This window comes from Monodelphis domestica, chromosome 2 (assembly GCF_027887165.1).
Source record: "Monodelphis domestica isolate mMonDom1 chromosome 2, mMonDom1.pri, whole genome shotgun sequence".
In the NCBI taxonomy this organism is placed as follows: Eukaryota; Metazoa; Chordata; class Mammalia; order Didelphimorphia; family Didelphidae; genus Monodelphis; species Monodelphis domestica.
Window position 1 is genome coordinate 164482055 of NC_077228.1, and position 133458 is coordinate 164615512.

At 41.4% G+C, this 133458-nt stretch overlaps 5 protein-coding genes across 18 annotated transcripts; 2 read left to right on the forward strand and 3 right to left on the reverse strand.

The window, feature by feature from the left end:
- Positions 1 to 10376: 10376 nt before the first annotated feature.
- LOC130457176 (uncharacterized) lies at positions 10377 to 25083 on the reverse strand. Its single transcript, XM_056816172.1, has 2 exons — positions 23716 to 25083; positions 10377 to 12219 (listed from the first exon to the last, which is right to left on the reverse strand). Exon 1 carries the CDS (start codon positions 24558 to 24560, stop codon positions 23790 to 23792), a length of 771 nt encoding a protein of 256 aa, XP_056672150.1. The 5' UTR covers positions 24561 to 25083; the 3' UTR covers positions 10377 to 12219; positions 23716 to 23789.
- Positions 11633 to 18632, forward strand: PEX19 (peroxisomal biogenesis factor 19). Of its 3 annotated transcripts, XM_001379359.4 has the most exons (8): positions 11633 to 11755; positions 13085 to 13194; positions 13798 to 13960; positions 14367 to 14452; positions 14694 to 14855; positions 15410 to 15586; positions 15961 to 16005; positions 16211 to 18632. In XM_001379359.4, exons 1-8 carry the CDS (start codon positions 11692 to 11694, stop codon positions 16292 to 16294), a joined length of 891 nt encoding a protein of 296 aa, XP_001379396.1. In that variant the 5' UTR covers positions 11633 to 11691; the 3' UTR covers positions 16295 to 18632. The 3 variants fall into 3 exon arrangements, with proteins under 3 accessions (XP_001379396.1, XP_056672149.1, XP_007481719.1); XM_056816171.1 differs by lacking the exon at positions 13085 to 13194 and having other exon boundaries at positions 11667 to 11755; XM_007481657.3 differs by lacking the exons at positions 13085 to 13194; positions 13798 to 13960 and having other exon boundaries at positions 11674 to 11755.
- Positions 24218 to 109928, forward strand: DCAF8 (DDB1 and CUL4 associated factor 8). Of its 12 annotated transcripts, XM_016430276.2 has the most exons (15): positions 24367 to 24505; positions 25367 to 25438; positions 38226 to 38358; positions 41049 to 41128; positions 43836 to 44530; positions 45379 to 45519; positions 49285 to 49379; positions 54849 to 54959; positions 62669 to 62741; positions 63185 to 63242; positions 63719 to 63826; positions 65524 to 65654; positions 73287 to 73406; positions 73985 to 74101; positions 74655 to 76779. In XM_016430276.2, the coding sequence occupies exons 4-15, from the start codon at positions 41080 to 41082 to the stop codon at positions 74769 to 74771; spliced, it is 1815 nt and encodes a 604-aa protein (XP_016285762.1). In that variant the 5' UTR covers positions 24367 to 24505; positions 25367 to 25438; positions 38226 to 38358; positions 41049 to 41079; the 3' UTR covers positions 74772 to 76779. The 12 variants fall into 12 exon arrangements, with proteins under 12 accessions (XP_007481717.1, XP_007481718.1, XP_056672147.1 ...); XM_007481655.3 differs by lacking the exons at positions 24367 to 24505; positions 38226 to 38358 and adding an exon at positions 24218 to 24342; XM_007481656.3 differs by lacking the exons at positions 24367 to 24505; positions 38226 to 38358 and adding an exon at positions 24324 to 24342 and having other exon boundaries at positions 41054 to 41128.
- Positions 77096 to 88403, reverse strand: PEA15 (proliferation and apoptosis adaptor protein 15). The gene is made up of 4 exons (XM_001369680.4): positions 88067 to 88403; positions 80476 to 80666; positions 79499 to 79654; positions 77096 to 79183 (listed from the first exon to the last, which is right to left on the reverse strand). Exons 2-4 carry the CDS (start codon positions 80645 to 80647, stop codon positions 79119 to 79121), a joined length of 393 nt encoding a protein of 130 aa, XP_001369717.1. The 5' UTR covers positions 80648 to 80666; positions 88067 to 88403; the 3' UTR covers positions 77096 to 79118.
- On the reverse strand, positions 95811 to 107658 carry CASQ1 (calsequestrin 1). Its single transcript, XM_001379386.5, has 11 exons — positions 107407 to 107658; positions 103125 to 103209; positions 101996 to 102096; positions 101698 to 101809; positions 101128 to 101201; positions 100774 to 100904; positions 99076 to 99121; positions 98616 to 98670; positions 98313 to 98413; positions 96914 to 96988; positions 95811 to 96452 (listed from the first exon to the last, which is right to left on the reverse strand). Exons 1-11 carry the CDS (start codon positions 107656 to 107658, stop codon positions 96297 to 96299), a joined length of 1188 nt encoding a protein of 395 aa, XP_001379423.2. The 3' UTR covers positions 95811 to 96296.
- Positions 109929 to 133458: the final 23530 nt, after the last annotated feature.

Sequence of the window (133458 nt, forward strand, 5' to 3'; positions counted from 1 at the left end):
GCCCTTCAGGTGGGTGCCCAAGGAATATCCCAAACACAATGATGGCGTCTGGGGGGGGATGGGGCACAGGAATCAGAGGATACAACCTTTGATTTCCGGACCCTGATGTCCTACTACCTGTTGTCCCTATCCACTGCCCTCCCCATACTAATGAACCCCATGTTACCTTAAAGGTGGGTAACACTTATTATGATTGTCTATTAGACACTGGAGCTACCAGGTCTGTTTTGAAGAATGTACCAGATTTAAATTGTTATTGCGTTGATTCACAAAGTGTAGTGGGGGTATCAGGAATACCCCAAAGAGTTGAAAAACTTGCCCCTAGAATGGTGTCTATAGGACCCCTAGAGGTACAACATTCCTTTCTTTTTGATGCCTGACTCCCCTTTAAATTTGCTGGGGAGAGACCTTCTAGGCAAACTCAGAGCCACAATAACTTGTTCACCAGATGGTTCTTTATCATTGGAAGTACCAGAGGAATCTTTAAATTTACTCCCTGTACTTCTCTCGGAAAATCAGGAGGCAAAAGAGCCTTCCACTTTTGAAATACCTAAGGATATACCGGAGTCTCTTTGGGCCACATCTTCTTCTGATGTAGGCTTACTTAAATCTGCTGTTCCTGTGCAGATAAAAACTAAATCTAGCCCACCTCCTTCTATCCCTCAGTATCCCCTCTCAAAGGAGGCAATTGAGAGTATTACACCAGTTATTAACTCATTAATAGAAGAGGGAATAATAATCCCTTGCAAATCTGAATACAACATGCCCATCCTGCCAGTTAAAAAACCAAAAAGAGGGCCCGATGGCAAGCACCTCTATAGATTTGTGCAGGATCCGAGGGCAGTAAATAATCATGTTATAAAGAGACACTCCGTAGTTTCTAACATAAATACTATTATGTCCTCTATTCCTAGCACAGCTACATACTTTACAGTAGTAGACTTGTGTTCAGCTTTCTTTTCCATACCTATACATGAGAACTCCAGGCATATTTTTGCTTTTACCTGGAAGGGCTCAAAATATTCATGGAGTCGGCTGCCACAGGGTTATGTGGAAAGTCCGAGTTTATTTGAGCAAATTTTGAGCCAAGACACAGACAATATAACATTTAAAAATAGCAAATTAATCAAATATGTAGATGATCTACTCTTGGCTTCAACAGATGCAAAAACATGTCAAGAAGATAGCAAACACCTTCTTTTGGAATTCTACAAAAGAGGACATAAAATCTCGAAAGATAAAGTTCAGTGGTGTCTCCCTAAAGTAGAATATTTGGGATTCATCCTGTCTGTGGGTGCTCGTTATATTTCTCCAAAACGAATTGAGAATATTCAAAATTTAAGAGCTCCTACTACTAAGAAACAGTTGAGAGCAATTTTAGGAGCAACAGTGTTTTGCAGACAATGGATTCCTTGCTATGGGGAAATCTCTAAACCCCTTATAGCATTAACAAAGGATTCGGTTCCTGGACCCCTCAAATTAGAGCCTGAACACTTGTCAGCTCTATCAGATCTAAAAAAGGCTATCATGTCTGCCCCTGCTCTAGGCATCCCAGATTACAACAAGCTATTTACTTTGTATGTGCATGAGCAAAGAAGAGTAGCTTCTGGCGTGTTAACTCAGACTTTGGGACCTTCTCAGCGCCCAATTGCTTATTATTCTGCTAAATTGGACACGGTAGCAGAGGAGCACCACCATGTCTTAGAGGAGTAGCTGCTACAGCCTTACTAGTAACAAAAAACTGTTGATTTAGTATTGGGATGTCCATTAACAATAATGTGCCCACATGAGGTAGAAGCATTATTGATAAAATATAGAACACAGGCATTCTCAGATCAGAGAATTACAAGGTATGAAATAACCTTATTAAATAGTGAAAACATTACTTTAAAACGTTGTACTACTCTTAACTCTGCCACCTTGCTTCCAGATTTACCAAATTCAGGAGAACCATTACACAATTGTGAAACATTAGTGTCCATGGCAGAAAAGCCTCGAGATAATCTCTTGGACACTCCCTTAGACAATGCAGAACTGATTTTATTTACCGATGGTTCCTCTTTTATGAGGGATGTCATATGTTACACTGGAGCTGCCATAGTCTCAGAATTTGCCACTGAATGGTCAGCTTCACTACCTTCTAACATTAGTGCTCAAGGAGCAGAACTCATAGCTCTGAAGCAAGCTTGTATAATTGCCAAGGATAAAAAGGTAACAATTTATATGGATTCTAGATATGCTTTTGGCATTTGTCACTCAGTCAGAATGTTATGGCTCTAGAGAGGATTTTTAACCTCAGCTGGAAAATCTATAGCTAATGCAGAAATTATTAATGAAGTTCTTTCTGCTCTCCAGCTTCCTGAAGCCCTAGCTGTAGTTCATTGTTCTGCCCATACAGGTGGCACTGATCCTGTCTCTAGAGGAAATGATCGAGCAGATGCCGCTGCAAAGCTAGCAGCCATAGAAGGACCTGAATTAATTTTAACATTAACAACCACTAATGATTTAAATCTACCACTTTCCTATAATGAAAAGGAAGTGGAAAAATGGAAACAAAAATGTAAAGCAAAACAAATTAATGGAGTATGGGTGTCATCTGAAGGAAAACCCCTGTTCCCTAGAAGTTTCTATAACCAAATTTGCCAATCTATTCATAAAAATGGTCATTTTGGCACCCAGGGCATCGTGGACTCTGTCAAGAGAGTATGGATAGCCCCTGGTATAACTACTATAGCCTCTAAAGTATGTTCAGCCTGCTCTACCTGCCAGGCATATAACCAACATGCATTTTGTGGAAAAGCCTTTGGTGGACGTCCTCTGGCTTACACACCTTTTGAACATCTACAGATAGATTTCATAACAATGCCAAAGGCTGGACGTTATAAATTTTGTTTAGTCATTGTAGATCAACTAACCAGATGGCCAGAAGCATTTCCTGCAACCCGAGCCACAGCGGATTTTGTTGCAAAGATACTTTTAAAAGAAATTATTCCTCGCTTTGGCCTGCCTGCTCGTATTGATTCCGATAGGGGGAGGCATTTTACTGATTCTGTTCTAAATCAGATATATACTTGTTTGGGGATAACTCCAAAATTCCATGTTCCATATCATCCCCAGAGTTCAGGCCAAGTTGAGAGGATGAACAAAGAACTTAAAACTATGATTGGAAAATTATGCACTGAGACATATTTAAAATGGCCTGAAATTCTCCCTCTGGCCCTATTTTATCTTAGAAGCAGGCCTAGAGGAGACTTACATATCTCACCATTTGAGATGCTTTTTGGACATCAGCCTATACAGGCTAAACTTTTTTCCCCTGCATATACCTCACTATTAGGGGGAGATATTACTATTGCTTCCTATATACAGGAGTTACAGCACAAACTACGTGAACTTCATGAATCCGGAGCTGCAGTGCAGGCCGGACCACTAGACTTTTCTCTGCATGACCTGAATCCAGGAGATAAAGTTTATATTAAGAATTTCAAGCATACTGGAGCAGCTCAGCCTTTGTGGGAAGGACCATTCCAAATATTGTTAACTACTCCAACATCTATAAAGATTGGAGAAAAGAACTCTTGGATTCACTGCTCACATGTGAAGAAAGCATCTTCTGCTGAGACTGATTGACTCTATCCTATCATATGAATTGGAGATAATAATCCATAGACAAATGGATGCTGTTTTTTTCGAGAACACATTGAATTACTGATTTTTTCCCTTATTTTTATTATTTCTTTTCTTTATTTTGATTAGAATATTTGATTTTTTCTCATTTCTTGTACTAAAGGTACACATAAATAATATTTTTTCTTGCAGTAATACAAGTATATATATATATATATATATATATATATATAACCCTTACCTTCCATCTTGGAATCAATACTATATATTGGTTCCAAGGCAGAAGAGCGGTAAGGGCTAGGCAATGAGGGTTAAGTGACTTTCCCAGAGTCACACAGCTAGGAAGCTTTTGAGCTTAGATTTGAACCTAGGACCTCTCATCTCTAGCCTGGCTCTCAATCCACTGAGCCAGCCAGCCCGTTGCCCTGGTTGGTAACTTTAAAAAAGTCTGACATCCAAAATCTACAGAGAATTGACAGATCTATAAGATTTAGAGCCATTTCTAATGGCCAAATTATCAAAAAGTTTTTTAAAGGACCACAAACTATCAGTGATCACCTAAAATGTTCAAATAATCAGAGAAATACAAATTAAAACAATCATGAGGTATTACCTCACACCTAATAAGCTAGCAAGCAAGCTAAGATACAGAAAAATTAATTGTTCCAAAGATTGTGGGATATGTTCATTGAATCAACCACTCTGGAAAATGAGGAATTACTCAAAAAAAGTAACTGAATTATTCATATCTGTTAGCCCTCATATCCCCCTTTTGGGATTCTATTTCAATAATTTTATTCATAAGAAAAAGCATATATATATATATATATTTTTTTTTAGAAAGAAGGAAACAGGAATTTATTAAGCATTTACTATATGTCAGACAGTATACTAATTACTGGGATTACAAATAAAGATTTTAAAAAAATTGAAGAAAAAGACAATCTTAGCCATCAGAGAATCTAATGGGGAAAGAAATCACACAAGAGAGTGAGCAGAGAAGGTGAGGTAGTTAATAGCATTTTATATTAATAATATAGAAACAATGCAAAGTAAATTGGGCAGAACCACAAGAACACTATACATAGTAATAGTAATAATGATGGTCTTTTCTAAAAGACAACTACTCTGATCAAGGCAATGATCCAAGGTAATTCCAAAGGACCCATGATGAAAAATGCTATTCACCTCCAGAGAAAGAACTGATGAATTCTGAATGTAGATTGCAACATATTTTCATAATTTTATTTGTTTCTTAAAAAACCCTATATATTTAAAAATGCTTACAGAATCATTACCTGGGACAAGGTGAAATCAAAATGTGTCCAAAATTTGGTAAAATATAATATTACTATACCATAAGAAATTATGAATTTAGGGAAATGAGATTTATATGAAGTGATGTAAAGAAAGAGTCCAAGGAACAGTGCACATAATATTTACAAGAATAAAATCAATTAAGAGCAGAATTCAGTGACCAATATAAGTACCATCAAACCATATCAATGAGCTCTGGTATCAAAGGTTTTCCACAGCATAGGTCCAATTTTCAGCTGTATTTTATTCACACATACCCCTTCATGCAGCTTTTAACACTTTTGTGCATTTACATAGACTCACCAATACCCAAACTTGCTCCTTCAATATTTTCATCTTTCAAAATCTTAACCTTTCATCATTGCACTGTACAGCTATGCCATCAGTAAAACTCATCACTGAAGCAAGTGTTTTCTTTCTCTCCAAATTTTCCCAGCGCATTTTTCTGTTTTGCTCCCAGTACACCCACCTACTTATTTGAGTACAAGTCTTTAACCCTCCCACAGCCACAATGTAAGTTCCTTAAAGACAAAGATTGTTGAGTCCTTTCTTTGTACTAGATCTAGCTCAGTGTCTGATATAGTAGACCCATGCCAGATACCTAATTTTGGTATCTGTTATTGTTGCTTTGCTGAATTCATTTATTCTTTTTTAACTTTCTCTTCACTGTGTGCCAGGCCTTAGACTAATAAAAATCCTATCTTCTCCTCAACAAAGTGTCCTGTATCCCCTCCCTTTCTCAGCCCAACTTCTAGAAACAGCTGTTTATATGCTTTGCCTCCACTTCCCCTCCTCTTACTTTTTTCTAAACCCTTTGCATCCTGGCTTCTGACCTTATAACTTGATTGAAAGCATTCCTTTCAAAATTACCAATGAATTCTTGATTGTCAAACCCACTGTGCTTTATTCTTGACCTTTCTGCAACATTTGACACTGTTGAGCTCTCTCTCCTATATGTTTTTTTCTGGCTTTTGTGACTTTTCTCTTGGTTTTCCTCCTACCTTTCTGATCACTCCTCGTTTTCTTTTTTGGATCATTATGCATATCATACTCCCAAACTCTGGGTGTACCTAAGGCTGTCCTGTGCCCTCTTTTCTCACTAGACTCTCACTTGATGACCACATGATCAGCTACCATGGGTTTAGTTATTATCTCTATGCCTGAGAGCCATTTTTATGACTATTTATTTATCTAGTCCTATTCTGTCTTCTGAGTTCAACTCACTAACTGCCTAGTAGATATTTCTCATTAGATATTCCCAAATGGGACTGATCTTTTCCCCAAACCCAGCCCTCCTCAACACTTCTCTATTTCCCAGGTTCTCAGTTTTGTAGTGAGCGTCATACTTATATTAAGTTCAGCATTAGCTTCTCATTTCTACCTCATATTGTCCCCCCAGTTACTAGATCTTGTCTTTCTTACCTTTACATCTCTTGAATTCATCCCTTTGTCTCCATTCAATCACCACTATAGTTCAGAGCTTCTGGTTGTATATTCATTCATTCATACCCCTGACTTACTAGTCTAGGGAGGTGGGGATCTGAATGCAATTTGCTCCTTATGGCCACTTCCAAACAGCCTCAGTCACTATAACCTAGCAACTTCTCCCTTCATTTTAATCCAAATTTACCACATAATCCAGATCCTATTTGCCTTTATCTATCAATTATTAATAATAATAATAGCTAACAAAACACCCCTGAGGTTCCACCTCACATCTATCAGACTAGCTAATATGACAAAAAAAGGAAAATAATAGATGTTGGAGGAGGTGTGGTAAAACTAGGGCAGTAGTAATACACTGTTGGTGGAGCTATGACCATTCTGGAGAGCAATTTGGAACCATGCCCAAAGGGCCATAAAACCATACATACCCTACCAGTAATAACACTACCAGGTCTATATCTCAAAGATATCAGAGATAGGGGAAAAGGAACAACTTGTAAAAAGATATTTATAGCAGCTTTTTTTGTGGTGGGAAAAAACTGGAAACTGAAGGGATGTCTATCAAATGAGGAATGGCTGAATAAGTTGTAGTATATGATGGTAATGGAATACTACTGTCATAAGAAATGATGAACAAGATGATCACAAAAAACAACAACAACAACAAAAACAACCTGGAAAGACTGATGCCAAGTGAAGTAAGCAGAACCAGGAGAACCACTGTCCACAGTAACAGCAATAATATACAATGATCAACTGTGAATGGATGTGCTATTATCAGCAATACAAGGATCCTGGGCAACTCCAAGGTATTCATGATGAAAAGGGATCTCCACCACATAAAAGGAACTTTTGGAGTATGAATGCAGTTTGATTCTTCATTCTATTTCTTCCACAAATTATTCTCTAGTACAAGCCATATGTTTCTTCTTTCATAACATGATGAACATGGAAATATATTATATGATAACATATGTACAACATATATCATAATAACTTCTCTCTTGGGTAGGGAGGAGAGGAGGGTGGGAGAGAACATGGATCACAAAATGTTGGAAAACTATTATTAAAAATTGTATCAACATGTAAAAAAAGTTAACATTTATATAGAACTTACCATATGTCAAGCACTGTGCTAAACTCTTTACAATTATCATCTCTTTTGATCCTCACAACAACCCTAAAAGGTAGGTGCTATTATTATCCTGTGAATTTTATATTTCCTCCACCCTGCTTAGTCTTTAAAATTTTAGCAACCAGGAATGTATACACCCCAACTTAAGGATTAAGTGTGGGGGAGGATGATTGGTGACCTGAGTGTGCTAGCAAGTGACAAATCAGAAACAACTGACTGACCCCCTAGACTGTCCTAAGCCAAGTGTAAGCCACCATTGGTACATGTGAGAGACAGGAAGTCATTTAAAGAACTGCCTTTATATTTCGCTTGTGAATTTTAGATTATCTCCACACTACTTAGTCAAGAATTCTAGCAACCAGGAATGTATACACCCTTACTTAAGGATTAAGTGTTAAGGAGGATGGCCTATGACTGACATGTGCTAGCAAGTGACAAATCAAAAAACAACTGACAGACCCCCTGGGCTGTCCTAAGTCAAGCTTAAAGCTACCATTGCTACATGTGAGATGAGTAAGTGATGTAAAGAAGGGTCTATATATTTTGCTTCATTTCTTCTCTCTGGGCTCTCTCGTGCTGTCTCTCATTCTCTCTTGCAGAGATGTTGGGCTCGGCAGTGTGGGGATATCTGTGGCCGTGTGCTTGGTGTCTTGGTGGTTTGGTGTTTGTGACTTGCTGGTGAGGTGACTGGGAGTTCTTAGTGTGCTTGGTGAGTGTTTTAGGCTGATTCCTTTTTCCTTTACCTCCAAAAGCACTATCCTCCTAGGAGACCCCTCATCTTGGAGGAGGCCTTGTGGTTGGTAGCCGAGCTAGATTGAGAAGGCCCATTGGCCAAGGCCTCTGAACTCTTGCCTGGCTCAGCCTTGGCTGGAGCAGTCTAAATTCTCTTTCCTCTCTCTCTTCTTCTTAATTTCTTCTCTCTATTGTAATTAAACCACCATAAAAATCCCAAATTGACTTGAGTAATTTATTGGGATTAAATTAATCTCTGGCGACTATAATATAATACATATTACAATATGCATATTATAATATAATCAGTCAATAACCCCTAATTTTACCTCTTATACATGTCACTTCCTGTGAGAGGGACTTTTGGTGGCTTTTTGCGGTGGTTCTGGACTTGGAGGGCTGGAGCATGGAGACCTGAGACTGCTTCCCTTAGGTGACCACGTGGCGAGTGTTAAGGCTGAATCCTTTATCCTTTGACCCTTCTGAAGGTTCCAGCTTCCAAGGAGGCCCCTCATCTTGGAGGGGGCCTCCTAGCTGGAAGCTGAGCTAGATTTAACCTTCTGGGAAGGCCCATTGGCTGAGAGGCCTCTGAACTCCCCTTGGCTCAGGCCAGGCTGGAGTACCTTTCCCCTTTCCCTCTTTCTCATTCTCCTTAATTTATTCCTTCTATTGTAAATAAACCACCATACAATTCTATTCTGACTTGAGTATTTCATTGGGATTTAGAATTTAAATCCCTGGCGACCACTAAATAATATATTCAGTCTCAACCCCAAAATTTACCCTTAACAATCCCCATTTTACAGATGAAGAAATAGCCACTAGAGGCTAAATGACTTGCCTAGTGTCATGCAGCTAATAAAGGGTCTGAGAACAAATTTGAATTTAGGTTTTCTTGACTCCAGGCCAGCACTCTATCCATTGCTCCACCATATTCTTTCTTCCTCAATGAGATCTGTACCTGGCTCATAGTCTTTCTCTCCACCCTACTTCTATCTTCATACTGGAGAACTTGAACATTTATATTAGTATTTCCTCAAATACTCTAATTGCAAGTTCTTCAATCTATTCAGTTTAAATGACCAGCTCCCCTGAATTCAATTATTATCTCTAGGTAGATGATTCCCAGTTGCATGCATATATATAAATATTTAAAGAGTCAGAGACAGAGACAGATAAACAGAGACAAGCCTAGTCTTTCTCCTTGTATTGGCAGTTGCCTTTGAATGTCCCGTAGGTATCTCAAGCTCAGCATGTCCAAAAGAAAACTCATCTTTTTTTCCTAAACCTTCATTTTCTTCTGAAATTAGCCATTAATTTTTTAAAAATTAGCATAAAGTTTCCACTCTCTCCCTCCTATCCTATCCCCCCAAATGGAGAATCAAAGAAAAACAAAACCCCTGATACAAACATTTATAGTTAAGTAAAACAAATTTAAACATTGGCTAAGACTTAAAGAAAAATATCTAAATATAAATTTGTATACATGTGTAAGTATATGTAATATATACAGTATCTGTCACATTCTGCACCTTTCACCTCATAGGAAAAGCTGTGTATTATATTTCATCATCAAACTTCTAGAACTATGTATTTGTTATGTTGTTGAGAATTCCCAAGTCTTTCAGAACTTTTTATCTCTACAATATTATTGTAACCATACAAGTTGCTCTGGTTCTCATCACTCCACTCTTCCTCAATTCAGGTGATAAAGTGAATAGACTATTGTAATAGTCTTCTGATGGTTCTGCCTAACTGAGGTCTCTACCCACCTCAATCAATAGTCCATTTGGCCACCAAAGTAATTTTCCTAAAGTGAGGATCCTACCATGACACTCTCCTACAAGTGGTTTCTTATTGCCTCTGAGGTCAAATTCAAAATGCTTTGGCATTCAAAGCCTTTCAAAACCAGCCCCCTCTTACCTTGTTAGTCCCTTTATGCCTTACTTCCCCAGCAGTAAGCATTTCTCTGTGTTGTTCTATCCCTTGGCTTCTGGCATTTTCTCTGGCTGTCCCCCAAGCAGGGAAAGTTCTTCCTCCTCAACTCAGCCCATTGATTTCTTTTAAGTGAATGTCAGCACATGAAATCACAAGCTCAAGCACCACCCACAAAAAAAAAATCAATTCAACTAACATTTAATAAGCACCTGTTTTGTGCAAGTAATGGGGGTACAAAGGTAAACAAACAAAACCAAGAAAAAACAAATAAAAAACCCCACAGTAGCCCAACTAGTCCCCTCATTCTCAGAGCTTACATTGGCCTAAGGGGGAGGCTATTAAATACAGGTGAGGGATGAAGAAGAGTCAATGAGGGCCTGAATTATGTGAGTGGAGAAGCAGATGCATCTAAGAGGATAACAAGTTCAATTTCTTAAAATGGTTTTTGACAAATATAGCAAATGTAGAACACAAAACATGTTGATGTACTAAGGAATTGAGTGGGTTAAATGAGTTAGCCTGCTGTTATTAATTTTAACTGCTTGAAAGGGTGGATACTAGTGTAAAACTTGAAGTTAGTTAAAAAATTAAGAAGTGAAGAAACAGGAGAAAGATTGGCTTCAAATAACATGCAATTACTAAGCATTCATTTTTTTTTGTCTGTAAGATTGTACATGTCAGTTACAGGTGGCTTTCAAATTTGTCTCAAGCTGTCACCTCCTTACATCTCAGGATGGGACTGTGGAAGATTTATTATGACTTTATAGAGTCTCTAAAAAGATTAAGGGAAGCAGGGCAAAAAAAAAAGTCATGTTACTAAGCTCTGTGTCTGATCTAGGTCTAGGTTAATTTGCAGGCTCAATTTAACAAACATTTATTAAAAATGCAAGGCAATAAATACAAAGATGAAATTACATATTTGCATATCCTTTTGTGAATGACAAGATGCTTTCCTTGCAACAACCTTGTAAGACAAACATTATCAACCACATTTTACAAATGAGGTTAAATGGCATTCACAGTCACTCAGTGTCTGGTATTCTTTCTATTGTGGAAAATACAAAAGTATTTCCTGTCAAAATTTGCAATCCAAAAGGATTAAACCTGTACAAAATAGCTAATGCGAGCTATAATGAGTCACGCAAAGCTTTGAATAAAGTGAAGAAAGATCGTTTTCAGCTAGGACTAAGGATGTTTCAGGGAAGGAGTGATACCAGAATTGGGCTTTGAAGGGATTTCAACAGGTGGAGACTTGTGGAAGTGGGATGCACGAGGGCGGGGGCGGGGAAGATGAACCGCTCAGTTTGGCAGAAGCAGTAGGAGAGATGTCAACAAGACGAGAAAAATGAGGTCATCTGTCTCTTTAAAAATGGCGGCTCTTGGCGCGCCTCTCTTCTCATTGGCTGCGCGAGACCGAAGGACAGCGGGTAGGAAGAGGGGAGCACGTGGTAGGAAGACAAGAGTCCAGCCTTCTACGGCAAGTCGAAGGTAGCAAGATGGCCGCAGCAGAGGAAGAGAGTCCTTCCAGCGCGGACCCGGAGATGGACGAGCTTTTGGAAAGTAAGGGCCAGGCTGGGGCCATTGCGGGGACGAAGGACCTGGGATGCCAGGCGTGGAGGGTGATAGAAAGCGCAAAAGCTGGCGCTGGGTGAGGGCTGACTTTCCCTTCAGGGTCCATCCCGCTGGAGTCGGGGTTTCGCTGCAAGAAGGGCTGCCAACCCCTGGCCCGGTTCGGTGACGAACTTCTTCGGCCCAGGGAGCCCAGGGTCGGAGACAGGGGTACTGGGCAGCTGCGGTAGCCTCCGTAGGCCCCGGGACGTAGCTTCGGTCCGCCTCCCCCACCCCTGCCCAGTCTCTTTTCTTCTCCATTGGCTTGGTGAAACCAGTTCTCTCACCCCTGACTCCTTAGGCCAGCTTCCAGCCTTTTCGCCCTCACTGCTGGCTCCTTGCCAACTGGGTTGAGACATCAAAGCCTCGGGGACTCCAGCTCCAGTGCCATTCCAACCTCGTCGTGGATATTTTAGCTGGAGAAGATTGACAGGAAGGAAAATGAGGTTGAGACAAGTGACTTAACCTTAGACAAAAACTGGGACTAGGTAGACTACTAGTAATCCATGCCCCTTTCCCTCCACCTGGAACCTCTCAACTAGGCTGTCAGTGTCCTGTGTTTGTCCTGGGCCATCTGCTTTACCCTCCCACCTCTGGCAAACTAGTGTAATGGGCGTTTTAGGGCAGCACAAATTTTGCTATGACTCCTAGCCACAGAAATATGGGTAGAGTGAAAGATAAGGAGGAGCCAAACTGATGAAACTGTATTTGCTCATAATTTTCTGTAGAAAAAGGACTTCCACAAAATTATTAAAAAGACGTTTGGTAGAAGTTAATTTGGCAAATTGGGGGTGAGTTTGCACAGGAACAGTGCCATTTGGTTAGGGGTGAATGTGGGGTGATTTCCCTTTCTCCTCTGGTTTCTGCTTTGTAGCCAAAAAGCTATTCATTCGGGAAATTTAGGATGAAGGTAAGGGCATACCGTTCCTATGAGATATCTGTGTGGGGTTTAGAGAGGAGCATAGAATAGCCTCGGGCACAGGCATTAAAGGTACTTTCTGTGTGGTGTATACTACTCTCCTCCTCCTTCCATGATCTTCCATTATTCCTCTTAAGCCTTGAAATAGGCTGACCTACTACTGAATGTTGAATTCCAAAGGGGGAGAAAATTAAGAAAGGAAAAATCAGATAGGTAACCTTTAAGACCTTTGCCCTAGTGCCCTTCCTGCAGAATTATCTGTAAGACCTTTTCTCTCAAGGCTTTTCCCTTCCTGAAAACCCTTCCTTCCCACACAAATATATATATATATATATATATATATATATATCTTGTTTTTGAAGGTGCCCTTGATGATTTCGATAAAGCCAAACCCACCCCAGCATCCCCTCCTACCACCACAGCCCCTGATGCTTCTGGTTCTCCGAAGAGATCGCCTGCAGATACAGCTAAAGTACAAATCTACCCACTAAGGGAGGGTGTGGGGATGGGTGACTAGCTCTTAACAAAAGTTGGACTGAGCCTGTGTGGGCCAAAGGGGAGGGGAGGAGGGACTTGGCCGATCTAAGTAAGTCTTTTTGAAATGGATTGGGGGAGGGAGAAGGGGGAAGGAAAGAAAGCTAGGATAGAGGGAAGTTCTTAGGTCTAAGAACATTCTATTTTTTTTTTTAACCCTTACCTTCCATCTTGGAATTAATACTGTGTATTGGTTCCAAGGCAGAAGAGTGGTAAGGGCTAGGTAATGGGGGTTAAGTGACTTCCTCAGGGTCACATAGCTAGGAAGTGTCGGAGGCCAGTTTTAAACCTAGGACCTCTTGTCTCTAGGACTGGCTCTCAATCAACTGAGCCACCCAGCTGTCCCCTTTAAGAGCATTCTTAAGTAGATAATTTGAAACCACTGATTCCACATAAAAGCCAGGTGTCTTTTTAGCTGTCTTCCTCTAGAGAAGTTAGAACTTGTAACTGAAGGAACTTTTGAGATCTATTCCCTCTCAATTCTGAAGTTAGATAATGAGAAGCCTAGGAAAATACTTAGACTCAATTCTGTTGTTTGTAGGATGCCCTCTTTGCTTCCCAAGAATTTTTCCAAGAACTATTTGACAGTGAGCTAGCATGCCAAGCCACTGCAGAGTTTGAGAAAGCAATGAAGGAGCTGGCTGAAGAGGAACCCCACCTGGTGGAGCAGTTCCAGAAACTCTCAGAGGCTGCAGGGAGAGTGGGTGAGCAGTGGGGCATCCTTGCTGACATAGTCTTATCTAGCTTCTCAACTAATTGCTTGGCATATCAAAATGTTCAGTAGTATCAACAATGCACTTTTTCCCCTAGCAGATTGTGACAGTAGGGAATAAGATTTCTCATTGAAGTGAGAAAAAAGAAGAATATAGTAGGAGGGAAAAGGGGAGGAGACCATAATTTTAAAGATAGAAAATGTATCTTTAATTTAAATATGGAATATGGTTTAATGTATAGCCTTTGTAGATTTATGAACATGAAAATTAGGAGAGGCTTGGGAGTTTACTGTGTCCTACACCTCAACCTCTGTCACTTATACATGTGTCTATGCTGCACCAGTGACTTGAAGCACAAAGATTATATCCCCAGTGACTCTTGCCCTTTCATTTCCAGGCAGTGATACAACATCCCAACAAGAGTTTGCTTCCTGTCTTAAGGAGACACTCAGTGGACTAGCAAAGAATGCCACAGACCTTCAGGTGAGGCCATATGGAAAGGATATGAAGGAACATAATTTCTTAGAGACTTAGACTAAGAGCATCCTGTTACATTATAGAATTTTTGACAGGAAAAAATTAGCACCTAAATTCTTATCTGAAATATGCATAGTCTGTGACTGTTAGCAGATTATGTTCTTTAAACATCCCTTAAAACCTCTTTTGAAATCGTGAGTTATCTCATGTTATTCATCTCCATTTACCTTTCTTCTGTCCTTTCCAGAACTCCGGCATGTCTGAAGAGGAGCTGACCAAGGCCATGGAGGGACTGGGCATAGAAGAAGGGGAAGGAGAAGGCAATATACTCCCCATTATGCAGAGCATCATGCAGAACCTACTCTCTAAGGATGTACTATATCCATCTCTAAAAGAGATCACAGAGAAAGTTAGTGAGCCTCAGATACCCACTCTTCACCTTCCTAGGCTCATCTCTGCTTCCTTGGCATTATGACTTAATGTGGCTGGTCAGCTGATCAGCTCCAGTAGATAGTAGTGGCTGGTGTTCATGCTTTCTCTGACTCTTTCTTACTTTGCTTTGTTCCACTGCCCTGAAGAAACAGCTTTATGAACCACTGGGCCAAAGGTGCATGTGTTTGGAGGAGATATCAGATTGGTACAAGACCCTTCTCTTTTTATTTAACCTGAAGTATCTGGTCTATGCTCAAGTACTGCTGTGTTGAGGGATAAAAAAAATATAAAATTCCCAACAACAAAGTACTCATACTCTTTTTAGGAAGACAAGATGTGTACTTGGAAAAAAATTAGGTAACAGTATAAAGTTAGATGCCTAGAAGTGGAATAAATAAGTATTGGTAATTTGAAATTTGAGTCACTGCTGTTTTTCACACCATGATCTTTGCCTACTTGCCTCATCTTTTGACATCAGACTCCTGTAATTCTTTGCCTGGGCACCTCTCCACCTCTTTTTCTTTTCTTTAGTACCCGGAATGGTTGCAAAGCCACCGAGAAGTACTGCCTCCAGAACAATTTGAGAAGTACCAGGAACAGCACAATGTCATGGGCAAGATCTGTGAGCAGTTTGAAAAGGAGACAGCTGCAGACAGTGAGGCCACACAGAAGGCCCGCTTTGAGATGGTGCTAGATCTCATGCAGCAGGTGAGGAGATATCTTACATCTCCTGTCATTCCTCTTTTAAGGACTGAGTCATGAAGGACAGAGGATTGGGTAATTTCCCCCTGTGACTGAGGTATAATGTTGAGGCATTGCAAGATGGTATTCAGGAAGGACACCAAGGCCTGTCTGACCTAACTAGCAACAATATATCTACTTCCATATGTTATACATGTGATACTTTACTAAGTGAGAAACTTTGGATAGGCATGGGGGACATGGATATGAGATGGCTCCAATTCCCCTCTTGAGATTGAGGTATTTGGATTTTCCCAATTCCCTTATTCCTCAACCACTTATTAAATGTCTGCCAAGTACTGAAATATTTTGTACAATTTTATCAATTTCTTATCTTTTAGCTTCAGGATTTGGGCCATCCTCCAAAAGAGCTTGCAGGGGAAACAGTGAGTATCTTTCCTTGTCTAGATGGCCCTTAGGACCCCAACTCTCAGAACTCTGCTTAAACATTGAACTCAAAACAGTGCAAGGAGGCTGTTAATCATAGTAATTGGGAAAGATTGTAGGCTAACCTTGGGGAATGGAATGTAAGGAGTCCTGATTTAGGATGTGTAAAACTTCTGAACTTATTCTCTCATCCTTTCTCTCTAGCCCCCTGGCTTCAACTTTGACCTTGACACCTTGAATCTGTCGGGCCCTGCAAGTGCCAGTGGCGAGCAGTGTCTGATCATGTGAAATTCTTCACCCATCCCCAGCCTTGAGTGAACACCTGAAGTCAGCAGAGTCATCTGGGGCTGGGAGGGGTGGTGATCCTGTGGAGGAACTGCCTGTCTGTCCCATTTGCCTCTTGCCCTCTTCCCCTTCCCAAGCTCCTACCCCAAAATTACTCTGCACCAGCATGGGTCCCTCTGTAGCCACTGAGACTATTGTTTCGGGGAATGGGACCTGTAATTTAAGTTGTTCTTCCTGAGTCTTCTACCTACTCCCTCTCCCCCATCCTTTTCTCTGCTGCTAGTGAGGTGCCTATCTCTACCTGCTTAAGGTTTAGGAGAGTATCATTTATGGACCATGTCTTCCCCTTCCCCCAAAGATGGGGTGTATGTCTGTGTCTGTGTATGTGTGTGTACAAACCTGCATTGAAGCTTTCCTCTCTGACTGCCAGGGTCTATGTGCCTTGTTCCCTATTCCTTCTGGGGTCTGGGTGCTGTGCCAGTTCTGGGAATGGGGCTAGGGGAGATCCTTGGCTTTGAACACCTATCCTTCATTATTTGATTCTCAGGGCAGAGAAGAAATGTTAGTGTTGGAATTAGAGAAGGGATAGTTGACATATTCTGGCAAGAATAGGTCTTTTTTGACCTTTGCCAGCCATGCCCTTTCCCTGAGGTGCATGTATACTTTGTTGTACCTTTTGAGGAAAAGAGGTGGGAGCTCCGAGTTCAATTCTAAGATACTAGATTCTTCTGATACTGGTCCAAACTGAGAAGCCAAATGTTATCCTGTGTGTCCCAATGCTGTTTCTTGTGCCTCCCTTTTCCCTTTCCCACTTGTCTCAGCTCTCTACCTTCCTTCGCCTGTGACTGAGAGGACCCCCATTTCCCCCTTCTTATTCAGCACTACAGCTGATTCCCTGGCAAATACAGAGTTGTAAAGGGCAGAGTCTGTTTCTCTCCTTAGCTGTTTTATGGCAGTTTTGAGACTTCTTATCCCCTTAATATCCCAAACCTTGATTCATGGCAGTGGCTTGGGAGAGGGCTGGCAGTTTGTCCTCCCCCAACCCTTCCTAGTCCCCTAATAAACATCTTGAGTTAGGTTGTTGGGAGTTCGGCCTGTTTCTTGTTTGGCATCAGCTTCTACAGGCCAAAGGTAGAGTGGGGGTGAATCCTTATAAAAGCTTGATCCCAAACCACCTGTTTAGAGGTTTGACAGTAGTTTCCCTCACTTCCCACCCAGTTCAGGCCTAGATATCTGCCTGTCAGAGATTTCAGCCAAAAGTTTTGCAGTTTCTAAAGTTGTTTTACTGATTCATCCTGCTTAATATTTCAAACGTTATTTAATGTTAATTTATTTCACTTAGCTGCTGTTTCTTTTCCCCAGCCCTAGATCTGAGAGCCATTGATATTGTGGGGCTTCTTGTTTACTTTATAATGTAAGCACTATGTTAGATCAACTCTCCTGGATTAAGTGTTATGAAGATATCTGATATCAAGGTGAATTCAGGCTTGGTTTAAAGTCAAGTACAGCACACTAAAATATGGGAATTTTTAGGCACCTCTGAACTTACTGTGTGATATGGTAGCCAAAAATATCCCCAAAATATTTTTCTGTTGCAGTGCTAGAAAAGTCCAGAATAAAAAAAACGTATAGTGCTAATTATATTGATTTAAGTGCTTATGTCTTATGGAAATATAAAAAGGAAACAGTCCTTGCTTTCAATAAGCTTATATTTCCTCTTAGGGGTGGCAGCACAACTTCAGTGTTGTACTTAGTTCTAAGCACTCATAGGATGTGTTGACAAGTTGGCTTAGGTTTGAGGGAAGATGACCAGGATGCTGAGGAGGCTTAAGACCACTTCAGATGGGGAGGGAAAGGAAGTGGCTTTGTAAGTGAAAAATTTCCCTCCTGCCATCTACTTTCCTGGTACTGGCTACCACTAACAAGAAACTCAAGCTGTCCTACCCATTTTTGTTCCTAAACCCCATTCCCCAAGATTTTTGGTCTATTGGGTGGAGATTCATGCCAACAATATAAACTAGTTCACTGTAGCAGAGGGCTATGGCAGATAGTCTTGTTTCCTCTATTGAGTCGTCTTCCTTGATAGAGCATTGCCTACAGTCCATCTCCACTATGGGGGACAGTGAGGTACACTAGAAATATCACTGGGGTTAAAACTCATGAGACCTGAATTTGAATCCTACCTCTCCCACTAAATGTGACCATGCGCAGGTCATTTAATTTCTGGGACTCAGTTTCTTGATCTGTAAAGGGGGCTGTACATTAGTCCCCAATGCTCTTCTAACATCAATAACTGTCTAAGCATATAGTATGGGCACTCAATAAATGCTTGTTAAATTGACTCTCTCTAGCTTCAACATTCTGCTATTTAAAGATACCATATTTATTATGAAGTATATATTTTATTTTTCCTTAACCACAAATTTTAGGGGGTAATAGACAAATCAGTTTTATAGATACTGACATTATCTTTGTTTCTGTTTGGAAAGGTTAGTTTAGTCTGTTCTCATTTTAGCTATCCTTCTCTGAAGCTATTTAATTCTGCTCTTTTTTTCTGAGAGTCCCAAGAAATTTACTGTATGCTAGCTAGGCTGAAGCTAGGCCAGGAACAGAGATGAATCCCAACCAAGAATTTTCATATATAGAGTAGGGGACAGAATAGGAGGAAGCTGGCCTATGGTACTAGAAGGGAATGGTAAAAAAGTATATACTATGTAAGAAGCTTGGGTCTGACATAATTTTCAATGTCAGGGGGAGGGAGGGAATGGTAAGATTTTCTTAGGTTCCACCCCCTGTTTTTCCTAAGGAAAAAGGAAAGCCAGGAATAGTTTGAGGTGCACCCTTGATCTTGAGACAGCACAGTTCAAAGGTAAGATTAAGTAGGAGACTGGATTTAATGAGGAAAAAATTTAGCTGTTTTATTAGAGACCAATGTGCATACTCAAATGTCTTAGCAAACTTAAGATTTTAAAACTCAAAAGTTAAAAGCAAGGGCAGGTAACAAGATGGTCACAGATTTGGCAGCTTCCTATAAGAAGGTCAGCAGTGCTAGGGATCAAAATGGGCAAAGGCTGGGGAGGAAAGTTAAAAACTACAAAGTTTTTTGTTTAGTTACATTGGGAGAACTTAAAGATACAAACACAGCTTTCCAACCCCATTTTTTGCTTCTATTTTTATCTCCCAATGTTCTTTGGACCTGAAAGGACAGGAATAAATATGGCTAAAGTGCCAATATGATAAGGAGCTAGTGAGAGTACTTTAGTGATTTCAAGTCACTTGACATCTTAGGGTACTGAGAAGAACTGTCAGATATAATTGCTAAACACTATCTAATCATTCTTAAGAGCATGGAGAATGGGAGGTGGGGTAGTTCTGTAGGACTGAAGGAACAACAAATGCCCTTTTTTTCCCTACAGGCAAAAAGCATGTAATCAAAGTTTTACAGTGTATTAAAGGGATAGCTAGTGAACTTCCAGAAAAGGTTAATGATCACACATTGCTAATATGACTTCAACAAGATCATGTCATGCCAGATTTTAAATTTTGTTTTGCAACCAACTTACTAAACTGATAGATAAGAATGTTGTAGATATAGCTTACCTAGCTTCAGGGACAGACAATAATACAATTAGGTAGTTCTAAGCTAGATAAATGGCAGAGTTGTTATTAATGGCTTGATATTAGCTTGATGATCAACAGTGTGGTACCTAGACATCTGTAAGTGATTTTGTACTGTTTTATAATTTTTTATCAGTGACTTGGAAAAAAGATATATAGGAAACAGACTTTTTAACATTTGCAGGTGGAATGAAGCTAGTTGACATTAAAAAAACTGGATAGAATATTAAAAAAATCAAGTATTGAGCACCTCCTAATGTGTCATGTGCTGGGGATACAAGTACAAAGAATGAAACAATCACAATGGGCTTACATTTTAATGAGAGAAAAGTACATGTGAAAATATGTATGGCATAATAAAAAGTTAATGCAAATATATACAAGGGAGTTAAAAGGTAGTTTAGGAAGGAGGCAACTAGCAATTGGGAGTCAGATGTCTGGGCTGCATCTTGTAGGAAGAGAGGGATTCTGGTAGAGCTAAAGCAATCACATTCTAGCATAAGGTATAGCTAGTACGAAAGGAGAGTTGATAGTGTGTGTGAGAATCCAGAGGGTCAGTTTGGTTGAATCACAGAATCTGAGAATAATGTCCTTTAAAGATATAAAGACAGGTTGGGAATATATAAAAACTACTTTTAATACCCTAACTTTCTTAGTAATTCTGAAGACAGAAGGGCAAGGTTAGGTAATTGGGATTAAATGATTTGCCCAGGTTCATACAGGAAGTGACTGAGGCCAGATTTTAATTTAGGGTCTTCCAGGATTAGAGCTTTATCCACAGTGCCACCTAATTGCCTCTTATGAAAAAATTTAAAAGTTAAACAGCTTATAGTTTGGAGTCAACAGAAGCCACTGGTGTTGACCCAGTAGAGGAGTTACATCATCAGATCTGCACTTGAGGAAAATTACTCTGGCAGCATTTTTGTACAAGAAAGGCTTGTGGCAGGCAGACAATTGAGAGGCTGCTGAAATGAGGGACCGAAGGTGGTAGATTTGTGAATGGAGAGATGTTACATACAAGAAATGTTAGGAAAAGTAGAAATGACATCATTTGGCAACCAGTTGGATAGGTGGGATAAGAGTAAGGAGTCCAAAAGAAATCTTGTGTTAACAGAAGTAAGGAAGTTAGCAGAAAAAACAAACTCAATTTTAGACATGCTAAGTTTAAGATGTCTCTAGGACATCTAGTTTGAAATGCCTAACATGTCATCCAAGATGAAATTAAATAATGAACTTGAAGTTTACCTAAAAGTTTTATGCATTAATTTTTTTTAACTCTTACCTTCCATCTTAAGAGTCAATACTGAGCATTGGCTCCAAGGCAGAAGAGTGGTAAGGGCTAGGCAATGGGGGTTGACTTGCCCAGGGTCACACAGCTGGGAAGTGTCTGAGGCTACATCTGAACCTAGAACCTCCCATCTCTAGGCCTAGCTCTCAATCCACTGAGCCACCTAGCTGCCCCCTTATGCATTATTTTTTTAAAAACCAACTTATAAATTTTATAGCTGCTCTTGTTTCCATAATAGATCCCACCCTTGTGACCAACACAACCAAGCAAAGTCAATCGTACATTGGCTGTCTTAAAATGTGTGCCTCATTCCACACCTACAGTGTACTATCTTTTTCCAAGGGACAAAAGTCCTCTGAATTTCTGAAGTGTCACTTTTATAAGGATGAGGCAAGACCAGACAGTTGAACAAGATCTGGGCTTTTTTTTTTTTTTGTGGATCTCAAGTTTTATATGTGTCTGTAGTGGTGTGGTCACCAAGAAAGCTATCTTAGACTACCTGAAGCAGAGCTTCCAAGAAGAAAGTGAAAGTGCTGCTGTGCTTGCTTTTGTCAGACCACATATTGAAGGAACCTCAGGTGCAATCTAGTCCAACACCTGGAAAACTAGGCAACACAGAACAAGAGTAAGCTGAAGAGAGTGCAGAGGGAGGGTTCTCTTTCACTGGAAGAAATCTTAAAGCTAAGGTTATGGATGAAATTTTTCCCAAGTGTGCATTGACCTAGATGGAAACCAGAAAGTATTTTTTTCTGAGATTGGGAGGCTGTATTTTTGGTAAGACTTCTCTTGTTGCTTGCTTTATAAAGTAAGAAGATAGAAAAAGTCCTTGCATTCCCTTTTCAGCAGGCTTTTATGAAAAAAAAAAGGGGGGGACCCCAACATAGAGGAAAATGAAAGTTAGGAAATGGGCTTCTCTGTACATGATGCAAAATCAAGAATTTTTGTCTTTAGAGCTGGGAGGCTGGACACCAGGTTTCATATTCCCACTTCCACTCAAGTACATGATCATTATTACAAAGTTGTTAGTAGAACTCAGGACTGTCACTGGAACTACTATTTTTATGGTGTCAAATTCAGTCTGCCCATACCCTCAGCCTTTCTGTTAAAGTATACTCAGACTCCATGAGAAAATCCCATCAAGTACAGTTTCAGTTAAGATGTTATGAGACTAGCCCGAGTCTCACAGTATGTCTTCATCCTGGATCTAGAGTCTAGTTCTCAGGTTTCTAGGTTTAGAAACCAAATTCTATCAGGCTCTTGGAAGTAACTTGTTCTAACCAAACTCATTACCCCCATAAATCAAAATGCAATACTAATTTATAATGGAAGACAAAACTCTTCCCCCAATCTATTAATATTTACACAAAACATTATTTTCTAAACAGATAAGTTGATTTAGGAGGCCAATTGTAGGATACAGAATCCGAGAAAAGGGAAAGTAAGATGTACTTAACATATTAAGTAATATTTTGATGGTAGCTTAATGAATTGCCTATTCCCATTTGTGCATATTAATGTTTAGCTAATGGGTACCATCCATTAAAATCAACACTCTCTAGCCTACTTGGTACTAGAGACAAATTAACACTCCTTTTCACATAATTTCATAGTTAAAAGGTCATTAGGGGACATCTAGACTAGCTCTGTACTTGAACAAGAATCCACTCTACAGGACCCTTGATAAGTGGCTTTTGCTTGATGTGGAAGCAACTTAGTACAGGGGGCTCTTTAGTCAAAAGAAATATGGATTCAAATCCCAATTCCAAGGTTTAATACCTCTGTAACTTTGGACAAACCATCAGTTTCCTCATTTGTAAAATGGGGGAAATGGTTCGACTAGATGGCTTGAGGGCCTTTGATCTTTATAGAGGAGGTATGCACTACTTCCCTGGGGTTGTCCATCCACTTTGGATAGCTCTATTAAGTTTTCCTGGTATCCTATAGTAGTATGCATGTACTACACACTCTATTTTTATGCCATAACAACTTGGCCCAACACATCACAGTTTATCTTAATGTCTTGTTAATTTTACTACACCAGATACTTTTAATCTCAAAATCTATACATTTGCAAATTACCTTGGATAGTAGCCCAGCAGCCTAATATAGAGCATCTTATCTATCTATATCCCTTTATTAGATTCAATTTGTATTTCTGACATAGTGCCCAATAGGATGTACCTTATTTGAAGTGCCTAGTTTGTTAGCCCAAACACACTCCTTGTGCCTGCATTTCTCATTCCACCCCGGGGTCCCAGGAATCCAGGGTCACCTCTTCCTTTCAGGTAAGAAACTCTAATAAGAGGATCAAAGAACCACTATTCTCTTTCCCGTCGCCAGACTCGGCTTCATCAATGGCATTCAGCCCACGATCCCAGGAGCCTGAAAGCAGGAATAGCCTTCCTGAGGCCACATCTCGGAAGAGAATGGACTCTCCGGAGTCTTGCCACACCTAGCTCTATCTAAGATTTCCTACCCCAACTCTTCAGCCCCACTCCCAAACAAACAATCAGACAACCGTGGAAATGGCCGCTCTCAGGGGAAGGCTGGATTCGCTGCTGGAAGTGCTCAGAGTGCTCGGCAGAAATTAGCTCAAGGCCGGAGGAGACGCGTTTCCCCAGGCGCAGGGGGGAAGAGCCACAGAGACCACAGCTGGCGGGCGGGTAAGGGCACTGGAGCCGCGTGCCTCGCCAGGCGGGGGCTGCACGGCGCTGAGGGCCGAGGCTTCTCGCTACGACAGCCTGTTTCCGTACCCTGCAGCAGGCAGGCGAATCTTGGGTGGAGGCCAGGCCCTCTGCACCTCTGCACGGCCCCTGAGATGCGCAGACAATTTTTTTCTGAGGATGGTCCAGCTGAAATTTCGTTCTCCGCCATTTGAAGGAACGACTCAGCCACTGCCTCGGGGCTTTCTGGAGCCCCAATACGCACGCGCTGGACCTCAGGTCTTCCGTTAGCCACCGGCCTCACCCCGCCCAGCAGGACTGCAGAGAAGTGTTGGGGGACGGGAGCTCGCGCTCTACCCATCTCCAGCTCTCCTCGGGCGCCTCGTCGCAAACGGGGCCGGAAAGCGCGGCGGCGCAGGCGCAAGCGCAGAGAGTAGCGGCGGCGGCGGCGTCGGTGGCGTCGGTGGCGGCGGCTGGCCAGTGTAAGATGGCGGCGGCAGCGGTGGCAGCGGACCAGGCGGCCCGGCCCGGAGCAGCCAGAGCAGCCGCTGGCAGGAGGATGCCCCAAGGCAGGGAGCAGGGCGCCGAGCCTCGCCGGCTCCCGGGCTTGTAACCGCCCCAGCCGGACACCCCCTGACCTGCTCGGTCCGTGTCCTGCTGCGGCCCAGCCTGCCCCCCTCTTCCCGGGCCTGTCCCCCATTTCCCCCTATGGCCGGCCCTCTTTACCCAAGACTGAACCAGTTTCCTCTGTGGGACCTGACTCCCCCTTCCTCGGCCTGCCCCCGTTTAAGTCCTCCCTAGCCAGCTGTCTTCTCTCCCTGCCGGACACCCCACTCGGGTGACCTTAATTCCCTCTCCCTGGGAACTTGGTTCGACCCTCGCCGGTGCCTAGGTCCTTTCGCGCAGTCCTTAAATGAGCAGGCCCCAGTGCTATCTCTTGAAGCAGGGCAGGGGTCAGGTCAGCCCCTGAGAAGCAACCCTCGGGTTGTGGGCATGATTTCTCCCCTGCTTCCCGAGTCTCAGGTTCTCCCTTTCCACCCCACCCTCAGAACGGTCCTGTTGGACCCCCTTTGTCGGAAAGCATCTGGTGGCTTGAATTTTCTGACTCATGATATATTGCTGGAGTCTCAGTGTAAACAAACTGGCTCTGGCGTTTATCAGCATTCTCCTGGTGACTTCCTCCCTTGCACTGAAGCTTCTTGCTATTTGCAGCCCTGTTTGGTTCCGTGTTTATTGTTGAAAGGATTCTAATTTTCCTTTTGTTTTACATTTTTGTGTTCCATAATGGAACTGGTTTCAATCGTGTGGTTAGCCTGGTTCTGTTTTTTTTTTTCTGCATCCCTGTGTACATTTTAGATATTCAGTAGTCGTTTAAGAAAATATTTTACTTTTGGCTTTAAATAGTTCAGTGTGAGCCAGAACAGTATGCTACAAAAAGAGGTGTTTGTATGTTCCAATGTTCCTTAGGTATGACATTTTTACCATTTAAATTGTAACTTTTCTCAGTCCTTCAGTGAATCTACAGAGCTATTTTCTCAGGAGTCCAGCCTGGCCTTACTTCAGCCATAAAGTGAGAAGGTGAGTAGGAGTTGAAATCAACTTTTAAATACCTGTACTCCGGACATAAATGATTCAATCTGGCCTGCTTTTAGGTTTAGTTGCTGCTCATTTTGCTCCTAAACAACCTACCAGGCTTTCCCCAAAACATAGGGTGGCCTTGTTTTTTGATTCAACTGTAGTCATTATATTTGGCTAACTAGAATTCCTTCTACAGGTTTAAATGGTTGAGGGAGTCTTTTATTTTCTATCCTAAACTGTTGCAGTATTGCTTTTGAACAGCTCCTGTTCTGCCAAAAGTGAATATACCTTTCTTGTACTGATGCATTACTCTTCATTTGTTTGGTGGCTACCCTGCATTTTACATTCTTAATAGCCTGGGAATCAGTTTGTCTTTGAACTGGTTCTGCCACTGAGTCAAGTAAAAATTCTTCCCTTGTGGTCTTGAATTTCACCCTCTAAAGACTGAAGGGAAGAACACAGTAATCTGCTCTTTTCAAAACTAGGGAAGGATAAGAGCATATCTGTCTGATGCCCATGTTTTATGTAAACTGTTAGTGTTATATTACTGTGATCCACTATGATTATTATTCTTTCACTAAAGCTCTATTTAATTTCTTTATCCTGGCATGAATGTGACTGGGTTCAGAAAGTTACAGAACAGTCTAGACCATGGTGGATGAAAGGAGAGGCAGAAAAGTTATAATCTTTCAGTTTCTTTGGTGCTCTTCTCTGGGTATTTCCATTTAAATGTTAATGAATTCAGTGAGGTTTCTTTCTATCTGTCTATCCATCCATCCATCCATCCATCCATCCATCCATCTATCTATAGCTATTTATATCTTTGTAATTTTCCTGAAGGTAGAAGGTGAGGTGGACTGTCCATTGTGAGCTTTATGATGGTGAATTTGGACAGCGCCTCTGGTAGATCCTAAAGTGCATTTGTTTTTGTTGTAGGGAAAAGAGTGATTTTTGAGTTTTATATTTCCTAGAGCAGAGGGTTGGGTTCTTAACTTTTTTGTTATGAATCCCTTTGACAAATTGGTGAAACCTATGGACCTTTTGTCATAGTTTTTTTAAGCCCTTACCTTCTGGTACTAAGTATTAGTTCCAAAGCAGAAGAGTGGAAAGGGCTAGGCAGTTGGGATTAAGTGAGGTAGTTGACCAGGGTCACAGAGCTAGGAAGTATTCTGAGTCCAGATTTGAACCCAGGATCCCATCTCCAGGCCTGACTATCCAGTGAGGCACCTAGTATGTTTTTAAATGCATAAAATAAATTACAGAGAATTGCAAGGGAAACCTATTGTATTGAAGTATAGTTAGTAAAACACTCAAAAGGCAAGTTAATGGACCTTGGGTTAAGAACCCTTGTCTCAGAGAGTCAGATTGGGAAATACCTAGGGCTGCTTGCCTCTGAACATGACAGTGATAGCCAATGAACACTTTAATCTGCCTCTTTATATGCCATTCCAGTAGCTCTAAGTAAATTATCAGATACTTTTGCTTTCAATCAAAGGTAGCATTGTGTTTTTTCTTCAATTAGCTTTCATCTGTCTTCTTTATAGGTTATCCATGACCCACCTGGGACATCCTCCCCTATGTGATGCAGTTGGGTTCTTTGGGCAAGTTACTTAACCTCTCTAAATCTCTTGGGCAAGTTACTTAACCTCTCTAAATCTCAGTTTCTTTACTGGTAAAATGAGGGTATTGAACTAGATGGCCTGTAAGAGACCTTCTTTCTTAAAAAATTAAGATCCTAAATCTGTAATCCAACTGCTAAGCTTATAAGGTTTAGGACTAGATTAAACCATGAATATGTAAATGGTTGTCTGATTGCATGTCAGAGCTAAGTATAAGCAATATTTGAATTGTTCATTGTTTTGGCTTTCTTCCTTATACATGATCAAAAGTAGGCTGTATTTAATTCTTTCCTTCTTTTCTCCTTGTGCTCCTAAATAGCATTTTCTTTCCTTCCCTACTGGAGAAAGGATTAAAAAAAACAAAACGAACCCTGATAACAGGTTATATCTCCCAAAACTAGGTCATGAAATGATCTCATTTCTTTTAGAAGTAAACAGGGGACAGGAGGCCAGGAGGACTGAGTTTATAGGCTTCATCTTCAGAGAACTAGACTGGGCTATCAAGTAGGAGATAGCACAAGGGAAAGCAGGCTTTCCTGTGTCTTTTCTTCCCTGACAGTTAATCCATAGCTCTGTAGAGTAGACAATGGTATTGGAGAAAACTGGGAAAGTTGATATGATCTGGAATGAAAAGTTTGTTTTATTTAAGTGACTGTGGGGATCATAGCATGGGCCTAATTTCCTTGGTAAAAGGTGAAGGCACCTGTAGTAGACAAAGATGACAGTTTTTTCCCTGGTAGATACTTGGATACAGTAGGAACCTAAAAGAAAGCATTTCTTCTGCTTCTACTGAAAACAAGAAAGCTATCCTGGATTTTGGAAAATCAGAAGCACTTTTTGAAGGAAACATGCCCTGGATATCCAACTTGTGCAAGTATCCTACTCTTGCACCAAACTCAAGATTTGCTTTCATACTCCTGAAGTTCTTTGTTACCTTATTTTTTTCCAGAGGTTTTCTGCAATCCAAATTAGTGATTCTAATAATTTTATAGTTTTTATATTTATATATATCACACAAGGTTTATATATGTTATATGAATAATATTTATATAAAGTTTATAAGAAATGCCCAGATAACTATCACCCAGAAAATTTGATTTGACCCTGCTATTGAAGAACTCTGGAGTAGTATAGCAGTTAGCAGTTGGCACCACTGTTATGTGATTCTTAAAGTGGGTACATACATCTCTTTGAGTAAATATAGTTGTGTATTGACTCACCTCATTAATTTGCAAATATTACTGATTCCATAGGCTTGGAAGTGAGAAGAATAAAACCCTACTGCTGCCATCCTTTCTTGCCTAAAGCATAGAAACCCAACTGTGGGGTTTTGTCTTCACTTGGACCTTTTCTTCTTAATCATTGACCCTATACCTAATTCTTTTCCTCTTTGTGGCTGACATGATTTAGTTCTTCTGTCCTATACCTCCTCTCCTTTTAATCAGGCTTTCTCTGATTTTTAAGATTCTGATGACTTTGTACCTAGCATAATGTGCAAATAAGAGGAGGCTATAGAAATTTCTCAGGCTTCTCCAATTCCTAGATCACATTCTTTGCAAGTGCTTTATGAAGACTATTTGATATTTCTCTTAATGTATTATTTTGTTGGTATGACTGCACCTTTCACTGTAATTCCTCTATAAGTTTAATAGATAGTCTTTAAGAATTGCTATGGCAGGGGGCAGCTGGGTAGCTCAGTGGATTGAGAGCCAGGCCTAGAGATGGGAGTTTCTGGGTTCAAATTTGGCCTCAGACACTTCCCAGCTGTGTGACTCTGGGCAAGTCACTTAAGTCCCATTGCCTAGCCCATACCACTCTTCTGCCTTGGAACCAATACACAGTATTGATTCCAAGATGGAAGGTAAGGGTTTACATATTAAAAAAATTTTTTTTTTTTTAAGAATCGCTATGGCAAAGAACAGCTTGTTGACTCAGTGTTAGGCCTGTGTTCACATTTGCCTTGGACTCTTCCTAGCTATGTGTTCCGGGGAAAGTCACTTCACCCCAGTTGCCTAACTCTTACTACTCTTCTGCTTTGGAACCAATACTAAGTATTGATTCTAAGGCAAAAGGTAGGGGTTTAAAAAGAAAAAAAAAAGAATTGCTACAGCCAAAAAATCCATCATGCTGTGACCAACTTGGTGAGGAACTCTCTCTGACTTTATCTGTGGTGGTCCTTAAAACATTAATCAGTCAGTCAATTGACTAATTGGCAAACATTTATTAAATACCTACCATGTGCCAGTCACTAAGCTAATCCCTAGAGATACAAAAAGTCTCAAAAGATAGTCCCTGCTTTCATGGAGCTCACAATCTAATGGGGAGAACATAAGCAAACAAATATGTACAAACAAGCTATATCCAGAATAAAAAAGAAGTAATTAAAAGAGGGAAGGCACTTGAATTAAGTAGGATTGGATTAGGCTTCCAGTAAAACATGGGATTAGATTGACAATTTATTACCAATGTCTTTCTAAAGTGAAATACTTTCTTAGTGTAATCTTTGGGAACCCAAGATAACCTTTATTTCATGAGCAAGCATTAGACTTAATGGAGTATTAACTCATATAATATTTTTAAAAATCAGAAGGTGTTAGTATAGTATGTGTAGGTAGATAGATAGGTAGATAAAATTAATATCAAGTCCCAGTGATGTCAGTTGGAGAAAAATTCACATACAGATTGAATCAGTGTGGCAGATGTTAGAGCTAGATGGAACCTTAGAAATAATCTATTGATGTCTCCTGATCTTTCAGATGAAAGACTTAAAACCCAGTTCTTAAGATTCTAAGTATATTTTTTCTTTTTTTCTATACTGATAGTTCTTTAAAGAGTTATGTTCTAAGATTATTACTTTCAAATTACTAATTTATCTTAAGAGTTTTCCCACCCTGGGTGTAGTAGAAGGAGCTCTGTACTTGGATTCAGAAGACCTAAGTTCAAATCCCAGACCTGCCACTTAATTGTGTGATCTTGTTTGATCTGCTGCTTTGAATCTGCTTCCTCAGTAAAGCCTACAGACTTGTAAGAATATGGGAATATTGTATTTGTAAAGAGCCATGTAATTATAAACTTCTTTTTTGTATGTAATTATAAATATAAAAATATATTGGAAAGGAACAAAGAAGTTTGACTTCCAAACTTAGTTGGTGTTATATTGTGTGAAGATGGGATTAACTCTCCCCTGCCCCTTTTTAGATTTAATCACCAGAAGTGTATATACCCCACTTATCCTTCAGTATGAGGAGGTCTGTGACCCACGTTTGCTATCGTGGGTGATGAGTCAGAATTGACTGACTGCCCACTGGGCAGTCTTAAGCAAAGCTTTAGCTGTAATTGGTCCATGTAAAGTGTAAGGAAGGCTGACTACTTTCCCTGGCTTTCCTATAGTTACTAGCTTCCTGAGAGGCCCTCATGACTAAAACCCTTTTTTGATTTATCGCTGGGCCTCTGAAAACCTGCCTGGTTCGGACTAGGCCAGAGTAAATATCTACTCTCTCTGATTTTCTTATTTTCTATATTTCTCCTTTTGTAAATAAATTACCATAAAAATAATTTGGAATTGAGTAATAATTCTTGGTGACCACACTCTTGTAAATTTAGTCCAACCTTTTATTTTTACCCCTTACATATTCGGTGTCACAGTACAGGTCCTTAACATACTGATTATGGTGTTAGTCAATTCAGTTATCAGTTTGCAGTAATTTTACAGATTATTTTTGTTAAACTAGGGCCTCATTCCTACTAACCATCACCCACCTAGGACCTATGCCACAAAGATCCTCAGCACCAGGCATTATGAGGAAAGACTTTTGTATAATACCTAATCAATTGGCTTTTTTATATAGACTTCACAGATCCATGAACTTTTTTTTAGATAGACCTTTTAGTATTATTTTAAATCTGCCCTTCATTAGCATGATAATTTAGTTAATTCTTTAGTAAAGATCTGGCTTAGGACATTTTGCCTTCCTATTTACGGATCACAATGAAAGAGGCCTCTTTTGGTAACTGATTCAGGTCTACTCTTAGCTCTAGGGGTAAGCAAACACCTCCCAACTTTTTAGGAGCAATGTTGACTCTTAGGAGAATATTAAAGTAATTGAAGGATGAACAAATGTAGTGTTTTAGTAGTCTTTGTAGATGAAATAATTATGTACATAGAACTTTTCTAATTCTTAATTAAAAATTTTTAAGGTGAAAAGCAATACCATGGGAATAGAGATTGGCCTTCTGATTTCTGTTGGTATAGGGAATTTTTTGATGAGGAAATTCCCACTAAGCACCTTCACTGTGATTTGTAGTCTCAGAGTTACTTGGGGCATTGAGAACGACTTTCCAGCATCACAAATGTCCAAGGCAGGATTTGAACCTAGATTATCCTGGCTTTGAAGCCAGTTCTCTGTCCACACTGCTTTTTGCTAGTAATACAGCAAAGTAGTATAGCATTAGATGGCTGGTTTCTGTCTTTAATTTAGACAGCTGTGGTTATGTTCCAACTGAAGCACCAGTATCCTTCCTTTCTTATCATTTCTCTATTTACTTATGCTTTGTAACAACCAGAAGGTTGCAGTGGGCTCTGCCTTTGTCATGGGGAGTTTTTCTCATATTGGTTTAGCTCCCAACTTCTTATTTGTTGCTGTATTTTTCAGATGTGTGTGTGTTTTGTGTTTGTGATAAGTTCATGCCTGGATCCCCATATTTTGTGTCACTCAACTATTAGACTGTGTCCTCTAATATGACAAAGATAGGAGTGACTTTTCTGGGTGTCCTTGGCTTTCAACTCCTTGGTTGTTTTCCTGTGAGTTCTTCCTTTGGGATTTAGTTCTTCATAGATTGCCCCCAGGCTACTATTTCCTTTGTCTAAGAGATATTTGGAAAATTGTTGGAAAAAAATTACATCTAGCTGTGTACATAAGCACTGGGATCTCCATCAATTCTCTCCCCCCAGTTATTTTTTGAACTTGGTAGAGTCTCTTGTTGGAGACAAAATGGAAAACTTATAAGTTATTCACTCTGGTATCCTATATATTGAGGTGAGGGAATTTGAGCATCATTATTTTTAAAAGAGTTTATAGCCCTTCTCACAGGGTTTCCCTCTGCTTCTAGGGTTACAGTACAGCCTGGCATTCCCTGTGGGACACTGTAGTTAGTATAAGGAACAATAAGCTGTAACCACTTAGGGAAAAGGTTCTGAATTGAGAGAGGAGGTTCTGTTTATAGAGAAAGGAAGAAATGGGCACCTGACTTGTAACTTGGCTGAGGCAAAATTCAGTCCAGTGTAGATAACTCTATGGAGGTCCCTTCTGGATCAGTATTTTTAAGTCTTCATTTTGATTATACTGTATTCAAGAGTAAAATGAGGAACTTGGAGAGAATGGAAGAATGATATTTATATGATGGACCCCACAGGGTAATTTCCTTACCTCCAGTTTAAAAAAAATGTTAAGGCTTACCATGGAAATCTTAGCAAAGTTTTCTGGAGTCTTTAAAGACAGTTTTGAATCTGGTACAGGATTTTCTTAGGCTTTGCCTATGTTTAATGTTGAATATACTATTTGAAGAAAATCTAAGCATTGAAGTAGTGCAACCTTCTGTAGACAACCTAGTATATAATACTGTAGAAATCTAGAAATAGGCCTATAATATTAAAATGGTTAAATTGAAAAACTTACCTTTTTTTTCCTCTAGAACAATATCATTTGTGTGAGGTCTGGTCTATAAGAACACATTCAAAACTCCAAACCTGAGAGTAAGAGGTGGGAATGGTGGAGGAAACCTACCATGAAATTCCTTTTTAAATCTCAATGTAATTTGAATTTTGTTCCATTTTGAAGAAAAATGATTGTCAAAAATTAACCATCTCATCTAAAAAGAACAATTAAGTGTTTAGAGTCAAGTGCTGGCTTCTTTTCAAGTTAAAAAGACCCCATTCAGACCTAATACAATTTCTTGATATACAGTTCCTTGGAGAAAGCTATTGTCTTACTAATCTATGGGTCTACACTTGGGCCACTGGGGGGTGGTAAAAGCCTTTAGTTTGGATTGAATCTGAAGTCACATAGTTGATGTACTACTATGGTATTTATAGTAGAAGAACAGATATTCTCTCCCTAATTCTTTAACAGTGAGAGTTCCTTTTTTTGCCCTTCTTTTTCAACAGGTGATAAGCCTAGCTTATCTGCCTAGAACTGTCAATATGAATTGAAATGTGAGACTATCGTTATGAACTGAGGAGGCTACCTCAATAGAATATTAAAAAAAATAACCTATGGGTTACCTTATCAGTATTACTGTCTAAAGCTTTTATTTTATTTAATAATTATTTACTAGACTTTTCATGCCTTAAAAGTTGTGGTTTTGAGGGGACAGCTGGGTAGCTCAGTGAATTGAGAGCCAGCCCTAGAGATGGGAGGTCCTAGGTTCAAATCTGGTCTCAGACACTTCCCAGCTGGGCAAGTCACTTGACCCCCATTGCCTAGCCCTTACCACTCTTCTGCCTTGGAACCAACACACAGTATTGACTCCAAGACAGAAAGTAAGGGTTTCGGGAAAAAAAAAAGTTGTGGTTTTGATCATGACATAGGAAGTAAAAGGATGAGAGGAGCAGATTTTAAATGAACAAAACAAAAATTAGGGCTGTGGGAGAAGAGAGACTTGTTGATTCTAGATGGATCTATGATAAAAAAAAAAAAAAGATTTGGACTTTGGTTGCAAATCACCCTTGAATAGCTGTTCAACCTTGAACAGTATTATGATATCTACCTTCCCAAGGAGTATCCAAACTGTGACAAGGAAATCACTTTTAAAAGACTGATATATATTAATTTAAGGTCGCCAAGGAATTCAGCTATGTAATTCCTTAATGAAAACTCAAGTCAGCCGTCAGCCTTTTATGGAGTTTTAATTACAAACAGGAGGAAGAAAGGAATTAGAGATAGAGAGATAGAGGGAGAGAGAAAGGGGAGAGAAGGGAATAGGGCTTAAATACCCCTTCTGTTTAGGCTGGGCCAAAAGGCCCAAGCCCTTAGATAGCTGGGGCAATGAAAGGAGATCAGTCCCTATTACTCACGTGACCAAAAATGGAGAAACAGTCTCCGGGGCCCCCACCTTCAGCTTCCTTCAGCGCAAGCTTCTCAGAGCACACCGCAACCACTCCCACAAACTCCTCCACCACCTCCCTCTTCAGACCCCCCTATCCTTAAGGAAACCATCCAAGTTCCCTCCCCTCAGTCCTCACATCTACCAATCACCTGTCCATCAATTTCCCTGTGCCAATGGAGGCTCTAGCTTAACCCAGGACCTCCCAGAGGTCTCTGTCTTTGCACATGTCTGTTGAAGGTCATATTTTCAAATAATTAAATCTTTGATCCTTTGCTACAGCCCTTTCTAAATCCTGTTAACCTCAGTAGGGTAGAGATTGGAATAATTAAATTTTGATCTAGGCTGCAGCCCTTACTCAATCCTGTTAGGACTGAATAGGGTGGAGATTGATTCCAAGTATCTCCATTGTATCAATTCTAAAATCAATCATGACTCAAAGAAATTCCTGTTCTATGCTTAAGCATAGGTCAAAGTCCTTTCCATTGTTCAGCAAAAGGTTTCTGTCCTAAAGTAATCTTAAGAAGGGAGGAGAAGGAACCTCCCATGCCAATGGGGTTCACATTCCAATAGTCAAGACCCACTATCAATAGGAAATTTTTCAAGTATGAAATTTCCCAATGGTGAAATTTCCAACATTTATAAGTCTAAGAAATTTTGAGGTTTACAAAACACTGAGTGACTTTCAGATTCCCATCATATTAATAACTGAAGTCTCCCTTTCTCTTACCCTTTAATTTTAAATTATAAAGCTTTCTATGACTTTTTTTTTTAAGCACTCCAGAATGGGGAGTGCTATATAAGGTTCTTCGACTGATCTACAAAATTCTGAGAATATTGCAGTTCATAGAGTTTGGATTGGTTTCCTTAGTGTGGATCTGGAGTATAAAAATGGGGTTGGGAATTGAGTTATCTTAGTGATGACATCAAGGGCAACATTAATTCTTGATATTTGTATCCATTGATACCAAGACTATTAGGCCAGTTATTTTTTATCCTAGATCTGAATTAAGTTCAGCAAACATGCAGTGTTTTTTGACTTTTTACATTTTTAAACTTTTTTTTAAACCCTTCTGTTTTACTATCAATTCTCAGATAGAAAAGTGACAAGGACTAGGCAATTGGAATTAAGTGACTTGCCCAGAGCCTCACATCTAGGAAATGACTGAGGCCAGATTTGAACCCAGGTCCTCTTGACTCCAGCCCTAGCATTCTATCCACTGTGCTACCTGGATGCGCTTACTTTTTTTTATTTTAAAGAAAGAGTCTCCCTATTTCAATGGGATGGAAGGTCAATGTCACTTGTTATCCTCTTTTTCTGATCTGGGCCAGTTTGCCCTTCCAATGGCTGGTTACCCTCCAGTCCTAGGGACTCACTATATTGGTGCTGGACTTGGTCTTTAGCTCAGAACTTGAGTTAAGTCATTCATCAACCTCACCCTCCTTGGATTACAACTTTGTACCACCATCACTTCTGAAGTTCAACAGATAGTCAAATAGTGAGCAGATAAGAATAAAAATAGAAAATTCATTGCATTCTATGCTTCTTCAGTCAAGTATTTTGGCTATCATTCATCATCATTGACAATAGGGAGGGAAGAGGTGGGGGATATCGAACCTTTATTGAGGCTTCTAAATGGTGGCTTGCATTGAAATAGAAATATAGCTTCCTGACCCTCCAGATCTAGCTTCTCACTTTTCTGATTACTGTAACATGTTGGCCAACTCCCATCAATCCCTTTTGTCTTGTTAATTGTAAGTTTTGAGTTGTTGAATTTTTCTGACCCTTCATTTGATTTCTTGTACAGATCTCTTTTGTTAATATCAAGAAAGTAGTCCCTGTGCTTTTGAATAAGAGACTGTTCAATAGTTCTGTTCATATGAATCTTTTTACCCTGTGCTTTGTTTCTGCCTATGCTTGGGTTTAGTTAATATTTTATCATATGTGTTGGTTAATGTTTGAACACCCTAGTCTGTTATGACATGTGATGTCAGGGTCACTGGCAATACTAAAATAGATATTAAAATGGGATCTGATTTTCTTTTCTTCTAACAGTTTACTAGTTAATTTTCAATTTGGTGGAGGTTATTTTAGAACATAAGCAGTAGAGTTAATCTAATTAAACTTCTCAGTTACCTGGAGCATTGAGCTCAGGAGCTCTTCCAAACCCAGTATGACTCGTATTGGTTGGTATTTCACATGGAAGATATTTAATATGAACTTGGATATTGCTGAGAGTGGGATAAAAATTTCAGGAGGAAACAGTGGATTTGGGCAAGTATGATATTTAGCTGGAAATTAGAAACCAGGATTGTATTGCATGGTGGTTGCTCTAGAAGAGTTCTGAGGCACAAATATAGCATATTGGCCTGCTTCCAGTTCAAGCAATTAGTCTCCCTCTGAACTCCTTAGTTGTTAGTTGGTTTTAGGTTTCTTCATTGTTTTGAAAGGCACTGTGGCCTAGAGGAAAGAGCATTAGAGTCAAAAGCCCTGAATTCCATGTCTATTAATATATAAACTTGGGTTTAATCTCTCTGGGTCAGTTTTGTTATCTACAAAATGTGAATGTAATATTTCATGCTATCCTAAAAAAATGGAGATATACTTACTATTCCATTTTGTCTGCCACGTACTATTGTTACAAATATCAAAGGAGATAATGGATACAAAGTGCTTTGTAATGGAGCTATATGAATATACTATCATTTCATTCCTGAAATTTGTGTTTCTTTGTGCCTGAGTTATAACAACCTACTTCAAAGGTAAGGTTTGCAATTTTATTTTCTTTCTGTTACACTTTTTCCCCCCTTTGGGACTTTGATCCCCAAGGGAAATTAAGGGACTGCTGGAAGACTCAAAGTTACATATTTCTTAGTGGAGCTTGTACTTGAAATTAAGGTTTTTAACTCCCAATCCATTGCTAATTCTGCCTAACTCTAGTGCCAGAAAAGTAATTGCCAGAGATAATCAAGTCTTTCTGCATTCAGGTGGTCTTGACCTTTAGATGCTCCCAGACAGTAAGGTTTTGTATTCAAATTATATACTGTTTAGTTAGCAAATTTCTTCTCTTTTACTTCCCCTTTACTTTCAGCACTGAATTCTAGCAATAGTTTTTCTTTAATCAGAATTTTTTCTGAAATAATTTACTTTAAAACAAGACTAGCTTTAGAACCACTTAAGCAATATTTGTTATTGGGTATAAAATTGAACTTTTGGCACTCTCTTGCCATCTAAGCCAGACTGACCTAGAGGAATAGTAATGAAAACTGGGAAAACAACTGAAACATAGAAAATCAGAGTTTGTAGGAAGCTTAGTTGTGATATGTGATCCATACCCTTAGATAGAATCCCTTCTGATTTATCTGAATCATGCCTTTGCATGGAAACTTCCAGTCAGAGGGATCCTACTCCTAAAGTAGGCCATTCTACGTTTGGAAGATACATGTGTTAGGAAATTTTTCATTACACTAAGCCCAAACTTGCCTCATTTTAGCTTCTACACATTGCTCCTGATTCTGTCCTTTGGAGCTAGACAGAGCAAATCTTATCTTTCCGCATGACAGTCCTTCTTATACTTAAAAGACAGCAATGGGTTAAGTTGAGATACCAGAACATTTAACTAACCACTTATATCTTTTTCACTCTATGTAGCCACCAAAGTGATTTTACTATTATAATGCAGGTCTTACTATGTCAGTTTCCTGCTAATTAAATTCCAGTGTCTCTGTTTCCTCCAGAAAAATTAGAACAACAAAATATTATGTTTCAGTATTTAAGGCCCTTTATAGCCTGGAACCAACTTTTATTTCTAGCCTCAAATATTACACCACCACTTGTACTCTGTAGTTCAGCTAAACTGGCCTTTTTGCTCTAACCGAGAATGTTCCATGTCCCATCTTAGTGCCTTTGCACTGGTTTTCTCCCATCTGAAATATACTTCCATCTCTTAGAATCCTTTATTTTAAGACTCAATCAGGTTCTCCTTCAGGCATTTTCTTCCAGCAGCTAGTTCCCTCCTTCCCCAAACTGCCTTATATTTATTTTGTATATATTCTCTATATTATAGATGTCAGGAAGCATGGTGGAGTAGTTAGAGAACTGTCTGGCCTTTACACCAGGAAGACCTAGTTCAAATTCAACCTCTGGCCCCATCCTTGCTGTGTGACCCTGACCAAGTCTCTTCACCTTTCTTGTTTTAGGTAACTCTCTAAAACTTTAAATTGCAGAGAAAGTACCAGCGTGCATTGGCAGAGGGATTTTGCTGGGTGCTCCACCTACCAATGAAAACACATCTAGTCCCTATCTTTCCAAATATAGATCTGTGTTGTCTCCCCTGATTGAATGTATACTTGAGGGCAGAGGGCAGAGACTGTCTCATTTTGGTCTTTGTAGCTCTAGTGTCTTAAGGGCCTGGTATGTAGTTGGTACTTAATAATGCTTATAGGTTGGTTGAAATGTCCTAGAGGCAGAGTGAAGATACAGGTCAGGGTTAGACATTTGTTAGTCAACTATGTAAAGGAGATAGTTAAAATATTGAGAGTTAATGATATATTTTAAGATCAGGGTGCAGAAAAGAGAAGATTAAGGATCTTGGAAAATGCCAACATTAAGGGGTTAGGAAGAAGATGAGGAGCTATTAATAGAGAAAGAGAAGGGAGTTAGTAGAGTACCAGGAAAGTGTGATATTGTGGGATCCAAGAGAAATGAGTATTCCAGAGCGGGTGGTAAATAGTACTAAGAGCTGCAGGGGATAGGTTAAGAAGGACAAAGGCTTAGAAAAAGCCATTGGCTTTGATAGGAAGTCAAAAGTGATATATAGCCATTATTAGTATTCATTAGTTTTAATTGATCTGCCAGTTCTGAATCTACTTAATTTTTCTGTGTAAGCAAGAAGGATCTGAAGTTCAGTACTCTCGGAGGTTCTAAGTGGCATCTGACCTTAGAAGTTCATTTGTTTCTTCTTGGAGATTGTAGTGAATTGGTATGATATAGAAATAGCTCAGTGAATAGATGACCAACCCTGGAGATGGGAGGGTTTAGATGTGGCCTTAGACACTTCCTAGGTATGTGACCCTGGGCAAATCCCATCACCCCAACTGCTTAGCCCTTACCACTTCTCCACCTTGAAATGAATACTTAGTACTGATTCCAAGACAGAAGGTAAAGGCTTTTTTTTTTTTAAATAAAAAGAAAGAAAATAAAAAAATGAAAATCAGGACCCTAGGCAGTTTGGCTCAATAGCTTAGAGATGTGGAAAAGATTGCTGTTTAGGCGTAAATTGGATTTAATGATCTTTTAGGTTACTTTCAACTCCAGATTAGACAAGGGAACTGATCAGGATTATTGAATTTGAGTTTTTTTCTCAGCTTTAATTTTATTTCACCATGTCAGTTTAGCAAACACCTTTCTCTTTCATAGCTCAGTTTTGTCCCTTCCAAAATGCAGTAGTAATTCTTTACTGACTTTGGGGGACTACTTTATGTGATAAAAATAGCAGTAAAACTCTGGGTATGGGAGAAAGATGCAACAGAATATTAAACGGGCTCTTGGGAGGGGTAAAAAAAAACACATGTAATGTCAAGGACAAAAATGTACAAAAATGCAGTCATGGAAGGGAGGGGAGAAAACAGACTACATTGCAAAACAGCCCTGTGTCATCTTTCCTTCTGTGGCTCTAGAATCTGCATTCTTTTTACATTGCTTTAGTAAAAAGACTTTACGTATCCTTCCCTCAAACTCAACATCAGCCTTATCATTGCATTTCTTTTCTTTCTCCAACTATGATTAATTTTTGGGCAGCTGTCTCTTTGAGGATACTCTGGGAAGTTACTTAGTTCTCCATGGAGAAGAATGGGGGTTGGGAGGTAATAGTAAAGATGGGCTGCTTCTAGGATGATTGTGATGGGAATGAAAGGGCTGTTGAAAGATTACAGGCCACTGTGCCTGGGGACAGGGACCAGGGTCATAATCACACTTTGTTTTTCTCCAGTGCCTTTTGTCCAAGGCACTGAAAGGGCTTTTTAACAATTCTGATCTGAACAAGTAGTATTCTCTGCTTTTTATGGATCTTTCGGGGAGGTGGGAATGAGACCCAGAGAACAAGAGGATTGTGCCTAGAGTTGCAATGGGATAAAAGAAAAAATTCCAGGTATCTTTGACCTCTAGGGAGTCCATGATTGGGGATTGTTGTTTTTTCATAAAAATGTATAGTTGCTGTCATTTCAAATGGGCTAAGGAAAAGAGATTAGAGGATGGAATTTAGAGAAATATTGACCATTGTTATTAAAAATTTTTTTCTCCTTTTATTTTTTTCTTCATTACTTCACTTGGACTCCCAGAAATATGGTTGTACTGTCAGACTCTAATCTGGAAGCCAGGAGTTCCTAAATTCTAATTCCACCTCTATGCTTTCTTTTTAACCTACTTTCCATCAGTTATCAATTAATAACTTAATGTTTGTAATGGGCTAGGAACCATCCATCTGAGTAGAATATAAAGAAAGGCTCAGTTTTCTACCTCATAGAACCTGAATTGCCTATTGTGCCAGCATTTTTCATTAAATTAGGGTTCTCTATTGTTACTGCCTATTATTTGCTATTTTTCCGCCTTTCCAGATTCTATTTCAGTTTTCTTTTCCTTCATTCAAAGACATGAACAGTAAGTGAACAAGGCAAAGAAATGGTGGTTAGTCCCATTAAAGATCTGTTCCTTTTCTGGTTTTTGACTTAGAAAAAAAGACCTAGGCTGAGTATTTTATCTGGGAAGCCTTATAAGTACATGCACAAAAAAGCTTTTTCTAAATATTTCAAAAATTGTTGCATTTCCTTGATTCTCTTCTGTCCTCCCTAGGGTTGATTGTTTCCTAATTGTTTCATTTTCTTCTCCAAAGTCCAGGCTGGCTACAGCAAATACAACTCAAGATGTCTGGTAAAGGGAGCAGCACAGATGGCAAAACAGACCTTGCAAATGGTAAGGTAACAAGGAAGAAGGAAAACTTTCTTTGCAATCACCAGAGTTTTATGGACACTTCTTGGAAGAATTTAAATTCACCCTAAAGGTGTCATTGTCTTGAGTAGCAGAGTTCAGATCATTTTTCCTAAAAGTGAGAAAGGAAACAACTTTCTAGAACTTTACTTTCTGTTTCCTTTTCAACTCTTATCCTAATATCTCAGAAAATGTTGAGAACTTTAAAACTCCTCTAAAGAGGCCGAGGACTTATTTCTGCTCCTGAAAAGTTATAAGAAAATGTGAGAACAGGCAAACTTAGATGATGAGATTAAAAGAATGATAGAACAACATCCCTTCAATGGTTGGAGCTATGGATCTTTATTGGGAGGTTGGGGATTACTAGGGACACTGGGGAATTATTTTTCATCTCAGAACATAAAACCACCAGTGAGATTAAATGGAGATGAAGTTACAAATTTAGGCAATGGAAACAAGATTTCTTTTTTCAAGGTCAGTACCACCAGTTTGTAAAGCACAGGGCACTAGACAAAGTTGAAAACAGAAAACCATAGAGTTCTAATACCCATGGAACTGCTTAAGTCCATTCAGATGATCAGAATAGACTCTTAACTGACAAGTTTGTGGAAGCTGCCTGGGCAGGCCTAAGTAGTGGAGGAAACAGATGTTTCAGAATGTCTTATACCTTACAATCTGAGTATACTGGCTAAATTACAGTTCCTTTGCTTTGTATAAAGGGAGTGAGATAAGCTAAAGAAGGATGACTGAGTCTGACTTTGGTTCTATTTCTTGTTCCTTTGAATCATTTTTCTGCCTCCATGTAACAACTGTAAGGGAAGGTAAGTAAGATTTTCTGACCAGAAGAGTATTGTGAGGCTTGAGGTTGCAAAGAAGTTTGAAATTGTGGTACATTATGACCAGTAGGTGGCTCAGTGGATAGTCAGATCTGGAGATAGGAGGTTCTGGGTTCAAAAGTGACCTCAAATACTTTCTAGCCATGTAATCTTGGGCAAATCCTTTAAGCCCAATTGCCTAGCCTTTACTGCTCTTCTGCCTTAGAACTGATACTTGGTATTGCTTGCCAGATAAAAGGCAAAAGTTTTTTTTTAATGTTTAATTATTAGAGTATTGAGGGCCTCAACTAAGAGATGCCATGGCTCCAATTCATATTTGTGTCTGAATTTTTATTAATCATTACAATGAGAGTATATAAAAGATTTTGCTATTTATTTGGCCTATGTCTGTAGACTTTCTAGGATATTCTTATCCTTTTCCACCTATTTACCAGCACATAGGTCTCAGTCTCAGCTTGCAAAGTAATGGTTTATTTTTGGTTTTGCTCTACCTACTGGTCCAAATTCCTTAGTAAAGTAGGATTGCACACTTAAATTCAAATTCTTGCTCCAGATTGAGAGGTTGTTCTGCAGAACTTTGCCATTCTTGGCAGCTTTTGGTTGTGGTCACATGATTCTTAGGGCAAGACTCAGAATCAAACACGAAGCTATCTTCCTGCCTTCAGGGATGAACTTACACCCTTTCCTGTCCCCATCTATATTTCCTGCTCTCTTGTTTTCTTCCTGTCTGGGCCTTAAGTTAGGAGCTGTAGAAGTATTGGTACTTGGTATTCTAACCAAGTACTGATTGGAATAAGATGGGACTATGTAGTTAGTATCTATTTCCAGGAAATCTGATCTATTGAAGTGACCCAAATATTTCATCATTCTCAACATGGCAGTCCCAAAATATAATGAACTAAGAGAAATACAAGTACCAACATGATCATATACTTTCCCCACTTATGTAAGTCAGATTACTGGGTTGTTTTTTTTTTAGTGCTAAATAAAGCTGATGGTGGAAATGGATAAGAAATATCCTAACAGGAAATAAGACTATATATGAAATAGAAGGTGGTGATGTTTTCCTTAATTAGAAGCTAGAATAACTCTCTTCAGCACTCAGGAGACTTCAATTGAGCTGTTCTCTTCCCTTGCCAAAAAGAATTCCTTCATGATGCATAAGATTGTATATAAGTATATAAGGATACTGTCTTCTTTCATTATTGTTGGTGCTAGGTAGACCTAATCAATGGGGAACAGCTAGATGGTTTAGTGGATTGAGAACCAGGCCTGGAGACAGGAGGTCCTGAGTTAAAATTTGGCCTCACACACTTCCTAGCTGTATGACCTTGGGCAAGTCCCTTAACCAATACACAGAATTTGTTTGTTAAATACAGGTTTTAAAAAAACCGAACAACCACTAATCAATACACATGCAGTAGGACCCTGAGAATATATGCCAAGTGCTCCTCTGGATTCATGGCCCACTATTTATGAAAGTTTCTTTAGGCTTATTCTAGTCTAGAGTTTCCTGGGTTTTCTTACTCTGTGTCAAGAGTGTTTATGGTCTGGGCCCAACTATGTAGCATAAAGGAGAGTGTCGGGTTCAGAATGAACATGAACTCTGGTGTGGCCTCTATCACTTATTCTCTCTGAGCCCTCTACTTAACCTCTCAGTCATAGTGGTAATGATGAAATTCATACCATCTTCATAGTGTTGAAGTCTTTCTTTAAGAAATTACTGTTCTCAAGTTAATATGATGAGAGTGCCAAACTAGGTTCCTGAGCCTATTGTTAGGATTTCCTGAACTGAAGCCATGGCCCCTATTGACTTCTTATATGATATCTTTTCTACTCCTCCCTCTCCTACATAGGAAGCTTATCTAGCAGTCCAGAGGAAATGTCTGGGACAGAAGAGGGGAGAGAAACATCCTCAGGCATCGAGGTTGAGGCTTCAGACCTAAGCCTGAGCCTAACTGGGGATGATGGGGGTGGCCCCAATCGCACCAGCACAGAAAGCCGAGGCACAGACACAGAGAGCTCAGGTGAAGAGAAGGACTCTGATAGTATGGAGGACACTGGCCACTACTCCATTAATGATGAAAACCGGGTCCATGACCGCTCAGAAGAGGAGGAAGAGGAAGAAGAAGAGGAAGAGGAGGAGGAGGAGGAGGAAGAAGAGCAGCCCCGGCGCCGGGTTCAGCGCAAGCGAGCCAATCGTGAACAGGACTCATCGGATGATGAACGAGCCCTTGAGGACTGGGTGGCCTCAGAGACATCAGCTTTGCCCCGGCCCCGATGGCAGGCCCTCCCAGCCCTGAGAGAGCGGGAACTGGGCTCAAGTGCTCGATTTGTATATGAAGCTTGTGGAGCACGAGTCTTTGTGCAACGCTTCCGTCTGCAGCATGGGCTAGAGGGCCATACTGGTTGTGTTAACACCCTGCACTTTAACCAGCGTGGCACCTGGCTGGCCAGTGGCAGTGATGACCTCAAGGTGGTGGTGTGGGATTGGGTTCGGAGGCGACCTGTATTGGACTTTGAGAGTGGCCATAAAAGCAATGTTTTCCAGGTGAGTCAGGGGAACATTATGGTATCAGCATAAGAGAAGGAAGGAAATAGTATTTAATTGTCCAGGTTAGTTGGAGAGCCAGGTTTTCTACTTATTATCTTCCTATCTCTTGGGGGGATTCAAGATAGTAGAATTAGGACTTCCTAGGTCCTGCATCTGATTCTGGTAAGATGAAGATAATTCTAATATAGCAAAAGTTTCAAAATTCCTGTGTTCCAGCTACAGAGTGATCTTGTGAGGAAACCCCTCTCTTTGCCCTGTGTCTGGTAAGAATGGAACACCATATTTATAGTGCTTTAAATTCATAAATAACATAAGTGGTATACATGCATCCCCAGGATAATTTACCCAAAACACATGAGTGGTCTTGAGTGGTATTAGTATCCCCAAGCATTATTTTCCTTGCCTAACCAGGTAGTTTCTCCTCCAAAATTTATTTCTAGAATCAAGAGATTTATGTTTTCCTTCTTTCCCTGTTGTATTTCTTGATTCCTCTCATACCCAATTTTCTCCTTTATTCTTACCATAAACCTGTTCCTCAGTTTACTTATGCAGTTTTATCATTATATAATAATCCATCACCTGAAACAGATGATAATATTCATTTATTTTCAAAGAACTCCCCCCTTCCCATCTTTCCTTGTGTTTATCCTTCTAAATTGCAAAAAGAAGTAATTTTGCAATAGCCAGCAGCATGAAGAGGAGAACTTACCTCTCAGTCTCTAGGTGGATACAACTTATTCACCTAGTGAAGAAAAAGAGGGCCTTCTAGGGCCATTGTCATTACTTGGCTGACCTTAATACTCTTGATTTCCTTTGTGTTCCTTTTCCTGTCTTGCATGATCTAGGCCAAGTTTCTCCCCAACAGTGGTGACTCGACTCTTGCCATGTGTGCCCGTGATGGGCAGGTGCGGGTAGCAGAGCTGTCCGCCACACAGTGCTGCAAGAACACCAAACGTGTTGCCCAGCACAAGGGAGCCTCCCATAAGGTAACCACCTAACCTTCACTGTCTTTACTTGACTTAATGATAATTTCATTCTTCATAAGTGAATGAAATTAATGAGAAATTCTGTTTTGAAGCTGATCTTTATTAGTAAGGAAGAACTAGTTTCTGGGAAGAAATAATGTAAACCTTGGCAGAAAATAACCATTTTGCACTTGAATTTGTGATAGGAGGAGAAGAAATCGAGGGAGGATTCAGAGAAAAGAAAGGGAGGAGTCCATGAACTAAATTTAAATTCTACAGTTAGCTGAGTAGGGATGGCAAGTTCTCAGAAATAAGATTATAGAGACACAAAGAGAAACAATTATTAAGAGGAGGAAAATGGGGAGTTGTCTAAAGATGCTGCCATGGGTAAAAAGGAATTCACCAGCCAATTTATATTTTCAAAAACAATTTTCAAAGGATAGCAGCAAGGACAGTCTTTCGATTGAAAGATGAATACAAAAGCATGTGAGAGAATAAGGTCAAGAGGGCTAAAGTTCACATCATGTTAAACTGGTGAAGAAAAGACAACAAAAAGGTTAGAAAACTATATTAGAGGGAAAAAGGAGGATCAAAGAAAGGAATGGAAACAAAGACAGATTGTCATGATTTTTAAAAGTGGAAGAGAATGACAAATTTAAATTATAAGCTAGTGAGCTTGACTTTGATTCCTGTCAATATTCCAATATATATTATTAATATAAAGGATGGTTAGTGAGCATGGCGGGGGTTGGGGGGGTGGAGATGGTCACAGAGAACCAACATGATTTCATTAAGATCAGATCATCTCAAAATAGCATCTTACTTTCTTTTTATACAAGGTTCCCAACCTAATAAATTAAGTCAATTCTGTAATTTGTCTAGATTTGAGTAGAGCATTTCAGATTCTTATGCATATGTTTTAGAAAAGATAGAGAGAGTTGGTTAGATTACAGGATAATTATGTAGATCAATATTGGTTGAATGTCTGATACCCAAGGAAAATCATTAATTGTTCTATGAGCCTTAGGAAGGAGATCTACAATAGAGGGCTGTAGAGAGTGTGAAGATGGGATTGACTCCCCTTGCCTATTTTTAAATTTAATCAACCAAAAGCATAGACACCTCTACTTAATACTAAGTAGGGGAGGTTAGCAGGCCACTTGCTAAAGTGGGTGACACTCAGAAACGAGTGACCACTCCCTGGACAGTGCTAAGCAAATTTAAAGACTGCAATTGGTCTCCCTGAAGTGGAGGAAGGGATAGGAAGTTTGTGCCTCTGGTAAGAATGCTCCTGGATCTTCTTTTTTGGAGCTTTGACCAGGGTGAGTGAGAAGCTGACCCACTTTTCCTGGCTTCTGGAGAGATTAATTTCAGAGAGGCCACCTTCTTAGAGGAGGCTACATGAGTGGAACCTTGTTTAATTTAACACCGGGCCCTCCAGTTGGGGTTAATGAGCCCTGCTGGAGTTGAATGGTCACCAGAGAAAATATTTAGTGTGGTAGGATAGACATCTCCTCTGTCCTCTTTTTCACTTCTCTACTTTCACGCTCCCCACCTAATTTATTTATTTATTTATCCAGTCGTTTATTTATTCATTTGTTTGTTTATTTGTTTTTGGTAAATAAAAGTTGCTAAGAGTCATTTTGACTTGAGCGGTAATATTTTTAAATTGGTGACCACAGTATTATCTTAAAATTCTCATATGTTTAGCCCAACCATAAAATTTAATTCCTTATAAGAATCTGTTCTTGGCTTTGTGCTATATAACATTTTTATCAAAAACTTGGCTAAAGACCCTGGCATATTTTTCAGGACACAAAGCTGGGAGGGATATCTAACACAAGATTTAAAGATTTTGAAGGGCTAAAATATTGTGCTTAATTGAATAAGATCAGATAGAATTGAAGTGAATTAAGGTCTTACCGAGGTTAAAAAAATTAGTTTCAAAGGATACAATTAAGGATTAATGGCTAGATAACAGTCCATCTGAAAAAAAAGACTAAGGCTATTGGTAGACCGAAAGCTCAATATGAGTAAATGGCATGATGTAGCAACCAAGAAGGCTACCCCAGGTTGGGGTTTACTTTGGGGTTACCTCCTAGGAATTAAGGAAGTTAGAGTTCCTCTCTGTCCTTGTTAGACAATAATTTAAGTTCTTAGTTTTTTTGATATCATGGACACCTTTGGCAGTTGGTGAAGCCTATGGATTGCTAAAATAATGTTTTTAAATGCCTAAAATTAAAAACCATAAGATTATAAAGGAAACTAATTATATTAAAGCAGAGTTATCAAAATATTTTTTCAATAAACAAGATTTACAGGTCTAAGGTTAAGAGCCCTGAATTAGAATATTGTTTTTGAGTCTTAGTATTCAGAGGAAGATATCTAAAATAGTGAAGGAACTTGTGAGGATTGATTGAAGGAAGTGGTAAAAATTTAACCTTGAGAAAAGAAGCCTTAGAAGTATATGATAACTGTTTTCAAGTACATGAAAGTTTACTACATAGATGAAGGCCTGGATTCTTTTTTTTCTTGGCCCCAGAGGGCAAAACTAGAAGCAGTGGTTAAAAATTGCAGGGGCAAATTTAGACTTGATATAAAGAAAAATTTAGACTTGATATAAAGAAACACTTCCTAACAGAACTATTCAAAAATGGAATGGGTTGCCATGAGAGGTAGCAAGTTGTCCCTTGCCAGAGGTCTTCCAAGAGAAGACTAGAAGATTACTTCTCAGGTATGATGTTCAGAGGATTCTTTTTCATATTTAAGTTGAACTACATGACTACCAGAAGGTCCAATACAGCTCTCAAACTCCCTGACCCTCCCTTGACGTTTAGTAATTCAGTTAAGCTCCTTTTCCCTTGTGTTTCCTCTTTCTTTGCCTTAAAAAGTAAAGTATCTGTTTATTCTCCATCAGCCCTAAGTTTTGTAAAGTAAGAGGAGAGAATGACGGAACCAGTATTATGGAAAAGAACAGATTTTTAAGAGTAGAGGGTTGTGTCTATCTTATTTATTGCTTGGCCTCCATTCTGAACAATATCTCTGGGGTCTGCTACCCTTTCCATTCCCCTTAGTTCTTCAGAACATCTTAACAGCCCTGTGGTAATATAAGTAGCTTGACTTATCATTTTTAAGAATTTCACTTCTGCTCTTACAAATAGCACTGTGTTTTCAGGAGCCATATTTAGCCCAGGGAATATAGGTCAGGCAGTCATGGCAACATCATGTTGATGGCTACCAGCCATCATACCCTAGGACAAGTACAGTGATCTTCTTAGCCATTGAAATTTAGGAACTTTACCATCTTTCTCACTAAAATTCTAAGTGGATTGTGATCAACCTAGACATCTCTTTAAGAGTCATTCCTATAATGTCTGGCTATCATAGAATAGGAAATAAAAGAAATCTACCCTCATGACTGACTGCCTGAGTTTTGTAAGATGGTATAATCTCTGTCTTTCTCCTCTTCTTTACTTCTATCCTCCTTTTAAGTGGTTAAATTGAATTCATTTGAGAAAGGGTAATGATGTTGATATACTTATTTCTCTCACTGTTAATGTGCCTATATTGCTTCAGGTCAGGTAAACCACTGTCTCTATGTATAGAACAAGCAAACTAACTATCTGACACAAGGCAGGGAACAGACTTAAATGATCTCTTTAGCAAGTAGACATTTTTTGTTTTCTGTTATTTTGTGTTGTCCCTTCTAGCCTGGAGGTAGGGGAATTGACTAGATGAACCTCTGTGATCTTTATATACCCATCACCTTTCTTTTGCCTTCTGTAGTTGGCCTTGGAGCCAGACTCTCCCTGTACTTTCCTGTCTGCTGGTGAAGATGCAGTTGTCTTCACCATTGACCTCCGACAAGACCGACCAGCATCGTAAGTATCCCTGGCCCTTTTCATTGCCTGATAACAGTAATGCGGTCAAGAGTTCTCTGTATGGCATGAATTTTTATTCAGTACTAGATGTCAACATTAGGTTGGAGTCTTCTGTAGTTTATATACATCTATAGTTTCTCCTTTTTCTTTTTTTCTTTTTTATGTTCTTAACACCCTCCCTGTTTTATTGTTTTCTTCTCAGCAAGAGACAAAGAGTTTTAAAACATCTTTTAGTTACATCTTTGGTTATAGAAAGGGGGGAAAAAGGAGTATGTGATCTATTGTGTGTTGGGTAAGCTTTGCCTTCTGGGAGTTAACACAAATGTAATTAAAGGATCAATAAGTAGTTGAATAGTGAACTGGAAACAAATATATTAAAGTATAATAATATATAATCTTATGCTCATTTTACCTAAATTTTAATTCAAACCAACTATCTTAATGTGATTGTTTTTAATGAAGAACTGATTCATATTCATCTTTTTAAATGATTATTAGTTTTGTTTCAAAGAAGAAAATTATCAAGGGATTCCATAGTATATACACTGTACATAAAAAATGGTATCAGAAGATAAAAGGGTGTTTCTAGAGTTTAGGTAATAGTGCTGTTTACCTACCTTTTAATCTGAGAACTGAAGTAGTTGGAATTTCAAGAATTGCTTAAATAATGAAAGGAAAGCATATATCTTGGCTTCTTTAATGAGGGGAGTTCATTTTATAAATATGGTATAACTTTATAGAGTGCTGTGGATGGATTGACCATATGAAGGGACTTTAAGAAGTTTGCCATAGAGAAAAAAGAAGGGTGAGGACATAGAAAATAGTGTGAATTTTATTGGGCCCCAATGGAAAGCTTTAAAACTGGGTAAAGATCTTGGTTTTGATTCATAGGACAGCAGGAAAACACTATAGGGTCACAAGAAATGGAAAGCTCTTTCAGAGAAATCTTCAGAGAAAATATTTTTATCAACATTGAAGCATATGGAATGAAGTGCTTAAGGCAGAAAATCTAGTTAACAGCTCACTGAGAATATATATTAAATCCAGTAATGGAAGGGATAAAGATTAAAGGATGACTGATTATAGGAAATTATATATAAAAGAGGAGCAAGATTTGACTAGATTTGAGGTGTGCAGTAAAATGAATTATCAGAGTGAGAATTTAGGGAAATTTTTAGTGTTAGATTTATTTTATAAATGAGAAAAAAAGAAGTGTAAAAATCAGTCAGCAAGCATCTATTAAGTATCTACTATGTTTCAGGCACCAATAATAAAGAGAAAGACAAAAAATAGTTCCCCTCAAAGAGCTCATCATGTAATGTGGGAAATATGTAGACAACTATGTACATGCAAGATAAATTATAGTCAAGAGAGGGATTGTACATGGCACTTGAATGAAGCTAGCAAGGCCAGGAGATGGAGATGAGAAAGGAGAGATTTCCAAGCATAGGGGACAGATGATGAAAATATAATAAAATCAGGAGATGGTGTGTCTTGTTCAAAAAACAGCTAGGAGGCCAGTGCCACTGGATTTCATTGTAAGTTAAGGTTAAGTAACTTGCCCGTTGTCACCTAGCAAGAATAAGAATTGAAGTCTTTTGATTACCATTTTCAGGTTGTACTACATTTTTATTACTTTTTCCGCCCTACTATTTGTGGGGTAATTGAATCCAGTTGTACTATATTCATAGGTAAGGGATACTTACTATCAAGGAATTTATTTGCATATAGAAAATGCTTTAATCTCTTATAGTTGGTGAGATTATCAAGGGCTCTAATAAAGAGATAAAGTGGCTAAGTTGCTATCTGAGAGGAGGGATTCCTATAGCTGGTGGGAGGTAGTTTGGTATAGCTTGTCCAAAGAAAAACATGTGAGTTTTTGCTCCCTCTCTGCTGGACAATATTCTTGACTTGTCATTTTAAAATAAGCATGCTGAATTTATTTCTACTCATGCTTATTAATCATTTCACTTGCTTCCATTTAGTTATATAATACTTTAAGTTTACAAAGAATGTTGCAGATATACTTAGGTATTTAAATGTATTCATTTGAACCTCACAACAACTCTTACTAGAGGTATTATTATCCTCACTTTACAGAAAAGGAAATTAAGGCTTAGAGAGATTATGACTTGCCTATAATCTTGCAGAAGTGGGATTCCAACCCAATTCTTTTCCCAAATCTACTTTGCTTCTCTCTGATACCTAGATTAATTGTTTTTAAAGTATCTTCAGAGAACTCAAAGCACTTATCCCCCATATTGACCATTGAGAGGAGAAGGAATTATTCTGTTTGAATGACAATATAACTGAGTGTGACTTGCCAGGGATCATTCATTAGTAGACCTTAGACTCCAGCCAAACTATCCATAGTCTTCATTTTGCCATCAATGAGTACCATGGGATTGTAGGAAGTTTTGTGAGTTCAGTCATCCTAGGGAGTCAGATCCTATATGAACTGACAAAGAAGAAACCTCTGGCTGTTAAGGAAAACGGCAGTATTGGCCCCAAATGGTTATCTCCTATGAGTCCTACACTCTGCTCAGGGCCATTATTCTCCATTGTGGTCTCTGTTTCCAACTCACTTAACATAAAAAGATTTAAAGACTTTGAAATAAAATAAAATAGTTCCAGATTAGATGTTTCTGACCATTCAGAGAGGATACCGAAATAGTTTCCTGATAAAGAAACTGGTTGTCAAGGTTGTGTTATATCTTTTGGTTACCATGGCACCAGAAATGAGTAAAGCTACAAAAATCAAAGCTCTGCATCCTCCTCTGCAGTTTTGATTTTCCTGCTTTGCTTTTAAAGTCTAACATTTTCTTGCAGGTTAGTAGTAACACCTTTTTGACTGACTGTATTGCTGTAAGTTCTGCCACTCATAGAGTAGCAAAAATGTAGATACTGTTCAGTCTTTCAGTAGATACCTCCTCAACTCTTTGCTTAAGTTAGAACAAATTGTGGAAACTAATTCTCCAGAGTTTGAGTCTAGGTAACACTTTAGCTTGACCTTTTTTTTTTTTAAAGATCTAAGCTTTGAACCTACACCCTGTTTTAGAATGACAGTAATTAAAAATAAAGAATATACATTGAATAAAACCTTAATAATAATAATAAAACTCATTGATAGGTAACCTAGGTAATGTAAGGGTTAAAATAGGAGTTTTGACAAAATAAGAAAGCAGCTTTTAATAACTTAAGTTTTAATGAGAATATAGTAGAGTTGTAAATTAATATTATTCCTTTAAGCCAGAGAAAACTTCTAGCAGCTTTTAACAATTAACAGTTTAATTTAATTAAAATAGAGATAGTAAAAGAATATAGTAAAATGAATATAGTAAAGGAGAGGAATATAGGAAAGAGGTAGAGAAAGAAAATTTCCTAATCTATACTAGTCTACCTATAACTGCCTATAACTATCTCCAATAACAACCACCACACAAAGTTCCAACCCAGTCTAGCCCAATCAAAACCAGCCTAATCAGTGTTTAATCCAACCCCAATTAGGTCTATCAACAAAGACCAGCCACCTTCCAAAAAGTTCAAGGAAGGGGAAAAAACCTAACAGCCCAAACCAAAAGCCAAAATCCCCAAATCCCAAAAGGCAAAAAAGCCCTATAAAGGCTAAAGCCAAAAGCCCTCTCAGTAAGCTCAGGCCCGACTTTATATTCCAGCAACTAAACATCAATACCACTAACTAATCACCACCACCCCCCTCACCCCACCCCCCAACAACCAACCTTTAATGACCAACTCATGCCCAGTAGCCAACTTCTACTTCTCTGCAACTGCCAGCCCTAATTTTCTGAAACTGGCTGACCGTTATGTCAGCCACTGATTCCCCCTAACAGTCAGCAACTGACAGGCCAACCAATTGATGCTCGACCCCTTTTGTAACCTTCTTCTACCTCCCTCCCCATCTTTATGGTTTCTCCTTCCTATATCTATGGTTTCTACTGCCTGTGGACTGATTAATTCCTATGTCTCTATAGCAAGAGACCTCCAGGTGCCCCATTAAATTGAAAAAGGAATAATAAATTCCTTTTTATAGTAGCCCACTTATTCTTACTGAGCCTCCATTTCTACTTTAATCAGAATACAGTGAATAGCTAGATTCTGTTGTATAAATCCTTAAAATTTTGGCCCTGAATGGGGAGAAATTGGACCTGGCAACTCATACTAAAAAAGATTATGTTCAATATACATGTAGTCTCACTAAGCTAAAGCCATTAAATCTGTAACTTACTCCTGCTCAGACTTTGTATTAACTTTTTGTGTTAGTTTTCCCCTGCCCTTTATTTTATTTTTAAAAATTTATTTATGTATTTTAAAATATTTTTTCATGGTTACATGATTCATATTTACTCCCATCCCTTCTTTCCTTCCCACTTCTGGAGCTGCCCTGCCTTTTATTTTAATCTTATTGCACCTATGTGAAAAGACATGCTATATGATTTGGTTATCCCTGAAATTTCAGGGTCAGAATGATTGACCCCAGACCTTAGAACTCTGGGAGACAGCCTTTCCTGTAGTATAGTCAGAAGAATGTCCTGGACTGGTTTTTCAGACTTACAGTTCACAAACAAACCACAGCTTTGATTCCAAGAGATGGTTAAGGATGCTATTTCCCTTTGATAATATTCCTTTGCTAGGACACGTTAGGGCTTGTTATTTTTTGATGCTCATTTATAAGTCTGATTTAAAGTGTCATTTGTCTAAAAGACATAATCGAGGTGACTAGAAGATTCATTTCAGCCTTCTATGTATAATTTTTCCTCTCCAACAGATTACAGAGAACTATTTGTAGGTAAAGGTCTGGGAGATCTTAGGTGAGAGTGCTGTTATCTGTGTAATCTCAATTTAATGTTGTTTTGAAATTATGCCATTTTGGGGGCAGCTAGGTGGCTCAGTGGATTGAGACCCAGGCCTAGAAACAAGAGGTCCCTGGGTTCAAATCTGGATTTAGACACTTCCTAGCTGTGTGACCCTAGGCAAGTCACACTCATTGCCCAACCCTTACTGCTCTTCTGCCTTGGAACTAATACACAATATTGATTCTAAGATGGAAGGTAAGGATTATTTAAAAAAAGAAAGAAGAGAAAAGAAATGATGTCATGCTGATTAGGTCCTTTGGTCTTTGTGCAAAAAGGTCATGAAATAACAAAAGTAGCAAGTGTCTTCAGAATGTGCTAGCTCAAAAAAACACTCCAGAAAATTATTTGGTTGTACTTTATTAAAGAGAATTCCTTAGAGGTGTTTAAAACTTCTGAAGTGTAACGTATGGTAAATATGTGTTTTTTTTTGTATTTTTTTAACTTTGGAACAAGAAAAGCTCTTTTCTCTCTTTCCAAATGAGAATCTGTTTGGTTTCTTGTCAGCCCTGTCTGCGCCTCTCTCCCTGCTCTCACTTGCCGTGACCATCTGGACCCTTTGGGGAATGTAACTGTGTATGCTCTTCTACTCTTAAAGGAAACTGGTGGTGACGAAGGAGAAGGAGAAGAAAGTTGGGCTATACACAATCTACGTGAACCCCGCCAACACTCACCAATTTGCAGTGGGTGGGCGAGATCAGTTTGTGAGGTGAGTCTCTAGTTCAGGGGAGCCCTAGAGAAAGTGATAGTCCAGCCAAAGGGGTCAAAAGCTAAGTGCTATCCCAAAGAGGTATACGATAGGCTGGGAATTACTCAATATTACTTTCCCCAAATGGTTTGTCCTTCAAAGAGTTTAACATATTTTCAGAAACGTTTTCTTCTTTTTCTGACTATTTCTGTGCAAAGAGAATGGTCATAGATAATGTCTTAACCTATGATATGGGAATAATCAAACCTTAGAGTGATTCAGTTACTTAAAGACCAAGGTTGCACAAGTGAGTCAATGTTGAGGCTTCTGGGCAAAGGCTGAATCAGTATATTCTTCCAGCTGCTTTATGTAAGTGAATAAAGATTATAAATTGTGAATTTAAAAATTTTAATCCTAGATTAAATATAAGCTGACTTGATGGCAGTCCGTGAGTTCAGGGTTTTCCTGATTTCTATAGAATGAAAGAAATACTTTTTTCTTTCTACATTGCCACTAGTCACATTTTTATTATTGTGACTAGAAGCCACATGCAGATGAGGCCAAGGTTATGGTTTTGGTTTCTTCAGGACCCACTTAACTCCCTCTTGATCTACAGTCTAAAACCATACCCTTCATTGTTAACATATATGTATGTATGTTTGTGCACACACACACACACACACACACACACACACACACACACACACACACGGAGATCAGGAACAAATCCAGTCCCACTACTATCAACTTCAAAGCTCAGTTCTGATGATAGGTTTAGTAACATTATCTCTCTTTTTTTAAACTTTAAAGCATTTTGTCTCCTTGCTACCTTTCCCTCATCTACTGGAAAGAAAGAAAATCAAAATCCTTTCAGCAAATGTGCTTAAATTAAGCAAAACAAATTCCCATGTTGGCTACTGCCAAAAATGTGTCTCATTCTGTATTCTTATCATCTTGTTGTCAGGAGTAACATCTGTCTAGATGAAGGATAGTGTTACTGTAATCATATTCTGAAATGAATTTTATTAATGAAAATCATTGGGATGTCATAGTGTTTTGTACTAGGAATGTGGAGATCTGTATTCCAATTATGACATTGCCACTTAGCTTTGTGATCAAATTACTGTTTTGAGCTTCAGTTTCACAAGATCATACATTTAGAGCAAAGGACCACAAAGCCTTCTGGTATTATTACTTCCTTGTTTTACAGATGAGATTGATGCCTAAAGAAATTATGTGACTTGCCTCATATAGGTAGCAAAAGACAGGGTTTGAACCTGGCCAGTCCTATACTTTCAAAGCCAGTGCTCTTTTCACTGTACCATATACAAGGGGGATTAGTCTAGGGAACCTATTTCACAAGACTTTTGTGAGGATCAAATTACACAAAAATACTAAGTACATTATTAAAATAAGGCAATCTCATTTTTAGATCTATACAAAATCAGTTATGTGAATGAGTTACCCTTACCCTTACCTCCAGAGTCCTTACCTTAACATATCAACTCTTCTCAGAGAACTTAGGTGTTCTCTTCATAGTTTTTCACCTTTCTTTTTCCCCCCACAAAAAATAATTTTTTCTTATTCCTAGTCCTTTCCTTCCTGCTTCCTCAGTTTATCTGTCCTTAGCACACAACAGAATGTAGAGATTTTCTCTGAACAGAATGTCAAGACTTATTAATTCTCATTTCTGAGGCTACTTTCCTCAACCAGGCCATTGGCCCCTTTGATGATATTTAATAATCTTCCTGGAAATCCAGAATTATAGTTTCTTGCACAGAGTTCTAGCTTCTTTTTGATAACCTTCATCTATGAAGATTTTGCCTGCCAAGAAGAGCTCTTTGGAATGAGTAGCAGAGTTAGTTAGTTACATTGGAAATAGCAGTTGGAATTCCCTTGTTCTAAAGCTGACATTTCCCTCTGGGATATAATGAAGCTACAAATTGGCCCTGTGCTTTAACACAAAAGGATCAGCACTTAGGTTTGCTGTTTTCTATCAGTATCAACACCTGCCATTTCTTTATAGTTTACAATACTCAACAAATAATGGGTTGTTTGTTAAGCAGGAAGATTTGGAAGTGTTGAGGCATTCTAAACCTCATGGAAGGAGTTAGTCCTTCAATGTACCAGTGTACCAGCTTTCCTCTGTTATTTTGTTGCTGACTGCTCTGAACTTCCTTGTCATCTCTTTTTCCTTCTCATAATTGTTCTGTAAAAGGGGCTGGAAGCCTAATTTCAGACACAAAAAAGAAAATATTAGTGAGTAAATATTTTATATTAAAAAATCCATTGGCTTTCTTTTGTGGTCTGAAGGGTTTCCTTTCAGGAACCATAGTGGAAACAGTTGAAACCTTACATAGATGCCTAGTTCCTGAAACCTGAGATTTGGGGCTCAGGAGAAGGTTGTGGAAGGAGTATGCACTTTTGTTAACCATGGAGAGCTGTAGCCAATACTTACTTGGATACTTTGATAAATCTGTTATCAATGTGGATAATTTTTCTAACTGTAAAAAATCTTACTCCATCTATAATACAAATTTTTGCCTAATTCTTCCTATAAATTTTGCATGGTAGATCCCTATAGCAAAATAGAGAGTACTGCTCTAAATTCCTTGACATTGAGTGAATACCAGACTGCATTAAGAGCTGTCATTTGTTCATCACTTGTTCTTCGATTTTTCCTTTTCTAGCTGTGTAACTCTTATACACCTCCTGGCCCTTTTCCTTTTCTGGCTATACATCTTTCTGAACCATTGGGCCTATCTACCTTCTCTACCCTTTGGTCAGTCTACAAAAATTTGAATCTTTGGAGATTTATATTCAATGACTTGCAGTCATGTAGCATCAATTGTTTAAAAAAAAAAAAGATAAGTCTGTTTCAAAGGGGTCATTAAAATTGCTGTAATTTTTCAGCCTTTTTTGTTTCTTTTTTTTTTTTAGTTTTTTTTTAGTCCAGTTCATTGTGCATGAGATCTCTCTATCTAAGATATATCTGCTGATGGACTAGTTTTATGCATTGTCCATAGCATTTCAAATCACATTCATTTTATAATTCAGTCAGGCATTCTTCCTCTTTGTTTTTTCGAGTGTGAACAAATAGGCTATACTCTTGAGATTTTGAACCTCATTTAGGAAGTCATACAATATTCTAGAACTTGATTCAGTTGACATAGTATCATCCACAATGAGAAAAATATGAGGAAATTGCCCATCTATAAAAAGAATAAGCTTAATTGGTTTGAACTCTGGGCTATGTATCTTCCATGTTAGTGGTAAACACCTTTTGTCTTTATGTTGCCTATATTCCCTCCCCTTTTATTTCTCCCCTCCTTCTCTTAGAACAAAGGTATTTTTATAAGAAAAAATGGAAGAGAAAAATGAGCAAAACCACTTTCTTTGAATAAACATCTTATTGCTTAATATGAATAATTAGTACTATCAAACAATTCTCAGAATCAAAAAATTTTGCATGATTTTTGACATATACTTTTGACATATCTTGTTGGATGAGAGCTTAATAGCAGTATTTTGCTCTTTGGAATAAAGTGCTTTTTAATAAACAGTAAGCTAAGCTCCATGAAGTAATTTTATTATTTGTATCTTTGGATTAAAGTCATATAGATTTGCTTTAATTTGAAGGGTCTTATCAAGTTCTTTTTTGGATTTCTCTGTCTTCTCATTTCCTTTGACAGATACTAGTGGATAAGTCACAACTGTTTTCATGGTTGTTTTTTTTTTCCCCCAAAACTAAAAGCACTATATAAATGCTAGCTCTCCTCCTCCCTCCTCATTGTTTTTCCTTATCTTTGAGCATGTGACAAAAGTGTCTTTTATTTGCCTCTCCAACTATATACCATCTTTCCATTTAGCTTCAACTTACCCTTTCCCCTATATGCTTTATTTAAAATAAATAAGATATCTAAAAAGCAAGGTATCATTGTAATTTTCTAAAATAAATTTTTTTTTCTGTCAGCAAAAATCTGCTTTTTCCCTGAATACATCACAATTGAGAAAGAAAAACAAAGCCCATTACAAAAATCTTTATCAAAAAAAAAAAAGCTCAGTTTGTATTTTCAGTTCTATACCTCCCTATTAGAAAGTAAGTTGCATGAAACCTCCAGAATTATGGTCATTCATTACAAAGATCAGATTGTAAGTTTTCAAAGTTGTTTACTTTATGATATTATTATAGTGTAAATTGTTCTCTTGGTTCTACTCATTTTACTCTACTGGTTTAAATGTCTTTCTAGAATTTGCTCACTATTACTGTCATCATTTCTTATTGCACAATAATATCCTGTCACATTTATGTAATTTGTTCAACCATTCCCCAATAATGGACAGCTTCTTAATTTCCAGTTCTTTGCTAGCACAAAAAGAGTTATAAATGTTTTTGTATATTCTTAGTTAAAATTAGTTTTGCTTAGGACTATTCCCTCCCTTAATAATCAACCCTCCCTTTTTCCCTGTTGAGTGAAACTCATCTCTACCCAGTTGTATTCTCTCTTTTGACCAGTTCAGTTGAGAGTGAGGTTCAAGGGTCTGTTACGTTATTCTGCCTCGTCTTCCTTGATTGTATAGACTTCTTGAGCACCCCGTTTGTGAGATAATTTTCCCTACTCTTCCTCTCCCAACCCTACTTATCTTTTCCATACCTTTACAGAGGCACATTGAACTCACATCCAGTCTCAAATTCTTCTGTAGCTGTATGAATTTGGGCAAGTCACTTAACTCTTGTTTTACTCAGTTCCTCATTTGGAAAATGGGGGAAATAACAGAATTTACCTCCCAGGATTGTTGTGAGGATGAAATGAGATAACGTTTTTAAAGTGCTTAGTACAGTGCCTAGCACATAGTGGACACTTAATAAATTCTTCCTTCCCTTCCTCCCAAGATTATCAAGACGTAAAAGAATCCCTCATAGACCTTCTAATTAGACTTCTTCAACTACCCTGATGATAGGATTTAGAAAGGACACTTGTCATTTCTCCATATTAGAATATAAGCAGTTATCTTTGTTTTAGTCCCTTGTGATGTTTACTTTTTTTGTGTTTCTCTCAACTCTTGTGTTTACACTTAAGATTTCCTAAATAGTTTTGCTTTGTTCATTAGCAATGCTTGAAAGTCTTCTATTTTTATTAAAGATCCATTTTTCTCCCTTGTAGGATTATACTCAGTTATTCTGGATAAGTTATTCTTGGTTTCAAACTTAATATCCTTTGTCTTCTAGAACATTGTATTATTCCAAGATCTTCATTTGTAATAATCTTTGCGTTTGCTAAATCTTGTGTGATTCTGACTGTGACTCCTCAGTACTTGAATTCTTCTTTCTGGCCACTTACAATATTCTTTTTTTCTTTGACCTGGTAGTTCTGCATTTGACTATTGCTGGAAGTTTCCATTTTGGAATTTCTTTTAAGAGGTAATTGGTAGATTTCCTCTGGGCCCTCTGTTTCTGGATAGTTTTCTTGGCAGAAATATGGGCAGTTTTCTTTTATGATTTCTTGAAGTAAGATGTGTAGATTTTTTTTTTGGTTTGGTTTTTAAGGAATCTGGTGATTCTTAAATTCCTCTCTTTGATCTATTTTTCCAGGTCAGTTATTTTTGCTATTAGATTTCTTGTTTCTTCTTTTTTTTTCCCCCTAGTCTTTTGATTTTGTTTTCATATATCTGTTGTTTCATGGAGTCAGTTAGCTTCTGCTTGATCCAGTCTCATTTTCAGGGAATTTGTTGCTTGTGCAAGTGTGCCAACCTATTAATTTCTTTTCCAATTCTTCCATCATTTTAATTTCTTTTTCAGTTTTTTCTTCTAATACTCTTATTTCATTTATTTAAAAAAAATTGAAACTTTTTTAAAAATTCTGTTTTATCTCCTAGAAATTCTACTTGAATTTATGCCTGTTTTATTTTGAAGCTTTGCTTATCAGTATTTTGGAGTCATTCTTTTCTTCTGGGTTTGTACCTTGAACTTTATTTTCTCCATAATAGCTTCTGCAACTTCCTTTTGCTTTCTGGTTTCATTTATAGCCCAAAAAAGATAAGACTAATGTGAATAATTTTTGCCAGTAGAATATCCATTTGATCACTAGATAAAGATCTTACATTTTAGAGTATCAGGAGCTAAATTAATATTCATAGTTTAACAACTGAGCAATTCATATTTTGCCATCATCTGGTGAAACTAGAGGGGCCCACCAAAGGCAGTTATTTCGCATTTTTCTTTGTTTTATGGATTTCCATGACCAAAGAATTCATCACTTACAGATCAACCTGCTAATAATAAACCTCAGTATACTTATGCTGAATCTAGAAAAGCAGATACTTTCTGTCAGTGCCTTTCAAAAACCTTCCCAGCATGGTAGAACTTATTGAGCTTGCACTCCCTTGGTATAACCTTCATTGATCCAGGGTCATATCTAGGTTAAAATGAAGCAGTAGAGCAGGACTTTGTGGAGGCTGTGGCAAGTAAAAGGGGGGAAAAATTCTTGGGCAAGTGGAGGAGGTAGCCTTTAATGAGTCTTTGTTACTATATTCTTTCAGCTAGTTTAGAAATGTTTGAAAGGTAGAGAGTGAATAAGGATGTGTCTGGGTGGCAAACTGCTGAATTCTGTTTAATAAATATAATTCTACCACAGCTTTGAAAATATGGCATGAATATTATTGAGTATCTATTGTGTGTAGTATATCACAGTGCTAAGCACCATAGTAGGATTAAAAGGTGAACAAGACATAGACTTTTATTCTAGTTACAAAGAGAATGACACTGCCAAGTAATATACATCATATGAGTGTAGTTTATAAGTATTTTAGGAGTTCAGAGAAAGATGAGACAACTGCATATTGACATAGTTGAGAATGACCTCTTGGAGAAAGTGGGACATGAGCTGGGCCTTTAAGGATAACTAGGTTTTAGATAGGCAGAGAAAAGGAAGAAGAGGCTATATATGAAAGGTCTATGTAAACTTAGTACAGATGTAAGGAAATATTCTACCTCTGCTTGAGGAAAAAAAAAAGTTTTATTGCTGCTCTTTTCTTTAATATCACTATTGTTTTTCACATTGGCTCCTTCCCATTTCCTATCCCTCCTTTATAACAAATAAGTTTATTCCAACAAAATGACACATTGATGAGGTCTGAAAATATATTCCTTTTTTAGTCTATCATTTTTCTTTCAAAAAAGCAATAATACTTTACCATTGGTCTCCTGAAGTGACGATTAGTCATTGTTTTGATCAAAGGACTGAAATCTCTCAATGTTTTATACTTTGTCACATTGTTGTAGTTATTATGTAAATTGTTCTCTGGTTCTGCTTAATTCAATGCATCAGTTCTTACAGGTTTCCCAGAGTTTCTCTGAATTCTTTGTATTCATCATTTCTTGGGGTATGGTAATAGTCCATTACATTCACATTATGTAATTTGTTCAACTTCTCCCCCATCCTACTAGTTTTTTTGCTATTATAAAAGGTGCAACTATAAATATTTTCTGTCTTTTGTACTTTTCCCCTCTGTCTTGGACTTTGGTTTGCCACCCAGGTAATGGTATCACTGGATCAAAAGATGTGCACATCTTAGTGGCTTCTTTTCTGACTTAATTTTTGGTAAGGGCCTTTTTGCCTCTCTATGGCTGCTACTTTTTTAGTTTGCCATTACCTTCCTCACTTCCAGGAAATATACTATGCTGTGGCAGTCATGCATACAGATTGATTTCTTGCTTTTTCCTCCCACAGGATTTATGACCAGCGTAAAATTGATGAGAATGAGAATAATGGTGTGTTGAAGAAATTTTGTCCTCATCATCTGGTAAAGTACATAATATGATGGTTGGCTTTAGGCTTGTCTGACTTACTTTGACTGTCCAATTTGGAAAAGAACTGCCTTAGAAGATATTGGATTCCCTTCACTGGAGTTCTTGAAGCAAAGATTGAATGACTACTTGTTGTTGGGCATAATATAGAGGAGATTTTTATTAAAGTACAGATTGGACTAGAGGTCCCTTTCAATTCTGAGAATCTGTATCTCTCTCAAGTTTGGCTCTGAATAGTTCCCTGGAGTCTTGGATTAGATTTCATCATTCCTCTTATTCAGCAGATCCTTTATTGTGCGCCTCAGGACCTCTCTCAATAAGAGATAGCAGGCCAATTTCAGTAGTTAGAGGGGTTAAAATCGTAGGGGAAACCTATTTTCCTGGAAAGATGAATAAGTTTGACATATAGTTGGATGTCAGTGTCTATTCTTTGTTGCAGGTAAACAGTGAATCCAAAGCAAACATTACCTGTCTTGTGTACAGCCATGATGGCACAGGTATGTGGGCAGTACCCAACTCCTAGGCTAGCACAACCAGTCCAGGGAACAGTTGAGCATGAGAATGTATTCTTTTTAGAGCATATCACTTTGTCACAAGTCTGGGTGGGACTGTTGGGAAATCTAACAATGAACATATATAGGGAAGATATAAAGGGAACAACATCCTCTTGCTCTGATATGCAAGGGGATCCTCCAGAGCATGCAGGTCTTGATTGTACCTAGCTAAGCCCAAGTCTCAACTCCGTTTACCCAGTAGGTTCTTATTGTACATAACTCATTCCTAAGTTAGTAGCTATTATTATTCTTAGTCCTTTGCCTTTTCTGGATAGTATGTCCTAAACACATGTTCAGATCACCATCTTCAATGTGTGCATTTGGTGGGAAATTGTCCTCCAGTTTATAATTCTGGTTTCTTCTGTTCATAATTCTAATTTCTTCCTATGCCTTCACCACTATATCCTTGTTTCCTATAGAACTCCTTGCCAGTTACAATGATGAGGACATTTATCTCTTCAATTCTTCTCACAGTGATGGTGCCCAGTACATCAAGAGATATAAGGGGCACCGAAATAATGCTACAGGTAAAGAGTCTGACTTATATCCCGTGCTTCTGTTTCTATGGGGAGTTGGACATTTATAAGGCCTGGAGTAGGCAGCCATCAGAATTTTCTTCCTGTCAGTGTGGGTAATTGAGGAACTGCTCCACATGAAATGGAGATTTCTCTGGGTCACTGTACTCAGGATAAATGAGGCTCAATGAGCTCAGATTTCTAGGTGAGAGTCTTATACAATTTGTGGAAGAACCTGGGAGAATCTTTCTTTTAACCTTTGATACAGAGAGTCATAGAAAAGAACTTGAAATTTGTCCAAATTTTTGTGCCAAGGTTCTGACTACTTTCATTTCAGCATATAGGTGTTATAGGAAATGAGCACATATGTATTAGTAGCTTATAAGTCAGAGGGAGAGGGGGGCAATGTTGAATCCCTATTGATTCACATGAAAAGGGAGAGCAGGTGACTGGTAATAGGGATCGGGTTATGATCATAGTTGGCATATATGTAATGCTTTACATAAGTGATCTCTCTTGAATCTCTGAACAATCATCTGTAAGATACTACAGATCATATCCTTATTTTGTAGATTAAAAAATGGATGTTTAGAAAAGTAAGTTGCCCATGGCTGTATAGCTAATAAAATGCCAGATGTAGGATTTGAATCCAGGTGTTCCTGACTCCTAAGTCCAGCACTCTTTTTGTCCTGGGGGTTAGCAGTACCCTAAGTACCATTGAAAATTGACATCTAAGCTATTGGTTGCTATCACACCTGACCTAGAAGTTATATCTGTCCTGGATGTTACGAGATTGGGTGTGATGGTCTTAAGTCATTCACCCGGGTAATTTTTCTTGGCACTGGCAGGACATAACAGATCTCAACCTACTAGAGAAAAGATAGCAGGGATACTAGCCTGAAATATTGGCAATTACGCAACTTGGTTATAATAGTTCATTGTTAAATACAGAGAATATAGTACTTTTTAAATCTGATTTTCAGTATCTGTTGAGAGTAAATGCTCCTGGTGCCTGTGAAACAAATGTTCATCAGGCTGGAAAAGTTGATGACTTTGGAGACATTGATAAATCATTTTTTGTGATGATATTTTTTTTTAAACTAGGTAAGTTCCTAGGGTATAGGATAGTAATGCCTGGGTAGTTGTCAGTAAAACTGGGATAGCCAGATAGTCCAATAGAATAGCTAATCCTGCATGAATTATCAAACTGGACAGATTAAAGTTGGTACTGAGGAATTGTAGTGTAGTGGAGTACATAATGTATTAGGAATCAGGAAACCAGAATTCATATCCCAACTCTATGACTTAGAAGCTGTGTGACCTTGGGCAAGTCACACTTCCTTTCTGAGACAATTTCCTCATTGTTAAGATGAGGGATTTGGTTTGTGTAATTTTTCTCAACTGTAACATTTTTTTATTATGAATTGCTGAGTACCTGCCTTAAGAGTAGGTATTTGGAGAAATATAAATAAGCTCTGGGGTCTGTGGTAGTTCCCTCTCTTGTGGTCATTTGCTAAATGCATGTGCTCGCTCGAGTTCTTTATAAATGAAATGGATCCATTGGCTCATAGTTGAGTTAGAACTAGTGCTGGTGCTGAATGAGGAACATGAGCTGGAATATCTGGTCATTTTGCTCTGAGCAAGGCAGATGGATACAGGCCTGGTGCCAACCCTCATATGGGAATCTTTCCCCTCACTTCCCATTTCAGTGAAAGGCGTCAATTTCTATGGCCCTAAGAGCGAATTTGTGGTGAGCGGCAGCGACTGTGGGCACATCTTCCTTTGGGAGAAATCGTCCTGCCAGATCATCCAGTTCATGGAAGGGGACAAGGGAGGCGTGGTGAGTGTGGTGTGGTGGGTCTGGCTGGCTCCCCAGCCCCCCAACCACTAAGGTGGGTATAGGCAGTAACATAACATCCTCTTTGTGGCAGGGTTGTCTCCCAGGGGTCTATTCAGTTAAATTAGAAGACAGTAAATAGCCTAAGTGCTGAGATATTTGAGGAACATGTGCTAACCTCACACTGTTTACATGGACTTTTTTTTCCTTTTTCTTCTTTCCTTCTACAATTTTCTCTTATATCTCTGCTCCTATTAAGGTAGGATCCTCCAGAAGAAAATAGAAACCATATATAATATAACAAACATTCTCTTACCTATGTGCAGCAACTTTTTTTAGCACTAGCTTTTCCCAAGAAAAATGTGATTTGGAGGGGTGGGCAGTCTTCTCACTGCAGTCTGATTCTCTACTCTAATTATAGATATTGTCATACATCCTTGTCCTCCAATATATTGTTATTGGATCTGTACTCTGCTATGTTTCTCTTGCTTTACATAAATACATTTAGATACAATAAAATTTATGTAGAATTTGGGAAGAAAAAATGTGATTCCAGAAATACTAGTGGAAGGACAGTTTTTTCATGCATTATATTCTTTTTCTTCCTTTCCCTTCTGTCTCTGTCTCCTCATGCCTTCTTTTTTGTGTATATGACCTCAGAAGGAAGAGCAAAGGACACTACTGTATAGATAGAGGACCTGAATTTGAATCCCAGTCTTGCTCAAAATTCTCAGAACCTGAATTTCCCATCAATAAAATGAGAGGTTTGGACTAAATGAACTCTTAAGACTACTTTTGATTCTAGGTTATGTTATCTGACTTATGGACATCAAAAGGAATTTGTAGTATTGGAAAGATGAGCTCACCCCTGACTACCCAGTACTTTTAGGAGCTAAAGAGACACTTTTCTAGCTTTAAGGAGTGCTAGTTGTCTCAGTATCTTGAAACTTGGGTGGCTGGGGAAAACTGGCTTTTATCCTATTTGGATACTGCAGCCATAGACCCCAAATATCTCCAGGTTCACTTGGAGTGATACTTGATGGTCAGGGCTCTATTTTGTGTTGTGATTTGTTTTTGTTTATAATAATGGCTCTACAAGTCTTATTCTGATGATGCTTCCTCCTCTGGAGGTGATCCTGGGTTCTTGGAAAGTAGTGTCCGTAAAACATAAGCTTTGGCAGATTTTAGAAAGGCTTCTGCATGTGGCTACAGACTTTTTTATGGACTACCCTAGTTAAGTGCAGAACATCATTGTACCTGGAGGCTGACTACTAAATGGTGCTTTCTTTGGCCATGAAAACCCAGGAAACTTTAAGGGGGGGAGAGGAAGAAATGTCCCTCAGGCCTGTGGAATACCTTTCAGATTCTTTATTGATGGTAACAGCTGTTGAAAAGGGGGAATTACAGTTAAGAATTACAGTTCTTAGACCATCTATGAAAATTTACCTGTTAACATATTACTAGAAAATTTGGAACTTCTCAATACTAACATTCTCAATATAAATGAAACCAAAAGATATATAGAAATAACTGCTAAATGGAAAGATAGCTCAGAAGGCATTCCTTGAAGATACAGATAACGGAATAGATGGACTTGGTTTTATCAGAGACAAGAAGAAATATTTCATGGGATATTTTTTCATTTATGCCATTTTTTTTCATATTTGTGATGAACATAAGCATAAAGAAGATAACTTATGTAGATGTCTGTTGCAGAGGATTAGGAGTTAATGAAATTCTATGAAAACTCATAAGACCAACATATTTTAATATGCATGACACCTATCTTGAAAAGGAGAGTCTGGGTGGGAGAGGGTATTTGTGACCAAAAAATGCATTGGAAATATAGCTCAGCATAAAAAAAAACAACACAAGAAGCCAAAAGCTTTTAGATTACTCTGATAACTTTATACAAGTATAACAGAAATACTTTTTTTCAAGAAAAGAAACAAGAATCACTGGACGTTAGTGAGCACTGAACAAAATTGAAATTAACTTTCAGCAGCTACAGAAAGAATGACTGGTTACTATTACAAAGTATATTTGTAATAAATTTTGTAATTTTATTACAATACAATAATAAAAAATGTAAAAAAATTGTAATAAAATAAAAAATCTAAATTTGCTGTCTGGGTAATCAAACTACTTAATTGTCAAAACTGTAAGAGGTAAATTAAACAAAGATTCTAGCCACGAGGCCTTCTCCAAGATGAGGGGCCTCTCCAGAGGCTAGCCCTTCCGGAAAAACTAGGAAAGGGAGTCAGTTTTTTCACTCATCCAAGTGGCAGTCCAAAGGGAAGCAGTCTGAGGTCTCAAGCCTGAGCTCCTCCAAGGCCAAGTTCAGGGGGAGGGGGGGCGGGAAACCTTGTTAACAAGAAGTTACCACCATTTCTAAAGGCAGTTCTTTGCATCACTTCCTGTGCCTTCCTTCCACTTTAGATGTGGATTAATGGTAGCTTTAAATTTGCTTGGGACTGCCCAGGAGACAGTCAGCTGTTTTTGATTTGTCACTCACTAGCACAGGTAGGTCATGGACCTCCCCCCCACCCCAATTTAAGGATTAAGTCGGGGTGTATACATTCCTGGTGGCTAAAATAGGAATAAAATAGAATAAATAGGAGAGAGTTAATCCCATCTTCACAGAACAAGGATTATCAAATTAGAAGAAAGAACAAATGTGATTTGAATTGGCATGTAATTTGAAAGAGAACCAATCTGACTTGTTTTAAAAAGCTAATGAGACCAAAAAATGGGAAATGGATAAAAAGAACAGCTGTTAATACAGATGATCACTATTTTCTCAGAAAGCTTAACCTATACAGCAATCACCACAAGAAGAAGGCCAAAAGTCTAGGAACCACCTTAGCCAACAAACACCTTTGTCTCTTTGCCAGTCAGAGAAGCATAGAACAAGTACAACATGAGATTAGGATATAAATCCATTCATAAAATCTTACTCCAGAGGATGGTGGAGGATTATGTATATATGTTTCAACTCAAGGATCAAGGAATGGTAGAGGAAAAAATGAGGTAAGCAGTAAGCTTGTGAGATCCAGGTAAGCTGGGTCATTACAAGCATATTTAGAAATGAGATTTGAATGAAAGCAAACATTATTGGTGGAAAAGATTTGTTAGGGTTTCTACAATAGTGTTTTCCCTTCAGCAGTAACAATGGGACCCACTAAAATTGGACTCCACATCACACTCCCTTATGGGCTTATATCATGAGGAAATAGAAACAACATTGAAGAAAGCAAAATAGGAATTGTCACTAAACTAGACCAACAATATGAAGGAGATTTTTGGGGGATTCTGCACAGTTTGGAAAGTGCTATGGGATTGATTCCCAGTATATCTAATGTAGAGAGGAAGATTTTCAACAATTAGAGAAAAATGAAGAATGTTGTTATTTCCCCAAACCAAGAAGTTATCAATTATGAACTGACCATATGATGACTACTCCATCTCTCAAATATTTAAGAACAACTTAAGCATGTATTGAGCACATCTTTGATAAAGATATGAGATGAGTGCAGAAAGTCATTCTCAAAAAATATTCTACAATAGACTGTAGCTTTAGCTACACTGTTGATTGACAGTTACAATGAATATATGTTCCTATAGTGTTTATTATTTGTTGGTTTAATATAAAAAGGCATTTGATTTGATAGAACAAAATATGTCCTTGAAAGCGGTCTGACAGGGTTTATTCCATACATATGGTAAGATAATAAAATATTCCTTGATATGTACAACTTAGATTATTTCTTTCAACAATCTGATTTGTCATTTGAGGTATAAAATGGGAGATGTGCTCCCCACAGATGTTTGCCACTATTAAGCAAAATGGCCAACTCAGTAAAAATTAACAAGCATTCCTTCAAGATGCTTTTATTTGTGGATAATATGCCAGTTGACCTGAACCATTGCAGAGTTTCCTAAAATAAGATTTATGGTCACTTTGCAGAGTTCAGCCTAACTAACTGTTCACATATGAAAAACCAAGATTGTTATATAGTTAGAGAAATAATCTATAGAGCTGGTCTGGTTCACCAGTACATGTATTTTGGATAAATGCTGCAGATGAAGAGTGAACTGTGTCAATAATTAAATAGAAAAGAAGGGTCAGCTTACATTTGGGATGTTGTGCAGCTCTTTAGTGACCCTAAGCTTCTTCCTAATACAAAAACTCATTTTAAATACTAGTCATCTTCTAGTGATGCTTTATGATAATGAATCATGCAATACCACAGTTTTGAAGGAATCAAAATATTAGATTAGGGCTATGGTGAGTGTAAATAGGTTGCATTTTTCTAAAGACTGAATTGTGCTTTTAAAAAAGGATAAATATTATAATTGAAAAACTATATGAATGGAAAAGGAGGCAGGCCAGTCATATGCGAATGAATATATAACCAATGGATATAGTTCTTTTGCTACTTTCCTGCCCACGTTGTAAGAAGACCTAGAAGAAGATACCTCCATCCCTCCAAGGCCATTGGATGGACCCTTTATGGAAGATTTATGGGAACATATGGACAAATTACACAAGATGACAAAGGGTAGATGGATTTTCACTTGCTTCATGGAAAGAGTATAATAATGAAAACACAATTTCATTAAAGTATTATGGTAGTAGCACATACTTGCAAAGCTTTGCTGTTTTATAAAGTGCTTTTCTTTCATAACCCTGTATGCTTCATTTTATAAATCAGAGAAGGAAAGTCAGTTCTATTAGTACATGACAGAGCTAGTATCCTTACATGAATTTTCTGGCTCTAGATATAATATTCCTTAAATGACACAATGTTTACTTTGACAAAGGATTGCTTAGAATTTTTATTCTTGCTTCATTTGAACCTCTGGAACAACTTTTTAGGACCCACTGCCCCTGAGGCCTGATTACAGCTAGAGATGCTGAAGCTGGGAATTTTTTTTATTTGTCTAGTTTTTTCCTTCCCCTAGTTTCCTGCAAGAGATGAGGGTAGGGAACTCTCTTCATTCTTCTAGAATGAGTTCAGGTCTGAGGCAAAATTGGTTACTACCTACAGTGAATAAAAGCAAACTACTAGCAAAAACAAATCTCAAAGCAGGATATTAGAAGGCAGCAGAAGGGCTTGATGACACTTTTATTTGGAGTAGGGTAGGAAAATTGTTATTCTCTCTTAACCCCATAGTCTCCTTGGAATTATTTACAAATAGTTGAAGAGAGCTGACACTTAGTGCTTTCCCCATCTCTGTTATTCCAAAATGACAAGGCTGAGTCATTAGAAATAACAGCTTTAACACAGATAGGCCATTTTACTTTTTGATCAGCTAGTATGGAAAGAAACAAAAGATCCAAGCATCAATTTAGGAGGACACTTTCTTAGAAAAGACTTCCTATTTCTTATCAGGCCTGATTTAGTGATTAGTTTCTCAGTACAAGAGGCAGAAGAACTAGATTAAAATTATTCCCAGCCTTGCCTTTAACTCCTCTATAAATTAAATGATTCATTTGAGCCTATTTACCTACTTCGAGGAGGGTCCCATAATGCTAGTAGACATGGGGTTTAACTCTAATCTGAAATCTTAGTTTAAATTTCATAGTATCTTGTAAAATAAAATGTAAATGGAAAAGGAATTTCAGAGGTTATCTAGTCCAGACCTCATTTTACAGGTAAGGGAAACTGAAGCCCAGAGAAGTCCAAAATCTTATAACTATTTAACAGGTAAGCTAAGAGTAGAACCTGGTCTCCTGATTAGTCTTGGCTCTGACTCTAGTCCTTAAATACACCTTTTTGCTACCATTCAGCTCCATAAAGGTAAGGAGGAATTCTGGATTTTTGGCACCATTTTCTAAACTCAAGACTTTCCCCTCAGCCCAGTAACCAAGAGCAGAACTCTTTCTCCTTGCAAAAGCCATTTGATGAAGTGATTCTAGATACTATCACACCAAATGAAATACAAAAGTGCAGATCATAGCAGTTGTGCTCTAATGACCCAGGTTCTATCCTCCTCACTTAGATTTCCTGCTTTTACTTGGTCAGGTATTGTGATCGATGTTACTCTGTTCTCACTAGCTTTAGGATTTTTATGGAGAAGCTTCAGAAACAAAAACCCTGTTGCTGTTGTCTCTTTTAAAGAAAATTCACAGTGTTGTGGTTGGGAAAAACTTACAAAGGGGAAAAAGGGCATTTGAGCATGACACTAAATTAGCTCCATCTTCCTTTGATCATATTTCTAGAGAAAATGGAGTGTCACAGTCTTTCCCTTCACCTCCATGGGACTAGGACTTGACCCCTTCCTTATTTTAAAGGAGGTATGATGAGCCAGTATCCAGAGACCAGTATCTAGAGAGGGATTTAGCACTGATAGGAAGGTTCTCTATTTCATTGCTTAGCCTAGTTTTTCTTGACCATTCTTTGAGCCTGTTTTTTTTTTTTTTTTTTGGTAAAATAGGTTGAAGGGTGAAGACTTGAAAGGAAGCTGGTAGACAGGCCTGTGATTTCCTTGGTTGGCCTTTTGCTTCTCGAAACTTCTGTGGGCCACAGTGTGTGGTGGGATTATTTGTGGCTGAACCTAAGATTGCTACAATAGCTGCTTTAAGCATGAGTATTGGTGTGGTGGGGTTGGAGGAGGTTTGTATAGGGGGGTATCCACAAAGTGATTTTAGGGCCATGCCTTCCTTCCAAATTCTTTTCCTGTCTGTCATCTGACTCCCAAGTTTAGAAATGGTTATTTCCGAGAGACCAGCTCTTCTAGAGGAGGATGTGATCATTTCTCTCCTACCTCAATCGTAGGGAAAAGTGTAACACTGGTTACTAGGGTCTGGTATTTTAATTTTAGACAGCAGGGGGCAGAGGAGTCTTGTTCCAGAAAGAAATATGAATGAAAGTTTTTCTTGCTTTTTGTCTGTCCTACTTTATAGCTGTACACACAGAAGTGATCATGACTGTGGGTTTGTGGGAAGAACCTCATAGATTTTCTCTGTATCAGATTCATTCAAAGGCATTGTGTTTTGAGGCTAGCAGAAAGGAGGGTCTTTTGAGGCTATATACATAGGTCACAGGAAAGGACAATTTTGGGTGCCAAAAGGATAATCCTTTCCCTACTAGCCCAGTTTCTCCTTTCTTTCATATCTTCCTCTTCATCTAGTAAACAGTTCTAAGTTCTAAGTGAATGTTCTCACGTCCATTTCTGCTTTTTGTGGGGGGTGGGGAGACCACTTGGTGAAAACTGCCAAAATAGTTGTCCTATTCTCTGATGGATTGGAACTCTTGAGACTGGATTAGGTCATCTGGACCATGCCTTTGTGGTAGTAATTCCAGTGGGGAGAGAAGGTCAGGCAACTTGACCACTGATATATATTAGTAACTGGATGACTCTTGTCTTCAATCTTACTCCCTTAGAGCATCTTTTGGTGTCCTGTTTTACCCACATGCCAGGGGGTGGGGGGGTTGGGGGGGGGAGGCAGGTAGCTCACACTAGAGGGGTAGGTGTAGCTTTGCTCTGTCCGTCTAGACCCCTAATACTCTTGTCAACCTTGTGAGAAAAAGGAGCCATTGGAGAACAAGCAGTGGTATTGAAGCCCAGTTTTCCCATCCTTCATACCCTGAACCAGCACTTGTTCTTTCCTTCTTTCCTTCTTTCCAGGTGAACTGTCTGGAGCCCCACCCCCACCTGCCTGTGTTGGCTACAAGTGGGCTAGACCATGATGTCAAGATCTGGGCCCCAACTGCTGAGGCTTCCACTGAGCTAACTGGGTTAAAGGATGTGAGTGACTGATAACCAAAGTTTAGCACTTTTTTCCTATCTTCCAGTTTCCCCCTTTACCGATTCCTTTCTGTAGCAGGGCATCCTGGGGCAGCTAGGAAGCACAGTGTCAGACTTGGAGTCAGGAGGATTTAGGTTCAAATTTGGTCTCAGATACTTCCTAGCTGTGTGAACCTGTGCAAATCACTTAATGCCAATTGCCTCATCCTTGCTGTACGTTTGCTTCAGAATTGTATTGATTCTAAAACTAAAGGATAGGGCTATTTTTTCAAAATAGAGCATCTTAAGTTTTCTCTCATTGTCCTTCCTAGCCTATCCCATTTTTAAGGCTCTTTCATTCCATAATTGGTGGTAGGAAGAAGGATCTTTTGAAAGAAACTTTGTGAACAAAAGCCCTTGCCTGTTTAGTTCTGAATCCAGTAGCTCCTTCCCTAGCCCTAGATAGTTTTTGTATAGATAGCTGGGATTTTTCTCTCAGTGGAGAGATCCCAGTGTGGAGGATGACACCTCCAGACTTTCAGGTCACATTGTAAGACTCCAGGTGCTTACTGCTTTGGTTTTTTTCTCTTGGGTTCCAGGTGATTAAAAAGAACAAGCGAGAACGGGATGAGGACAGCCTGCACCACACTGACCTGTTTGACAGTCACATGCTCTGGTTCCTCATGCACCACCTGAGGCAGAGACGACATCACCGGGTAAGTTAGAGTGGGGTGGGGAAGATCTCTTCTATCCCATTGTTCCCCCAAGAATATTGTTCTTATTAAATGGGATTCCCCACATTAGGAGTGTTAGAAAAAGCTACTGACCATCTCTTCCCAAGCCTTACTCCTGTCCTGAGGAGAAAAATGGAAAGTCTTCGGTTGGGTTTCTCTTCCCCATCCTACTTACCTCCCAGCTGGTCCCACCCCAGAAACATTACATGACTGCATTTTTCTTTAAAAGCCCTCATGTAACTTTAAGAAGCAGCACCAAATAGAGCTGGTACCTATGACCTCTTCCTCACTGGAAGGAGGCATGCCAGTATTGTCTCTCTGTGTAGGAAGGGTGCTACATTTCAGTGACCTTTTCAAATCTGAGGAGCTCCTATCTTCCTTTCATAGAAGGAATATTTTCGGGGAGGGGGAAGGTGTTTGGAATCCTTTGATCCTTATCCTTCAATGACTCCTGTGGGGCCCAGTGTTCCTTTTCCTGGTTTGAAGGGCCTGCCCGGGGGGTAGACACTAACATAACCCCTCACCCCACCAACAGCGCTGGCGGGAGCCCGGGGTCGGGGCCACAGATGGAGACTCAGATGAGTCCCCCAGCTCCTCAGACACATCGGACGAGGAGGAGGGCCCAGACCGGGTGCAGTGCATGCCATCCTGAGAGCCCTGAACTCCCTCGGGAGGGATGAGGGGTAGGGAAGGGGAGGCAGCTGGGGCCAGCCTGCCAACCTGCTCTGCTTCTCAGGGGGCATGAGGCTGCCCCTCTCCTGACCTACCCGAGGCCCTCACATTCAGCAGCATTGCACTTTGGACTTTTTGCTTTAGAAAAAGAAAGACATCCAAGGGGGAAGTACAGACCGAATGAGGGAGACAAAGCATTAAGATGCACAATAGGGGGGAGGTTGAGCCCAGGAATGTGGTTCGGTGGAGAGGTGCATGGGACTCTGCAAAAAAGACCTCTCCCCAAATCTTCACTTTTCTTTTTCTTTCTTTTTCTTTTTTTTTGGGGGGGTGGGGGGGGGTGGGGAAGCCTGTTGTGTTAGTGTGTTGGGGGTGGGGGGACAGTGTTACTTTTCCTCTCCTCTTCCTTGTTTCTTTGAGGGACGGGGCTGAGGAATCTTTGGCTGCTCAGCACCATGAATGAAGCCAGAGTGGGAATGGAGGGACCACTCCCTCTTTGGTTTAGGTTTTTTTGATTTTTTTTTCTTTCTATTTTTTTAAAGCCTGGGAAGGTTGCATTTTCTCTCTCTCTCTCCCCACACCCCCTCCCCCCCCCTTCCCTGCTTGTTCAGGGTAGTTCCACTTCTTGCTAGGACTCCCGCCTCTGGACCCCAACCATCCCATTCATCTCTTCCCCTCTTGTCCTCCTTTACATATCACAGTGTTTTGCACTTGATTTTGCCCCCTTCTTTCATCTTCCACCTCACTATCTAAAAGAGGATGGCAAAGAGGTGGGGGAGAGGTTTGAGGATGGGGGAAGAAAGTGTGGATAGGAAGGATGTTAACTTTTCTGTTACTTCTAAGGAAATGTATGTTTGGCGGCGGTGACGTCCCTTTCCCTATCACTGTTAGAGGCCTAATTTTATATCTATAAATATATTAAAAAGCAAATCAAACTTGGATGTCATCAAGTTAAAATTATTGTCAAGGTTTAAATATATGTTCTTTATGAATGCAATAAAGGGACTGGGTTGGTGGGTTTAAGGAAGGGAGAAGGGATTAGTGATGGGGATAAGTGGAGTTAATTTCCCCTTTCTGTCCTCAACATACCTATTTGGGGGTTTCTTTTTGGATCCTGGGAGTCTGGAGGAGGGGCCTCTCCCCAACTTTAGCCTCTCATTACAACTTAGATGCTATCCTTCCCTTAGCCCCTAAAATCCTTTTTCTGCTCAGATTTTAAAAAAAATTTGTTGTGTGGGGGGAGGTAGTTGGGGTAGGTGGTTAGGGAATCTGCTTCTCTTAGAGCCAATTGCCAGACACCTATTAGACTTCACTGAGTCTTCTTTAAAATCTTGTCTTTCCTTCCCTTACCCACTTAGACAGACACAGAAACAGACAGGCAGACAGACAGATAGACATAGACATCTTCTCCACACACATCACTCATCTCCTCTCATTCCTTAAGAGGAACCAGTTGCTCCAAGAGAAAGGTGAGACTTTGAGACTCCAGATTCCCCTTCTCCCAACCCCTAGGTCCGTGACACCAAGCAGAGAGAGCTCTGTCCTATGGAGGAATTGGCCAGTAGTGGAATGGAGTGGCTTAGGGATGGCCTCCTCTGCCTAGGCATTTGGTCATATGAAAGTGGAATTATGATCCTGGAGTCCCTGGCCCTGAGTGTTCTCCTGTGCTTCCTTTAGTTGCAGCCCTCTACCAAGCCTAGTCAGGGAACACTCTTCATTGGCCTGGAGCAATCAAACTCCCCCTAGGCCTGCCCAGCTGGGAAAGAAGATGAATTGGATAAAAATGTCCTTGGACTCTTCTCTCCCTGATACTTTACCCTGCAGCTCTCAGGCCAGATGTTAGCTATTCTACATCGTCCTCCATCAAGGATGTGAGAGAAAACTAAGTGGTCTGAGTCCCTTATTGCTTCTAGGGTAAAGTGGGTTGGTTGGGGAATAAAACTCTGGAGTTTGTTGTATTTTCTCTCAGTAAAAGCTTTTTTTTCTGACTTTCTTTGCTGCCATGTGTGGTATATGGGATCTTCACTGAGGGCCCTTGCTCCTTCCTGTATAAGTACCTTGTTCTCTTTGACCTCTTTTTCTATCCTCAGGAAAAGGTTTTTTTAGATTCAAAGCCCAAACCTGAACTTGGCACTTTGTAGCTTAATGAAGCTTATTTAGAGAAGCTGCTTCAATTTCATCAACAGTTACCCAGACCCCTGTCATTAATAAAACCATAGTCAGGAAAGATGCAGCATTTAGTGCCTATGGGACTTTCATCAGTCTTGAATTCTGATTTCTCATAGAGATACTCCAGAACCAGAGTTGTTTTCAATACAATCACCTTTATTCCAGGGTTAGAACAAGGCCGTGCACACTGCAGACAGAGGGGCACAAGGAAATGGGGTGACTCTCACTGCAGTGCAGAATAGTGGGAGGGTGGGTTAGTATCTTTTTTTTAATCTGTCTTTAAGAAACCAAGGGACAGGGAATTTTACCTAAGGTGACCCTGCCTTCATCCCCTCCCCCCTTCCCTCTCAGCTAAGGGTGGGGTGACACCCATCCTACCCCAACATTGTATACCCCTAACACAGGAAATAAGAGTTCAGTTCCCTTCTCAGTCTCACCAATCTCCAGTTTGCTTTGAGGAAAAGAAGCTATTGTCCTCTTAACTCCTAGGGAGAAGCCAGATAGGACTAAGGGTTTTCAGGAAGGTCCTTAAGGCAAAACTGCGGAGTGTATAGAGGTGTTTGTTAAGGCAGGTGTCTGCAGCAGTGGCAGGAGTAGGGAGGTGGGCATAGAGATTGGGATATTTTGGGTAACAGGTAACTTCGGGCCCTCTGGCTTCTTCTCTCTTCTAGTCACTAGAAAATCCTTCCCACTTTCTACTCTTCCTCAATAGGAGCAGCAGATTCAAAAACTTACTCTAACTGGGCAAGAATAGGAGTTTTTTTTCCCCCCCCCACTGCTTCCTTTTGTTTTGGCTGTGTGACAGCCCTTCTCTGCCACCCTAACCCTCCCCTTTCCCCAAGCTCTCTGGTCTGACCTAAACAATAAGTTAACGCTAGAAACCACAAAAGGGCAAACATGGCAGTGCGGGTTTAATATACATATATGTAGAATATATATGTACACACAGTTAGCACGGTCAGGGTAGGGAAGGGCATCTTGGGGTCCACAGGCTGGGGTCAGTACCCCCTAGTGGTTTGGCTAGGAAGTGGCCATAAACCCAAGGGGCCAGGAAATGGGGCCAATGGGAGTGATAGCAGTGCTCCACCTTCCACACTGAGCCTGGTCTCTTGCCTAGGGGCCTAGGATTAGTGCAAAAGGAAATACTGTAGTTTCTCCTCTCTTCTCTATTGCCTGAAGGCATGCCAAGTTTGAAGTGATAGAGGCAATTCCCTATTAGTCAATGGTGGGGGGCAAGAGTCCTGTGTCTTGGGTCTAGAGTGGGAACATTTCTTCCCAAGAGAAGATTGATGATAGGGATTCTACCCTCCCCCCCAATCTTTCTTAGGCTCAGGGTAATAATGTGAAACAGTCTCCAAAGAGGGAGAGATAAAAGGAGCAAGGGAGGGACACCTGCTTTTTATCATCCTCCCTCAACTTTGGCTACCCACTTTTTTTGCCTGTCTAGAGTGGAGAGCAAAAGAGATTTCAACTTTAGAGAACTCTTACACCCATCTCATGTGGGTAAGAGAGAAGTAAAAAGGGGTTTATTCATGACCTTCTGTCCTGCTAGAGAATGGAGGGAGAACATTGAGGGGATGTGCATGAAGTTCAACCTTACTGAACCCTCCCCACATGGGAGCTCAGTTCCACTCCTGGACCACATTGACTTAGAACTACTACTTTACTCTTGCCTTCCAGTCTCTCTTTTCAGCCTGTTCAGAGCCCTTCTCAATCCCTCAACATTCTTTGTTTCCATCATCCCTATCTTTCCTCATTTCAGTGGGAAAAATTAACCCCCCCTCTGCTCCTAGACTTTGTGTGTGTGTGTGTGGGAGAGGTAAGGGAGTGGAAGTGGGAGATGCAGGGGGAATGTGCTAATTTCTATTTGCATAGAAATAGCCCCCACCTCCCCCTAGAGTGGGGGGGGACTGAGACCCCATACCCTGCCCCCCCCAGGGAGGGGGGACTAGGCGAGCTAGAAGGACAGACAGACAGCCAGAGCGTGCGCACACACACACACACGCTCGCACACACACACAATTGGGAGTGGTTAAGACCAGGTTAGTGATAGGTAGGGAAGGGGGTGGTAGTGCAGTGCTTGCCCCTGCCCCCTCCCAGGAGGATGGGGGTGGTCCATTGAAGGTCCAACCTTCCTCCTCTTCCTCTTCCTCCTTCTTCAAGCCTTCTTTGGTGGGGGAGCCAGCTTGATGATTTCTTCCTCTGAGGGCTGTCGGATGATGTCTGGGCAGAAAGAAAAGGCTATGGCTTTAGGGCATGGGGAGTTGTTTCAGGGGGATCTCTGCTTGCTTTTCTAAAAAAGCCTGACTGGCTTTTTTTAGTCTTTTATGTATTCTTCCAGGCCAGGGATCATAACCAAAGCATCTAGGGGCCCAGCCCCTCCCTAGTGCCCAAGGAATCCTGTGGTGGGAGGGAGTTAAAGGACAGAGAAAAGGGCAGAGAATGACTGTGCCAGTGAGTAGGAAGGCAATGGATGTGTGTAAAGAAAATAGGAGAAGCTTAGCTACTTATGGGGCTCTCTTAGGCAGTGCCTTATACCTTTGTACTTCTTGGCACTAGGAATGCGTGTCAATTTAGTATCCAGCTCATCTTCCTCAGAGATCTTTAGCACACGGGTCCTGTAGTCAACCACCATAGTGAGCAGGTCTGGTCGCCTTGAAATCTCAAAGATGTGCTCTATGTAGGAGAGGTTGTCTGGAAAGATAAGGGGGAGCAAGTCAGAGCTGACAGTTAATGCACATGTCTCCCCCACCTTCTCTGCACCCCCCTCCCTTTTGGGGTTCTAGAGCCAAGACTGAGTGTAGACGGTAATGGAGAGGTTGGGTTGTAGCTCCAAGGAGGTATGAGTGCTTCTAAGGCTGAGGGAAGCATGAACCTCTAAAAATCATCATGATTATACTGCAGTAATAATGACAGCTCACACTCACAGCGATTTAACATTATTACAAGGCATTTTGCTCACAGACATCACATAGGTGAGGAAGAGGTAGTAAATGTTGGAGATACTCTTATAATTAGGTACAGTGGTCTTTTCACTGCATCACACTGCCATTAGGGAGCATAGAGACCTGCCACTGTTAAGATTCTGCATCATTATGGATATAAATTAGATCTTAGGTCATGGTTTTAAGCAAGTGGAGAGGAGGAATGAAAATGACATCTTTTCCCTCAGCCCCTGCTCCCTATCCCTACACAGTCTGATGATAAGCCCCACAGTATTATACCAGTGCTGTGTGATACTTGAAATATATAGAAAATTCTCAGGTAGGATTGGACTGAAGTCTGGAAGGTTTAGATGAGAGGATAAATAGACAGGCCCACCCTTAAATGAATACTTGGGCAGGTCTGACAAGTATGAGGAAGCTATCTGGTTCCTCCAAGCCTCTTCCTTTTGTTCCTGCCCCCTCAACTCCTCCAGGTGGATGGCCAGAAAGTAATCTGAGTGTGGAGGTTTTAGGCATATCTTGAAGTCTCTAGTCTCTGTCAAGGGCATGCACATGCACATGCACACATACCTTTATCCAGCTTATTGTGGGTCTCAAGGAAGTGAAACCAGGCACTACCAGTAGTAATCTCGTCACTCTTCTCACTTGGGATATCTTCTTTGCAGGCAGACTTAAGCTGTTCCAGGTCCTCATGAGTGATGTTGTCAGTCAGGTCCTGTAGGAGGGTCCCATACTCTGCCATGGTTGAGGGTTCCAGGGAACTGAACCAAGAAGAAGGAGTTTAGATCAGGCTGATCCCATTTCCCTCCTTGGTCACTTCAGCCACCTATGTGCTTAGCCCTTTGAATTCTGGGAGAAGCCATAGGTCTTGGTTGATTTTGGGAAATAAAGGGGAGAAGGCCCTTAGCCCCTTCCTTGAGGCTTTCCCCATGCTCAGCTCTTCTAGGTACATGGGGGAGAGAGACAGAGAGAAGTAAGGAGATTCAAGACATGCTTAGGAGAAAAGCAGGGAGGAGCTATAGGAAGGGGGGGGGGGGGGGGAAGCAAGGAGATGTGTTGGGAGAAGGGACCACAAAGACAGACACACCCCTTTCCCTACCCCCATTTTCCCTCTATCAGTAACCCTGGCAACAACTCCTCTGATGGAGGAGGCGGTTACTATGACAACCTAGCTTCTGACTTTCTCACCCACTGTCTATTCTCCCTCTCCCCTCCTCCCCCAAATCACATAACCACTGAGGGTGGCTAGAAAGGCAGCTTATGAGGGGGGAATATTCAGCACAGAAACCCAAGTATCCTAGTTCCGGTCCATTTCCAAAGGAGCTTGGGCCCTTCTTCCTGCCAGGGTAGCATCCCCTCAAAATAGGGTAAGAGAGTCCCCTTTTCTCACTGAGATTTGGCCTAAGAGCTTTAGCTGTACCCCATTTCTCATTTTGGATGGAAGCCTTGACCCCCTGTTAGGGCCCCTGTGTTCAGCACTGCATTCAACCTCATAGGGGGAGGCATGGAGCTGGTCCCTTCATCTCCTCCTTCACCCCCTGCAGGGTCCTTTCTCTCCTCAGACTGGCCCATAGCTCCCAAATACCCTTTTCTCTCCCAGGCTTTGTGGTCCTTTGTATATCCCCCAAGCCCAGGAATACCAAGCGGTTGCTGCTGGCCCCCTGCCCGGTTCCCAGGCCGGCTGGGTGGCATTGAGGGTAGGGAGTGGGGATAAGAAAGTGTCTCTAGGGTGGTATCTGAATAGAGGTGGGGGATAGAGTAGACCTGCACCATATTTTCTGGGTTAGCCTCCCTTCTATCTCATCTGTCTTGCTATCTCCCTCTCCTAAACATCAATTCACCAAAACAACTCTAATCTCTTCTAAGCCACTTTTTCAGCCTTAGTCCTGTCTTGTTTTATAGCATTTCAAGTCAGATGACACAGTTTTGAATTCCGGCTTTGCCACTCATTACTTATGTGACCTCGGCAAGTTACTTCTCTTGGCCTTAGTTTCTTCTATATGTTGAGGAAATTTAATTCATTGACCTCTAGAGTTCCTTCCACCTTTAAATATGATCCTATAATCTCCTGTCTGGGTCTTCATGCTTGGACCCCACTTATCCTTATTTCCATTCTAACCACTGAAACCCTATCACTTGCCCTTGTCCCACTCTCCTGGGATCATAAACTCTTAGGAGACAGAGAGGCAAGGACCAGATCTATTTTAAACTCCCTCTAATCCATCTCCCTATGCCTCTTTTATTGGAATTTAGAAATAAAGGAAAGAAGAAGGTAAGGATGCTCCTTAAATTGCCCTTGAGAGAGAATTGGGCCTGTAGTAGGATGGAACAAAGTTAAAACATTAGGAGAATTACTTCCCCACTCTGTGAGTGTAAATCTCTCTTGAGATTGGCCTAGGAATTAGCATGGACTGGTAGGAAGGTGATATGCTGATGACAGCAACTTTTTCTCCTCCGCCAAACAGCCTTCCCTAAATTGAGGTTGTCCATAAACCTACCACTTCTTGATATGCCCCCCCCCCCCCACTCTCTCATTCTCCAACATGGCTCTCTCTAGGGCAAGCACCCTGACATATATACACGCACTTAAAGATCAAGTATGTCCCACAATAAGCCTGAGCCGAATAAGCATACTAACTCATTCTCACACCAAGTGCAGTCAGATAGAAGGACCCAGCAGTGGCTATAGGCCCTGGTTGGGCTGAGAACAATGCTCTCTGCCTGTCAGCACCAGGAACTGTCTCCACCCAGAAATCTAGGTCACAGCCAGCTAGCTATCCAACTGTGCTACCCAACCCCCCTCCCTGGGGGACTTAGAATGGGTGGGATGAAAGATGATGGGTATCACAACTAGATGTGAGGAATTGGGGGGCAAAAGTGGGCTCAGGGAACTGAAAGGGATAGAGAAAATGAGAGGAAGGCACAGGTCTCCCAACAAGCCTAAAGTATTCTTTGCTTTCCCCCCCAGTTCAAATGGCAAGAACATATCATAGAGGAAGGGTTCCTGTGAGCCAAGAGGGGAGTCTATGAGACAGGGAGGGAAGATGGGTGTGTGCAGTGTATATTTGGGTAACCAAACTAATTTTCATGAGTATGTCGGCGATTATCTTACTTGACAGTCATACCCTATGTGTGGGTATGTGTCTGTCTGAAGAGATGTTGTGAAGACACATCTACTTATTGTACATGAGACCTAAACCCAGATATCTCGGGGAGCCAAGAATGGCTCACATCTGTCTGTCTTTCTGTGTGAGGTCAGAAAGAGGAAAAGACTACTGGGATTAAGTCTGGGATGGATAAGGGATCTTGAAGAATGGAGGGAACACAGGGAGGAGGGGAGAATGCCTAGAGAACCAGAGAAAAGCTCCAGTCTCACCATGGCAACAGTAGCTGGGCAGACTCTCCCCTTCCCCCCACTACATTTTACACACAATTATCATAACAGGGACTCCACAGTGTGCCTGGGTGAGGGAGGACTATGCAGCAGAAGGAATGGATCTAAAACTTCTGGAAGACCCAGGAAGCAACAGCCAAGGTATCTCCCTTCCTGGAGAGAGGCTGGGGAATAGAGAACATAGAATGAGAATCCTAACATTTGAAAGAATGGAGTGGAATGAAGGAATAACCTTAGAGGTAACTGAGTCTAAGCCTCTAATTTGGGGCTTCCCAGATCCGTCCATGTGGGAACAAGGCTCTTGTCCATCTTCTCTTAGCCATGCCCCCCACTCCACTAATGCTACTTCCTTTGTAGTACATGCATAAGAGTAAAGTCTAGAGCTTGTAAAGTTAAATTTTAGGACCCTAGCCCATCCAGGCCCAAGGAAGAGAACTAGGGTTTAATCTGGGTCCTGGGCCTTAGAAATTATCTACTCTGCCTGATTCTGGCTAATTGTTTCCTCTTCCTTCTCAACTTGCAGCATCCCCTACCCCCAAGCCAGGGTTTTGTGAGATTTGAGGGTAACTATACTTGTTTCTACATCGGGGAGTCATTCCTCCAGAGGATTGGCTAGTGTAATGCTCCAGTAGTGCCATACTGGACCCATCTGGCTCTGGGTGGAGGACAGGATACCAAGGCAGGAACCCGGAACCAGAGCAGGAAGTCCCCTTCCCTCTGTGCTCATTCTCCCAACTCTGTACTGTTTCCTTGATCCTTCCTCTCCCCCTCTTCTCTCTCTTGCTTCTAGGGCTCCCCTGGAGTAGATTCCAAACACAAGTTGTTCTTAGTTTGGGTCAGTGCAAGTTAGGAGTTTTGAGAGAGGGAAGGAGATAGATACTCTTTTAGGAAATGTTCATCAGCCACTGATAAATGGTGATGAAAGTTGCCTGGCCACCAATGGGAGGGATGTTTGGAACTAAGAAAAGAGGCTGAGGCAGGGGCTTCTTAGGGGAGAGAGAGAGAAGACCCTGGGGTGGGGATCAGGGACACTTAGAAAGGAAGGCACTGACCACTCTGGGGAAGAACAGGAGGTTGGGATGGGGGTAAAAACTAATAGTAGTGGAAATAGACATCTTTATGCACTATGACGTTACATGAACCTTGAGGAAGTCACTGTTCTCCAGGCCTGTTTCCTCATTTGTCAAAAGTAAAGGTTGGGCTACATGATCTGTATAGTCCCTTCCAGTTCTTACTGTACTACGACTATCCCCAAAGTGGGGTGGAGGGTGCTTGAATCTGCTTTTTGTCCCTGGCTGCAAGTTAGGGATCGTAACCACATTTGCTAAAAATGGAGACAAGAGTCTGTTTTAGAGTATTAGGGTAGTTTGGGAGAAATTTGGAAAAAGATTTCTGCCCAAATTATTCTTTATGGGAAAAGGGCAAGAGTCCCTAAATACCCCCTAGGACTTATCTCTTGAAGGCTTAGGAGGACTTCCTACCCTCTGTGACCTCACACCCCAAACTCTACTCTCTAGTCCCCTTCTTCCTCTCCCTACCCCACTATGAGTATCTGTTGCCAAATTCCCCAGTAAGCTTGGGATAGTGCAGTGGGAGATGGAGGATTAGGAGGCCCAACCTCTGCCCTCAGAGCATCTGCTTTAGCTGCCTGATGCTAAGGGAGGGACAGCAAAGGCACTGAAAGAAAATGGAAGATGGTTGGAGGAATAGAGTATCTATCTAGAGTGACTCCCAAAGAGGTGGAATCTTCTGATCTTGGCACTCTGATCTGCCCAGAGAGGGATGAGAATGAGTGGGAAATGGCTAGATAAAGTTAATGGAACATAACTGTACTGTAAGAAACTGAATGGAAGGAATTCAGAGAAGCATAGGAAGATATAAACTGTAATAAGCAAAGCCAGGAAAACAAAATAATAATACAACACAACAATGTAAAATGGAATGAACAGAACAATTGAAACTGAGTGGTATAAAATTACAAAATGACCTTAAGTTTGGCCCCAAAGAAAAGAAATGAGATTGTGCCTTCCTTCCCTCTGGAAAATTGAATAGAATGTGGGGCTTAGTTGCTTAGTTTTACTAAATTGATTTTTTCTTTTTGTTGATTTTAGGGATGGTTTCCTGGGAGAGGGAAGGAAAGAGGGATATTTTGGGAAGTGAAGGTGATGTAAAAAGATAAAAAAATTTTTTTAAGTGTGGGAAGCAGAAGGAGAGTGGAAGCAATAGGATAAAAAACAAGAAAGGCTTGTCATGCTCTGAAGGAAAAAAGTCTTATAACACACAAGGTATTTTCCATTAACATTGAACTATTAGTAGAATGTAAGCTCCTTGAGGGCAGAAATGGTTTCTTTCCCCAGTGCCTAGTATAGTGGCTGGCATATAGCAAGCAGGCAGTTAATAAATCCTTGTTGAATTAAGAACTGCTGGGCCTGGACATCTTATCTTTTCACTGCTTCTGCCTGTTCTCCCAAGATGGAAGAACTGAGTCCTGGAAAGGGGCCAGGCTAGAGAGTATCCAAGAGTCTTTTCATCCACTTGTTCCTCTGACTGCCCCATCTCTGCCTCATTTTAGCTTCCAAGAATCTCTGTTCCCTTTTTGTTTTCCTTCATTTTCATCCTTCCATATCTCTCTCCCTCCCAACTCCCTTTCCTTCCCTGTCTCTTACAGTCCTATTTCCATCTCTTCCTTGTTTCTGTCTCCTCTTCTAGGTCTCCACAGTCCTTCCTCTTCTTAATTTTTCTTCCTCCTTAGCTAAAGTTTCTCTCCTAGGCACACATCCAGATTTCAGTTGGAGTGGTCTCTTATCCTCCTTTCCCATGACTACCCTTCCTGATAGGAGCAGTAGGACCCTGAGAAGTTCCTTCTCCTGCCAGCTCCATGACTCACTGGCCACTGTGGGCTGGTGAGGAGCCCTGGGGAACACCTGTCTCCTTTGCCCAAGGTAAAAGGGAAAGGAACTAACCAACTTGTCCATGCTGCAGTGTGTTCAGTGGGTGTGTCTGTAGAGTTGGTGATCTTGTCCACATTAATGGTGATAGTGTATGCCTGATAGTCCGTTTGAAAGGCTGTCTTCATGAGTTTATTTGTGAATGTATGAGGCTGCCAAGTACTGTCCCTTACACACTGGAAGCTGATTTTGTGTGACTGTATTGTGTATGTGACTAACAAGCCCCATATCTCCCCAAGAGGGAGTTGGGGTGAAGTGGTTTCCTTTACTGGCCTTTGCCATGCTGGGTCCAGGCACAGAGGGCCAGACAGTAGAGGGCCCAGCTGGCAATTTCCCCAAGTGTGTTTAACCACAAAGGGAACTGGCAATTATAGTGATTATGGCTCTGACACAGCCCTGGGGGCCAGAGGCACACGAACAGCACAGACACACAACCCTTAACTTTCTTGCTTTCAGACATCTGGAGGGGAAGAGACACAAGGTGATGTCAGTGTCCCTACCTTTACCACTTTCCTACTAGATCTCAGATTTCAATGTTTCTTACTCTCACATTCCCCTCATTCTTTGACTCCCTCTCCATCCCTGCCTGACTCATTCTCTTCCTTCCTCCCCTCCTCCCCCTTCCCTACTCTGACCGATGAGCTCACTCTAGGGGACCTCTACCACTCTGCCAGCTCCTGAGCTCCAGACTGGGTCCACAGGGTCCACACCTTTGCTTCATGACCAACTACCACCTTCAAGCTACCTGCCCCTAGCATTTTGCCCCACCGCATACCCGGCAGGCAGGAATCAAGATTTTCTCCCATCCTCTGCTTAAAGCTTTAAACAAGGGGAAAAGGCGGAAATCTGGATGAAGCTGCTCCACTAGTCAGGCCAGGACTGGGGCCAGTGGCCCTTTCACACTCGGCAGCTGGCCTGTTAACATCCAACCTCTAAATCTTCAGTCCTGTAGTTCTACTCGTATGGGAATGGGAGTGAGGAGAAAATGCAGGGCATCCAGCCAGGTTCGTGTGTGCGCTCAAGAATCGAATCGCATCCCTGTATCACCATCTAGGTAGTGACTGACCTTCCCGATGGTCCCCTCCCCAGTAATACAGGTTGTCTCCGGGCATAGATGGCAGGAAGTTGAGGGTATCATCAGATGCTTCTGTTTCTTTATGACCCCTTAAACAGAAACCCACCCCCAATAACAAAGACTCCTCAGCACTCCAAGGACCCAGGAGTACCCCCAAGCAAGATATCTACTTTGCTCTCTCTCCAATCGCCTGGAGCTGGGGTCAGTCGAGCTGTACCTGAACCTTAAGGCAGAGCCTGTACTGGGGGGGAGGGTGGGGGGAGCCAGGAAGGGGATGAAATGGGATGACCCGGGAAGGGAGGAGGAAAGAGCTGGAGGGGGGAGGGGTGCGGCGGAGGCCGGGGCCAGAGTGGAGAGGAAGGAGGGGCGGGAAGCCAGAGATAGCCTGGGCCGAAGGCTGGGCGGGAAGCGAGCTCCATCCTAATCCCAGTCCCACTGAGACTCCAAAAGCTGAATCTGGGGGGAAAACGTGCCGCCGAAACCGCCCCTCCCTCCGGATTCAGAATGCGCCCCAGGACTCCTGCGCGCGGACTCCAGCTAAGGGCCGCAGCATCCGCTGGACTTCATTCTCCCAGCGTGGCCCCTGATCCCTAAGACTTCGGCCCCCCTACCCGTTCCCAACGGCGTGGTCCCAGCCTGGCTCTGGCCCTTGCTCCCTCCCTCCCTCCGACTGGACCGGCCGCCAACAGATGTACCCGCGCCCCTTCCCCCGGGGACAGGCATCTCTACTCGGGCCCCTCTAACCTCTTCGGAGCTGAGCGCGTAGGGGCCGGGCCGGGCCGGGCACTCCGGTCTGCCCTGATTCCTGACCAGCCTTGGGAGCTGCCGCCGCCGCCGCCTCTTCCGCTGCTGCCGGAGCCCGAGCCCCAAGCCCAGCGCTGCCTCGCCCCACCCGGCCGGCCCGTGATGTCAGAGCCGGGGAGGGGCGGGGGGCGGGAGCGGTGGCCGCGGGGCGGGGGCCGGGGCTCTGGCCGCCTGCTCGGAGCTGGGGGAGGGGGGGTGTCCTGCGCCGGAGAGAGGACACTGGCCCCTCTCCTTGACTGCCGGGATCTGAGCCCTTTTTCAGCCTCCCTGCCCCCTTCCTCTGCTCGGCACTCAGGGCTCTTTGAGGGCTGCTGAGAATGTCTATAGAGTGGAGGATGTAAATCTCTCTCCCCGTCCTCTTACTCCTCAATCGCCGGAAGCCAAAGCGGGAGAATCAGGGTTCAACTCCTTACCCGTATTTGGGATAGAAGAACCTTGGACTCCCCCAACCCCACCTTCCTGTGACAGTAAATCACTTCTCTCCTCAGCGGCCTCAGTTTCCCCGAATCACGCGAGTGAAAGGAGTTTGGGGGAGGGGAAGCTGTTTTCGGACGTGACCTATATCGTTTTGCCTCACGTGTAGGGGGGGGAGGGAAGGACCCAGGGAGGACCATTCTTGAATCTTCCAGTTTGGCCCCGTCTGTGCTCTGTTTTCTGTTTGTCTGATCCCAGGAGCATGTTTCTGGCCCCTTCATTCCTCCTGGAGATCCTTCCGTTTTACTAAAATGAGGGATCAGGGTTGTAAGAAATGATGAAAGGGATGGTTTCAGAAAAATTTGGGAAGACTTCAATAAACTCGAAGCAAAATAAAGTGAGCAGAACCAGCACAACAGTTTACCCAGGACAGCTGGCCACGGTGTAATGATAATGGGGGTGGGGGTGGGGGGGACTTAGAACTCTTTCTCCCCCCTCCACCGCCTGCACAATGACCCCCCACACACACACACACACAATCTGAGGGACTCCAGATGAAAAATATTCTTCTCCAGAGAGAGAATTGGTGGACTCAAGAGTGCAGATTGAAGCATTTTCTTTCTTTTTTTTTCCCTCCAAGAAATGGCTAATGCGGAAATTTATTTTGCATGACTTCATATTTGTAAGGGGTTTTGTGTTTCTTGTCTTCTCAATGGGCGGGGGAGGGGCTGGAGAGAAAATGTAGAAACGAAAATAAAACCGAATATAAAAGAAAGAGCTAGGGTCAGCATTATACAAATATGGGCTAATAACCTGAAAACAAGTTAGTGTAGGAGCTGCCACTACACTTGCTCAAAGGATGAAGGCTGGGGATGGTTCAGCCCCTGCCAGTGTCCTGAGCTAGTGACTCTCACTTCCCACCAAACCCTCCTGGGACTTTCCTGCCTACCTTAGACCAACTAGAACAAATTAAAAAAAAAAAGGAAGTGACTGCCCTTCCTTTGGCATTGATTACTACCACCACCACCCTCATCCCCTACAATACTATATTTAAGGGAGAGGGAGGCATTGAGTTGGGTACCACTAGTCATAAAAAAAAAAATGGACAGATTCTTTATTTTTTAATTTAATTTTTTTTAAACCTTTGCCTTCTGCCTTAGAATTGGTACTATGTATTGGTTCCATGGCAGAAGAGTGGTAAGGACTAGGCAATGGGGGTCAAGTGACTTGCCCAGGGATATACAGCTAGGAAATGTCTAGGTCAGATTTGAACCCAGGACCTCCTGTCTCTAGGCCTGGCTTCCAATTCACTGAGCTACTCAGCTGCCCCTGACATACTTTAATACCAGGCAATCCCACACTCCACTCCACATGTTTATTTTAAGGTATTAAGTTATATGTATTTCAGGGGACAATAACAAATATGACTTGTTCATACCAAGCTGGACCCCAGAAAAATGTGTTCCATCTAATACCCCTCCACATTCTAGACTTAGGATTCTACTCTGCATATATTCCTTTGCCAACTTGACTTCCTCCTTCATTCTTCACATTCTTATATCCATTAGGTCTTTTGTCCCTATTCCCTTCACTGTATCAGCTTGGACAGCCTAATTCAAGAGAAAGAATAATGGATGGTCTCAGACTCTTCCCTAGCGATGTGACCCTGGGCAAGTCACTTAATCCCCATTGCTTAGCCCTTACCACTCTTCTGCCTTGGAACCAAATACAGTGTTGATTCTAAGATGGAAAGGAAGGGTAGAAATAAAAAAGAAATAAAATGTCTTCCTCTCCCATGTGCTATCTTGGTGATCCAGAAGATATTTAAATAATAAAAGAGGGGGCAGTGAGATGGCTCAGAGGATAGAGAGCCAAGTTTAGAGACAGGAGGCCTTGGGTTCAAATGTGACCTTACTCATACTTCCTAGATGTATCACCCTGGGCAAGTCACTTAACCCCCATTACTTAGCCCTTACCAGTCTTCTGCTTTGGAACTGATGTACAGTACTGATTTCAAGAGGGAAGGGAAGGAAGGGAGGGAGGGAGGGGAGGAAGGAAGGAAGAAAGAAAGACAGAGAAAAGAAAGAAAGAGGGAAGGAAGAAAGGAAAGAAACAGATTTGGAGCTAGGGGACCTGAGTTTGAATCTTGAGTCTACTACCTACTTCTGTGACCTTGGCAGACACTCCATCACTCTGGGCCTTGGCTTTCCTCTCCTCTAAAATAGGAGCTTAGTGTCTAAGATCTCTTGCATTTCAGCTTATCATCCTTTCTTCTTTCCTGAATCATGAAAACTTTAGTGCTAGAAGGAACTATAGAGATCATCCAAGTCAACCTCTTTATTTTACATACAGAGGAGGGAACTGAATTCCACAGTGATGACTCCTGTCAATCCATGTGAAGTCATGGATTGATTTGCTTGTGAAATATTCTTTTTAGTGTGTCCTTTTGACTCCTAGAAGAGGCCTGTGCAAGTGTGGGTAGGACTCCTGACCTCTGGAGGGAGCCCCTTTGGGATCTGAGATTCTGTGACCTTTTTTTTTTTTTAAATCCTGACCTTCCATCTTGGAGTCAATACTGTATATTGGTTCCAGGCAGAAGAGTGGTAAGGGCTAGGCAATGGAGGTTAAGTGACTTGCCCAGGGTCACACAGCTAGAAAGTGTCTGAGGACAAATTTGAACCCAGGACCTTCTCCCTCTGGGCCTGACTCTCAATCCACTGAGCTACCCAGCTGATTGGATTATGTTCTTTTGTTAACCCTTGAAAGCTCAGTTCTTCTAGGAAGCCCTTCCCAAATGCTCAGTAGAAAGGAGAAGACTTCTCAGGTGATTTAGACCCACCTCCTCCTGCTGGGTGCTAGAAACCCTTTCATTTTTGTTGTTCCCGCATGTTTGCTGTTCTAATTCTGTCCTACCCAAGAGGTAGCTAAGGGCTCATGAAGAAGAGTGTGACTGGCTTTTTTCACCCTGTTTTCTTCTCATGTTTTCTCCCCTCACTTCCTGCCTTGGTGGGTCTGACTTAGACTGTGCCCACTTTCACTTCCCTTTCTTGTTACAGAATCTATTTTTCACTCCACACCCCCAGTCTCCCTGGTTTCCCTTTAGTAGAGGGTAAGCTTCTTGAGGGCTGAGATGGTTTCATTTGCATCTTTGCAATCCTGGAACCTAATTCAGTACCAGGCAGAGTAGCTGCTTGGGATAATAGGTGCTTTGGAATGAATGAAAACATGCATGAAAGAATGAATGAATTTGTCACGATTGAAATCGTATTTTAGGAGATATTAGTTTGGCAGCTGTGTAAAGGAGAGGGAGAGCCTGAAAGCATGCCTCTGCTTGCCTTGGAGAGTGTGGCATATGACAGTGTTGGGGAAGGTTTTCCAGTTCAAGTGCCCTGAGGCCAAATTCAACCTGTCTATGAGCTACTCACCCCCACCCCATTTACCCGAGGGAGCAGAGAGTGCTTGTTTTGGGCAGCTGGACAGAGAAGTGAGGCATGCAAAAATAACCTCCAGTGCCAGGAAGAGGGAGAACAGAGCAGCTCCCAGAGTGCTGGCCGGGCACACGTGCCAATACTTCACCAATGCTGGCCTAGGAATTAGGAAGTATGGGGTCCTGTGGCTGCCAAGAATGGACTGTGTGATGTTGAACAAGTGACTTCCCATCTCTGGGCCTTGGTTTACTCATCTGTACAATTAGGAGTTTAGAATAATTGGACTCTTAAGTACCCTTCTAGGGCAGTCAGTGGAGTCAGGAAGATTCATCTTCCTGAGATCAAATGTGGCCTCAGATACTTACTAGCAGTGTGACCCTGGGCAAGTCACTTTACTCTGTTTGCCTCAGCTTCTTAATCTGTCAAATGAGCTGGAGAAGGAAATGGCAAACCACTCTAGTATCTCTGCCAAGAAAACCTCCAGTGGGGTCACCAAGAGTCAGATGTGATTGAACAACAAAAGGTCCTTTCCAAGCCCAAAATTCTATTTATTATCCTATAATTATTTCAGCAGCTTCCTGGCTGATCTCCCTCTTTCCAGGCTTTCTTTCTACTGTCAACTTAAACTTCCCTAAAATATTACTTTTATTCTGTTCATTCATTCATTCATTCATTCATTCATTCATTCAGAACCTATTAAGTGATGGAGTGCCTGGCAGTATGCAGGAGCAGAGTACAAAGATAACAAAAAACTTATTCATCCCCTCCAGATGCTTTCATACTAGGGGAAGACATGAGAACAGATTCAGTACTGTGGAAAGAGTACTAGATTTGGTGTCTGAGGGTCTGAGTTCAAATCCTGATTTGTTTACTCATTCCCGATGGGAGTTTGAACCAGTCTTTCCCCACTCTTGGGACCTTATTTTCTTCATGGGTGAAATGATGCAGAGGCACTAGATGATCTCTCAGGTTCCTTCCAGTTCTAAATCTATGATCCTATGTACACAGAGATGCCAGTCGCTGCATGGGCAAGTGCAGAGATGTCAAATGGGGGCCATGAATCTGACCCAAGGATCCCTGTGGACCACAGCCTGACTTCATTTTAAAATGTGATTCAAGCTGTTTTTTACTTTTATTTATTTTGTTAAATATTTTCCTTTTTACATTTTAATCCAATTTAACCAGGAATGATGCAGGCTGCAAATGGCATCAAGCACTACATGTTTGACACCTCTGGGGTCGTAGATACAGGAGCTGGCCTTATGATCAGGAAGGCCTGAGTTCAAGTCCTACCTCTGACTCATAATAGCTGTGTGACTCCTAGGAAGTCATGTACTCTTCTCACTACCAAAGGCAGCAAAGGCTATCAATGGCACCGAAGTTATCAGTCTGTGCTAGGAGATGCTCCTTTTTCAGAGTCCAGGCACCGATGAAATGCCAGGTGATGGACACAGATCTTAATACAAAATAATTTGGGGTTTAAAAGAGAGCCCTAACAGCTTGTAGGTGGGAAAACCTCATATAGCAGTCTTTAAGAAAGCTAAAGAGTTGGGGCAGCTCAGTGGCTCAGTGGATAGAGATTCAGGCCTGGAGTGGGGAGGTCCTGGGTTCAAATTTGGCCTCAGATATTTCCTAGCTGTGTAACCCTAATCACACCCCTTAATCACCAACTGCCCAGCCCTTGCTGTTCTTTTGCCTTGGAACTGATCCTTGGTATTGATTCTAAGACAGAAGGTATGAGTTTCGAAAAGAAAGAAAGAAAGCTAAAGAGTTTAAGATGAAGAGATGAGAGCTAATTCTGTGTAGAGATTATTATGTGTAGGCAATGAGAAATAGGCCAGTTTGCCTGTCGAGTAGATGGTTTGAAGGAGAGTAATAGGGTGACTTCATTCTAGAAAGTTGGGTAGGGGTTCAGCTGGGTAGCTCAGTGGATTGAGAGCCAGGCCTAGAGACGGGAGGTCCTAGGTTCAAATCTGGCCTCAGACACTTCCTAGCTGTGTGACCTTGGAAGGTCACTTGACCCCCATTGCCTAGCCCTTACTGCTCTTCTGCCTTGGAGCCAATATACAGTATTGACTCCAAGACAGAAGGTAAGGGTTTAAAAAAAAAAGAAAGTTGGGTGGAGCCAGATTATATTTTAATTTTATTTAATTTTTAAATTTAAATGCCAAACAGAATTTCAATTTTAACCTAAAGGCAATAGAGAACCACTGTGGGGAAGAGAATAAGTATTTATTAAGTGCCTTTATGTGTCAGAGGTCGGGAGGAAGATAGGACTTAAATTAAGCACCTACTTTCTGCTAAGGCACTTTATAGATATTATCTGATATGATCCTCATAACAACCTTGTGAAGTGGGTGCTAATATCTTTATTTTATTTCATTTTATTTTATATTTGAGTAAATTGAGGCAGGCTAAGTGAGTTGCCTAGGATCACACAGGTTTCTGAGATTAGATTTGAACTCGGGTCTTCCTGTCCCTGGGCCCAGCGCTCCATCCACCACACTGTCTTGAGCAGAGTAGCAACATGGACAGACCTCTATGATTAAGGAATATCAGTTTGATAGCCTTGTGGAAGATGGGTTGGAGAGGGGGGAGACTGGGTACAGGGAAACATTTTAGGAGTGGTCTACGGCGCTGGCTATGGCAAGTCGAGAGGAGACTTTGCTTACAGGGTCAAATCTAAACTCTTTAGTCTAACCTTCTAGGCTAACCACAATCTGGAGCCCAACCTGCTTTTCCAGCCTGATCCTACACTGTATTACTACCAGAATCCTCTGTTCAAATAATCCTGGGCATTCTCTCTCCTTAACTGGCATACATTCATTCCCACCTTCTGCCCAATCTCACATTGTCCTTAGCCCCTATACAGAATGTCTTCCCCCATCAAGTTCCAGTACCATTTCCTCCATGAGACTTTCTGCGACTATTTCAACCTCTTTTAGATTCTTACAAATCCAAATATTAAATAAAACAATCAAAATAAGGTCATCTAAGTTGATTTTAAAGAAACTAAGGCCCACAGAGGTGAAATAGCTTACAGGAAGGAGAACTGATTGAACCCAGGTTGGCCAGGATTCAAGTTGGCTCTCTTTCCCGTATGCCACGCTGCTTACCTAGATTAAACTAATTGAGTTAACAGAGCCCAGTTGACACTTCATATAGAGAATCTTGAAGTTGGAAGGATTCAAAGGCTCTCTAGCTCAACCCATACCTGAATTCTTCCCCGCTAACATACCTGGTAAATGATCATCTAGCTTTTTGCCTGAAGACATCCAGTGATGGGAAATCTAGCCCCTTCAGAGATTCATCATGAAAGTTTTTGTTAAATCAAATCTACAATTGCCTCTGCAAATTTCATTCATTGTTCCTAATTCTGCCCTCTGGGACGAGAAAGAACAAATCTAATCCTTCACCCCATGATGGCTTTTCGAATACTTTCTGCTCCAGGATGAACACACCAAGTTCCTTCAAATTGCCTTCCTGTTTCATGAATTCAATCTATTGGCTTGGGTTGGTTTTCACTTTTGTAACATGTGAGGATTGCTATCCTGATGAGATGCTAAATTCCTCAGGGTTGGTACCATGTCTCTTATGTCCCTCCTTCTCCTCCCATCCCTCATCTATGACCCCAATCCCTTTCTCCCCATCTCTGAACCTAATGCTGTGTTAAATCCTTACTAGTTATTTCACTGACAAGGTAATCAAGCAAGGCATAATGATGATGCCAATTCTGCCATTCCAATCCTATTTCTCCCCAGTCTCTGCAACAGAATCCCTGCCCCGTGCCCCTTCCTCTAGCTCCATCCTCCACCCTAGATGAGACATTAACAGATACTAGCTCAGGCTGCCCCAGATCCCTTTATTGAGACTTCTCATTTGACCCAAATAAATTAACAGGAAGCGGCTGAGATGTGGCCCCAAACCTAGCACCGCACTCCCCCCCCTAGGCAGGGAACAGGGCATAGTCAGAGGAATACAGGATGATGGGTGAAGAAAGAAAGGGTTTGAGGAGAGAGCTGGAGGAACACAGGGAGGGAGATTAAGAGAAGAATCCAAGGAAATAGCATAGAGAGATTTGAAGGATTGAAGCTGGGGGTTGGGGGGTGGAGAGATAGGGTAAGAGATGTAGGTCAGAAGGGAAGGAAAATGGGAAAGCAGGCAACCCCTTTCCTCAGAATAATCCCTGAGGGTAATTAAAGCCTGGATATCAAGAAGCCATCTTGGAGGGGCCCCTTGGCCAGGGTCCTGTTTGGCACCCCCAGGTAGAGGAGCTCGGTGGGGGGAGACCAGAGCAAGAAGGGGCTGAAAAGTGGTCACCATGACAACTAGTCGTCATCATCATCGTCGTCATCATCGTCATCATCATCGTCATCATCTTCAGTGTTGATCTCACCCTCCAGTACATCTTCCAGCCAGTCCTCCAACTCATCAGCTGAGGGCAGGTCCTCCTCATCATCCATCTCCATCCAAATGCTGTCAGCCTGCCCCAATTGGACAGTGAGGGTGGTGGAGAGAAAAGAAGAGAAGAACTAAGCTGTCTCAACTCACCAGTCCTGTCCCTCCACCTCTCTGGCCTGTTCATCTACCCACTGGTCCACCCATTTCTCCCTCCACCCTATCCACCTGCCAGCCAGTCTGGGCATGCCAGCTCTAGTCAAGTCAATCAAATTTGATGTCGAGCAATGAGGATCTCAAGACAAAAACAAAAACGATACCATCATTGCCTAATGTGAGGAGGGAGAATACTAGATGTCCACCAATAATTGTTATACCAGGTAGAATGTGATAGGGGTAATGGAAAGCCAGGTGAAGAGCTGCGGGAAATTTGAGGAGGGTGAGATGCCTACCTCTCTCTTAGGCTGGAATAAACCCTTGGGGAGGGGAGGAGCTGGAGGACAGGGGTTCTGGGCAGCGGAAATGGGGGAGAAGGGAGACTACTTACATCAGTCACGTTGACCACTCCTATCTGGGGGGCTGACAGGTCTATGTCAAATGTCTTCTCCCAGTATGGGACAAGCTGCAGGGAGATAAACCAGATAGGACACATCTGACAGAAGGCCATGAATAGGAAGCAGCTGGGTGACTCAGTGGATTGAGAGTCAGGCTTAGAGATAGAAGGCCTTGGGTTCAAAATCTGACCTCAGACACTTCCTAGCTGTGTAACCCTGAGAGAGCCACTTTACCCCACAATTGCCTATCCCTTGCTGCTCTTCTACTTTAGAACTAAGACATAAGAGTGATTATAGGATGGAAAGTAAGGGTTTAAAAAAAAGATTATATGGAAACAAAGTAATGTCGTGGGCAGCACTGGGATCCAGGAGACCTAGTTTCTAGTACACTGTCTACCATGAACTTTGGCCTTGGTTACCTCATGAACCCTTCCAGAGGGGTTCAACCTACATCCAGCCAGCTTGGGGACACTGCTTTATATCTCCTTGGCTATCTCCTCATCTCTTTGGGACTATTCCTCCGAGTACTCAGAAGGCATAGTTCCTGTTGGTTGCTGGGCTTGGGTTTGAAAGCAATATTAAAAATGATATTCATCCGCTTATTATCACATCTCTATAGTTCCTTAAGGGACAACTGGGTAGTGCAGTGGATAGAGCACTGGGTCTGAAGCCAGGAGCATCTGAGTTCAAATCCAGCCTCAGATCCTTACTAGCTGTTTGATCCTGTTCTAGACACAACCTTTTTTTGCCTCGATTCCTCATCTGTAAAACGGGGACACACTAGAGAAGGAAATGGCAAACTGCCAAGAAAACCCCAAGTCCATGGGGTCAAGTAGAGTCAGAATGACTGAACAATAACAATAGTTCTTGAAGGCTTACAAAACAATTTCTGCACAACACCATTGTGAGAAAGGTTAGTACAAATGCTGTTATTTACATTTTATAGTTGAGAGAATTGAGGTTCAGAGAAGTAGGTGACTTCCTCCCAGTTTTATTGCTAAAAAGTGGAAGAGGGAGAGTAGAGGGAAGAAAGAGATGCTTCCCACCTCTTCTTCCTCCCTCTCTCCTGCCTCCAGACCCATATGGAACCTGGACTAAGGGAGAGCCTCCACCCTGAGACATCCAGAAACAAGGACTTCCTTCTGTCTTGCATATGCCCTTTTTGTTGTCCTTTCAATCATTTCTCTTATCCAGCTTTTTTGGGAAGAGACACAGCTGACCTCTTACTTCTCTTCCTTAAAGGAAGAGCCTTATTCTTTAAGGGTGTAGGAGCAGGAGAGAATTTGCTAAAGCTACTCTTCCTCTGCCTGCTTGGCCTTTCTAAGCCCCACCGGCCCACTTCCTCACATTCAGAGGCGCTGGTATGGCTGCACCTGGAGGTTACCCTCTTACCAAGGGGAAGTCATCAGGGTCAATCCAGATAATGCTCAGATCCGGGTTTTCTGTGTTGTCTTGGGCCACTGCTTTGAGGGTCTCTAAGAATTCATAGCCATCTAGAGGAGAATGGGGAAATCCATTTGAGGAGGGATAAGAAATGCTTAGGGTGGAAGAGAAAAATAAACATTTTCCCCCACCCTGGGACACCAGCCCCATCTGCTTCTCCCCTACTACTTCTAGAAGAGGCCTAGAGTGCCGTTTTTTCTCTTATGCCCCCCTCCTTCCAGTTCATGACCCCTTCACCCTAGCTCTTCTTACCAGGGTCATCTTCTTCTGCAAAGGCCACTATATGGATGCCATCTAGGTCATCTTCCTGCAGAGTAAGAAAAGCCAGTGAAGAGGTAGGGCAGGCCAGGGCCCTAAAATGCCCAGAAGAGGCTTTAGAGTTCCCTTGGGATTGTAGGTAATTTTTGGAGCATACAGATTCCTAGAGTGGTGGTTGTGGTGGTAAGAAAGTAGGGGAACCTCTTTACAATTTTCCTGAGCTCCCAAATACCCCACCTCCATCCCCTCGGCTCCAAGATAATATCACCAGGACATGGAGGTTCCTAAGGTAGGTCCCCAATCTCTCTCTACCTTCCAAGTACTGCAGCAAGGTCTCTGATTTATAACATGAATCTCTCTTCCTCTGTCTTTGGGGCCCCAGAGGTCTGAGTCTAGCTGGCTCCCTGTTTCCAGGCCTGATTTAGGGGCTCAACCTTGGGTGCAGGGGACTCACCCAGGTCTCGTACATACTTTCAGGCTTCAGCTTCCTCAGGGTTGACCTGGGAAAGATGTAGGAAGACTCAGTGAGAAGAGCGGTCCCTGTCTCTGGGGCCACCCTCCGGCACCCTCTGGGGTCAGACCCAGGCACAGACTTAGATCAAGATTCCTCCGTCTGGGTGAGAGGCCCAGATCATGTCCATCTATGAGGGTGGGGAGCTGGCAGAAGGCCCAAGTGTGAGGATGGGTCCTACCACTTTGCTTAAGGTCACAGATAGCCCCGAGACTTTGGAAAATCTCGTCCAAACCTTTATCCAACTCCTATTCAATCAGTTAGTCTGTTAATAAGCATTGATTAAAAACCTACTGTGTGTTCAGCACTGTGCTAAGCACGGAGGATTCAAAGAAAGGCAAAAGACAATCCCTGATACCAAGGAGCGCCCAGTCTACAAAGACAAAACAAAACAAGATAACCCCTCCCAGCCTCTAGCCTCACATTCTACTGGAGGAATATTATATGTAAACTGGTAAGTATTTATGTATTTTTAGACATGACAGTTTGCAAACACTAAAGACTTCAGGGACCCTGAAATGCTGTGCACATAAGACAAGCCTTGTGGGAATCCGGAGGTTCAAAGCCAGGGGTCCCTAAACTTTTTACACAGGGGACCAGTTCACTGTCCCTCAGACTGTGGGAGGGCCAGACTATAAAAAAAAAAACCTGAACAAATCTGTATACCTCTCTGGGATAATGGAGGCTGCAGCACTGGGCCCGTCATACCTTGCACAAGCCCATCACCACCACCACTATATCAGGCAGCAGTATACACTGCGGAATCCCCTCCCCCAGATCACCGCTCACCATGTTGACATCTTCCATTGTGCAGCCACCTAATCCTTTGCGTGGCACCTTGTTCTCATTCAGTTACTCTCAGAACAAGGTGCCCCGCCAAGGAAGTCACCGGAAGTAGTACTGTACGTGAGCGACGCCACGCTTTGCAGCACCACCGTACACAGTGCTCCTCTCACCAATGAAAGAGGTGCCCCTTCTGGAAGTGTGATGGGGGCTGGATGTGGCCCCCTCAGGGGGCTGCATGTAGCCTGCAGGCCGTAGTTTGGGGACCCCTGTTCTAAGAGATGAGGATAAAGTGAAGGTGAAGGGAGAGCACATTCAAACCACTAATGGGGGTGCAAAGGCACAGAGATGGGAAATGTAATGTCCTGTGAAGAACAGTAAGAAGGACAGTCTGACTGGCCTGAAGAATGTGGGAAAATCACCAGATTGATGATCTCCAAGTTCTTCTCCAAGCCCCAACAATTGATGGAATAGAGGTCATGAGGTGGGAGGCAAGAGTCAAGAATCTAAGTGTTATTTGATCAGCCAGAAAAACCTGGCCATCCTTGTCAACAAGCATTTACTAAATGTCCATTTTGTGCAGAACCCTTTGGCCAGTAGTGAAATACAGGACCATAATGCTAACTAAACTATGACTATGGGACCAAAGTGACTATGGGCAACTAGGGTGTTTGTCTCTGTCCCTGGGTCATCCTGTAGCGTTGGGGTGAGGATGCGATGGGTATAATTCCCCTTCCTCCTTCCCTTTTTATCTCCCTCTTTATCTTCCTCCCCCCATCTTTCCCTTCTTTCTCTTCCTCCTTTTCCTGCCGAAGACTCCACAAGTCGCCTCCCAGGTGAGCACAAGAGCATTCCTACCTTTTGTGCTCCTCCACGAAGCTGACAATCTCCTCCTCACTGTTGGGCTTGTCTGGGATGGTCACTGGCTCATCCATGAAGGCTTCATAGAAATCAATCTCATTCATCTTCAGAGTCAGCTTCTTAGCCACCTTTGGGGAAGGAGGAGGAGGGGGGTGGGAGCCCAGAAGAGTAGGGATCTGGGGAGCCGTGCAAGCCATACAAAGACTGAGGGAGAGTGATTTACTGGGAAAAGTTTTGGTATGGAAGAGTGGAGAAGGTTCTCTATTGACCCTAAGAGAAGATTAGATTCTAACAGTAGGGAATGTTTAATGAAAGTCAGTGAGAGATGTTGGAGGAAGGAGAAAAGGGTACCTTGCTGTCAAAGGTGGCAAAGAAGGGAATGTAGGGATGAAATTCCTCAGCTGCATCCTCATAGGCCTTGAAATCTGGGGTGGGGGAGGCACAATCAGTTCTGTATTTTCATGGGCAGGGGGCCTGAATGTGATTCCCCTTCCCAGCCCTGAATCTTTCTTAACTAAGACAAAGCTGGGAATCTTAGGGAGCCAGCCCTGGCCCCCTCCCCATTTCATCCTTTAGAGTAAAGCTGACATAGAAGGCTTGGGAGGCAGGTATTGGAAAGCATTGAGAAGCCTTAGTTCAGAGGGAAAAGGGAACCTAAAACTAAAGAGGGACACTTCCCAAACAAAGGGATGGATAGGCGGGATGAAGCCTTAGACTGAGAAGTAGCCAGAGCAACAAATGCCATAATTGTGGGGAAACTGGGTAGAGGGATGAGTCAGGAGCTGGAGACTCAGGGATTTGGGGTGCATCAGGAAAGCTGGGGAGCCATGAACTTAATAGGAGAGACAGTAAGTGATGAGGGGTAATGGGAGTCCTAGAAATAGCAAGGGACTGGAGTGGGGAGAGGAGGGGACTACCCACGTTCAGAATCCTCATTCTTGAAGTAGCCGATAAGTTTGATCTCATCCTCTATGTTCTCAAATGCCTGCAGCTCCCTCTCACCCTCGATTAGCTCCACTGGATCCTCCAGGACCTGGTTGAGGAGAGGAGAGTGAATCCTCAGGCCATGGTCTGGGGCAGAGGGATGGAGATAGTGGAGATGGGTGTGTGTGCTAAGGGCAGGGCAGGGAGAAGGAGTGGAAGGGTTTGGTGGGGAGGGAGAAGTGGGGTACCGAAGGGAGTAAAGAGCAGACTAGGAGGAGACCGGGTTCATTCTCACATCAAGCAGGAACTCGACCAGGGTGTCCGCAGACAACTCGCCATCATATTCTATGACCTCGTCCCCTTTGAACACGTACACACTGTCTTCCTCGGTCAGGCCTGGGGAATAAGCTACAAATGAGTCTTGACCTTCATATCCTCAAACCCAGTGTTGGGGCTCCAACCTGATTTTACTGACCCCCAAAACCTCTCTCTCAGGTTCTGCTTTCCTGTCCCCTTGCCCAGGTCCTTTGGCTTCACACCCCCCCCCCCCCCCCCCGCCAGCTCCGTCATAGCAAGCATGGCACACAATTCACTTCTAATCCAAACCCCAGTTTGGGGCATTGGGGGCTTGTTAGGACAGAGAGTGGTATCATGGGAAGACATCAGGATTAACCTCTCTCCCTTTCCCCTTTTCCAGAACAAGGGCACACACTTACTCCAACTCTTCCTCTCCTCCCTCCTCTGGGGGATGCCTGGCACCCAAATGCAGTCCCTTCAACCCTGTCTAGACTGGCCCCTGCTATAACCACACTGCCTCACCTCCTGCCATATGGCCAGGCTAAAGCTTGCGATGCCCTCTGGTGGCCGAGACCTAGAGAGGCATTTCTGACCGGGGTGAAGGGGAGTAGGGGGTGACTGGAGGCAGGGAGGACTTGGGGCTCTTCTCTTCCCATTTCCTTTCCTTCCTTTCCCACTCCTCTGAATTCAGGGATGTAGACCCAGATTGCCTCTACACAGTAGCAATGGCAACTCATGGAATGTTACCATATGTAAAGGTAGAGGGAATTAATTGCCTTCTGCCTTCCCCCAGCAGGACAGATTCTGGAGTCTGGGCTGAAGGTTCACGATAGGATCCCTGGGGTTCCTGAAGACACTCTCCTTAGTCACTGTGAATGATGGGAGCCCCCCCACCCTCAGACTCTTCCAGGGGAATATTTGCTGGTCTTCCTTGTTGCTCTGACCACTCAGCATTCCCACATCCAGCAAGCTGCAGTGAATGGCATCCTAGCCCCACTCTGAGTCTTTACGCCGCCCCCACCACACACACACTGATTCCTTCTTGTTCCCTCCAGCTCCCTTACCTCTCCCCCTCCCTCTAGGTCTCTTATTTCCCCTTAGCACTGTCTCCCATCTCTCCTCCTTACCCAGTTTCTTAGCCACAGCCGCGTCCTTCTCTGAGTCCACAAGCCCGAAGCCAACTCCCTTATCTTCCAGGACTTGGGCTGCTAACTGGGGAAGGTATCAGAGTTAGAGCCCCGGAGTCTCTAGACCAAGTCCCACCCGATTTAAGGAACCCTTGGGCTTAGAATTGGAATGTTAGCCCTGGTCAGAGCAAGGGACCTCAGATGAGGGAAGCAAGGCTCTGGGAGGTTGAGGGTTTTGTCCAAAGTTACTTGTTGGTGGTAGGATGTGAACCCAGGCTCTCGATGTTCTTTCCACTGTATTACCATTTAAAAAAATCCTTGCCTTCCATCTTAGAATCATTATCGATTCTAAGCAGAAGAAGCATAAGGGCTAGGCAATGGGGGTTAAGTGACTTGCCCAGGGTCACACAGCTAGGAAGTAGGTCACATTTGAACCCAGGACCTCCTGTCTCTAAGCCTGATTCTCAATCCACTGAGCCACCCAGTTGCCCCATTACCCTTCTTTTTAATGATTTTCTTCTATAGAGAAGAAATTGAAGGTCCAAAGAAATGAGATGGCTCAGAATTATAGAAGTTCAAAATTGGAAGGGACCTCAGAGATGTATCAATTCTTTTCAAACCTGAACAAGAATTTCATCTATAGCTTTTCAACGGATCATTCAGCCCTCTTTTAGGGACCTTTAGTGTTAGGGGTATAGTGGGGTAGAGCACTAGACCTGGACTCAGGGAGATTTGAGTTCAGATTTGGCCTCAGGTACTTCCTAGCTATGTAAACATGGACAAATCACTTAATCTGTGTCTTAGTTTCCTCAACTGTAAAATGGAGATAATCAGAACCAGGGTTGGGGGGTGGGGAATGCAGTGAAATATTTGTAAAGTCCTTAGCAAATCTTAAAGTGCTATGTAAATGGTATTATTATTGTTGCTCCTATAACCTCCTAAGTCATCCCAGTTCACTCCTCAGATGGTGTGAATGTTGGCTTCTATTCACTGCTCCTAGTGTTACCATCTGTAACTACATAGAACAAGCCTAGTTCCTTCGAACTAGTAATGCCTTTTAAATATTATTTAAAAAGAAAGTTGACATTAATGTAAAGCTCCTTTCATGTTTGTGAACAACTATCCAGGTGAAGCAAATGTTATTTTCCCCATTTTGCAGGTAGAAAAACTGAGGCTCAGAGAAGTCAAGGGGCTTGTCCATGGTTCCACTGACCTCAGGTGGTCTCTGATGGTAGCACCCTTTCCACTATCCCTCCCTAATTGCCTCAGGACAGCTCTGAGGTATGATTATCCCCATTTACAGATTAGCTTCAGTGGGCTTAAATGTTGTCCAAAGACACATGGCTGGTAAATGTCAGAGAAGGGATTCAAAGCCAGATCTTCCCATCTACCACTCTTACTACCAGGCTAGCAAACTTCTCTGAAGACAGCTATCATGTCAACTTAAAGTTGTGCATTAGCATAGAAGGCTAAAACCTTCCCAGGCCCTTCACCATCATGGTTGTCTCCCTCTGGGCTGTGCTTTGGTTCAAAAATGTCCTTTATGAAACTTGCTTGTCTAGATGGAGCTCAATTCTCAAAGATGGCAGTCAGAGCTGGGTGGTTAATGGCGGAGCCAGGATCAAGGAAGGCGAGAGGTCAGATGGTCCGGCCATCAGCCCGAGGTCTTAAGTCTCCTAAGTCATCCCTAGTCAGAAATCATGGCACCTTCCCTTTCTCTGCCTCCCTGCTAAGCAGGGATATCATGTCACCTCTTAGCTTCTTGGCCTCCTTCCACTGAGCGGTAGTAGGTGGAGGGGTGTGATAGCAGAGAAGTGAGGAGCAGCCCCCTTTCCTCTAGGGGCTTAACCTTGTCCTTTAACTGAGGCCCTCATGGAAGTCCCCTCCTTCCTCCCCTTGGGATTCATCACTCTGAGCCCAGCTTGCAGAGCGCTTCTTTCCTATTGGTCCTAGGGAGGTGGGGATGAGGACAGGGAGGTGGGGCAATGGAATCTTGCAGAATTAGGACAGAGAGACACCCCCACCCAGAGCTTCCTCACCCCCAGGAGTGAGGGAATAATGTGTCTCCTGACAGCTTTACAGAGTGTCTTTCTGTTTCCTTACAGGCTACAGGCCCTCCCTCCACCCCCACTCCCACCCCCTTCATCTTCCATGGCCAAGAATGTGAAATGCTTAGGGCCTGAAACACTGAAGCACTGAAACTGTGGACTGAAGAGAAACCCAGTTTTGGGGTCAGACAGAATAGTACTAATGGACTGAATTGCAATTCTGACCCCAGTCCTACCCATTTTACAAAATGGAAGGTAGTGTATCACCCTCATTTTGCAGTTGAAGAAACTGAGGCAGAGAATGAAGTGATCTGACCATAGTCACAGAGCCAGTGGAGCATCCAGAGCTCATCTCACATCAATTTACCTACCAGGCCCCATGGCCTCCTTCCATGAGCAGGAGTAGGTGGAGGGGGCTGATGGCAGAGAAATGAGGGGCAGCCCTCCTTCCTCTAGGGACTGAGAAACAGGCGATTTCAGAAATACTGAGCCTCCCAGTGTCAGATATAGGCCTTGGCTGGGTGGCCCAATGGATGCCCCTTTCTGGGAATACCCTTATTCCCAATCTCTCCATGGGCAGGTGAGGGTGAGACAGGAATGAACAGAGAAGTCTGGAACAGGGAAGGGGTAAGTGGGAAGGGGAGGAGGAGGGTGCTCTGGGTGAGGCAGCTCTGGATAAATCTTGACTAAAGATCTCTCACTCCATCTCCTTTTCCTCCTTCAACCTAGAGAGAGACCCCAGGGACTATCCCTCCCAGCCACTGGCTTCTTCTTCCTCTTCTTCCCAACCTCAGCCTCTCACAGAACAAGCGACAGCTTTCTAGGCTGTGAGGGCTGCAGCTGACTCTCCCAGCCCTAAACCAGATTGGTCCTAGGCCAGTTTCTTTTGCCCTGCCCAGACAGTTCTCCCTGCCTCGATTCTCTCCTCCCGGCTTACTACCAGAACTCCTAAGGGACAGGGGTGAGGGAGTTGGCAGGTGGGTGGCCCTGGTATTCTGGGCACTCGGGATAAAAATATCCAGCTGGTTAATCAGATAGCAGAGCCCAACCCCTTGCTGGGGAGGAGGGGAGGCAAGAAGAAGCTGTGGGGAAGGAAGAGGGGGGTCCCTGCTCTCTCTGGCCCTACTCTTGCTTGACTCCCTTTGGGGAGTTTGAGGAGTTAAGGAGTTAGGAAAAGGAAACCTCTTATCCCTGCTTCCAGAAAAATCATCCACTATATTCTGTCTGCCCAAATCCCACTGTTCCCCAACACAGGCTTTCCCTCTTCCTTTTAGAGACGTTTCCCTCAAGCTCAGGAGTCCCCCTTCTCACCCCACCTCACCCCCACCATCCCTGGCAGTTTTGTCAGGCATGACCTAAACTAGAGGTGCTAACAGGTTGGTGAGAGGTATGTGACATAGGAGGAAGAGGATGGGAGGAGGCAAAAATCTATGAGCTGGGAAGTCTTCCTCCTGCTCCCACGACCCTCCAGGGCTTGTAGGGAGGATCCTGGACAAAGAGAAGAGGCATGGAATGAATGCCATCAACTGAGGATAGACAAATATCTTGCCTGATTTTGTCTTCCACCAGGCAGCTTCATTCACTCCTGGCTCCACCAGAGATTAGAAGGGAGAATAGGTCTGAGGAGGTCAATGGGTTTCTGAGGGTGGGGTGAAGAGTGGGGCCATCCAGACCCTTGGGAAGTTAAGGACACTGCTGACCCCACCCTCTTCCTTTGGTCCCACCCCTTCGATCGCCCCAAGGCACTCCACACTCCAATCACATCCATTGTTTCCAAGTGGATAAAGTAGAGGAATGTATGGAGGGGCCTCTCAGGATGATCAAATCCATTGCCTCATTTTCTAAATGAGGAAATCAAGACTTAGAAAGTTGAATTTATGTTGTCCAATGGACAGACACAGTTAACAAGTGGAAGAGTTGGGACTTGAACCCATGTCTTCTCCAGTGCTCTTAGCCAGAGTCGTAGCAAATAGGCTAAGGGCCTGCTCTGCTGGTCCCCTGGTGGTAGAGGTGAAATCCTTGCCTCTTGCCTCTTTCTCATCAAACAGGGTGAGGATCCTGAAGGATCCAAAAGTCGTCATCCCCCATTATTGCCCATTCTACTCCTAGAGACGCAGAAGAGGGTCATGGGCCCTGGCAGGGCAGTGCTATGTTCTCAGGAGACCCTCAGTCCCTTCCTCTCTCTCTCCATCTTTCCCTCCCTCCTTCCCTTTCTCCCCGTTGCCCTCCCTCACCTCTAGGATTAGCTCCTCCATCTCGAATTGTCTCTGGGAAGCCTTGTCATCTTCGGGGGGATCATGGTAGAGCAGGGCAAGCACCTCGTACTTTTTGAGCACATTCTTGTAGTTCTTGGCATTGACGTTGACCACTCGATCCACGCCATCGTACTCGGGAAAGTCCAGTCCTTCCTCACCCCGTGCCCCTGGCATGGGTGTCCCCAGCAGCAGCAAGAGCAGTGGCAACCAAAGAAATGGCTCAATCCCCATCCTGCTGCTTCTCTACCGGACTCCCGTCCGTGGGGAGACTGGCAATGGCTTCTTGGTCCAGATGGGAGATGGATGGGAATGGAGGGGAGAGCCCTGGGCCCTAAGTCAGGGAGCACAAGGGAGATGGAAAGGCCCAGAGAGTGGACTGAGGGCACAGTCTGGTCCTAGGGACGCTGCGGACAGAGCCCAGAGGAAAATGGGCAGGAGGAGGAGTAGCAAGCTGGGGGCGGGGAAGGAACTGGAGCTGCCCCTGAAATCTGCACCCCCCTCCCCCTCCTCCAGCCCCTATCCAGACTGTGGTCCCCCGCACCAGCCTTATCCTGGCTAAATATGTCTCTGTGGCCGATGGGAGGGGCAGAGGCCAAGAAGACTCCATGGGGGGCCTGTATCCTCCTGCCCAGGCTTCCAGTGCCTCCCCCCACCAGTGTCCAGGGCTCCTCAGCCTATGATCCCAAGTTGGCCTGAGAGTTCATCGCCATATTAAGAAAGGAAAGGGGAGATATGCCTGGGCTAAAAATAAGACCAGATGAGTCGGAGGTAAATGAAACTGGGAGGGGAGGGAGAGTTGGGGGCAGGGGTAATTAGAGAGGGGAGAATAAGGGTAATTAGAGAGATGGAACTTGGGGGAGGAGGCCAAAAAAGAGCCAAGCATTCACTGAGTAAAGTTAGATGGGCAATAGAAGGTAAAAAGGGAATGTGATGAGCTCAAGATAGAGTAATAGAAATGACACTGAATTTGGAGTCTGAAGAGCTGGGTTTAAATCACTGGAGTTCAAGTTACACAATCACTTACTAGCTGTGTGACTTTGGACAAGTCACTTAACCAACCTGGACCTTAGTTTCCTCCTCTGTAAAATGAGGGAGTTATCCTAACAGATTACCTCAATTGTGACATGTAATCTGGATATGTCTAGGCAGAGAAATGGGCCTAAGGGTGGGGTAAAATCTAACACACCTGGCCTTAAGGTAGTGAGGGGGATGGAGGGACTGTGTTACATTAATTTTCTATTTGAAGAAACCTGGAAAATCCTTAAAGGGTTCCTTTGCTTCTCATGGAACAATGTAGTATATTCAAGGAGAAAAAAAAAAGATCTGCAAGAAGGAGCTTGATCCTCTGAGCCCTACTTTGAAATATCCAGAGCCATGAATATGGGTCCAGGAACTGGGCATGCTGTGGCCAGCACTGACCATCTAGCTATGTTTCCCTTCTGCCTATATTTGGTACTGATGGGCCAATGGACCCAGGTCTCTTACCTCCCAGCCCAATATTCTTTGTTAGCAGAATCGTCAGATCTCAGGATGGAGGGGACTTTAGAGGTGATCTAGGCCAATTCCCAGCCCAAATCTTGAAGTCTATCTTTCTACTTCCCCAAAGGAGAAATAGGAAAATGTTTACTTCCTCCAGGGCTGGGAGACCACAGAGATCAGGAGATCTTTTCCTCCTTTCCCCACAGTAGTCTTTTTTTCCTGCCACAGTAGTTTTCATCTACACTCACCTTCCATTTTTCCTCTTTCTCCCTCATGCTTCTGTGTCCCTGTGTCCTCCCCTGGACTTGAGGTTCTGTCTTCAAGGACTTGAAAGAACCTCATGGGAAAGAAGGATTAGATTCGTTCTGTTTGGCCTCAGAAGGGAGAACTAGGAACCCTGGGCAGAATTTGGAGGAAAATTTAGGCTTCGGATAAGGAAGAATTTGCTCATAATTAGAGCTGTCCCAAGTGGAATGTGAGCAGCTAGTTGTCCAGTGGATAGAGCACTGGATCTGGAGTCAGGAAGGCCTGAGTTCAAAAGTGACCTCAGACCCTTACTAGCTGTGTGACTCCTGGCAAGTCACTTAACCTCTGTCTGCCTCAGTTTCCTCAATTGTAAAATGAGTTGGAGAAGGAAATGACAAACCACTCCAGTATCTTTGCCAAGAAAACCCCAAATAGGGTCATAAAGACTTAGACATGATTGAAAAAACCTAAATATCAAAAATGACAACAAAGCGGAAAGTATTGTCTTGCTAGGGAATCGGTTCCTTCTTTTTTTTGCAGTTTTTCAAGCAAAGGCTAGATAATCACTTGTCTGGAGTATCCAGGGGTGTACAGGAGCCAGTTATAACCAGCTTGTGAAGAGCTGATTGTTAAATTTTTTATGTGAGCATTTACTCTTTAGAAAATCCACTATAAATCAGGACTTCGTTGTTTTGTGGATTGTCAAGACTTTAAGTGTTATGTTAGTAATGTGTTGATATTGCAGATTAAACTTAGAAGTGTGTGTACAGACTGGATTTGTTTGTGTTTGTGGTTTTTTTTAAAGTCTCCTTGGTATTAAACATTTACCAGCCCACCCCTACATTTCTTTATAAATATTGCTCCAACTCGGGTAAAATGAAATAGAAGCTTAGAGAATGAATTCCTCAGTCAGTATATTGAAGGTTAATAATAATAATAATAATGCTAATTATTTATATAGCTTTAAGGTTTGCAGAGAGCTTCATGTGGTACCATGATCTCATTCGAGCCTCATGACACCCCTGATTATGGAGAAGATCCTTTATCAGCATGAATCAGATTAGATGGTTGATGAAATCCTTTTCGATCCTGAAATTCTGGGATTCTTTGAGTGGGAAGAAGGCATTTGGCAGAGGGAGAACCAACCTCTTTTTGTCATGAAGATAGGATCTAGGGATGGAGGCAAGATGGAACTCCTAGGAGGGACCATTGAATCAAAGCCCAGCCTGACGGAAGCTGAAAGTTTAAAGTTTCTTTGCCTATTGGATCTCAAGGTGAGAAGAATGAGGAAAGCCTGGTCCTAGGGAGTAATAGGCCTTCATTGCCAATGATTACCTGGCCCTGGCAGCCAAAGGGCAAGGGCAATTTCTTTCTTTCTTTTTTTTTAAACCCTTACCTTCTGTCTTGGAATCAATGCTATGTATAGGTTCTAAGGCAGAAGAGTGGTAAAGGTTAGGAAATGGGGGTTAAGTGACTTGCCCAGGGTCACACAGCTAGAAAGTACCTGAGGTCAGATTTGAATCCAAGACCTCCTATCTCTAGGCCTGGTTCTCAATCCACTGAACCATCCAGCTACCCTCCATGAGGTCCATTTCTTAGGCTCATCTCTCACCAAATAATCCCAAGAGAGGAATGCTGCCTATTTTTCACTCTTTGACAGATGAAAGGAAGCCTTCTTGAGAAGAACATGGAGATACTGCTTAAAAATCTCGTGATAATAATTACAGATGAAATTTGTACAAGTACTTATTATATGTCAGGCATGGTGTTAAGTGCTTTACAAATATTGTCTCACCAGATCCTCACCAGTGAGGTAGGTGCTATTATTATCCCCATTTTATAGATGAGGAAATCGAGGCAAACAGAAGATAAGTGATTTGCCCAGGTCATACAGCTAGGAAGCATCAGAAGTCAAATTGGACTTTGATTTCAGGACCAGCACTCTATCTACTATGTTCCCTAGCTGCTTTTCTCCATATGTTCTTGTTAGGATGGGGATGAGTGTACAATAGCAAAACTGACACAATGGAATGTGTCCAAAGAAGGATAACTGGATTGGTGAGGGCAATTCAAAAGGAAATTAGCTGGGGTAGGTAGGTGGTTCTGTGTATAGAGATCTAGGCCTGGAGCTGGGAGGTCCTGGGTTCAAATTTGGCCTTAGATATTGCCTAGCTGTGTGTCCCTGGGAAAGTCACTTAACCCCATCTGCCTAGCCCTTACTGTTCTTCTGGCTTGGAAAGGATTCTTAGTATTAATTCTAAGACAGAGGGTAGGGCTTTTTGTTTGTTTGTTTGTATGTATATTTTCTTATCGGGAATCATCTGAAGAACTGGGAATGTTTAACCAGGAGAAGAGAAGGCTTAGGAAATGGTAGCTGGTACCTTTTTTCTTTGTTCCTTTCCTTTCCTTTCCTTTCCTTTCCTTTCCTTTCCTTTCCTTTCCTTTCCTTTCCTTTCCTTTCCTTTCCTTTCCTTTCCTTTCCTTTCCTTTCCTTTCCTTTCCTTTCCTTTCCTTTCCTTTCCTTTCCTTTCCTTTCCTTTCCTTTCCTTTTTCCTTTCCTTTCCTTTCCTTTCCTTTCCTTTCCTTTCCTTTCCTTTCCTTTTTCCTTTCCTTTCCTTTCCTTTCCTTTCCTTTTTCCTTTCCTTTCCTTTCCTTTTTCCTTTCCTTTCCTTTCCTTTCCTTTCCTTTCCTTTCCTTTCCTTTCCTTTCCTTTCCTTTCCTTTCCTTTCCTTTCCTTTCCTTTCCTTTCCTTTCCTTTCCTTTCCTTTCCTTTCCTTTCCTTTCCTTTCCTTTCCTTTCCTTTCCTTTCCTTTCCTTTCCTTTCCTTTCCTTTCCTTTCCTTTCCTTTTTCCTTTCCTTTCCTTTCCTTTCCTTTCCTTTCCTTTCCTTTCCTTTCCTTTCCTTTTTCCTTTCCTTTCCTTTCCTTTCCTTTCCTTTTTCCTTTCCTTTCCTTTCCTTTTTCCTTTCCTTTCCTTTCCTTTCCTTTCCTTTCCTTTCCTTTCCTTTCCTTTCCTTTCCTTTCCTTTCCTTTCCTTTCCTTTCCTTTCCTTTCCTCCTTTCCTTCTTTTCTTTTCTTTTCTTTTCTTTTCTTTTCTTTTCTTTTCTTTTCTTTTCTTTTCTTTTCTTTTCTTTTCTTTTCTTTTCTTTTCTTTTCTTTTCTTTTTTTGAGACCCTAGGGCTTTCTATTTCGTCCAGGCTAGAAATACAGCAACCATCTGGGCCCATCAAATTGGCTTGGCCCCACTACCAATGGGTGTGGAAATTTTACCAGCTCCACTTCAGAGCTGGGCCTCTTAGTCCCTCCTTCTACTCCCAGGAGTTATCAATTATCATTATTATTGGTGCCAGACTGAATTCAGATGCCCATTTGACTCTAACCCTATTACAAGCCAGAATTCCTGAGCTGGAGTGATCCATTGGCCTCAACCTCCTGCCTGGGTAGGGATGACAGCAATGCTCCATGAAGCTCAGCCTTTGGTGGCTGGCATATTGGAAAGGGTGAAAGGATCCCTGTGGACACCTTGTCTCTGGCCCTTATGGTGGATCCTTGGAGAAGTCATTGAACCTCTTTGGATTTGAGCTTTCTTTGAAAAAAGGGCAGCCAGGCAGCTTCTGAGATCCTTTGCAGCTTCTGAGATCCTTTCCAGCCACAATTCTCTGTGCAATTTGTCTTCAAATATTAAAACAGTGATAGCCCAGAAGCAGATTTGGACTTATTCATCTGAGCTTCAAATGGGAGAGTTTGGCTTAATGGGTTGAAGTTGCTACTTCAGGAAGAACTTCCACTAGAGCTGTCCAAAAGTGGAATGAACTGCACCAGGAGGCAGTTGTTTCTAGCTCACCAAAGGCCTTCATGTTCAGGCTGGGTCATCATTTCATTAGATACGGATGTAGTGTGCTGAACTGCAGGGTGGATAGAGTGCTTGGGCCTTGTTTAGTCATGTCAGACTCTTGGTGACCCCATTTGGGGTTTTCTTAGCAAAGACACTGTAGTGGTTTGCCATTTCCTTTTCCAGCTTATGTGACAGGTGAGGAAACTGAGGCAAACAATGTGGCTTGCTCAAGGTCACATAGTGAGCATTGAATAGGTCTTTCTGACTCCAGGCCTAGTATTCTGTCCATTGAACCATCTGGTTGCCCCTCAGGAAGACCACAGTTCAAATCCAGCCTCTGATATTTCCTAGCTGTGTGACTCAGGTCACTTAATCTCTGTCTGCCTCAGTTTCCTTTTCTGAAAAAATGGGCATAATAATAGCACCTAACTCTCAGGATTATTGTAAGGATCAAATGCAACAATATATGGAAAATGCTTTGCAAATCTTATTGAAATATATAGATGCTATTATTAACTATTATTTTGTCCCTCTGTTTTAGCTCCCAAATATTAACATTTTGAATGCCAGATTTTGACTCCCACATGTATTCATTGTGCCTCTCAAGTGTCCCCTTTCACAATGGGGGATTTCCATTCCCAAATATGGATGAAAGCATGTTAAAGAGAACATGTTGACATCTGAACTCTCCAAATATTCATTTGTTCTGTTCCAGGTTTGTGGCTTCAGCTTGGACTCAAGTCTAATCCTGCTGTGATCTCTATTGAATCCCTATCTTGAATTCCACTTTTGACATTTAGATTCCAATTTGTATACACCACTTAAAGGTTCCAGGGACCAGAGATACAGCCGACCACTTTTTCTGATGTAAGACTTCATGTCTTCATTGGCGGTTGGATGAATTTTTTTCCCCAAACTTTTCCATTCCATCTTAGAATCAGCACTGCATATTTGTCCCAAGGCAGAAGAGTGGTAAGGGCTAGGCAATGGGGGTTAAGTGACTTGCCCAGGGTCACATAGTTAGGAAGTATCTAGGGCAAGGTTTGAACCCAGAACCTAGGCTGTAGGTCTGGGTCCCTATCCTCTGAGCTACTTAGCAGTCTCCTGGATTAATCTTTTGACTATCTATGATGTCTTCCTCTCTGAATCCTTTCAGGAGTACATTGATGTAGAATAAAAACAGAAATCCTTGTCTTTCCCCTTTCCTCTTGCTTTCTATCCTAAAACATAGCTGAAGCCCAGGGAAGAGAGGGACTCAGCCCAAGAACACTCAAGAGAACATAAGAGAAGAAAGCCCTAATGATATTTCCCTCTGCTTCCTCTACCAAGGCCCCTTTTTTTGTCTGCCCCTCAAGTAAGTGGGACTCAGTATATCAGGATAGGACTAGCTCTAGGCTGAGTGAAGAGTGAAGAACCTTCAGAGTGAAGAACCTGGCTGGGAAAGCAGAAGGAATAAAGATTAAACCAAGCCTGAAAACAGTTATTCTTCTGCCAAGCACCAGGCTCCAAGGTGTGGGGTATGAGTCTGGCTCCTGGTCCTTCAGTTGTGGCATGGCCATATGCGATGGGGCTGTTCATTTTCAATCTGAAAGAAGAGTTCTCAGTGTCCTACCCATGTGGTGGCAGGGAAGGGTGTGTTCTGGGTGAGAGATTCTAACCCAACAAAAAGTCTTGCCCTTTGGAACTCGTCACTCCCCCTCGGAATCAAGATTTAGAGGCTCTTAGAGATGGATAAGAAAACTCTCAAAGGTAGGGAAGCTGGGAGAGAGGGTGCTTAATTCTTTGGTATGGGCCAAGAGGGGATGGAGAAAAAACAGAAGCAACAATGGGAACAAAATGGTGGGAATAAGCCAATAAGTTTATGGAGGTCTCCTGGGGAGCCAGGCTTCCTTTCAGAGGCACTCATTTTCTCATTTCTATACCTTTGATGTCACTATATTTGTTTTTAATTTGGAAAATTTTATTTAATTAATTAATTTAGAATATTTTTCCATGGTTACATGATTCATGTTCTTTTTCTCTCCTCTCTCCACCCCACCCCCCCTACCCTAACCTATGCACAATTCTTCTGGATTTTACCTATTCCATATTATTGATATTTGCACTAGGATGATCATTTAGAGTCTATATCCCCATTCATGTTCCCATTGACCCATGTGATCAAACAGTTGTTTTTCTTCTGTGTTTCTATTCCAAAGTTCTTTCTCTGGATGTGGATAGTGTTCTTTCTCCTAAGTCCCTCTGGGTTGTTCTGGATCATTGCATTGCCACTAATGGTGAAGTTCATTACATTCAGTTGTACCACAGTGTATCAGTCTCTGTGTACAATGTTCTCCTGGTTCTGCTCCTTTCACTCTGCATCACTTCCTGGAGGTTGTTCCAGTTCACATGGAATTCCTCCTGTTCATTATTTCTTTGAACACAATAGTATTCCATTTGATGTCACTTTAGACTGAAAGTTTCAGCTTGTCCACTAACTCCTAGAGTTACTGGAGATACTGGAGTGATTTGCCATTTTCTTCTCCAGTGGATTAAGGTGAACAGAGATTAAGTGACTTGCTCAGGGTCACAGAACTGCTAGGTGTCTGAGGTTGAATTAGAACTCAGGTCTTCCTGACTCCAGGCCCAGGCCCCATTGAGCCATCTAGTTGCCAAACTCACAGAATAACCTTGAGTAATTCATTTCAAAGGATCTGTAGGCTCATGGATCTAGAGCTATAAGTGACCTCAGAGTCCAACACTTTTTACAAATAAGGAAACTGAGGCCATGAGACTTACCCAAAGTTATAGTAAGTAGTGAGATTTGAGCTCATGTCCCTTGATACAAGGCAGTGGGTAAAGTGCCAGGCCTAGAGTCAGGAAGACTCATATTCCTGAATTCAAATCTGGCCCCTCACCACTTCCTAGCTGTGTGACCTTGGACTTAACCCTGTTTGCCTCAGTTTCCTCCTCTGTAAAATGAGCTGGAGAAGAAAATGGCAAACCACTCCAGTATCTTTGCCAAGAAAACCCCAAATGGGGTCATGACGAGTCAGACATGACTGAAAAACTACTGAAAAACAACTACTGACTCTGGAGTCAGCGCTTATTTCACTAAATGTTTGTTGAAAACCTGACCAATTGTAACTCGTTGCCTCCATACAGACATTTAATGTCTCTTGAGGCCCTGGTTTCCTATGATATTAGGAGGCCGGACTAAGTGATCTCCAAAGTTACTTGTAGCTCTGAAATTTTATGTCTGTGAAGCAATGGAGTTAGTCTAACATTCTCTAGGATGCAGAACCCTGGAAGGCTGATGGAGCAAAGCTCAAGACTTCCTTTTTTTTTTCCCAATTACATGTAATAACAATTTTCAAAATACATTTTCTGAAATTATATGATCCAAATTGTCTCCCTCCTCCTTCTTCCCTCTCCCCTCCTTGGCTTGTTAGCAATTTGATCTGGATTATGCATGTATAATTATGCAAACATACTTCCACACATATAGGAGTGAGAGAATACTCCTCCAAAGCCAAAACACAAATAAAATAAAGTGAAAAATAGCATGGGAAGCTTGAGATTTTCAAGAACCTGTTGTGAACCCCTGGACAGGTTTGATGGGAAACTTTAACAGTGCCATGGGCAGAGCTGAGGCCAGATGTCATTGAAGAGCTCACTGGGAGGACTGGGAAGATGCTGGAATTAGAGGTGCTTGTGGTGTGGAGCTTCTTCCTCAGAGAGGAAAATATCTTCCCCTGGGAGATGGGGGTGGGGGGGAGAGAAAAGAGGGAGGAAATTACTTCTGGCCAAGTCCTTCTTCAATGCTGCCCTTTATGGGAGAGGAAATCTGTAACATGGATGGAGGGACATCACCCTGCCCCTATACAAATTTGACCTTTGTGAATCTTCTGACAATGTAAAGATATAAACTGATAGATGGTGGTTTGGGCTCTCCTGGGGAAGAGGTTAGATAACTTGTGATCATAACAATATGATTTAATAATCAAAGAAGAAAATGCAATCTTGGACTGCCTTAAGGAATGAAATGAAACTAGGGCCAATGGGTAAAAGGTGCAAAGAGCCAGATTTTGACTTGATGTGAGGAAAAACTTCCAAAGATTCAATGGACTACCTCTGAGGGGGGTGGGGTGTCTTCACACGAAAGCTGGATTTGAATCCTGTCATTTTGAGGCAGTTTTTAAAGATTGGTTTGGAAGGATTGTCAAAGCAGTTTCAGCTTTTGTGGCTACTAAGCTGCCATCTTGCCTCTACACACCCCAAATAAACAACAACTGAAAAAGAACTTTTTAGTTATATTGAAAAGAGATTTGTGTTTAGGTAGGGACTGGACTAGGAGATCTCAGGTCCTTCCCGTCCCTGGGATTCTGTAAATTTCAATTTATTCTAAGCCCAATGAACCTGCTCTTTCCCACAGGTTCCCCCTTCAGCTGCCAGGGTCTTTCTGAATTCTTTGCCCTTCATATCTTTTATTTCCCTCATCTCCTTTTCCAGCCCCCCAATCCTGGTCTCTCACCCTTCGCTCTCTTTATCTGACACTTCATTCCCCTTGCTCAGGCCCCTTTCTTCAGTCCCTTGGACTTGACAGTCCTCAGTCACTAGTATCAAATGACCCTGAGTTGGGACCTCTGTATTTTTAACCCACCAGACACCTGAAGCTCCTGCTATTGAAATCTGAGGAGCCCAGCTTAGGCTATATCCCTGGACTCTTCATGCTTGCACACACACACACACACACACACACACACACACACACACTGGTCTTAGTCTATTGCTCTCCATGAAGCTACAGCTGCGTCAGCAGCCCCAAGATAAGACCCCTGACTCATACCGCTACCAAATCTTGGAATGGAAGTGAATTTGGAGGCGATTCTCTATATTCCAGACTCCTCAGATCTATGGGGGAGGGAAGACCAATTCTCTTTCATCTTTGCTGCTCCTGTACTGAGTCACGGGCTTCTCTGTTCCCCAGTCTGCCCCTCATTTGTTACTCTAGTTCTCCCATTTAATTTTTTTTCTTTTTTACTCATCTCCTTTCTTTCCCCATCTCTTCCTGTCTCTGTTCCAGGGTTTCCTAAATTATGTTCAGCATGATTCCAGTTCTGTAATATGTCGCTTAGAGAATTCTGTGAGAAAATGTTGATGCCCTTCCCTTCCTGGCATCCACTGACCCAGGTTCACAAGGGTTTGGTGTCAGGGAGAGGAAGGTGCAGCCAAGGACAAGAGACATTCCACTCCTACTCCTATGAGAAGCCATGTAACACCTACCTCCATTCTCTCTTTTTAAAAGAATTATTTCTTTTACCTTATCCTCATTCTCAATTCTTTCCACTCCTTCCCCCCATTTCTGTCCTTCAGCACCAACAAAGATGTTCCATTTTGAAGAGAAAGAAGAGGTAGCCCAGTCTTTTGTTTTGTGATATTCTTTCACAAATAGGGTGGATGGGACTTAATATGAATATATTTTAAACCCTTACCAATACTATGTGTTGGTTCCAAGGCAGAAGAGCAGTAAGGGCTAGGCAATGGGGTTAAGTGACTTGTCCAGAGTCACCTAGCTAGGAAGTGTCTAAGGCCAGATTTGAACCTAGGACCTCCCATCTCTAGGTCTGGCTCTCAATTCATTGAACTACCCAGCTGGCCCCGAAATAATTTTTTTTGGGTCTAGTCCTGGAGTCATAGTGTGAGGGGATGTGTCTATAGTGGGACCATGTGACCAGCTCTGGGAAGGCTGGCCAGGTGAAGAAGCTTGGGAAGGGAACAATTGGCTACCTGCGACTGGTGCCTTTTCTTTCCCTGACCTGCTTTTTATTATTTAATAAGTAACTATAAATTAAGAGACAGTCTCCAGAGGGTTTTCATCTTAACAATGGAAACAGTCCAGGACCTTAAACCCAAGAGCCTTGGGAAGCCACCAATCCCTATAGAGATGTAGCCTGGCAACTGCTCCTGCAGGTACTTCAGACACAGCTACTGTGTGTTAGACATAGTGCTTAACTGCTAACGTTCTTATCGTCAAAGCCCTTGGCACTGTTGAACGGTTCAACTTTAGAAACTAAGATGATTTTACCAGTGTAAAGATTTTAGAAATGAAGCATTAACATCTGCTTTCTTGCGACACCCTAAGGACCATGGGACTTCACCATTTGATGCAGCTGAAAACTTCCATATAGGTTGCCTTCCCCTTTAGAATGTGAGCTTCTACAGAGCATTTCTGTTTGTATTTCCAGCATTTAGTACAGTGTTTTACAAAAAGTAAGCACTTAATAAATGCTTCATTCATTCATGGAGACGTGATACCAAAAAGCTATGCCAGTGGAGCACAAAATCTAGTAAATTCTACCAACTTTGAAAGATTTAAAGTACAGATTTGGTGATGGAATACATATTTGTAGAATCTTATGCAAAAATGAATGGTAAGACAAAAGGTTCCAGCCAAAGGGCATCTCAGTGGCTCAGTGGATAGAGAGCCAGGCTGAGAGTCAGGAAGACCTGGGTTCAAATGTGGCTCCAGATACTTCCTAACTGTGTGACCATGGGTAAGTCACTTAACCCCAATTGCCTAGCCCTTTCTGCTTTTCTGCCTTGGAATTGATACTCACATCGATTCTAAGACAGAAGATAAGGGTTAAAAAAAAAAGGTTCCAGCCAAACCCAGCTCCTCTTTTACATTAAAAAAAAATTGATGTGCCTTTTTTTTATTTTATGCTTAAAACTCTTACCTTCCATCTTAGAATTGATACTGTGTATTGGCTCTAAGGCAAAAGAGCAGTAAGGGCTGGGCAATGGGGGTTAAGTGACTTGCCCAGGGTTCATATTTGAACCCAAGACCTTTCATCTCTGGGCCTGGCTCTCAATCCAATGAGCCACCCAACTTCCCTCCCCCTTGTGCCTTTATTTTAAAAAATATTTTCATGCATGCAACAAATTCTAAGGTTTTCTTATCCATTCTGCTTCTGTTTCTCTGTCTCTGTCTCTCACACACATGCACACAAAACACACACAAATACACAGTATAAGATTGCATAATCACTCACATTTAAAATTGTGGTCATTAGTGGGTTTTTTCTCCATTTATTTCTTTTGCATTTGTTTTTATCCTCTTTCTCTTACAAGTCAGTACGTTGTCACTCCAATTATTTTTTTTTTTCCTTTTAAACCCTTACATTCTGTTGTACTAACAATTCTAAGCCAGAAGGGCAAGGGCTAGGTAAATGGAGTGACTTGCCCAGGGTCAGATAGTTAGGAAGTATCTGAGGCAACATTTGAACCCAAGTCTTCCCAACTCTAGGCCTTGAGCTCTATCTACTAAGTCACCTAGCTGCCCCCAAATTATATGTTGTTGAGTTATTTTAGTCATGTCTAACCCTTTGTGATCCCATATGGGGTTTTCTTGGCAAAGGTACTATAGTAGTTTACCATTTCCTTTTCCAATCTATTTTATAAAAGAGGAAACTGAGGTAAACAGGGTTAAGTGACTTTCCCATTGTCACAAAGCTTGTAAGGGTCCGAAGCATGATTTGAACTTGGGACTTTGTGACCCTAGGTACCATCTTGTTATCCTGAAACTACTTTTGCTTTCACTATTTTGAAATTAATATGTTCCCATTGGCTTTTCTCCCAGTCTCTTTTACTGGCCCCATCCCAAATTCCTAGAATTTACTTAAATTGTTAACTTTATTTTCTCTCCCTTCCTTCTTCTTCCCCTTTTGACCTTTACCTTTTTCTGCCCAATTATGCATGTGGTTCAAAATCTTGCCTACAGTTCAGCCATTTAAGTTTAAAAATGGCATTCTTTTAGGATATTATTTTTCCCAAAAGTTTTCTTTTATTTGAACCTTCTACTTACTTTTCCCTTCTAGACTATTCTAGATTCTAACCTCCAATTCATGTATTCCAATAACATTTCTTGTTTTTTTTCTTTCTTTCTCAACTCTGTGTCCCTCATGGTGATGGGGTTACTGAAGTACTGAATTTGACTTTTATTTAATAAAATTTTTTTAATTGAAAAATTTTATTTAATTAATTAATTTAGAACATTTTTTCCATGGCTACATGATTCATGTTCTTTCCCTCCTCCCCTCTCTCCCCCATAGCTGATGGGCAATTCCACTGGGTTTTACTTGTATTATTTGATCAAGACCAATTTCCATATTATTGCTATTTGCACTAGTGTGATCGTTTAGAGTCTATATCCCCAATCATACCCCCATTGGGACATCAATCAAGTTGTTCAATGGAGCGGTTTTGGGGGATCTGGTCAAGGGCGCTTTGGTCAACTGAAGAAGGTCAATTGAGAAGCTGACTGAAGTGTTCTTTCCACCTGTTGCTGATGCCTTTTTTATCTTTTATGAGTGTGTCACCGTCAGAGGATAGCAAGGGAGTGGTGGTGAGTTTTGATGGCCCATAGACAGTCTTGAGGGCACTGAAAAATTGTTTGTAGTTTTTCATATCAGCAAACCGCTGGATTTCTTCTGCCTTTTTTTTCCCACCATCCGTCTTGCATCTTCCTGATCTCACGTTGCGCCATGGCTTGGAGAGACTTGAATCTGTCCATTTTAGGAGCAGAGTTTGGGTTATTTTGCCACTCCACAAAAAGCCATCAAACAAATGAGTGCAGGCAAGGCACCCGGTAAAGACGGTATCCCAACCGAGGTGTAGAAGGCCTTAAATGGAAAGGCGCTCCAGGCATTCCACATTGTGCTGACCAGCATATGGGAAGAGGAAGACATGCCCCCAGAACTCAGAGATGCCTCCATCGTAGCCCTATACAAGAACAAAGGCTCACGAGCAGCCTGTGACAACTACAGAGGCATCTCACTACTCTCCACTGCTGGAAAGATCCGCGCCCGTGTTATACTCAACAGACTCCTGTCATCTGTTTCAGAGAAGAACCTGCCTGAATCACAATGTGGCTACCAGATCGCAGCACCATCGACATGGTCTTCACAGTGAGGCAAATGCAGGAAAAATGCCTTGAGCAGAACCTGAGTCTCTACATTGTCTTCATAGACCTGAAGAAGACATTCAACACAGTGAACAGGGACGCATTGTGGTTGATCTTTAGCAAGCTCGACTGCCCAGCAAAATTCGTCAAACTGATCCAGCTCTTTCATGTCGACATGACAGGGGAAGTCCTATCTGGTGGAGAGACTTCTGATTGCTTCAACATCTCCAATGGCATGAAACAAGGCTGTGTCCTTGCTCCAGTACTATTCAACCTATTTTTCACCCAAGTATTACGACATGCTGTGATGGATCTAGACCTGGGCATCTACATCAAATACCGACTGGATGGCTCACTATTTGACCTTCGCCGCCTGACTGCAAAAACAAAGACAACAGAGAGACTCATCCTGGAAGCTCTCTTTGCAGATGACTGTGCTCTCATGGCCCACCAAGAAAATCATCTCCAAACCATTGTGGACAGGTTCTCCACCGCAACAAAACTGTTTGGCCTGACTATCAGCCTCAGCAAAACAGAGGTGCTGTTCCAACCTGCACCAGGGAGGCCAACGAACCAGCCGTGCATTACAATCAATGGCACGCAGCGTTCTAACGTCAACACTTTCAAGTACCTGGGCAGGACCATCGCCAACGACGGGTCCCTAGACCACGAGATCAATGCCAGGATCCAAAAGGCCAGCCAGGCACTTGGGCGGCTGCACTGCAAAGTCCACCAACACAGAGGTGTAAGCACTGCGACGAATCTCAAAGTGTATAACGCAGTGGTCCTCAGCTCGCTCCTGTACGGTTGTGAGACATGGACACTGTACCGGAAGCACATGAAACAGCTGGAGCAATTCCACCAACGCTCCCTCCAGTCAATGATGAGGATCCGATGGCAGGACCAAATCACCAATCAGGAAGTCCTCGACAGAGCCAACTCCACCAGCATCGAAGTCATGGTCCTCAAAACCCAGCTATGATGGTCTGGACACGTCATCCGCATGGACCCACAGTGAATACCAAGATAGGTATTCTACGGTGAACTGTCAGCTGGACTCAGGAAACAAGGTCGACCAAAGAAAAGATTCAAGGATCAGCTAAAGTCCAACTTGAAGTGGGCTGGCATTACACCAAAGCAACTAGAACTCGCTGCCTCTGACAGAAGCAGCTGGCGAACCCACATTAACCATGCCGCCGCCACCTTTGAAGATGAGCGACATGGACCTCTTGCCGCTGCGCGTGAACGCCGACACCAGGCCATAACTGCACCTTCCGTAACAACTGGCGTCCCATGCCCCATGTGCCACAAACTCTGCGCCTCAGCCTTTGGACTCCAAAGCCACATGAGGGTACACCGCAGATAAAACTGCACAAAGATAATAGTCATTCTCGATCACTGGGAGACTACTATATATACATACCCCCATTGACCCATGTGATCAAGCAGTTGTTTTTCTTCTGTGTTTCTACTCCCACAGTTTTTTCTCTGGATGTGGATAGCATTCTTTCTCATAGGTCTCTCAGAATTATCCTGGGTCATCATTGCACTGCTGTTAGTAGAGAAGTCCATTACATTCAATTGTGCCACAGTGTATTGGTCTCTGTGTACAATGTTCTCCTGGTTTTATTCCCTTTATTCTGCATCCATTCCTGGAGGTCGTTCAAGTTCACATGAGATTCCTCCAGTTTATTATTCCTTTGAGCACAATAGTATTTCATCACCAACATATACCACAATTTGTTCAGCCATTCCCCAACTGAAGGGTATCCCCTCATTTTCCAATTTTTTTGCACATTAGGGAGACAACTTGGTGCTCCTTGTGGCTATTTTGTACCTGGATAATGAAGAAGTGATGTCAAAAGTTGTTGAGGAAAGTTTCAACACTATTTGAGGGAAAACTAACCTAATACACACAAGAGGGCAGGCAATGATCAAGTTCCTGCCACACATCTTTTTGCCCTTTTTGCCCCTCTTAAAAATATCAAGTCATGAAAGGAAACAATGTTGAATAGAAGTAGCGTGTGATGGGATTTACTCTGTGTCTCAAGTCATGAATCCTGGTCCTACCTTCTGCTTTCATCATAATCACATGACATTTTTAAAAACTAGGTTTTCCTATCTGTGTTTCTGCATAATTCCAGCTCTCCTGAGAACTGATTGTCCTTGGGGACTCATACAGTTTTCCTGGGGTAGGATCTTGAGAGGGCTTTAGTTTGGGGAGGTACAAGCCAGGCTCAGAGCATTGGAAGTAAAGCAATGGAGAAGCATCGGGAGGGAACTGAGGAGGGCAATAACACCAAAACACCAGCAATTCCTGGCTTCCCCGGGAAGACAGAACAACAACTGCATAGAACGGACAATTTGCCTAGGGCTAAAACCTCTGAGCACCAGACAGAAATAAGAAAAGCTAGTCCTCCCCACTCAGATAGAGATGGCAAATAGCACAGAAAAGTCTCAAAACGCCAAGAAAAACAAGAAGAAGGGGGCGACTTTGGACACATTTTATGGAGCAAAAATACAAAATACAGAGGAGACAGAAGAGGAAACACGAGCAAATGCTCCGAAACCTTCCAAAGGAAATGGAAACTCTCCACAAACTCATGAAGAATTTGAATCGGAAATTATCAAAAAGATGGAAGCCTTCTGGGAGGAAAAGTGGGAAATAATGCAAAAGAAATTCACGCATCTACAAAACCAGTTTGACCAAACTGAAAAGGAAAACCAGGCTTTAAAGGTCAGAATTAGGCAACTGGAAGACAACGAGCATATAAAAGAGCAAGAATTAATAAAGCAAAGCCAAAAGACTAAGAAATTAGAAGAGAACATAAAATATCTCACTGACAAGGTCATAGACTTGGAAAATAGAGGGAGAAGAGACAATTTAAGAATAAGAAAAAGAAAAGCCAGAAATAAACAGCAAACTCGACATCATAATACAAGATATAATCAAAGAAAATTGCCCAGATATCCTAGAACAAGAGGGCAATACAGGCACTGAAAGAGTTCACAGAACACCCTCTACACTAAATCCCCAAAAGACAACTCCCAGGAATGTAATTGCCAAATTCCAAAGCTTTCAAGCAAAAGAAAAATCTTACAAGAAGCCAGAAAAGGACAATTTAGCTATAAAGGAATGCCAATCAGGGTCAAACAAGACCTTTCAAGTGCCACTCTGAATGACCGTAAGGCATGGAACATGATTTTCAGAAAGGCAAGAGAGCTGGGCCTTCAACCAAGAATCAGCTATCCATCAAAACTGACTATATACTTCCAAGGGAAAGTATGGGCATTCAACAAAATAGAAGATTTCCAAGTTTTTGCAAAGAAAAGACCAGAGCTCTGTGGAAAGTTCAATATCAAAAAACAAAGAGCATGGAATACCTGAAAAGGTAAATATGAAGGAAAGGGAAAAGGAGAAAAATATTATCTTTTTCTTTTACTCAAACTCTCTTCTATAAGGACTACATTTATATCAATCTATGTATATTAACATATGGGGAAAACGTAATGTGTAAATAGGGGGAAAAGAAAAACCAAATAGAATAATCTTTCTCACACAAAGATTCACACGGGAAGGGGAGGGGAAGAAAACTCCTATAACAAGGAGAGGAAGAGAGTTTTTACTTAAACCTTACTCTCAGGGAAATCAACTCTGAGAGGGAAGAACATCCAGATCCATTGGGATCTTGAATTCTATCTTACCCAACAAGGGTAGGGAGAAGGGAAAACCAAGGTGGGTAGGGGGTAGGGAACACAAAAAAGGGAGGGAAGAAGAGGGGGAAGGGGAGGGAACAAAAAGGAGGGGCTAGAAAGGGAAACATATCAAGGGAGGGGACAAGGGGGACTGACTTAAAGTAAATCACTGGATTAAAAGTTAGAGCTGAAGAAGAAAGGTTAGAATTAGGGAAGGATATCAAAATGCCAGGGAGTCCACAAGTGACAATCATAACTTTGAACATGAATGGGATGAACTCACCCATAAAACTTAGATGAATACCAGAATGGATTAGAATCCAAAACCCTACCATATGTTGTCTTCAAGAAACACACATGAGGCGGGTAGACACCCACAAGGTCAGAATTAAAGGATGGAGTAAGACTTTCTGGGCCTCAACTAACAGAAAGAAGGCAGGAGTGGCAATCATGATATCTGATAAAGCCAAAGCAAAAATAGACCTGATTAAAAGGGATAGGGAAGGTAATTATATTTTGTTAAAAGGGACTTTAGATAATGAGGAAATATCACTAATCAACATGTATGCACCAAGTAATATAGCACCCAAATTTCTAATGGAGAAACTAGGAGAATTGAAGGAACAAATAGACAGTAAAACCATATTAGTGGGAGACTTGAACCAACCATTATCAAATTTAGATAAATCAAATAAAAAAAATAAGAAAGAGGTAAAAGAAGTGAATGAAATCTTAGAAAAATTAGAATTAATAGACATTTGGAGAAAAATAAATAGGGACAAAAAGGAATACACCTTCTTCTCATCACCACAAGGCACATTCACAAAGACTGACCATATACTAGGTCACAGAAACATGGCATACAAATGCAGAAATAATAAATGCAGCCTTTTCAGATCAAAAGGCAATAAAAATAATGATCAGTAATGGTACGTGGAAAACCAAATCAAAAATTAATTGGAAATTAAACAATATGATACTCCAAAATCGTTTAGTTAGAGAAGAAATCATAGAAACAATTAATAATTTCATCGAGGAAAATGACAATGGCAAGACATCCTTTCAAACCTTTTGGGATGCAGCCAAAGCAGTAATCAGAGGTAAATTCATATCCCTGAGTGCATATATTAACAAACTAGGGAGAACAGAGATCAGTGAATTGGAAATGCAAATAAAAAAACAAGAAAGCAAACAAATTAAAGCCTCCCAGAAGAAAACCAAACTAGAAATCTTAAAAATTAAGGGAGAAATTAATAAAATCAAAAGTGATAGAACTATTGATTTAATAAATAAGACAAGAAGCTGGTACTTTGAAAAAACAAACAAAATAGACAAAGTACTGGTCAATCTAATTAAAAAAAGGAAAGAAGAAAAGCAAATTAACAGCATCAAAGACAAAAAGGGGGACATCACCTCCAATGAGGAGGAAATTAAGGCAATCATTAAAAATTACTTTGCCCAATTATATAGCAATAAATACACCAATCTAGGTGACATGGATGAATACATACAAAAATACAAACTGCCTAGACTAACAGAAGAAGAAATCGAATTCTTAAATAATCCCATATCAGAAAATGAAATCCAACAGGTCATCAAAGAACTCCCTAAGAAAAAATCCCCAGATTCACAAGTGAATTCTATCAAACATTCAGAGAACAGTTAATCCCAATACTATACAAACCATTTGATGTAATAAGCAAGGAGGGAGTTCTACCAAACTCCTTTTATGACACAAACATGGTACTGATTCTAAAACCAGCCAGGTCAAAAACAGAAAGAAAATTATAGACCAATCTCCCTAATGAATATAGATGCAAAAATCTTAAATAGGATACTAGCAAAAAGACTCGAGCAAGTGATCAGAAGGATCATCCACCATGATCAAGTAGCATTTATACCAGGGATGCAGGGCTGGTTCAATGTTAGGAAAACCATCCACATAATCGACCATATCAACAAGCAAACCAACAAAAATCACATGATTATTTCAATAGATGCAGAAAAAGCCTTTGATAAAATACAACATCCATTCCTATTAAAAACACTAGAAAGCATAGGAATAGGAGGGTCATTCCTAAAAATAATAAACAGTATATATCTAAAACCATCAGCTAATATCATCTGCAATGGGGATAAACTAGATGCATTCCCAATAAGATCAGGAGTGAAACAAGGATGCCCATTATCACCTCTACTATTTGACATTGTACTAGAAACACTAGCAGTAGCAATTAGAGAAGAAAAAGAAAGTGAAGGCATCAAAATAGGCAAGGAGGAGACCAAGTTATCGCTCTTTGCAGATGACATGATGGTCTACTTAAAGAATCCTAGGGATTCAACCAAAATGCTAATTGAAATAATCAACAACTTTAGCAAAATTGCAGGATACAAAATAAACCCACATAAGTCATCAGCATTTCTATACATCTCCAACACAGCTCAGCAGCAAAAACTAGAAAGAGAAATCCCATTCAAAATCACCTTAGACAAAATAAAATACTTAGGAATCTATCTCCCGAGACAAACACTGGAACTATATGAACACAACTACAAAACACTCTCCACACAACTAAAACTAGACTTGAACAATTGTAAAAACATTAACTGCTCATGGGTAGGATGAGCCAATATAATAAAAATGACCATCCTACCCAAACTTATCTATCTATTTAGTGCCATACCCATGGAACTTCCAAAAAATTTCTTTACTGATTTAGAAAAAACCATAACAAAGTTCATTTGGAATAAAAAACGATCAAGGATATCCAGGGAAATCATGAAAAAAAAATACAAAGGAAGGGGGCCTTGCAGTCCCAGATCTCAAACTATATTACAAAGCAGCAGTCATCAAAACAATTTGGTACTGGCTAAAAGACAGAAAGGAGGATCAGTGGAATAGACTTGGGGCAAGTGACCTCAGCAAGACAATATATGATAAACCCAAAGATCCCAGCTTTTGGGTCAAAAGTCCACTATTCAACAAAAACTGCTGGGAACATTGGAAGACAGTGTGGGAGAGATTAGGTTTAGATCAACACCTCACACCCTACACCAAGATAAATTCAAAATGAGTGAATGACTTGAACATAGAGAAGGAAACTATAAGTAAATTAGGCAAACACAGAATAGTATACATGTCAGACCTTTGGGAAGGAAAAGACTTTAAAACCAAGCAAGACATAGAAAGAGTCACAAAATGTAAAATAAATAATTTCAACTACATCAAATTAAAAAGCTTTTGTACAAACAAAACCAATATAACTAAAATCAGAAGGAAAACAACAAATTGGGAAACAATCTTCATAAAAAGTTCTGACAAAGGTTTAATTACTCAAATTTACAAAGAGCTAAATCAATTGTACAAAAAATCAAGCCATTCTCCAATTGATAAATGGGCAAGGGACATGAACAGGCAGTTCTCAGCCAAAGAAATCAAAACTATTAATAAGCACATGAAAAAGTGCTCTACATCTCTTATAATCAGAGAGATGCAAATCAAAACAACTCTGAGGTACCACCTCACACCTAGCAGATTGGCTAACATGACAGCTATGGAAAGTAATGAATGTTGGAGGGGATGCAGCAAAGTAGGGACACTAATTCATTGCTGGTGGAGTTGTGAATTAATCCAACCATTCTGGAGGGCAATTTGGAACTATCCCCAAAGGTCGATAAAAGACTGTCTGCCCTTTGATCCAGCCATAGCACTGCTGAGTTTGTACCTCAAAGAGATAATAAGGAAAAAGACCTATACAAGAATATTCATAGCTGCACTCTTTGTGGTGGCTAAAAATTGGAAAATGAGGGGATGCCCTTCAATTGGGGAAGGGCTGAACAAATTGTGGTATCTGCTAGTGATGGAATACTATTGTGCTAAAAGGAATGATGAACTGGAGGGATTCCATGTGAACTGGAACAACCTCCAGGAAGTGATGCAGAGCGAAAGGAGCAGAACCAGGAAAACATTGTACACAGAGACTAATACACTGTGGTACAATTGAAGGTAATGGATTTCCCCATTAGGGTCAATGCAATGTCCCAGAACAACTTGCAGGGATCTAAAAAACACTATCCACAAGCAGAGGATAAACTGTGGGAGTAAAAACACGAGGAAAAGCAACTGTTTGACTGCAGGGGTTGAGGGGATATGATTGAGGAGAGACTCTAAATGAACACTCTAATGCAAACACCAACAACATGGAAATGGGTTCGAATCAAGAACACCCAGTGGAATCACATGTCGGTTATGGGCGGGGGGAGAGGAAAAGAAAATGATCTTTGTCTCTAATGAATAATGCTTGGAAATGATCAAATAGAAAATTATTAAAAAAACAAACAAACAAACTAGCAACTAGATGGCACAGTGGATAGAGAACTGGAGTTAGGAAGACTTTTAAATTCAATTTTAGGTTTAAACACTTACTAGTTGTGTGATCCTAGGCAAGTCCCTTAACCTCTCTTTGCTTTCATTTCCTCAGCTATAAAAAAGGAGAAAACAACACCAATGACCTTTCAGGGTTACTAAGAGAATCAAATGAAGCAAAGAACTTAGTACAGCATTTGGCACATAGTAAGTACTATATACATGCTCATTTTCTTTCCCTCCTTCCGTTCCCCTGCAAAAGTCTGAAAAGATTACCTAATCCCACCTCTCGTTTTATGGATGAGGAAACTGAGGCCAAGAGGGAAGAAGTAACTTGCCTGAGATCATACCACATAAACAGTGAAATTCAGAGCTGTGAATAATAAGTATGCAGTTCTTAGTCCTGTCATTTTTTACCTATATAACCTTAGGAAAAATAAGAACTTCTCTGGGAATCAGTTTACTCATATGTAAAATAATGTGACTAGATGATTTATAAGATCCAACTCTAAATTATATGATTTTTATGCATAATTGTGCTGTTCTTGTCCAAAGGATGAGAGGGATCTTACAATAAGAAGTTCCTAATGTGAAGTATCAGCAAAGAAGAAGAGTCCATAGGCTTCTCTTGTCTCTTACTCTTCAACATCTGGACAGTTCTCCTCCTATCCCAGTTTAGTTCTTTCTCCTCACTATAGTGTAATATTTCAATATTACAATAGCCCCTATTAAGATAATTGTATATACTATCTCACTAGTGAACAGCGATCACAATCTTTTCATGTTTTTCCATCGTTTCTGATTCTTGTCCATGTGTTTTCCTAAATCCTTTACAAAGAATTCATCCAATGTGATTGACGTCTTCCTTTGTTTCTAGAAATATTTCATGGATAGCAGTGAAGCATCCAGTTTTGCTTCCTATATGATGGATCCACCTTCTTTTTTTGATAATGCATGTCTTTTATATCATTTCTCAGACATAAATCATTCTTGATATGTTGTGACCTCCTGACATCATCATGTCTTTCCAGTGCCTCTTGGATCCCTGATAGTTTTTAGTTTTCTGAGATTGTGGTGTTCCATGATTTGTAATCATGTAACAATACCAAGAGACCACTGGAATTAAAAATGTGTTTCAGTAAGGCAGAGCTTGAAAATGTAGCAGTTTACCTCGAATTTTTCTTCAATTTTAGGCCCAGCCCACTGTCTGTCGCCAAAGCTTGTCCAAATTACATATACTAATAGAATACTCAATGAATGATCTCCCAAACTGCATGTTCTAATTTGTCCTTCATCCATTTGGTTTTTTCCCCAGGGAAAATTATTTGTAAATCTTAACGGCTATGAAATGTCAGTGATCATTATTATTTTCCCCATGGGATACATATTGATTTAGGAAACCACATTGTAACATTACCTATGTTTTTACTGTATTTTTATTTCATGAAATATTTCTCCATTACATTTTAATCCCAGTCAGGCAGCACTCAGGAGTTTTGCCGAAAATGCAACCATCTGGCCATGTGTTTGACACCTATGTGTTGGACTAGACTCTTTTAGGTGATTGTGGTTCTCATTGAGGTTTTCTAGTATTTTGAGGCTAGATGTAGTCAACGTGAAATAACTCATTAAAAGAAGTCTCTATAGAATTATATTTTTACTATACACCTATCTATAGAATGAACATCTTTTTTTGTCAATAGGGAATTCTTTGATATTATTGTATTGTATTGATTGTGTATCAAATGTCTTTCGTGACTGATCTTGAGAATTTCCCCTTGTTTGATGTCTTACAATGTTGCTATTCAGTAGATCCTTGAATAAAGTTGTGTCTGTGATCATATCTATCATGAAATCTAGTTTGATCCTAACATATATACATGGGACATACCTTGTTTTAAAAGGACCTCTGAATATTCAAGTACAGAGGACTGATAATGAAACATATTTACCTCCTCTCAATGGATTTGTGGCAGAATGTGGATGCAGAAATCTTTACATGTCTTAGATAATTGCTGTCACTTTTGCTTAATTGTTTCTTTTTGTTACAATGGGTGGTTTTATGGGATGAGGTTGCATTATCAAAAAAGGCAACACATGTTCTTGAAAAGTATTTGTAATAAAATATTACAAAAAGAAGAATCTTTAAGGCTGTAGTTGCTTTGAGTCAAACTATTGAGTCAGATCTCATACCAATTTTTCTGCACTTCTTACATTTTTTGCACCACTCATTTACTTCTTGGCATATCTGCGAAGATGTATTCTACTATAAAGAATATTCTCTTGAAAACTTCCTGTTTCCTCTTTTTATTTTTATCAAGAACACTATCATTACATGCATAATCTGTTACTGTAAAGGTTATATATAATATATAGGCCATATCTTTGTTCTCTATCTCTACTATCATCTCTCTCTTCCTCCTTCTGTCTCCCTATCATCTACTTCTTTATCTGTACCTATCATCCATCTATCTATCCATCCATCTATCATCCATTTATCTACTTCTCAATCTATTAATCTCTGGAATATAATGATAATAGGAAAATTCTTGACAAGTAAGCATATGGGTTGGTGGCTGCTGATGTCTTGGTATGAATTATGAGTTTTTTGGTAGCTGCTGATGTCTTGGTATGATTCATGAGTTTTCCTATTCTCTTGTTTTCACCCTTGAGATCTTTTGAAAACTGATCTCTGATTGCTTTACAATTATCTTTTTTTCTTTTCAAATTAAAATAACACTGAGGCACCACCTCACACCTATCAGATTGGCCAATGTGGCAGTAAAGGAAAATGATGTTGGAGAGAATGTGGCAAAATTGGGACATTAGTGCATTGTTGGTAGAGTTGTGAACTGATTCAGCTATTCTGGAGGGCAATTTGGAACTATGCTCAAAGGGCTATGAATCAATGTATACTCTTTGATCTAGTAATATCACTACTAGGTCTGTATCCCAAAATGTTAAAAAAATGGGAAAGTACCTGTTTGTACAAAAATATTTATAGCTGTTTTCTTTGAGGTGTCAAAGAATTGGAAATTAAGGGGGTGTCCAACAGTTGGGGAATGACTGAACAAATTGTGGCACATGATGGTGATGGAATACATTTGTGCTATGAGGAATGATGGACAGGATAATTTCAGAAGGAGCTGGAAAAAGCTATATGAACTGATGCAGAGTGAAATAAGGAGAACTAGGAGAACATTATACACAGTAATTGCAATATTGTGGAATGATCAAATGAGATAGTTACTAACAGCAATACTATGGTCCAGGACAATTCTGAGGGGCTTATGAAAAGAATGCTATCCACCTTCAGAGAAAGAACTGTAGAAATGAGAAAAAATGAGATTTATCACTGATTTATCTGGGCATGTGTTTTGGGGTTTGGGTTTTATAAAATTATTCACTTACAAAAATGAATATGGAAACATGTTTGTTATAATATATGTATAATTCAGATGGAATTG

Excerpts from the sequence above, each read along its gene's own strand:
- PEX19 (XM_001379359.4), top strand. The coding sequence starts at position 11,692 with ATGGCCGCAGCAGAGGAAGAGAGTCCTTCCAGCGCGGACCCGGAGATG. Across the intron at positions 14,453-14,693 it reads AGAATGCCACAGACCTTCAG|AACTCCGGCATGTCTGAAGA; the intron begins GTGAGGCCATAT and ends TGTCCTTTCCAG. Across the intron at positions 15,587-15,960 it reads TGCTAGATCTCATGCAGCAG|CTTCAGGATTTGGGCCATCC; the intron begins GTGAGGAGATAT and ends CTTATCTTTTAG.
- DCAF8 (XM_007481648.3), top strand. The coding sequence starts at position 36,333 with ATGACTCGTATTGGTTGGTATTTCACATGGAAGATATTTAATATGAAC. Across the intron at positions 36,434-41,048 it reads GGAGGAAACAGTGGATTTGG|TCCAGGCTGGCTACAGCAAA; the intron begins GCAAGTATGATA and ends TCTTCTCCAAAG. Across the intron at positions 44,531-45,378 it reads ATAAAAGCAATGTTTTCCAG|GCCAAGTTTCTCCCCAACAG; the intron begins GTGAGTCAGGGG and ends TGCATGATCTAG.
- PEA15 (XM_001369680.4), bottom strand. The coding sequence starts at position 80,647 with ATGGCAGAGTATGGGACCCTCCTACAGGACCTGACTGACAACATCACT. Across the intron at positions 79,655-80,475 it reads CCACAATAAGCTGGATAAAG|ACAACCTCTCCTACATAGAG; the intron begins GTATGTGTGCAT and ends TTATCTTTCCAG. Across the intron at positions 79,184-79,498 it reads TAGTGCCAAGAAGTACAAAG|ACATCATCCGACAGCCCTCA; the intron begins GTATAAGGCACT and ends CTTTCTGCCCAG.
- LOC130457176 (XM_056816172.1), bottom strand. The coding sequence starts at position 24,560 with ATGGGGGACAGGCCCGGGAAGAGGGGGGCAGGCTGGGCCGCAGCAGGA.
- CASQ1 (XM_001379386.5), bottom strand. The coding sequence starts at position 107,658 with ATGGGGATTGAGCCATTTCTTTGGTTGCCACTGCTCTTGCTGCTGCTG. Across the intron at positions 98,414-98,615 it reads TGCAGAAGAAGATGACCCTG|ATGGCTATGAATTCTTAGAG; the intron begins GTAAGAAGAGCT and ends ATTCTCCTCTAG. Across the intron at positions 96,989-98,312 it reads ACCCTGATGACTTCCCCTTG|CTTGTCCCATACTGGGAGAA; the intron begins GTAAGAGGGTAA and ends ATCTCCCTGCAG.